The 144,179-nt window shown below is 32.3% G+C and overlaps 5 protein-coding genes across 11 annotated transcripts in view; 2 read left to right on the plus strand and 3 right to left on the minus strand.

The window, feature by feature from the left end:
- Nucleotides 1-2,446: 2,446 nt before the first annotated feature.
- LOC148623572 (putative ATP-dependent RNA helicase DDX28) lies at nucleotides 2,447-30,398 on the minus strand. The gene is made up of 15 exons (XM_088565476.1): nucleotides 30,305-30,398; nucleotides 28,956-29,023; nucleotides 27,661-27,924; nucleotides 26,962-27,081; nucleotides 26,627-26,684; nucleotides 25,195-25,346; nucleotides 24,997-25,068; nucleotides 24,285-24,366; nucleotides 23,019-23,125; nucleotides 15,827-15,937; nucleotides 14,045-14,141; nucleotides 13,331-13,482; nucleotides 8,897-8,989; nucleotides 3,251-3,403; nucleotides 2,447-3,011 (listed from the first exon to the last, which is right to left on the minus strand). Exons 2-15 carry the CDS (start codon nucleotides 29,010-29,012, stop codon nucleotides 2,919-2,921), a joined length of 1,611 nt encoding a protein of 536 aa, XP_088421602.1. The 5' UTR covers nucleotides 29,013-29,023; nucleotides 30,305-30,398; the 3' UTR covers nucleotides 2,447-2,918.
- Nucleotides 30,387-44,859, plus strand: LOC148623573 (BRISC and BRCA1-A complex member 2-like). Its single transcript, XM_088565477.1, has 11 exons — nucleotides 30,387-30,563; nucleotides 31,693-31,769; nucleotides 34,734-34,831; nucleotides 37,475-37,669; nucleotides 37,869-37,943; nucleotides 39,041-39,141; nucleotides 41,286-41,385; nucleotides 42,022-42,092; nucleotides 42,803-42,885; nucleotides 43,261-43,414; nucleotides 44,226-44,859. Exons 1-11 carry the CDS (start codon nucleotides 30,427-30,429, stop codon nucleotides 44,290-44,292), a joined length of 1,158 nt encoding a protein of 385 aa, XP_088421603.1. The 5' UTR covers nucleotides 30,387-30,426; the 3' UTR covers nucleotides 44,293-44,859.
- A 6,307-nt stretch (nucleotides 44,860-51,166) lies between these two features.
- On the minus strand, nucleotides 51,167-72,668 carry LOC148623574 (GDP-D-glucose phosphorylase 1-like). The gene is made up of 11 exons (XM_088565478.1): nucleotides 72,522-72,668; nucleotides 66,508-66,588; nucleotides 65,931-66,047; nucleotides 63,832-64,017; nucleotides 62,246-62,332; nucleotides 59,018-59,076; nucleotides 58,370-58,472; nucleotides 56,561-56,661; nucleotides 52,925-53,061; nucleotides 52,386-52,451; nucleotides 51,167-51,390 (listed from the first exon to the last, which is right to left on the minus strand). Exons 1-11 carry the CDS (start codon nucleotides 72,528-72,530, stop codon nucleotides 51,269-51,271), a joined length of 1,068 nt encoding a protein of 355 aa, XP_088421604.1. The 5' UTR covers nucleotides 72,531-72,668; the 3' UTR covers nucleotides 51,167-51,268.
- Nucleotides 72,669-85,083: 12,415 nt separating this feature from the next.
- Nucleotides 85,084-98,283, minus strand: LOC148623575 (uncharacterized). Its single transcript, XM_088565479.1, has 10 exons — nucleotides 98,162-98,283; nucleotides 96,423-96,470; nucleotides 95,742-95,857; nucleotides 92,484-92,665; nucleotides 92,072-92,099; nucleotides 90,893-91,010; nucleotides 90,173-90,190; nucleotides 87,912-87,971; nucleotides 87,425-87,505; nucleotides 85,084-86,018 (listed from the first exon to the last, which is right to left on the minus strand). Exons 1-10 carry the CDS (start codon nucleotides 98,196-98,198, stop codon nucleotides 85,585-85,587), a joined length of 1,122 nt encoding a protein of 373 aa, XP_088421605.1. The 5' UTR covers nucleotides 98,199-98,283; the 3' UTR covers nucleotides 85,084-85,584.
- A 17,442-nt stretch (nucleotides 98,284-115,725) lies between these two features.
- LOC148623576 (neutral alpha-glucosidase AB-like) overlaps nucleotides 115,726-144,179 on the plus strand; it is a 42,675-nt gene continuing 14,221 nt past the window's right edge. Inside the window, exons 1-12 of one of the 7 annotated variants that reach the window (XM_088565480.1) lie at nucleotides 115,726-115,771; nucleotides 123,176-123,277; nucleotides 129,781-130,023; nucleotides 130,631-130,798; nucleotides 132,902-133,013; nucleotides 133,683-133,797; nucleotides 134,058-134,154; nucleotides 134,571-134,672; nucleotides 135,115-135,193; nucleotides 139,019-139,192; nucleotides 140,902-140,963; nucleotides 141,743-141,820. In XM_088565480.1, the coding sequence (XP_088421606.1) occupies nucleotides 115,752-115,771; nucleotides 123,176-123,277; nucleotides 129,781-130,023; nucleotides 130,631-130,798; nucleotides 132,902-133,013; nucleotides 133,683-133,797; nucleotides 134,058-134,154; nucleotides 134,571-134,672; nucleotides 135,115-135,193; nucleotides 139,019-139,192; nucleotides 140,902-140,963; nucleotides 141,743-141,820 (1,352 nt within the window). In that variant the 5' untranslated portion in view covers nucleotides 115,726-115,751. Of the gene's footprint in view, nucleotides 115,772-115,951; nucleotides 116,123-116,148; nucleotides 116,400-123,175; nucleotides 123,278-126,078; nucleotides 126,521-129,780; nucleotides 130,024-130,630; nucleotides 130,799-132,901; nucleotides 133,014-133,682; nucleotides 133,798-134,057; nucleotides 134,155-134,570; nucleotides 134,673-135,114; nucleotides 135,194-139,018; nucleotides 139,193-140,901; nucleotides 140,964-141,742; nucleotides 141,821-144,179 lie in introns of those variants that run through there. The other 6 variants (XM_088565485.1, XM_088565481.1, XM_088565486.1 and 3 more) reach the window with 6 other exon arrangements.

The following is a 144,179-nucleotide window of genomic DNA, read 5'->3' on the forward strand; positions in this document are numbered from 1 at the left end:
TCTTGCAAAATTACCTCAATTTTTACACAATGTGTTTTTGCAAAATTGACCATGTTTAAAAGTTCGAACGTTCAAGTCTTGCGGTGCTAATCAAAGCTTTTTACAGCACATAATGAAGTTTGAACAGCATATAATGAAGGGTGCTGATGAAGAAAAATACACCGCATATATAAATAAAACCACCGCATATAAAGATAAAACCACTGCATATAAGATAAATCCACTGCATATAAGATAAGGCCACCGCATATGAAGATAAGGCCACCACATATGAAGATAAAAGCACCGCATTCAAAAGTAAATTTACCGAATATAAAGGAAAAACCACCGCATATCAAGATAGAACCACTACATATAAAGATAATACAACCGCATATAAATAAGAAAGTATCGAATATTAAGAAAACAGCACCGCGTATAAATAAAATTGAACAGATAAGACAGTTATTGCGTTCCATATGTCTTTGTGCCATTATATTACTTTGTACTTTGATTTAGAAGAATTCTCATCGTTCTGTTACTGTGGTTTTATTACTTTTGTTGTCGGGGCCGTTCAGAGCTTACTTAAAGGTGTGTTTACACTTGATGAAGACCTTTTTAATTTGATGATCTCTGAAAGTATTTACTACTTTGGACTTAAAGTTATACACGGGTGGACCATGCATATGTTGCGCTTCACCAAATCATTGAAATAAAAAAAAACCTTGATTTTTATAACTCAATGATTTGAACTTTAAATTTTTCACGTCATCCAGAAAAATAACAAGTGAAGTACCTGTAAATCAACATATTTAGATATCCTCACGTAGTCTAGCATATCTTATAAATGTTTGCTGTACAATCAAAATAACAAATATTTTCCCAATGTCGCTATAGTGAAAATGACAGCTGATACATGATCACTTGTGGCGATTTTATAAGCCGTTGTGGAATTTATCACATATTTATTTATATCAATAAATCATTTATTGATATCAATAAATATAACACATTTATTCACGCTTTAATAAAACATATTGATATCAATAAATGATTTATCAACATATTAATACATATTTATCAACATATTATTAAATCATTTATAGATTTCAATAAAAAGATGAATTCTTTACGTGTTGATAAAAAGGGTGCCACTATAGATGGTTTAATCATGGTCAGAAAAGTGTCTACAATGGCTTTTTATTGGATATTTCTTTGTATGCATAATCCGGAGTAAGTTTTAATAAAACTTTAACTAATATTTATCAATATGTTAATAATTCGTTCAATTTATTGATATTAATAAATAATTTATCAACATGTTACTAACTCATCTATTTATTGATATCAATAAATCATTTAGGCACATGTTGATAAATATTTATTTACATGTTATTTAATATTTATTGATATCAATCAACGGGAAATAAATTCCACAACCGCTTGACATACGATTTTAACTGTCCCGTTTTAAATGATATTTTAAGTATGGTTCTTTCTAAAAAACCAGACATGGTGTTATTCATCTCATCTCAAGATAATCAATGAAACTGTTCAAATACATTTGTTTCATCCTAAAACAACTTTCCATATGTTCATTTCCTTGGATCTGCTATGTATCTTGAAATTTTCAACTTGTTATAGTGTCAAAATTCCTGCGGGAAATTTTCCTGTACTTTTCTGCGGAAGAATGTAACCAAACTTTAAGTGTTAATATTTCCAGTGGCCAGCTTTCATTTGTAATTTTATTTTTGAATACAGATTCTATGAGGCTTACTGAAGGATTTCCAATAAAAAAAATATGTGGGATTAAGAAGTTCATGAATCACTAATCATAAGTTTCTGCATAGAGCTGTACTTAATAAACACCCAACAAATTGCTTGAAATTGGATATTTTATATTTTTCAAAAAAAGTTATAAAATAAAAATTCAACAGTACAGATCATCAGAATAACAGAAATTTGGCATCATATGTCGCAAAACTATGAGAAACAATTTTTCAAGGAAAAAGAAAATATCATCCTGATGACACAGTTCCAAGAAGTTAAACACAAAATATTTCGATTTTTGGAGTCAGTGAATTATAAATTGTGGCAAAAATTATAAAAGTACTTCAGTTTTTTTTGCAACAGATTATTTTAAAAGGAGGTATATGGCCACATCAATTTGATGGAACTGCCGAGTGGTGAGATTCACATGTTACTTGTATTTGATGGAACTGCTGAGTGGTGGGATTCACATGTTACTTATATTTGATCACCTCAGTGAATAATAAACCTATAACTCTGGCTACAGGTATGTAAATCTTGTAACAGTATTCTGGCAGAGTCCTTTTATAACAACTTTGAAGTACCACAAGTATTTGATCGAAACCCATTCAATTTCTGATGTATATCGATTATCTCAGCCCACACACAAAATATCTATATGTCCACTTTAAATATTACACAAAGAAAAAAGAAGAGATGACATTTATGTTTATTAGAGAAACAATAGTTAAAAAGGAGAAATACTACAAAGGACTAAATCACTTTTAATCTAAATCAAAGTAATTTGGGTGATGTTATTTTGTTTTAGTTCAACAAATACATAAATTGGATAGTGATAATTGTTTAGTTCTATGCATTCTTCAGTCACAAGAGGGCTTTTCCTAACTTGACCTTGTACTAGATTAAGGACTATTGTTGATGTAAAGACTACCTTGTCAAAGGTACAATGCAAAGAAATTATTAATATTTGATAATGGTCCTTGACCTTTGACCAATTTATAAAGTGGTTATGGGTTTAGATTTTTTATGACTATATATATATATTCATCAAGTTTGGTCGAAGTCAGTTGATGATGTTGATTTTGCTGTTTGACACCAACAAAAGATGGATTGAGATGTTGCAGTATTATAAACCTGTAAATGAACAAACTAAACTGTGACACTTTATTTTAAGAGAAACTGTTTTTGTATGATCTACTAACTAGTTTCCTTTTTATGTTGGCGTTTACATTGTGCAGCTCTTGAGATTTTCTTGCAGCAGTCTGAAATATAAACATACAACCAATAAAGCCTTATCAGTAACCAATAAGATTACAAAAAAGTATTCATTTCATGAGGAGAAAAATGTCATAGGAGCATGCATTTTTTCTAATCTTTTTACTGTTTAATTACCAAAAGTGCAAAATCTAAATATAATGTGTGTACTACCCAAATACACTTGCTAGAAAGGTTTCAACCAATTATATAAATTTCACATTAGCCTAAGCATAATCATAATCACCTCTATGTGCCACAACAGGTCTACCTCCCAGTTATATGTCACAAAACTTGTCACATGGCCATGATTCTTTGATGAAACTCGCCCTACACGACCAGATCGATGAATGTAGTCAGACATGAAATTTGGAAACTCGTAATTAATCACATGTTCTACCTGGAAGATAATTCTATCTTAGATATCTTGTATTATACAAATCAACTGATTTCTTAAATCAAATTAATAACTAGAAATTACTGTGTTAAGGATTTTAACCTGCACTTTCTCCTGAAATCTACATTTTCTATATTTTAAGTATGCACCAGGTTATTTCAAATAGACAGAAAAACACATTTTAGGTATTCCCTATGCTTTAATTTAATGGTCAAACCATCAAAAAAGATTGACAATGTCCCTTTCACATAGCAAAATTATTCCTATGAAATGATAGATAAATTTTTTTTATAAAGCCAAAAGAAAGATGTCTGTTTCCCACTACCCTAACATATTAGGGCCATTAATGCTAAAGCACTGTTAAAGTCTTGTTTTTTTTCTTATTAACTCAATGTAAAATGATTTTGAAAAATAAAATAATTTCCCTACCTACCTACCCTATTTTTTCATGCTAGTAGCAGGAAACAAGACTTTTTATAATTTTTTTTTGTCTAAAAACAGTTACTTCTGACATTAAATTATAAATTTTCAATTTGAGAACTAAATAAATTGGCTTTTATTTAAATTTGGAGTCTGATTATAAGATGCACATATTCACAAAGATACAAACTAGGTACCCAGGTGCAGATCAAGAGATTTAGAATAGATGGTTCCATAAAACAGAAGGTTCCAGGCTGTTGATGGTCAATATTTGTTACAAATGCATGAATTTTTAAACAAAAAGAGGGTTTCTAACTATTCCGCTAAAGATATTTCTATCCCTGATGCGATGGCAAAGTCCATTTTATTATTACACCAACTTGTACTCACCAAGTCATCTAATGGGAAGATATTATTCCCCAAGCCCTAAATCAAATCCAATGATAGCATATCTATAAAAAGCTTGCATTAAAATATCAGGTAACTGTGACAAGTACATGTAGTCGCAGAGAAAACTGTTAAGAAGATTTTCTATTATAAGAAATAACAGGAAGTTGTTGTCCACGCATGAAATCTAATCCAAACAAGTGTGACAGAAAGACAAGATGAACAGATGGATGGACAGACAGATAGACAAGGGTAAAACAGTATATCACCTCCTTTCAAATGGAGAAATGAATATTTGAAATAGCATACACTGCATTGATGAAGTAAAGTGGTTAGTTTTGATGGTCAAAAAATGTAGATGTTTTCCAGTTTGAATCCTTATTTACTTTTTTTGAACAATGTTACAAACTATAGCACAGCATCATAGACATATTTACATTACAGTAGAAATACCGTTGAATGTCTCTGTAATGTAAAGTGCTTGACAATAACACTAATTAAAATGCTGTTAGCACTGGAGGTTTTTGATTCATGTGAAAAAAGTTGCATACACAATCTATTGTAAGATTATATAATGTAAAACAAAACTCTAATCATTAATTTGAATTTCCATAAAAGGTCAAATAAAATTAATTAGTAGATTTTCATCCTCTCCCGCCCACTAACAAATTGAAAAACAAAAAAAATTGGGGCAGGAATTTAAAAAAAAATCAGGATTTTTTTCACGCCAGTTTCTAGTATTGAGGTACTATAACACACAAATCTTTCATTTTTTTGGTGATTTAAATGATGTTCTTCTCTGAAACTGATGTGGCTATGGATTTAGAACATATCTATACTTCAAATAGCTAAAATTACGATAACAAATATCTGGTCAGGGATAAAAAAAAATTAAATCCTTCCATCCGACACATATTTTTTTGTGAAGGTTGGATGAAAATCTACCATTTAAGTTTATCTGGCCTAATTTAAAAACTTTTTTTCTAGAAAGTTTTGATTGAATCTTTGCTACTGATTTCAGAGATATAATCTATAGATTAATAGTTAATTTGTATCCAACTTCACACACATTTACAAATTTTGTTTCATTCACCTTTTTTTGACAAACTTTTATAAAACATTCCCAAAATTAATTTGCAGTTCCATTCAAAAACTATTTTAACAGAACATCCATTCCTACACTATTATATACTCAAATAAAACAATTATCAGCTCAAGAAAATATCCTGGAGGTTCAAAAACCTCAAACCTAAGTAAAAAGTTTGAATTCTCTAATCAGAAATGAGTTTTTCAATGATTGGGTACCATACGACAACAATTACTTCAATGTTGATTCATTGATTTACAAATTATCTTCATTTGGCAATTTCACAGCATCATTATACCCTTGGGCAAAATCTAACTAGGGATATAGAAATAATCTTGTCTGTCACTCTGTTCATCCATCACTTGGAATAACTCTTACACTGTTCAATGGATTTTGATTAAATTTTAGAGGAAGTTTAGGTACAAAGTGTTGAGAAACACAAAGGGAAATAACATAGTGTTGATACCTGTAAGCGGATATGACCTATCTTGTTGGTCAAGACATTGGTTTTACAAGTTTGTAATAAACCTAGCATTTAGTTTGAGTATGACATGTTGATGAACATGAAACAAGACACAAAGGGAGATAATTCAATACATGGTCAAAGCTAATGAGTACAACCTTTCAAACTAAACAAAAATATAAATCACATTGTCTGTTAAGGGAGAGAGCAATGTAGAATAGCTATATATAGACCAAGTGGAAGAGAAAGCATTGTAGGATAGTTATATAAAGACCAGGTGGAAAAGACAGCATTGTAGGATATCTATATATATAGACCAAGTGGAAGTAAGAACATTGTAGGATAGCTATATATAGAGAAAGTGGAAGAGAGAACATTGTAGGATAGATATATAAAGACCAAATGGAAGAGAGAGCATTGTAGGATAACTAAATATAGACCAAGTGGAAGAGAAAGCATTGTAGGATAGTTATATAAAGACCAGGTGGAAAAGACAGCATTGTAGGATATCTATATATATATAGACCAAGTGGAAGAGAAAGCATTGTAGGATAGTTATATAAAGACCAGGTGGAAAAGACAGCATTGTAGGATATCTATATATATATAGACCAAGTGGAAGAGAAAGCATTGTAGGATAGTTATATAAAGACCAGGTGGAAAAGACAGCATTGTAGGATATCTATATATATAGACCAAGTGGAAGAGAAAGCATTGTAGGATAGTTATATAAAGACCAGGTGGAAAAGACAGCATTGTAGGATATCTATATATATATAGACCAAGTGGAAGAGAAAGCATTGTAGGATAGTTATATAAAGACCAGGTGGAAAAGACAGCATTGTAGGATAGTTATATAAAGACCAGGTGGAAAAGACAGCATTGTAGGATAGTTATATAAAGACCAGGTGGAAAAGACAGCATTGTAGGATAGTTATATAAAGACCAGGTGGAAAAGACAGCATTGTAGGATATCTATATATATAGACCAAGTGGAAGTAAGAACACTGTAGGATAGCTATATATAGAGAAAGTGGAAGAGAGAACATTGTAGGATAGATATATAAAGACCAAATGGAAGAGAGAGCATTGTAGGATAACTAAATATAGACCAAGTGGAAGAGAGAGCATTGTAGAATAGGTATTTTCAGACCAAGTGGAAGTGAGAGCATTGTTATATACCAGGTGGAAGTAAGAGCATTATAGGAAAGCTGTATGTAAACAAATTGGAAATGAGAACATTGTACAATAGTTATATATTAGGGTTGTCAAAATCATCTGAAATAACTAACCTGTTAAATGTTACAATTATCTATCGGTTAACCCCTTAACTGGTAGATTTTGTTAACAAGGCAATTACAAACAGCTATTTCGCTATTGTTTTTCTATTTTTTTTACATTTATATATATGAAATACACATATTAGTTGATCAAACTTTATACTTGTGTCTGACATACATATGAATGGCATGAACAAATGAAATGAAAATGTGAATGCAAGTGAATGTGGGAGTCTTACTCATCAGTTTTAGTATTGGAAATATAATTTTTATTCAAGAAAATTACTTCATCAAATACAGATGGTGACAACTGATTTCTTAATTTTGTAACTTCTAGCCCAGCACATGAAAATATACTTACTGGAATGCTCAAATACTGACATGCCAAGACTGAAAGAGTGGGGTATTTTGCAGAGTTTTCATTCCACAATGCAATAGTGGATTTGTCATGCTCTTTTTTATAAAGCGAGTTCACAAATTCATTTATTAACGACTGAGTTGCTTTTTCTGGGGTCTGCGAAAATTCTGATGAGTGTTTCAACTTATGATGATTTATCACATTGCTTGTCCTGCCTGTGTCTGCAAGTTCAAAAGTCACCTTGCATTTAACACAATCTGTTAAAATATGACCAAGCTTTATAGACAACATTTTCACTTATAATTGCTATGATCATTTAGGAGCAAGCTGTGTAATCAGTTTTTAATTAGATGTTTAGAGAACTATCAAAACAATGGTCAATGTTGTAATTAACCTCTGGTCAAATGAACTTGGCATGTCTTAATTAGAGTACGGTGTTTGGAATTACATGTATATGATTTGTTGAAAATAACAGTAAAATAATATCTTAAAATTCATAACATGTTTGGGCAACTGAGTAGTGAATTTGATATTCAATATTCAGTACTTCCCACAGTTAATCAGTTAACCGCTGCCATCCCTACTACCGTTATGTATAAACAATACTAAAAAACTTTGCCAAGCGGAGCATGATACAACCACAGACAGTTGTTCACTTGGGACAAGTTTTGACACAATATTAGTTTTTGACACACTTAAACATAAGGAATTACAGTTCATTATGGAAACAACAACTGGTCTGAATAAGATATTGCACAATATTTTGAAATTCAATTTAAGTAGAAGGTTCAAGTGCTTTGCATTACCTTGCGACCCATTATCTCAGAAATAGTGAATGATAGAGTAAATCTATTAGCATACTTCTTTAAGCCCTTGTAAAGAGGGACAATTTACGAAAAAAGTTAAAATCAGATAAAAAATAATAGAGTCTTTCAAAAAATGACTTTTTTTGGTTCCTTTACCCCTTGTTACTCAAAAAAAAACATTGAGAGATATTCCAATACTGATTAAAAAATATTGACAGGTATTTCCACGAGGAATCCATTGAAAAAAATTGAATATCAGAAAAGAAAAAAAGTTAATTTTTAGGGTGTGGTGCCATTTTGGTCACCTTAGGACTGAAAATGCTATATTGTTTAAAATCTGTTACACATTCTTAAAACAAAATTTTAGAAGAACTGTTATGAATAATAAAAAAACATGTCAAAACTGAATGAGAAATAAATTATGTCAATTTTACCCCATTTGCCCCCTTCTTGCAGGATGGCAGGGACCAGTGACCCATATTTTGAACAATAAGCTTTCTTTAGCAGCAAGTAACAACATATAAAAATTTCATTGGTTCACCACAACAATGACAACATCATAACATAATACAACCACTATTTTTTGTGGTTGTCTAAAAATATGGAAGTATTTTAAGATAATGCCTTCCTAATGCTTCTTTACTTTCAGCACACTTGTGCTATTTCACTAACATGGATAAATTGTGATAACTTACCCTTAAAGTATCTAGTCCTCTAGATGCTATATCTGTACATACTAAAATATCATTCTCTCCATTTTGAAATCTCTCAAACAATCCCTTCCTTTCCTGAAATGAGAAATAAAGGATCAACATCAACTTTAATTTTCATGTCATTTATAAGAGCTCTCAATGCTTCTATCATTTCAAAGGCATTCAATAGTAAAGGAAAGCATTCCTTGATTTTGAGCATTTCTGATGATAATACAACTACATAACAGATATACCTGACTCACCATGTGTATTTTTTAGTAAACTGAACTAATTATTAACTCTGACAATCCAAAACCCCACTGGGGAAACCGTAAAAACAATACCTTGCCTTGCCTTCCAGGAAATTCCTCATAGGTGAGAAAAAAATACAAAGAAAGAATACTGTGAATTCACATCTTGACATTTCTACTAGTCTGGCCCTGTTACAAAAGAAATTCTTAGTTAGAAATCTGCATTGTCCACCTATAAATTCCACTAATGTATTCTATAGCTTATAACTTGACATTATATAACTAGAAAACTGTGATCAATGCTCACTATATTGATACCCCTACTCTTCCATTTGTTAACATGCATCTTTTGAACTCCTGATTGATTTGGATCAAAATCTAATAAATTGATGAACAATGGTATTTTGTAATAAAGACTGTAAAAGTTTGCGAAGAATGAGTTAAGGATAAGAGAGACCACACATCAGGGAATGATAACATCCATATTTGCTGATGTGAGACCTGAAACAACAGCTCTCAAAGAGCCTGAATCACTCACCTGGCAAACCATGCCCTATGATCTAAGTAAGTAAAGGAATTATGCTTTGTTACCATGTTTGACCAAAAATTGCTGAAAAAGAGCATCTTTGATGAATGCTGTAAGTTCAACTGAGTACCTAAAGCACTGTAAAATGTTGGAAATGCCTTCAAAGTGTTTTAAGAACCACTGGAATCAAATTGGGCATGGGCATCCCCACATATTCCCCTATTCACAAATGACAATATTTTGCTATGTGAAGCATCATTATTGATTTGAATAAAAATCTTAATTAGGAGGTGCACAATGGTAATAAACACTATGTGCCATATTCATTATATTCCATGCAGCAATGTAGGAGAAGTAAAGGATAAGAAATGGGTCCCCCATATCATCATATTCATAAATGACAAAATCCATGTTTTTACCACATTTTTGCCCTTGTCCAGGAATTTATGGCCTCTTTATGTTTGTTTTGTTTTCACTTTCAGTTTACTTTTATGTTGCTGGAGTATAATGGGGCAAATATTTTGCTGTACCTTTGTTTAATGTTGTCATGGGGCCAGCAGCAGCCTGTTCAGTGGTGTGAGGGTTTCCTCATCATTCACTGAAGACCCATGGGTTGCCTTGAGCTGACATTTTTTATACTGGTGGTGGTGTTGTCTTCATGAAATAATCACCATATCCATTCTAGTTATATTTGCTATGGGAAACCCCCAAATTAAATTGCATCAAAATCTAAAATAAGAGGTGCATACTGGGGATATATATAATAAAGATTCAGTAAAAGTTTCATTAAATATATTCAGTGGTATAGGAGGACAAAAAGATAAGAGAGGGCCCCTTCCACCCCAGCATAATGGAAGGAAGGTAGTATGGACAAAATGATGTACACCCTTATCACTGTGTTACCCCCACCCACTTGACAAGTGGGAGGTATACGCTAGAGAGCCGAATTGCTCAACTGTTCAAAAATGGTCTTTAAAATTTTTAAAGCTGAACTCTTGACCTTACTGTATCCATTTAATCAATAGAGACCATCTTAGTTATCCACCCAGTTTTCATAACATAAAACAAACTCTCTCATAGTCATTTTTTGACACTTCAAGGGCAATAACTCCAACATCTATCAACAAATCTTTATGAAAATTTCATAAAATTTAGGTTTGTCTCACCAAGCTGATCAATTTTACCCTGTGAAAATTTGGCTAAACTTAAAACCCATTTGGTTTTCGAGTTATTTCCACAAATCCTCAATTTTAAGTAATGTTGGCCATATTTATCCACAGATCATCTGCAGACATTGATTGTTAAGGATATCGTAACTAACATTCATGCCATGTTTAGTTACAATCCCATCCTACCAGTAGTCTCAGAGGAGAAAATTTTCAAAGTTGGAAGTGTAAAATTTTGGGAAAAAAACTTTTCAAGACCCATAACTTATTCATTTGTTATTGGATATTTCTGAAAATTTCCACACAGGTCCATCCCTTCATGCTGAACTACCCCCCACCCCCCTGCTAAAAGTAACTGTTTTTGAGTTATTTGCAAAATTCTACAATCTGTAAAGCAATTTCAGATTAGATTTTTGAAAAATTTAACTGATGACAATGGACACCAGACACATAAAGATGACAATAGCTCATATGACCCTTTGGAAAGGTGAGATAAAAATGTAACTTACATGCATACATGTGATTGACTGTCAAATTTGTAAGTTTTGAAATTTTGGTCAGGAGTTTGGAACTTGGAAGGATTATATCAGCATGCATGTGATACATTACGAACTCCAGTTTAAAAAAATTATGAACAAAAAGTGAACCCAGGTGAATGTCAAACAAGTGATATTCCATGTTCATATATGACATTACACAACACAAAAACTTAAAGGGTAACTACGGAGTATATTGTTTTTATACAACCTAACAAGTTCTATAATATGATACTAGAGGACCACCGGGCAGGTTCCGTGGTGTTTTTTCCCATCCAACTTCAGCAAAACAGAAGTACTAAACCAAAGACAACACAGAAAAAATGATTTCAAATGAAAGAAAAAAGAACAGATTGGTGAAATGAAAACACACAAGCATATAACCTAAAAACAAAATAGCAAATACTTTCAGAGATCACTAGAAGGAAAAAAGTAAGGATAGAAAAATGGATATCCTATCACTATATACCCTGAAAGTGGGCGTATAATAAATATATTTAAAGTCACATGAATAAGGACAAATTGGAAAAAGATTTCATCAAAACATAATCCACTTCATAGAAACATATCAAAACAAAACTATCTTGACAGGAAGTACTTTGAAGACTTTGATGTGGTACAAAATGTCAAACTAAATTGATAATGTTTGTACCTAAACTGGAAACCTATCGAACTAACTTATCTCATGAAGACAAGTTCTACCTAAACCAATACCACAATAAAACTGAAAACTGGATCTAAATATAATTAAGAACCGTTATCAAGAACCAGTATATCAGAACTGTTATCAAGTACTGATACATCAGAACTGTTATCAAGTACCGGTATATCAGAACTGTTATCAAGTACTGATACATCAGAACTGTTATCAAGTACTGATACATCAGAACTGTTACCAAGTGCCGGTATATCAGAACTGTTATCAAGTACTGATACATCAGAACTGTTATCAAGTACCGTTACATAAGAACTGTTATTAATTACCAGTACATCAGAACTGTTATGAAGTACCGATACATAAGAACTGTTATCAAGTACCGATACATCAGAACTGTTATCAAGTACCTGTACATAAGAACTTTTATCTAGTACTGATACATCAGAACTGTTATCAAGTACCGTTACATAAGAACTGTTATTAATTACCAGTACATCAGAACTGTTATGAAGTACCGATACATAAGAACTGTTATCAAGTACCGATACATCAGAACTGTTATGAAATACCGGTACATAAGAACTTTTATCAAGTACCGATACATCAGAACTGTTATCAAGTACTGGTACATAAGAACTGTTATCAAGTACCGATACATCAGAACTGTTATCAAGTACCAGTACATAAGAACTGTTATCAAGTACCGATACATCAGAACTGTTATCAAGTACCGATACATCAGAACTGTTATCAAGTACCGATACATCAGAACTGTTCACAAGTACCGATACATCAGAACTGTTATCAAGTACAGAACTGACTGTGGACTTAGACAAAACAATTGAAATCTAATGGTATAACTGTAATTATATGCCCATATCTAATTATAAAATTCAATTTGTAATAAGGTAACAGTGACTTAGTGTGCCTTCCCCATATGCCACACACTCCAGAAATAAGTCTTTGCCCAAACATCTTATATCCAAGAGGCATTCTTGCTTCATCAACAATACACCCTAGAACCTAGAGGTTAGTCTTACAGCATTAGTCATAAACCCAAGAAGCAAGTCACATTTCAATGCAGTAAGTCTCTCCTCACCTGTAACATTCCCCATAAGTAATTCTTACTCAAAAAGTCAAATTAGAAAGAGATAAGTCTTGCACAAAAAGTCATACTCCCCATTAGTTTGTCTTTCTCCACACATACTATTCCCTAGTCTTGCCTGATATGGCATATCTTCACAAATAATTCTTCCCAACAAACACCACAAGCCTTAGAAATAATTCTTGTACCACATACCTCAGAAGTAAGTCTTGAATTGAGTAGTGTATTATCTATGGACTGTTCCTTTAAAAACCTCGACAGCCATAATGAGGTATCAAGTTCATTACAGAAAATCATTCCTGGAGTGCTTTTCTTCAACATCTTCCTTGACATCATTATAATTTCCTCTATAAAAAAAAACATGATTAACAAGAGCAATAAAGAGCTGTGCTCAAGTACATGATACAAAAATTTACCTTTTTTGTTTGTTTAAAATCCCATAACTCTGAAATGAGTCAGAAACAATGAAAAAGTAAAGTACCCAAAAATTATGAAAATCCCTCAAAGCTTTTTTTTAAAGTCATTTTACAATATGTGGACAGACAATGGTATACCATTACATATTCTACTGGCGTGAAATAGGCCAGTAATCCAGTGATTTAATTGGTCAGATTGATTCCGAATAACATATAAAATTTTCAAAAGAGGGATGTAAAATAATAAGTATACTTATACTGCTCTCTTTATGTTTTCAACAAAATACAAATTCCTTATTGAAGAAGTACTTATAAAACTGTTTAACTATTTAACTGAAAAATATTTTACTGATTTACAGCAATACTACATTTTTCATTGATACTGATTACTACATGTTTAAAATGAATTTGCCAGCTCATTTGTCCTTCTATGTCATACTCAATAAACAATAAGATGAAGTCTTTTATATTTTGTTGAAAGAACTCTTCTAACCTGCTTTTTGAGATGGTTTTATACGAATGAATTTCTGAGGAACATGTGGCATAAGACGATGTACATAGTCTGTTGAAATCCTCTCAAGTGTGTCTACCTGAAATAAGTATGGTTAGTGGATTAATACCTTACTCCATTGGACCAAGTATTGATGCACTCAATATCTTACTCCTTTAACCAAGAATAAATAGTGGATAACACCAAGTATAGACAGCAGTAAATATCTGATTCAATTAAACAAGTATGGATAATGGTTAATATCTGACTCCATTAACCAAGAATGAATACTGGTTAATATCTGACTCCATTTATCAAGAATGAATACTGGTTAATATCTGATTCCATTAACCAAGAATGAATACTGGTTAATATCTGACTCCATAAACCAAGAATCAGTGGCAGTAAATATCCCACTCCATTGACCAAGTATGGATCGTGGTTAATATCTTACTACATTAACCAATAATGGATAGTGGTTAACATCTAACTCCATTTATCAAGAATGGATAGTGGTTAAAATATTACTTCATCAAGCAAGAGTGGATGGCAGTTATTATCTTACTCAATTAATCAATAATGGATAGAGGTTAATATCTGACTCCATTAACCAAGAATGTACAGTGCTTAATATCATACTCCAATAACCAATTATAGATAGTGGTTAATATCTGACTCTTTTAACAAAGTATGGATAGTGGTTAATATCTGACTCCATTTATCAAGAATGGATAGTGGTTAAAATATTACTTCATCAAGCAAGAGTGCATGGCAGTTATTATCTTACTCGATTAATCAATAATGGATAGAGGTTAATATCTGACTCCATTAACCAAGAATGTACAGTGCTTAATATCATACTCCAATAACCAATTATAGATAGTGGTTAATATCTGACTCTTTTAACAAAGTATGGATAGTGGATAATATCTGACTCCATTAACAAGTAAGGATGGCAGTAATTATCTTACTTCATTAATCAATAATGGAAAGTGGTTAGTATCTTACTCCATTAATCAATAATGGACAGTGGTTTATATCTGACTCCATTTAAGAAAGAATTATTGGCAGTAAATATCTTACTCCATTAACCGAGTATGGATCTTGGTTAATATCTTACGATTCATCAAACTCAAACTGCATTCCAAACATGGAATAACTTTAATGAAGAATTGCTGAGAATTGTGCAACAAAATTTACAAGTGACAAGACCAATAGCTTGTCTGAACCATCATCACCATCATGTATTTTTCATCACATAGACACCTTCAATACATGTATTTACTAAACAAAGTAAAAAACTATAGTGGGGTTCCTTTGTGCAGATTATTGGAATATTCCATGACTTCCTTTGTACAGAAAATTGGGATATTCCAAGGCTTCTGTTGTGAAAATAGTTAAGATATTCCCAAGCTTGTTTTGTACAGATAATTAAGATATTCCAAGGCTGTCATTGTTTGGATAATCAAGAGATCCAAAGCTCTCATTGTGTAGATAATTAGGAGATTCCATGGCTTCCTTTGTGTAGGTAAATAGGATATATCAAACTCCAAGGCTTCCTTTAAAGGCTTACTGTTAAACCTTAGACTCATTGCTAACATTAAACTTACACCAGTACTTGTACCTTATTAGCCTTTAAATGAATACAGTGACCCTTTTTAAAGATTGGGGTAAACATTTTGACAATAATGATAATCAATTATACTTTTGTAACAGATAATTGTTCCTTTTCTAATCAAAAATATTACTAATAGAAAGATAAAAAGTTTACACAATGACATTTACCGGAAACCTATCACCAAGAACAGAGTTGAAGTCCCTAGGTAGTGTTGCACTGACTATAACATACTGCATACCACCAATCCTATCCTTATCAGATAACATATTCTCAGAAACCTGTAAACATCAAAAACAATAAGTTAATAACATTCATACAATTTTATGTGCTAAATGAAGAGTTTAATGTTTCTTGAATAAAACTATTTACAGCATAACTTTTGTAAGTTTACGAGTAACAACATTTTTATTAAATGAAATCCTTTAATTCTGTAATTATACTGATCAGTACAAAAACTTTCAAAAACAGTTCACGTTAAACTTATAATTTGTACCTTATCAGACTTAAAATGACCCTTTTCAGTGATCAAGGTATACATTAAAACAAGGGCCCAGCTTGATATGACAGCAGTAGTTAACTCAGAACAGTTGGGACATATATGGACACAACAATCAAGCTTTATTCAGTTCAGAGTCTGGATTGTGATTAAATGTTTGACACAGAATGAAACTGTTCAAAGAACTTAAAAAACCATTTAAACATCTCCTCAATTTGACCCAGTACCTATAACTAAAAATTAAACAAGAGATTGCACACTACTTAGTGCTAAGAATCCCCTCACTCAATCTGTGAAATGGAGACACTGAGGCCATCAGTAAACAAGAAGAGCGAGGGACCTAAAAAGGGGAGACATGTAACAAGTTATTATGTAAAACAATATACAGCAAATATCTAAGCATTCCCTCCAATAGAAGCTGAGAAACCTGTTACAAAAAGTGTAACGGACAGACAGACAGACAAGGTGATTGTAATATTGACCCACTCTAACGAGTGGGAATATAACAAGTCAAAGAATACCCATAATTTCATTTATGTTAGACAACATGAGACAAATCTCTGATATTATGATCATATCTGTGAACACCTTACAGTGTTCATAATACAATTAAATAGACAAGTTTATTGAACTATACATTTCCTTTCTGAGTATTTCTCATGTTTTGATATAAAATATATTACACTTTCAATTTCAATTACAATATTCAATTTCATAAAAGGCAGTTTAATGAATTTAATACATTAAACCTTTCTTATTTATATAAATTTAATATGATTTACACACAGCCTGCAACCGAGCATTGCACTTATATATTTTTCTTACGTTTGTAAAATCATTGAAAAAAAGGGACATAGCTCAAAGGGGCATGAAAGGATATGTAAACGGTTGTCCATTTGTAAAAAAATAATTCAGTGTTTCAGATTTAGATACTATAAATAATTCTTCTTTTTCTTTGTTTTTGAATTCATTTTCATTTTAATTTTAAACCAGTTTAAAGGCTACTTTCACTTTGAATTCACTTCTCTGACCCATTTCTGCAGGCTTGTCTAATACCTATTCCATATATTGTTAGCTTCATGTGCAATGCTCAGTATTAGTTACTCACCTGGTTGTAGAAATTGAAAAATCATTAAATTTCTCACCACATAGTATACAATAATTGTATTAGTAAAGTACACTTATATTAATTTTGATGAACCCTTTTTAACATGTTACAATATGCTTACCTCACAACACCTCAAAAGATAAACATGTTTAAAATGAATAAACGTTAATAAGCAACTATATTCAGACCTAAAAATGTAACAATTTGTGAGTTGTGCATTTCCAACCCAGTACTTTAACCTTATCTCAAGCTCTAAATTAGGATTGTGATTACGGTAAATGTTCAACACAGGATATGATCTTGCCCCACATGCCCCAAAATCAAACATTGTCTTCCTCTTACAGTATGGCACTTGGAGGTATAATTTCAAGGAGATCTAAAATTACTGTCCAGACATCAGGAAAATGCTTCTTGTTTCTTGCCCCTTTTTCTTCTCAATCTAAAACGGTTCAACACAACCCCAAAAACTAACCCCAGCACTCCTTTGGCATTGTAGTATCTTATGGTACTATTTCAAAGAAATCCAATCAATTTTACTAAATTCATTGTCCAATCTCAAAAAAGATGCTTGGTTTCTTGACCCTTTTAGGCCCATCATTCTGCAACAGTTCAAGTAAAAACTCCCAAATTAAATCTGAACTTTCTTTTTGTGGAATGACACATTATAGTAAAATTTAAAACAGATCCATTCACATTTACTCAAGTTAAATTGTCTGAACATAAAAAAACTGCATTTTCCTCGTACCTTTTTGGCCTCTTTTTCAAAAACAGTTCATGTCACAACGCCAAAAATCTAACTTTCTTTGGTGGTATGAGATCCATTCACTTGAGGTAAAATTATTGTCCAGATATTAGGAAAATGATTGTTCTTGGTCCCCTTTTTTTTGGCCCTAAATTCCTAAATGGTTCGTCACAACCCTCAAAATCTTTCCCAGCATTGCTTTTGTGCTATGACACCTTGTTGTGCAATTTCAAAGCATTCCATTCAAATTCACTCAAGTAATTTTCCAGGTATCAAAAAAATACCCGTTTCTGGTCCCTTTTTGTCCCTTAATTCCTAAACGATTCAAGTCAAAACCCCAAAAATCAATCCCAGGCTTGATTTGTGGTATGGCACCTTGTTGTACAATTTGATACTGATCTATTTAATCAGTTTTCTGAATCTTATTTTAAGACTAAGTGTTTTAAAGGTGCGCGAACGATTAATAGACATAAAAACACAAAACCTACAAAATAACTTACTTTTTTTCGAAATAGCCGAAAAGAGTGCTGAAATTATTACCGAGGGTAGAAGAGAAGGTGACGCAGAAGATGGCGCGACCGCGAATGAAAAGCGTCGTAAAACAATTATAGTGGAAAACTGTGAAGAAACTATTATCAATTTTTGTAAAACAGAGCTAAAAATACCCGATGCCGAAACGAAGTTTAAAATAGAAAAAGCATATAGATTGGGCAAAAGAATCGATGATGCACAAAAACCCAGGCCTATTGTCGTAAAATTTTGGGATGTGGACAACAAGAACTATATACGGAGTATATCAAACCGATTGAAAGAAACCCGATACGGAATCGGTATACAATACCCACCCGATGTTTTAGAGAAGCGAAAAAAGTTACTACTGGATCTGAAGAAAGCGCGTGATAACAAGAAAAGAGCCTATATGAGAGGTGACAAGCTGTATATTGACAGTTAGCTATGGCAGGAATAGAATTCGGGGGAGAATCATGTTAATCTCAGTCATGATGTGTTGAAAATATGTTCTTGGAATATATCAAAAGGGCTTATTCGAAAAATTCAAGATAAAAAGTTTCAAAGTATTGTGAGTTCATATGATATCGTATGCTTTCAAGAGTGTTGGGTTAAATGCCCAGAAGATTTTGACATGAAAGGATATGAAAAGGAATTTGTTCATAGGAAAAAGTGCAATGGAGGTGGTGTTATTGTATGGTATAAAAAGTGGTTGAAACCATATTTAAAATTAATCAAAATTAGTGCTGATAGTATAATTTGGTTCAGAATTGATAAGAGTATAATGCTTAATAATAAAGATATGTTTCTATTTATATGCCACCTGATAAAAACATTTTTCACAGGAAGTATGACATTGATGTATTTGAGACGCTTGAAACAGATACTGAGCATTTTTCCAATAAAGGTATTGTAGCAATTATTGGTGATATTAATGGACGTGTGGGCTTCGAACCAGATTACATGCAAGGGGAAGCAATTCAATCTCAGTTACGTGACAATTTAGATTTTATTGACTACCAAAATGACGAGGAATATTATAAGGTTAAAAGAAAATCTGAAGACGATAAGACACTCAATGCTTTTGGCAGAAAATTACTACAGTTATGTTATTCTACAGGTCTGCGTATCTGTAATGGACGATTTGGTATAGAAAGTGAAAAGATAACATTTAATAACGAAAATGGGTCGAGTGTAATTGACTATTTATTAGTTTCAAAAAATGATATGAATGTTGTTAAAAATTTTCATGTTGGTAATTTTAATACTTATTCTAGCCATGCTCCTATTTTTGCAGATATTTTCCTTAAACATAATACCTTATGTCAAGAAAAATGTAATTGTCAAAATATGAATTATAACGTTTTTAAATGGAATGATGAGAGCGAAGATGGGGTCAGAGAGCGTTTGATTGAAAACGCAGGTAAATTTGATGAGATTGCATCGTTAATAGACAAAAGTACAGATGTGAACAGAAGTGTAGAATCACTTAACATTCTATTGAAAGACATTTTTGAAGGTTTTACAAAGACCGAGATAAAACGCAAGCAAAACGTGTGACTATTGTGAGCAACATAACACTACATGTACAACTATAAGTAAGACTGAAAAACCCTGGTTCACAGCTGAGTTGAAGAGATTACATATTGACTATCAGAGTGCTTTAGAAACTTTTAATAAACTTCACTCTAACGAAAATAGGCTACAATTGAATTTAGCCAAACAAAAGTACAAGTCTTTAGAAAATAGACTGAAACGGCAATATGAAAATAAATCAGGAAACATGCTTGAAAGTCTAAGAAAAACCAACCCAAAGCGGTTTTATAAGAAATTTAAAGTGAAGAAGAAGCAGGTGAACAGTAATATTTCACTGAAGGATTTTGAGAACTATTTTAGTAAGCTTTCATATGATGAAACTCTACACGGAGAAGTGCAAGATAATCCACGAGTGAATGAATCCGTCTTTGAGGAATTAGACATAGATTTTACTGAAGACGAGTTAGTGTCATGTATGAATAAACTTAGACGTTATAAATAGAGTGGTTTTGACAATATATTAAATGAATATGTGATATTTAGTAAACCATTTATTAATCCAGTGTTGATTAAGCTTTTTAATAACATATTAAATAGTGGAAGTTTTCCAGAAATATGGACTCAGAGTATAATTATTCCGATTTATAAAAAAGGAAACAGTAATGATCCAGAAAATTACAGAGGTATTTCTCTTGTTTCTCATCTCGGAAAATTGTTTACAGCCATTATAAACAACAGACTCACAAGATGGAGTGATAAACATACTGTTCTGACCGATGCACAATTTGGCTTCAGACCGGGTCTTGGCACAGTTGATGCCATCTTCGCTCTCCATTCACTGATAAATAATTCGTTTAGTAAAAACAAAAGGCTATATTGTTGTTTCATTGACTATAAAAAAGCTTTCGATAGTGTTTTACATTCTAAATTATGGTTAAGATTAGCAAAATGTGGCGTGACTGGTAAATTGTTTAATATTATTAAATCTATGTATTCTAATGTAAAAAGCTGTGTTAGACTAGATGGTCTTTTCTCTAACTTTTTCAGTTGTAATGTTGGTCTGATGCAAGGGGAATCACTATCTCCACTGTTATATTCTTTATATATAAATGACATTGAAGTAGACCTTATTAGAGAAGGATGCCAACCAAATGAGCTTAAAATGTTAAATTTATTTCTGTTAATGTATGTTGATGATACTGTATTGTTCAGTGATGATATAAAAGATTTACAATATATGATTAACTGTGTTGATAAACATTCAAATGAATATGGGTTGAATATTACTCTTAATAAAACTAAAAAAGTGGTCTTATTAATAAAGATGAAAAATGGTTTTTGAATAATGTACAATTAGATGTCTGCAATGAATTTGTATACCTTGGTGTTTTATTCAGATTTAATGGTAACTGTAGTTTTACACAAAAGATGTTAGCAAAGCAAGGGAGAAAGGCAATGTTCAGCTTGTTTAGTAAAATTGTGGATGAATGTTTTAATCATGAAACTTTACTCTCATTATTTGATACTTATATTTCAAGCATTTTAAATTATGGTAGTGAAGTGTGGGGCTTTCACAAAGCTGAAGATATAGAACTTTTCCACATACAATTTTTAAAACGTATTTTGAAAGTAAAGACATCGATGAGCAATTTTATGGTGTATAGTGAATTGGGGCGAAGCCCTATGTTTATACAGAGATATTGTAGAATTATCAAGTATTGGTTTAAGTTGTTGAAAACTGAAAATTGTATTTTGAAAGGGCTATATGAAGATATGTTGGATAAACTATCAGGTAGTAATGACAAGTGTAAATATAATTGGTTACAAAATGTAAAAGATATACTGTTTAAATATGGTTTCCAAGAGGTTTGGATAAACCAGTCTGTATTTGATGAGTATGTTTTTATTTATAATTTAAAAGCAAGAATAACTGACACCTTTGTTACAGAAATGTACGCCTTTTTTGAGAATTCATCAAAGTGCTTCCTCTATAGATATATACACAGTCATTTTTCTTTACAATTTTATTTAGATCGCACTATAAATTATTTATATAAGCCATTTATATGCAGATATAGAATTTCATCACATATTTTAAACATTGAAGTTGGAAGATATTTTAATATTGATAGAAATCAGCGTTTATGTAGAATGTGTAATGACCTAAGTGTATAAGATGAGTATCATTTTATATTGGTATGTAAAAAATATGCTGATATTAGAATCAAGTATATTAAAACCTATTATTGGAGAAGACCGTCTAGTTATAAGCTTGTCCAACTGTTGTCAGTTCAAAATGTAAAAGAACTCAATAATTTAGGTAAATTCTTGTGTTTAGCAGAAAAAATTAGAAACCTATAAACATTTATTCTCTGCCGTTCTGTATGTATATACATATTACTCCTATGTATTTGCACCTACTATATATTATACTGATCAATGTTTTTTCTGTAAGCTGTATTGCTTCTGAATAAAGTGATTATTACTTGTTTTCAAAAAGGCACAATGTTAATGATGTCAAATCATAATCTCAAGAGAGAAAACATAACAGGTATCAATTATATTTGGAAAATTCATAAAAATCACTGATGTTTATAGATGTACAATGTATAATAATATCATAATACTAGTAAAATCTATAAAAAAAGTACTGGTAGCTTAAACATTTCACATATATTTGAAACTTAAAGAACATACATGTATATAGATTATGGTTATCATTATAAAATCTGAAAATAAATAGCCATTATGAATAGCTATTAAGTCCTAAATTAGAATTCAACAGTGAATACATATTTATAAGAATGACATTGTTGTCACTGAAAAAAAAAATAAACCACTTTAATACAGTTTTATACATTTTCAAAATTCCTTAGCTCATCAAATTTTATGTTAAACATCAACTAAACATTATTCCATTACGACCATAACATTAAGTTTAAAATGTTGACTCAACAGACCTATACATACCCCTAGTTTATTGATAATGGATCTGATGTCTGAATTAAAACTATCATCAAGTAATGTGTCTGCCTCATCCAATACAACATACTGGATGTAGGGAGGCTTGATAGTTCCTACAGAAAAAACAAAATGATGTAATCAAAGGCTCAATAGTACCTACAGTCACAACAAAACAATGTAATCAAAGGATCAATAGTACCTACAGTCACAACAAAACAATGTAATCAAAGGATCAATAGTACCTACAGTCACAACAGAATAATGTAATCAAAGGATCAATAGTACCTACAGTGACAAGAAAATAATGGAATCAAAAGATCAATAGTACCTACAGTGACAATAAAATAATGGAATCAAAGGCTTAATTAGTATCTACAGTAACAACAGAATAATGTAATCAAAGGCTCAATAGTACCAGTGGTTCAAAGTATATAGACTACTGGTGCATCAAAATATATTAAATGTTTTTATAGTGGGAATCAAAATTTGTCGACCCCATTGTCCGTGTGTCCCATCCCTTTTTCATTTCATCATTATTTCATGTTCATTTTATCATCAATTTCATGTTTATCGTCTGAATATAGCTGAAATATTGCTGCTCGGATGTTAAACCCCAACAAACAAACAAACTTGAAATATCTTAGGTTGAATCTCTAGCTATATAACAATGAAAAGTATTACTATGATATTTATACACTTGTATTTCAGATAACAGATATAAGTATATAAAAAAAAACAACATTTACTTTAACAGATCTAACTGAACTACTTCTAGTGAATGTAATCATTTACCGTATCTTGCATCTACAACATGTAAAAACTAGGTTCACCATGAGGTCAACAGGGAAGTTGACAAGACCCTTATAGATAGATATATATTAAACCTTAACATGATTTTCACCTGATGTCTATTGGGATTGGTTGAATTAAACCTGATGTCTATTGGGATTGGTTGAATTAAACCTGATGTCTATTGGGATTGGTTGAATTAAACCTGATGTCTATTGGGATTGGTTGAATTAAACCTGATGTCTATTGGGATTGGTTGTATTAAACCTGATGTCTATTGGGATTGGTTGTATTAAACCTGATGTCTATTGGGATTGGTTGAATTAAACCTGATGTTTAGTAGGATATGTAATTTTTTACCTGAGGTCTAGTAGGCATAGTAAAAATAAAATAAGGTTCTAGTTGGCATAATTAAATTAAACCTGAAATGTTGTAGACATAATAAATTCATCTAACCATAAAAAAAAGTAGCACTATACCAACCAGAAGCTAAACATCTGTTGACTGTTTGTGGTGTTGCTATTAATAGATCAATTCTGGACAGTTCTTGACATGCTAACTTCTCCTATAAGGGTTAGAAAAGCAAACAGCAAATGCATAAGCATTACTTATAATTTTTAAGAAGTTCAAAAAGTATCACTTAGCTAAATATGTACTGGTTAAATATCCAGAACTTATTTAAGAAAAATGCGTAGACAAATATGTATAGACTTAATAAATTTCCATCGGTAAAAATGTGATATCATGGAAATATCTACACAACTGTGATATTGTGCACGAGCAATTACATGAAAACAGGTTTAACTAGTTTAATTCATAGGGTTCAGCTGGATATGACCACATATGACCAATACTGAACTGTTGAGGCAACTATGGACACTACATTATAACTAAATACATCTCTAAATTTGGATTGTGGCTAATACTTGATACAACAAGGGATTTTGATGTAGAATGAATGTTGTCATAGAACATGAAAATTAAACCTAAATGGTAAAAATCTTAATATACTCTTTATTTTCAACATCATATAACCTAAAGTCTCCAAATTTCGTTGATATCTGAAGTTTAATTTTTAACTTTTAGGCCCTTGATTTGAAAAAGTTAGAAAACAAAGCCCAAATCCTAAATCTAAACAGACATTTTTATAGATTTAAAAATCTTTGAATTCGCAAATTTTAATTATACACTTTACCTTCAATCTACGACTTCCATGTAGTGCTTCTACTGTAAAGTTCATTTCTGCAGCAAATTTACCTGCAACATCCTGCAAGAAAGTATGCAACAATTACCAATATTTTGTGTGACATACACCTATATATCTTAAGTCAGTATCTCTTGTCTGAAAAAAATTATCTCAAGTGAGAACTAGCAACTTTAAAATAAGTCCTACCTTGACCTGATTAACCAATTCTTTTGTGGGTACAAGAATGATACACCGTGGGCAGTTGGCAGGTACTGATACACCATGTAGGGTTTCCATTCTCATCTGTCGCGATATTAATTCCATTATAGGTAACAAATAGGCTAAGGTCTTACCACTACCTGAAATAATTGACATTTCAACTAGCAGTACAATGTATTAGGAGTATAATTTTACATGTTTTTTCAAATGGCGTAAATTTTTCATATTTCACTTCCTATTTTGACTGTTATATTTAGTCTCCACTCAATAGTACTACCTTTTGTTAAGTGTATGTGTATTGCCATGATAATCATGATTTTGTCCTAAGTAATCTACTGACTTTTTGAAAACAACATAATCATCAATTATGAGTACATATACTTGTATTTGTGCCATTTTTAAATAATCTCATGACTGTTATTACAAAAATGTTTTTGGATCTCAGATTTTAAATCCAAATTCAACAGATTTTTATAGTTTGTTTTATTGTTGCATTTTCCCACCCCTATCCCAGGTTTGGAGATGGATGAGCGCTCACAAACATGTTTAACCCCACAACATACTTTATGTGCCAGTCCCTGGCCAAGAACCTGTAATCCAGTGTTTTCATGTACCTTGTTATTTGGTTTACTTTTTTTTCTATAGAGTAGGTCAATATCCGTCTTTTATGAATAGTTGCTCATCATTTATTTTGGGTCCTTTTACAGCTTCCTTTATGATATGGGTTTTCCCCATGATTGAAGACTGAGTGGTGACCTGTAGAAGTTTAATTGTTTGTTGTTTGATATTTAAAGGATGGCTGTCTCATCGGAAATCATACCACTTCTCCTATTTTTATATTTAGTAGAAAAATGTTGTAAAAGAAATGAAACCAACATATGAATTTTTAAATAGGTTCATCATTTAGCTACTAGTACATATAGAGCAACAGAAAGTGACCTTGACCCATTAACTTAAAAATCAATAGGCTTCTAAATATAACTTAAGGCTACATGTGTGCTAAGTCAAAGTGTTCACAAGGGTGCTACATATATGCCAAGTCAGTGTTCCCAGGGTGTTACATGTGTGCCAAGTCAAAGTGTTCACAGGATGTTACATGTGTGCCAAGTCAAAGTGCTCACAAGGGTGTTACATGTGTGGCAAGTTCAAATATTCCTAGGATGTTACATGTGTGCCAAGTAAAAGTGTTTACAGGATGTTACATGTGTACCAAGTCAAAGTGTTCACAGGGTGTAACAAGTGTGCCAAGTAACAAGGGCGTTACATGCATGCCAAGTCAAAGTGTTCATAAGGATGATACATATGGACAAATAGTAGCATTAGTATATTAGTTTACCAGTGTGTCAGTCAGGTGATATCAACAGTTTTATTCAACAAAGAAAATATTTACTGGTAGTGACTATTTACTATAAATATATACCTGTTTCCGCTGATACTTGTACTGAGTCCCCTCCCAATAAAACAGGAATTGTTTTGCTCTGTAGAGAAAAAATGTTCCTTATGTCAGATAGGTTAATTATTTTTCTTTTGAAAGATACAAACACTAAAAAAAGCAAAAAGGAACTACCATTGTCATTAAAATAATAAACTTATCCAATTGTAGTTCCTTATGAAAAATATAACAATCAAACAATTTAATAATTTACAGTAAGGTATGTAGTAATACTATACTTCTTAAATTAATTTTTCTATTAAAAATATTTCAAACTTAACTGTTATTTACACCAGGGCTAGTTTTAAATCATTGATTCTAACCTGTATTACAGTCGGGCATGTCACATTCATGCCTTCTAGTACAGGATAAAATTCTGTGCTAATATCAAAGTCTGTAAAAAGAAGTTTGTCACCTTCAGCATTATGCTGTAATGCTGGGTTCTACAAAACACAAGAAAGATTGTCACAATCAGTATCATGCTGTAATGTTGGTATCTTTAAAATACAATGGGACAAAAGGAAACAGTCACCAATAGCATTATAATGTGATGCTGGGTTCTACAAATTACAAGAGGAATTGATCATGATCATTCATCATCACACTGTAATGCTACAAAATACAAGTTGGTTGCAAGTCATCTTTAGTATCATGCTGTAATCTACAAAATACAACCATCAATAAATTTCACAACCTGTTGAAATTTAATTTTCAGGATGTTCTTGAAAAAAGGAATATTTGTTAAAACATATTTAAAACAATATTGTATAATATAATATACAACAAATAAAATACAGTATATATTTGTAAGTGCAATTCAACCTAGTTACCCAAGAAGCTGTTGCATAATTTTCAAGGTGGAATGGAGTTATGTGATCAATTAAATTTCACTTAAAGAAAGACAAATTTTTTATTGTAATTTTTCTTTCATCAATATACCATCAATATAACAAGCAACAAATTTACATCTTAATAGCGTTAACATATTTGTGTAGAAGTACACATCATATATTTTAATATACCTTTTGATAACAGTTAATAGTAAAGTAATCGCCAGCTGATTCTCGATGTTTCCAGCCATGGGAAGCCAAAACTTTTGGATTAAAGTCACTATATGTCTGTCCTTTATAATGGTTATATTGTTTTCTTTTACATGATATAATCAATGGTGATTTGAATGTTATATTTTTCTTCTTGTTTTCTAACTTTATTTTTTTCTTTTCCTGATTGAAAATCATCTTTTGAGGAGCTGTAACTCTTGGTAAATCATTTTCTAATACATATGCCTGTTTTAAAAGAAGAATTGTCATTATACTTGAATAAAATATTAACCCTTGTCGTGCATATTTGTTCTGAAAAAAATGTATAGATTTTGATATTTTGCAAACTTATGCAAATTAGTTACACAATGATACTGATGCTGACTGTTACATAAAAGTGAAAGAGAGGTGATCACGGGGTGGAGTGGATGGGGTGAGGATGTGGTGGGAGGGTGAGTGGGGTAAGGCAGTAAAATGGGTCTGTCACTTGAAAATGATCATTTTTGTCCATTTTTTGTCCGTTTTTTTGTTAGATGTGGGGTTGAACAGGAGCAAGACAGGAACCAAAGCACAATAATCCAATAGCTTGTACCCTGTAAAGGCTACTGAAGCCAAATAAGGTTTGTTACAGTCACAAGTGGGAGATTAGGAGTCCCATAAATTAGGCCTAAAACCAAAGTAGTTAATACCAGGTGTCAACATAGTAATGGTGGTGAGAGACATCATTCTTATTAAGATTCCAGGCAATATAAAGCAATATAGATTAGTTCTACCATGGCAAGGGGCCAAGAAATAAACCCTAATCCCAAATAAATCTCACTTTTTTGGGCAATGGAAACTCATGACCTCTTTTTTCAGCTCTCAAGTTATTATTTTTTAACAAACTCTAAAAGATTTTAAAGCACAGTCACGCAGCTTGCAGATGGAAACTAATTTAAGATTAACACTGCCAGAACCAATTAAGCGGAAACAAGGCCAACCCCAGATAAATCTGGATACAACACGACAAGGTTTAACACAGAAAACCATTTATTAGCAATTGGTATACTATTTTAGTAAAAGAACCATTAACTTTTTTCTTTTCTAATTTCTAAGAAAATTAAAGACAAATACAAATACTGTTTGACAGACATTAATTAACTAGACAAAACATCATGTATTATAATTCCTTACAAAAGTTTGACTACAACTTTAAGTCCATCTTCATTATAGATAAACAATTATAACAAATAGAAAGATGGATTTGTCAGATAAATAGTTTGTGAAGCAAAACTTACACTGTATTGTCTTAAAATTCTCATCATACTCTGAAGTCTTCTGAAACAAAGTGCCATAGCTTTATATCCTGAAAGATTAGATTGGTATTCAAATACTAATGAGCTGAGGTAGTTTGCTGCATGCACCATATACCAACAAGAGGATCTAAGGAACTTAAATTGCTCACCTGGAGATTTGCAATCATGTCATATTTTATCATTAAGGAAGATCATATCTAATATTTCTAGTATATAGCTTTTCCTAGTTAAAGAATATGACCTTGAATGAACATACTTAATCATTTGAATGTAAAAATCATACATGTACATGTGCAGGTCATTGAACTTGATTTCAAGAAAATTAAGCCTTAATAAAGGAAATTTTTTACAACATTTTATATGGATTAAACAATATAGTATGAAATTGTGGGATGTCATGTACAACAGAGATGAGGCAGGGTAAAAAAAATAAATGTTCCAACAACAGCTAGCAACTTATAAATGAGCAAAGCTCATTTTTAAATGTATAGAAAAAATCATCTGACATTTGAAAAACTTTTGTCCAAGCAAAACACTACATCGGGATACATGAAAGCTTCAGAAATATTTAAAATGCAGACTAGACAAAATGTTAAAAAAAAAGACATCTCGTCAATATTATTTTTCAAAAAGCTTCTTCAGGTTGAAAGGATCTTGACAAAACCCTGCAATCTACCTGTACCCTGAACCCAGAACAGTTCTTCCAATAATTCTACGAATATTTAGAATGCCCTTTGCTGTCCATCACTTATTACTGATGAAAAATTACTAAAAAAACTTGGCAAAATCATAAAAGGCATAAAGTCTAATTAGTCGAAAAGGAAACCCGATACTTTTGCTTCATTTCACTCACACTTAAGGCCACTGCCTTCCTCGTATAATTCAGTTATTAAAATAACCCAAATGAACATTGCTATTTTAGAGCAGCAAAGGGTTTCAATGAATTGTTATATCCTTATATATATGAATGAAAGACTAACTTATAAAATCATATATATATATACTATAGGACAAACAGGTATAGGGCAAACAAGATTCAGGGCAAACAGCCCAAATTTGGGTTACACAACTTGATTTGTACCAATTTATTATAGACTTCTTTTTAGATCATGTAAATGACTGAAAGAGAAGGCATCTAATGATCTACAATATTCTCTGATATAGTGACATGGTCATTCCCATGAATAGTTAATTTTCCATTGATGATTGAGCCAATGAACTTGCAATCATCATATTTTTGTTCATTCTGACATCGATAACCCTACATACAGTGGTATTAGCTATTTCTTGTTAGAAATGTTCAGTAAAAATTGAAAATTAAAGCTATTTACATGTAAATAGAAAGTTATCGACACTATTTTGCTTTCTGGTAATAAGATAAATCTTAAAAGATAATTGTAAATTTCGATGTGTACCGGAACCAATTTGATATCCGGGCTTTGAAAAGTAGAAAATGAATCACATTAATTTTGAATTAGAATTAGGTCTAGGGGTTGCTTCTGATTTTAGACATTTTGTAGACATATTACTAGACCAGTCATCTTTTGGAATATGTGGTGGGAAGGCAAGAATTACAGATGTAAAAGCAGGGTAAACAAAATATTATTAGGACCGAAAGATCAGTCCAGATAATTCTGCCGTCTTTGGAGCCTGATTTATATATTGCTCCTCAGATTGAAAAAAATGCTCTAGCAAACTTCATGATTATCTGGACTAAACATCAGTGTAATGGCGGGTATCTCATCGTCCGATCTAGATTGTGGTGTATGTATAAATGATAGATAATGTCAGTAGTGTGTTGTGCACGGGGTAGTTGTAAGGGGGAGGGGGTAGATATCTGCAGACAGTTGCACCAGTACATCTATCCAGCTCAGCTAATTGTGCAGAACTACCCACACTTTTTTCCAAGATCAGTTGGACTAAATCCTAGAAACGCTTTCCACCACGCTCTCCCCTCTTTTCAGCAATCACCCATTCATTCATCTCGATAAAACATTATTAATGGTATCAACATTTAAAATTCTGTTTAGTCCTCTAATTAAAAACAATACATGTGTACAATAAATTGTCATCCACCTTCCTGGTCGGCTCATTCCATATATGGGCTAACCTAACCATTTTCAATCAGTAATGATGAGCATCTTTCCTCCTTTTGTACTAATGTAGGGAACATCTGTTTTGAGTAAAATATCCTATATGTCCATATGTGATACAGTGTCTATTAGATGGGAATGCTTGTTGATTAGAGTGAAGGGGGATACACCAAATTTGCTTGGGAAAAACTTATGGTCACTTTTTATAGCACCTCAAGCTTTGGTGAGCAACATTAACAGAGCAGTGTTTATGGTGATTGGTTCTAGGATTGACTCCATTATTAACATGTGTCTACCTTGGTATTGTTCATTACCCTGACAATGAATGACCACAAATTTTTAGTCCTAGCGATTGCAATCTGTACTTCTTGATTGGACAACCTGCTTTGGGAAGAGCTTGTTCTTTATTGTATCTAAACGAGTTGGTGTGTCCATATTGAACTGTAAGTTCAACCTGCTGCATTCATACCATGCTTATTTCTTGTATGCCATCATGTTTTTGTGATTACAGAGGATTGCTCTTAATATTTATAAATCTATTATAGATTCAAATTAATGGGTACATTTCACCTTATTTGTATACATACAATGAATGACATTTGATATATTTGATATATTACTTGCAGCTCAGTGGCTTATAGCAGTAGTTCTGGTGGAGACCGATTTAAAGTTTTATTGCCCTATGCTGGACAGACATTGACATGTAAGGCTCTTTTAAAAAGCTGTATAGTTTCATGTTCTGTATTTTTATTTTTTCAATCAGTCTGTCATTTGGCATCATTATTCATTCAAGTCTTTCTTCAGAAGTAGTTTGAGAATTTAATGTGATATTAGGTATACATGTAGAAGAGTTACATTTGTACCAATTATTACTAACCAAATCACTGATAAAATATTTTGAGCCTCAGAAAGGCATTGTGTTGAAGTTTATATTCTACAACATTAATTTAAAGAAAGTATAAAGCAACAAAACGCACAACAGTACCATCTTGGATTTCACCGTTGATCACTGGCACTGTAAGTCAACACTGTTATCAACTGAGCTAAAGGCATATTCCACTAGCACATTATATCAGTATTTAAATCACCACTACACTTCCTTCAATATTTCAAAATTTGTATTAACCATTGACTTCTTCCTTTACATATGTATGTGGTAGTGCATTAAACCTGTTCATTCTGTTCATTTAATGTATTACGGCTAAAAACCACTAATTCCACTTTCCATAGGCTTCTATGCTAATTTCACAATATTCAATGGCTTCTCTGGACTTTACCTTAACTTTAACCTGCAGAGGACTATATATCAGCATGATTCTACATATGTCAGCTCACAATCCTCAGAATGGCATGTGGGGTTAGCAGACTTGCAGTGCAGTACTGGTCACCGGAAGTGAAGGGTCTATAAATAGCATGGGAAATCCCAGTGTTTTCACAAGATAGGGGTATATTTAAAAATCATTATGGAGATTAGGCTTCACATCACAAGAAGCAAAATGCACCTATAAAATGTACAGAAATGTTTTTCCTTTCAGAAACTGTTTCAATTTTTGAAATAAGATGAGAACTTTTTTCACAGCACTATGAGGAACAGGGGTAATTTCTGCGTAGGACTATTTTTGCGTACGTTCCAAATGCTCATTGGTTGAATTGGTGGTCTGTAACCTAAAGGGTCACTTTTTGTCTTAGAAAAAATAAATAACTATACAGGTATCTTCTTACACACATACTGAATGCATTTGCAAAGTTTCAGTGAAATGTGACAAGCACTTTTTTAAATATTTGATTTTTAAATATAGGGTAACCAAGTTGTGCGAGCAAAAAAGTGACAATATTCTACCATACTTAAATGCATTAAATATTTGCAAAGAACTTTTTCTGACTTTTCAAATAAAAAATATCAATCACAACTTGTTTTTTAACAATATTAATGAAGAAATAGTTTTAAAAGTAATCATTTTCTGAGAAATTGGTCTATTTTTAAAAATTTATTTCTGACATGCCTCCCCCTTTTTCTTGATCACATGTCAAAAATCCTAAATCTTTAAATTTTCACAAAAGGTGATATATTTGGCTTTAAATTTGTAAATACAGTGTTTTCACATTAAAACATGACCAGTAAAGGGCACCTAAAGCAAAAAAAGTACTCAATAATGGATTTTCCATGTTGCCATAGGGGAATGCTGATATGGCCTTAACCGCAGTAATGAAAGTGAGTTTTTCCTCATTTCTAACCTAATTTTTGCTCAAATCTACACAAAACTTGATTTCAAGTGCTTATTACCACCATATTTAGGTAAATATAGCCCTCAAAGTTTAATATTTGATATTTTTACTAAATTTTCTACACTTTTTACAAGATAGGACATAAAAATCAGCCAAAAAGACCAATTTTCCATAATTTGGACCTATAACTTAAAAAAATGCATATTTTGAAGGATTTTTGTAGTGTATTCCTCTCATGGCAAAGTTAACAAGATCTTCAAGTAGTTTAAAGCTATTTCAAGAAACTTTTCATTTTGCCATGGCTTCATCTTAAGGCTAAAAACCACTAATTCCACTTTCCATAGGCTTCTATGCTAATTTCACAATATTCAATGGCTTCTCTGGACTTTACCTTAACTTTAACCTGCAGAGGACTATATATCAGCATGATTCTACATATGTCAGCTCACAATCCTCAGAATGGCATGTGGGGTTAGCAGACTTGCAGTGCAGTACTGGTCACCGGAAGTGAAGGGTCTATAAATAGCATGGGAAATCCCAGTGTTTTCACAAGATAGGGGTATATTTAAAAATCATTATGGAGATTAGGCTTCACATCACAAGAAGCAAAATGCACCTATAAAATGTACAGAAATGTTTTTCCTTTCAGAAACTGTTTCAATTTTTGAAATAAGATGAGAACTTTTTTCACAGCACTATGAGGAACAGGGGTAATTTCTGCGTAGGACTATTTTTGCGTACGTTCCAAATGCTCATTGGTTGAATTGGTGGTCTGTAACCTATATAGTGCATGCAAAGGTTGAATAAGTAGGCTTTAAATATCAACTTTTGACTGCATCAGATCAAGAACCGCTAAATTCTCACCATTAGGAGGCCTATGAACAACCAATTATTATATTTTCATTCGCATAATCTTGACCATCTCGTACCATGCATTACAAACTTCCGTATTCTTCCAAACTAGTGATTTTATTAAACAACAAGCTTGTACGGGTATGATACTTTAAAAATACATGTCAGTAGTCACATTAGTTCTCATAAAAATTACATACCATTCTTCAAAATACTGTTTATGATTGGTTGTTAATTTCTTTTATAAAATTAAATGTTTTTATCTAAATGTAGGTGCAGAGGTTTGACATTATTTTCTACATGAAAATTCTTTTTGTCTCAACCTGTTTATAGGGGGATTCAAGGGGTTCCAGGGGGCCCAGGCTCCCTTAGGTTGGAAAAATTGGGTTGATTATATAGGAAATCACTTGGCTCCCTCTTTTGAGAATTTTTTGATCTGCCTCTGCTGTTACACAGAGGTAGATTAAGTTTGTATAACCTCCTTATGTATAATTTAATCCAGTAGATTTAGTTGTTATTCTGATAATTAACACATATGATGTATTATTTTTGATTTTGATGTTTTATATGAACTTGTTTATGTTTACAGGGGAAGTAGTGTTTGATAAATATGATCCAGAAGGTTCACCAGACTTCATATTTGGCCCAGAAGATACAGACTTTTCACCTGATATTGCTGAAATTAAGGTTATTGGATAGCTTTTAAAATGAATCATCCATAACTTCTCTGCTATGAGATTGGTAAAGATCCCCTACTGAATTCCAAGAGTTGTTGACAGAAATAGTTAATGTAATGAAGACCTTGGTACAATGTGATTCTAAATGATGTCCATCTGTCTTGATCTAATTTTTATCTGCAAATTTTGACTCGCTTCATTCATATTATTTGTCAGGGGAAATGATATTCATGCATTCATATACATTTTTGTATCCATATATATTTTTATATAATATTATTAATGTAAAAATGGATCATAGACAGAAATGAGGTTGCGAACCAAATATCTAGTGGCTGTGATTGATAGTTTCTGTGAAATAAGTTACAAAAATATTTTTCCAGCCCCTGATATTCACCATTCTATAAGCTGATTGGTACCAGGCCAATTCTAGTGCTGAGAAAAATGACATGAAAATATTTTCGCCACCCTAGTGCATTCACCATTCTATAGGCCAATTTGCATGAGTGCAACCCGGCCAATAATCATTACTTATCCTGGAAAATTTTACAAGAATTAATACTATTAAAGTATGACATACCAAGCAGTACTAACTAGGGACATGTTTTATTATACAACCCAAACAATTGGTGTGGTCCTGTCATTGTCTGTGTTATCACTGTACATAGGCACTTGGTTTTCATGTGAAACTTAAGTATTATTGAGTGGATCTTAATAAAATTTTACAACAAGATTCCAAACCACAAAAGTAAGGTTATTGGTATGATTTTGGAGGATAGAGCCCATTCTAATATGACATATGTCAAATGATGTATCACCCAATATATCTACCCCTATGTTATTCAGATGCAGAAATATTTGAATTGATTTTTTTGTCATATTAGAATAGAAATAATTCATGTTAGGTATGGTGTTGTACTTATTTACACACAGGTTGGTCTTTATATTTGTATTTTTACTCACTTCATTCGCTAATGCTCAGTATAAAATAATTGAATATAAAGACCCAGCCTATGTGTAAATGAGTACAACCCCATACCCCCATGAATTATTTCTGAATTTTTCATTGTGGGCTAAAAACAAGCAATTCCTTTAATTCAACTTTATATTGATCTCTATGATGTTTTATCATGATTTTGTACCACATATCTTAACCGAAAAGGTCAAGCTGGAAATGATTTTTGGAGTTATGATCTGAACCTTTTAGAAATTAGTGGTTGAAACGGTCCATAACAAATGTATTTTCATGTTTCCAAAGAATAACATGAGTAAAAGTGTATGGATCTCTTTGATATTATAGAGATTAGATTCAATGATATATAGTTAGTTCAAAATAATAATAAGGAATAGGGGTCAAAAATGGGCAATAAGCAAGTATAAAACTTAACTATGTAACTTAATTAAATATGAATGAAACTTTATAAAAGTATATCACATTGTTTCATACCAGCAAAGTTAGGCTGGGTTGATTTTTTGGGTGATTACCGTATTCATGAAGGAATTAGGGGACAAAACAAACATTTTTCTTTATGAAATTGTAGTATTAGATTTTATATCATGGAAGGAATATTTATTGGATTTTAAGGAAAATGGCCTTTACCCATTTGTATTAACAAAGAGGTAAAAAATAAGGAATTTATTCAACTTGCATATTTTTTATGTCAAACTGCAAATTTTCAAGTTTTTTTGTCAAACATTCTATCACAATCCAAGTGATGTCTTAATTACCAAAAAATCTGTTCTTTTTATTTCTTTTCTTATGAGAACTGTTCCAGAACTGGATGTGTGGGAAGGTAAGGGGGCAACTGTTTTTTCACATGGCTGGTTGGTTTATGGATCAATAAAATTTTGTGGGTAGAATAGTATATTATAGTGGGTAAGGAAAGAAATACAAGTAAATTGAAACATGCTCAGTAAATTTACAAGGCTTTGTCATAACAATTTGAAACAATTACTGTTGCTTCTTCATGTCATTCATTATTCTAAAAATTGTATAGTACAGAAAATTTGAAAGAGACTAAAAATTCCCATGGAATTGTTACTGTTGTCATCCTTTTCTAGGAATTCATCAAAATTAACCAATTCTTTGACTAAGTAAGTTCAAAATTTGAAAACATTTATGGAGGGCATTTTTTTATAACACCACCACCCCCTTTTTTATGACATTTACATAGTGATCATGGTGTCTGTCAATTCATTCTTCTGTTCATCTATCCACTACTAATATATGTGTAGGTATGCTATATTATGGGATTTGATTTTATACTTGAGTGACATCAACTTTCTGTATTATGACTATGTTTTATATAACTATGTTGTCCCTGTGGTTCTTCTAGTTTATCTCGATTTGATGGAGGGTGGCTCATCTAGAGTATAAAATTATTTTATTAGTGTTTTGGGTGATTAACAATTTCATTTTGTAGGTGGCTATGGTAAAAAAACAGGGCCTTCCAACTGATTTAATTCTGGAACAGCCCTTAGAGTATGAGACAAATAAATAAAAGTTGTTTATGATTTTGAATATTTAACATCTTAGATAAGCTCTCAATTAAAATTCGTGATTTGACAGAAAACTGAAGGAAAATTATTCTAGTTACTGCATAAAATGAAAGTTACTTTCATTTTCTACACATACTTTTTATATTATTTTCAGTCATTAGTGGAATGGGATTATCACAACCCATATGCATTACTGAATGTTATTGATGAGTTATTGAAAATGTACAAATGTCACCAAGAACAGATAATCCATGCATATGACAGACTTCTCTTTGAATATTCTTCTTTGACATCTGACCAATCAGGCCTTTCAACTGAAGATATAGAATTGCACACACTTAGATTTGAGGTTAGTCTTAAATGTCAGTGACATTATCTGATTTTTTTGAAGTATAAAATTTTAAATTTTAATTTTACAGTAATAATTCATTTTGATCATGCAAAATGTTTCAAAAGTAATCTGTAACAGAAGGTAGTTTGGAAGTTACCTATATGTAAAAAAAATATAGACCAGAATTGCTATTAAATCAAGCCATTATTTTTTGTAGTCAAAAGTTGGACCAATCTGCTTTCTGATAAAAGTACCTGTTGATTTCAGTAGAATACCGCCATATTTAACTAAGGTAAGATATTTAACCCTGAGGGCAAAGCTAGCCCAGTTATCACTCTCATGCTGACATTAGATAGCATTCAAGTTGTCAATTCTACAGATTTGCAGTTAGTAAAATGTTTGAATTATAAGGAAACTTAGATTTTCTCCTCTCAGATGTCTTAGATGTTTTAATAAGATCTTGGTTCACTAAGAATAATAAGTTAAAAATGAGACATTACACAACTTCAAATTGAGACACTACAGGATTCAGGATAAAAATTCATGTCTAAAATCAAAATATTAACTAAAATAAGAATTATGAGATGAGAACCAGATGTCTTGATTATGTTCATCAAAATAATCAGATAAGGACATATTTTTAAAGACTGTTGACTGTTAGTCCACCATAATGAAAACATGTTTAATAAAAGGCTGTCGAATAGCGACAGAAAGAATTCAAGATTTATGTAATTGTGTTTTATCAATACAAACTAAGATTTCTGTTGTTTACATTGAAATACTTATATATGTATGGTTCCCAAGTTTTGAACATTTCATGATAGTCACCTGTTAATGATTCTCAAAATCATGTCCTCCCTTTATAAAACAGTTTGTCCTGATGGATTTATGAAATTTGGTATGAAGGTTAGGCATTATATGTGGACAATGCTATTTTGGGTATCCTGAGCCCGAGCTCAACTTCCAAGAGCTGAAAGTGATTATTAATGATATCTTGTTTGAAATAAGATGATTATCAAATCAAGCTCCCCAAATGACCAATAACTCAATGTTCCCAGTGATCAATGCACCACTAGTGCATGATGGAAGATAGTTTGGTCTCTGTGAGTTGGATCCCTGCATCTAGAGGTATTCAAATTTAATGGTTTTATGTGATACAAGACCACATGAAGCTGGGAGTACTTTTGAACTTGTGTTGTTTCAATTTCTGTAGAATATTCTTTTCTGTTTAAGTATTTAACCTATGATATTTTGTTCATATATCAACTTGGCTCTACTAGAAAGTCACAGTCATGAAGCATGCAAACACATACTATATAAAGAAAGATTTCATTAACAAATAACAAACAACATAGTTGTGACATTTGTATTGTTCTATTTACTTTATAGGACAATCCTGGTGAAGATTCAGCCATACTTCTGATTAGTTTTCTTTCTCCATTAAGTACCAAAGTTACACCACAGTTGTATTTATCACCTAAAGTTGAACAGTAAGTGTTTTACACAAATGAAAAATATATACACGTATGTCAATGCAGAAACTAGGAGTATTCAAAAAAGAAAAGAAAACATACACAGTGTACAAATGTACATGCATTAATATGGCTTAAAACTATTCTCATGTTTATTCCATGCTAAAGACAAATTCAACCAATATTCCCATGTTTGTTCCATGTGAAAGATAAGTACGACCAATATTCCCATGTTAATTCCATGTGAAAGATAAGTACCACCAATATTCCCATGTCTATTTCATGTGAAAGATAAGTACGACCAATATTCCCATGTTTATTCCATGTAAAAGGTTAGTATGACCAATACCATGTCTATTCCATGTGAAAGTTAAGTACAACCGACATTCCCATGTTTATTCTATGTGAAAGATAAGTATGACCAATATTCCCATGTTTATTCCATGTGAAAGATAAGTACGACCAATATTCCCATGTTTATTCCATTTGAAAGATAAGTATGACCAATATTCTCATGTTTGTTCCATGTTAAAGACAAATTCAACCAATATTCCCATGTTTGTTCCATGTGAAAGGTACGTACCACCAATACTCCTATGTCTATTTCATGTGAAATATAAGTATGACCAATACCATGTTTATTCCATGTGAAAGTTAAGTACAACTGACATTCCCATGTTTACTCTATGTGAAAGATAAGTATGACGAATATTCCCATGTGTATTCCATGTGAAAGATAAGTACGACCAATATTCCCATGTTTATTCCATGTTAAAGACAAGTTCAACAAATATTCCCATATCTATTCCATGTGAAAGTTAGGTACAACCAACATTCCATGTTTCTTCCATGTGAAAAATAAGTACGACCAATATTCCCATGTCTACTCCATGTAAAAGGTAAGTATAACCAATACCCATGTCTATTCCATGTGGAAGTTAAGTACAACTGACATTTCCATGTTTATTCTATGTGAAAGATAAGTACCACCAATATTCCCATGTCTACTCCATGTAAAAGGTAAGTATAACCAATACCCATGTCTATTCCATGTGGAAGTTAAGTACAACTGACATTCCCATGTTTATTCTATGTGAAAGATAAGTACCACCAATATTCCCATGTTTATTCCATGTGAAAGATAAGTACGACCAATATCACCATGTTTATTCCATGTTAAAGACAAGTTTGACCAATATTCTCATGTTTGTTTCATATGAAAGATAAGTACGACCAATATTTCCATGTTTATTCCATGTTAAAGACAAGTTTGACCAATATTCCCATGTCTACTCCATGTAAAAGGTAAGTATGTCTATTCCATGTGAAAGTTAAGGACAACCGACATTTTCATGTTTATTCTATGTGAAAGATAAGTACGACCAATATTCCCATGTTTGTTCCATATGAAAGATAAGTACCACCAATATTCCCATGTTTATTCCATGTGAAAGATAAGTACCACCAATATTACCATGTTTATTCCATGTTAAAGATAAGTATGTCTAATACTCCCATGTTTACTCCATGTAAAAGATAAGTACAACCAACATTCTCATTTTTGTTCCATTAGAAGGATAAGTACGACCAATATTCCCATGTCTATTCCATGTGAAAGATAAGTAATACCAACATTTCCTTGTCTATTCCATGTAAAAGATAAGTATGATCAATATTTCCATGTTTGTTCCACATGAAAAATAAGTATGACCAACATTCCCATGTCTATTCCATGTGAAAGATAAGTACATCCAATACTCCCATGTCTATTCCATGTGTAAGATAAGTACAACTGATATTCTCATGTTTGTTCCATGTGGCAGATAAGTACAACCAATATTCTCACATTTATTCCATGTGAAAGATAAGTATGCCCAATACTCCCATGCTTATGTACGACCAATATTCTCATGTTTATTCCATGTGAAAGATATGTACAAAATGTACAACCAATATTACCCTGTTTATTTCGTGTCTGGAAAACTAAAAAGATAGTTATTTTTATTCCTGTTTCATTTTCCTTAAGACCTTCTTTGTATCATGGCTTTATAATTTTTTTTTACAAATAGTTCTGTTTAATTTCAATTTGATTAATATTTACTTTTCTGATTTGTTGAATGTGCTGAAATATATTCCTTTTGATTTCTATTTATACATTTCAGTGCTTTAGGAGGAGCATCAAATTTAAGAATACCAGCATTTCCTTCTGATGGTTGTTTGTTAGATTATGTACCTAATGTTTCTAATTTATTATCAAACAAGGTAGGTATATGGTTATGTTAAAAACTCTTTATGGATTGGAAAACTAAGTGTTCCAAGAGACTAACATATCCTGCCTGTCTGATTAGACCTTGGAAAACTAAGTGTTCCAAGAGACTAACATATCCTGCCTGTCTGATTAGACCTTGTGTACAACAATTTAGATCATTTTAACGAAAAGAATCTTTGAATATCTGAAAAAACTTGTACATCAAGGGTTTTGATATTATAAACTTATGAAAAGTTATACCAAATTTTATCATTGATACAAAGACATCATTGATCTATTTTCACACATCTTATATGTTCAGGAGTTCCTAATGCATTTTTAATGGTAATGTTCTTTACAAACCAATTCTTTCCTTATGAACTAATTAAACTTTTCAATAGACATATTTACAAGGGTTGTATTATCATATAAGACATATTTACAAGGGTTGTAGTTATCATATAGTTATGAAATCATTAAAGATGGCATTTTTGGAATTAGAATTGATTCCCACTTGAGAGCTTTGCATCAAAATTAATCATTGTATTTAGAACCTATTTGTTGACATATTCTTTGTTACATAGTTTATGATATTCTAAAGATACACTTGATATGAAATTCTAATCTTTATACATTTTTGATATTTACAGGTGGATCAGGTGGTCGCAAACTTTGAAAAAAGAAAGGAATATACAGCAGCATTTTTAAGTCATTTTGGCAGGTACTTATTTTATCTTATTTTATTTTATTTTTTTTGGCTTTTCAGCACATGAATTTTTTTTCAGTTGCCGCATTATTATCATATCACAACAAAACATATGAAAAATTGAACCAAGATTTGATCTGATCAAGCAGATCTGACATATAGTTGGGGTATGAAAATATGTTTCATGGGAGCTTTTCAGGTTTCACTCACTTTAAAGTGTAATGAAATTTAACAGGTTACAGTTTCAGACAATAGAAAACAAATCTGTCATTATTTGATGAGACGGTCATGGTGATTAAAATGGCAATACCCCACAATGCCTTAACAATTGTACAGTAACTGAAATGAGCAATCATCAGACATCAACAATTCAAATAATCTGACAGTTTTGGTTGTTTCAAAAAATGAACTGTTATTACATCATAGATGTATTTAATTTTATGATAAATGCAGGAATGTAAAAATAATATTTAAGTTTGTTCTTGATTTAACTGTATTGTATGTCATTAGTTCCTATCAAATATTTGAAATTTAGATAATTTGATCATCTGTCAGTGAACATATTAAAATATAACAGACATGACATCATTCATTGATCAGCAATCAGTCACCAATGATAATTGCTCCGTCAAAAAGTTTTGCAGGCACTGTATTTCATATATTCTTACTTTAGTAGGTTAGATGTGTGTTTTTTTGCACTGATCACTTGCTATTTCCTTTTTCAGATCTTTATTAGAATATGATGCAGAAGCTTTTACCAAAATAAGTTTTATGTTTGAATGGAACGATTTCTTCTTCATATTTCTAAGTAAGTACTTATATATAAAGCCATAATCAATCTGTTGATAAATTTATGTTAAGATAATTTTTACTCTTAAACAAGTAACAGTATTATCAAACAAAAATACTATGGCATAAACGTACACACATACTTTTATCTATTTCATACAAAAGTTTTAATACAAAACCAAATATTTCTATATTATTCCATTAAGCAGTTTAAGAGGATTCAAAATGGGTACCCATATCACACATCAGAGTTAATGACAACCCCCTCCCATGCATCTGAGTTAATGCAAAGTCAATGTTACACAATGAGAACAACTGATTCATTCAGATTAAAATCAGTATGGCATGATCATTCCTTGACAGGTTTTATTGTATTTTATTTGTTATATAACAGTTGACCTGCCACAGTTTTTTCCACAAGAACAGCCAGAGTTTAGTTTCCAGTCTATCTACCATCATGATGCTAAAGGGAAACCATTTATAGAATCTCATAATGATTATCCATATAGTCCTCGATGGAGTGGCAATGAAATGGCTCAACGAGCTAAGTAAGATGTTCTCTTAAACATATATTCAGTGAAATTAGATTCAATGTTAAAGTATGTTGTTGGTATGGTTAGAATTTTTTTGTTTCTATTCTTAAACAAGGTACATTTGTATTTGTATTTTTATTTTTGTGTAATATATTTTTTGTGATGACTGAATTCCTCTGAAGTCCATGAGTTATAATTTTGCCACTTTGTCCTTAAAGATAAAGTCATATAACAGAGATAAAACTACTGGTAGAGTATGCTAAAATTCTCTTGAAAAAAAAAAAAAACTTTTTAGCTAAACTGGCCTAAGGCCATGTGAGCTATTGCCATCACGGTGTTTTCTTAAAAAAAAATCTTCTCCTCTGAAACCACTTAGTGGATTATTTCTTGGTCACCAGCATCCTTAGGGTATCTAATTCTTAAATTGTGTTGATTGTTTACAGTTTAGATCAAGCATAAACCATGACCACCATGGCTACTTTATACTACCAGGGTTAAGTAAACAATTTCTACATATACCTAAAAAACTATAAAAGATATTAGAAGATAAATTTGACCAAGGTAGGACAACTACTTTTTAGAGTTGTTGTCCTTAAAAGGCAAAAAATGACATTTTTGCAGTTTTTAGTCAGTATCTTGAAAACTATTACAGATAAAAAAAAATTCCTTGATGAATTGATCTTATGATAAGGCCTACACAAGTCTTTTACTCCTTACTAGATTTATTGAAAACGGTGTGTGATTCAGGCTCCTGGGAGCCTCTAGTTTCTTAATCACATTAATGTACCTATGTTTACAGATTTATTTTTTTTTGTTTTAATTTTAGGTCATTCATTCTGAACAACATCAGTAACTTCCAGAAAGCCTCTGTACATAGTGGTTCACTTAACTGACATTCATGTACTGACATTTGTATACACATAATTAGAAATAATTATTTTGTAAAATGTATTCATGTCATTTCATTATCAACATATTTATAAACATATGAAGTGGTATTGTTGATATGAACTTGAGCATTTAATTTATTATTATCAAAAAGCACACTGTTTTTGTAAGTATTTTGCAAATGACTAGTGAATTAATACCAACTGTGGCTTATACTAACAGAATCTAACACAATGAAACTGCTATATGATGAGCCTATATCACTTACCTGAAAAATTTCAAATTTGATCAAGTGGAACAAAAAGTAAATTGGTCCCTCCTAACATTGTTTCTACCATAGATTTCTAAACCTTGGTCAAGTTGTGGAGGGTTTCCCCCACGTTATTTCAATGACAAAGGAGTATGTTCAGAAAATATCAAAATCAGCCCCAAAAACTAAAGTGTTTTCAATAAATTTGAAAATTGCATAATTAGTTGAATATGTGCCTTTGTTAAAAACAAAGTTTCATTGCTGTTAATGCATGTGTTGCATTAAAATTGTAGATGAAAATAAAGCATAATTAGAAAATTTAGCCGATTGTGTTAAAATAACTTATTTCATAAGACATTTTTATGTAGAAAATATAGAGTGCATTTTTCCAACCCTTTGATATTTATATAAAAATAGCCTTCTGTACCATCACAACTCCTGACAAAAGATTTTGTTGTTCATAGCTTGTGCTCTATATATTTTTTATTAAAAACTACCCCTAATCCCCTCATTTTTACGAAAATTCTTTGAGAACTGTGTAGTAGTGGAGTTTTGTGCCCTCCTTCTGACTAAATTATGACACAACAGCTTGTATTTTCTGTATATTAGTATTCAGATAGTATTTTAGCTTTTGAATAGGCAAATAGAAAATTTCAAATAGTAAGTTGAAACTTCAGTAAAACAGTAGGCCTGAAACTATAGTTAGTGAATTTACCACTTTGAGCAGCTGCAACCATTTGTTGAGCTACCTACTGAACCACAAAATTTGGATCCTTTGCAGGGTGTTAAGGTTAACAACCTTATCAATTTTCGAAATATTGACACTTGAGACTTCAGGGAAGGTGAAATGTTTGTAAACCTCTAATTGCCATCTTTTTTTGTACAACCACAAAAAATAGCAATTGTATTATGGTATGGCCGTTGTCTGTGTCATCGCCCATAGACACTTGGGTGTCGTGGGATAATGTGAATATTAGATGGTTGATCTTAAGCAAATTTTATAATAAAGTTTAAAGTTTAAAACCACAAAAGGAAGGTTGGTATTGATTACATGACCCCAAAGAATTTTTGGTCATATAATGTAATGGCACAGTTGTCCATACAATAACTTAAGTTGTGGTTGACCAATTGTTCCTAAATTTTTGTATGATTTTATTAACTACTAAAGAAAGGTTCCTATACAATTTGGAATTTGTAACCCTCACCGTTTTAGAAAAATCCATGTAGAACGTTTTTTTTCCAATTTTTATTGGTTGGCATCAGTTGGCGTCTGTCGTCGTCATCGTCAGTCATTGTCCTTAACAATTATACAAAACTCTTCTCCTCTGAAACTACTGAAAAAATGGTCATAACTGAGGTGGGGAATTTTGATCTGTTGAAAAACATGGCTGCCATTACTAAAAATATAACATAGGGGTCAGACAATAGTTATTTAACTTATATCTCCAAAACCATTAGGTTTTAGTGGAATTCTGACTCGGATCTAGAACTGATGTGAGATTTTTAAGCCGTCAAAAAACATGGCTGCCATTACTAAAAATAGAACATAGGGGTCAGACAGTAGTTTTTTTCTTATTATATCACCAAAAATATTAGGTTTAGCCAAATTCTTTCAATTGCTGAAATTATTCTTATTATAGGTCCTACAAAAGCCTCCGTGGATCAAAGTTGTCAGATGACTCCTTGTAAGAGTTATTGCCCTGGTAAGATAAAAAATGAATTATTATTTTTTTTTTTACAGTGTTCAGCCAATATATTGAAAACTTTAATAGATAGAAAGTTTTTCAATCAGATTTCAGATATCTCTTATGTTTTCAAGTTATAATGGGTCAAAATGGTCATATCATAAAAAAAAATCGACATAAATTTTGGTGCTATTTTAAAATATTTTTTATGCCCCCACGACAAACTGTTTGGGGGGCATATTAATTTACACTGTCCGTCCATCTGTTCCATCATCTGTCCATCCAGATTACACATAATCATGGCTTGTCAAGCTATCTCCTCATAGTTTTTGATCATCATCTAAAACATTTTACAGGATATTTCTACACATGATGAATGTGTGCAAGGCCAATTTTCGTGAATTGTTATGGAAATTTGTGATAGTTACACTTTGTCATTTTACTCAGAAATAGTGCTATATGGCTTGTATGGCTATCTCCTCATCTAAAATATTTTTGGCAGAATGTTTCTACACATAATGATGGTGTGCAAGGTCATAGGATCTTGATTTTCATGAAATATTACGGAACTGGGGGATAGTTAGACTTGTCATTTTTGTCAGAAATATATCCCCAAGCAACAGTTAGGGATTTGTTATGGGGTATTAACATTTTTTATGTGTCCGTCAGTCCTTCCATCGGTCCTCTTTTTCTCTTCGCAATTAGTCTGACACTACCAAACAGAATTTCATGACACTATGTGGCCAGGATTCAATATGAAGATATGCATATATTTGGGAATTTCTGATCCCCAAATTTTTTTAGTTACGTTACTGGAACAGTTTGTCATTGCAAATCTTGGAAGGATTGAGCTTAACCAACAGACCATGAGTATCACAAGTCTTGGAAGGATTTCTGAATCTTCAAACCATGTCTTCATACAAAAATAAACATGTTCCGAAGTTGGCAAATCTAGGGAGCAGGGGCATCATTAGTGTCTTGGACACATTTGATTTACTAAAAAAAAAATCACTACTAACAAATGAGGCAGGGGCGTCCGTTGTCATTGTGGACACATTTTCGAAAATCTTCTTCTCTGAAACTACTAGACTGACAGGATGTAAACTAGGCATGATTGTTCCTGAGAGTATTGTGCACAAAATGACCTTGAGATTTATGATCTGTGAAAAAATATGGCCACTGTTACTAAACCTTTGCCTTTAGCAAAATTCTGGCAGAGGTTAGTTTTCAAAACAAAACTTTTGTTCAACATCAAGAGACGGACCTATGCCAAAATTTTCAAAACGATTTGGCATTTTTTCCATGTACAAATTTGAAAATCTTATCTCAAAAACCATTTTACAGAATTCAATGAAAGTTGGCATATTTATTACTTATAGTATCCCACACAAAATAATTGGGATTTTTGATCCATGAAAAAACATTGGCCCTGTTACTAAAAATAAAACATAGGAGTCAGAAGGCAGTTCTGTACAATTTTGTCTTCTTCTCAAAAACCATTTTACAGAATTCAATGAAAGTTGGCATATTTGTACCTTAGGGTATACCACACAAATTGGCTTTTGGGATTTTTGATCTTTGGAAAAGCATGTCCGCCGTTATTAAAAACAGAACATAGAGGTTTTAAAGCATATTTTTGCAATTAATTCTAGAACAGTTACTTGTAGCAAAATTCTAGCAGCTTATATTATTTAATATAATGGGATGTACTTATGCTGAAATGTTCAAAACAATTTGTCAACCGATGTAGGAGTTATAGCCCCTGAAGCATTTTTTTCCCCGCATGTACAACTTTGAAAATCCTCTTCTCTAAGAACATTTAAGATTATTTAATGAAAATAAGCATTTTGATTCTTTAGTGTATTGTGCTCGAAATGACTTGTGATTTTAATCTGTGAATAGATATAGCTGCCTGTACTAAAACGGTACATATAGGTTGGAAGAGAGTTCTTTTTTTTAACAATTCAAAAACTGTTGCCTTTAGCAAAATTCTGGTTCAGGTCATAACAATGCTATTAAAAGCATTTACTGCCTTTGACAAACTTAGCCTGTCTCATTCCTCAAGTTAAATGGTTAACCAGATAAGTGATTCGGGCTCTCTTGCACCTCTAGTTTATTTTTGGTCTGCTTTTGAAAATTTTAATTGGATTTAAAATTTGTGCAATATAGTGTCCAAACCATTTGTTGGGTCCATAATGAATTGTAGCTCCCTATGCTCAAGTGTGTCAAAAACTAATATTGTGTCCTCACTGTACAGGGTTCTACCACTGCAGTCATATCATGCTGTTTATTTTGGGGGTTATGGCCCAAATTGTTTTAGAATGAAGGGCCAATAGGCCAACAACAAGCATTTCATACAATTTAACTACATAACTGCATAAAAGCATAGAAACGTCTATAATATTGTTCCACAAAATTCTATACCACAATGGTCAGACTGATTTTGATTTTTGGGGTTAAGATTTGGACATTTTAGAAAGTTTTGACAGGAACCATTTAGGAATAAGGGACAAAAACATGACCACTTGGATTCTGATCAAATTCTTATCTTGTGTCAAATATTTAATCGAAATAAAAACTAAAAGCTGCTAAACCAATCAGTGGATTGTTGGTTTAGACTCTTTCATGCATCATTCAAACCTTTTTTGTTAACCTTAGCTAAACATTAGAATAGATATAGAGGAAAATGTGCTTCCCCTTACAGATTTAATACCTCAAGCAGTGGCAGACACCATCTGAATCAACCAAAGTCATTCAAGAAGTGAATCATTTGTGGAAGGTGTTAATATGAACAACCCTATAAAGTTTTACAACTTTGGCACCCATTGATTTGTCAGAAGCTTTAATACCCTCTCATTCTAGAGCATTCTACCACTCTTGTGTTCACAGGAAATTTACATGTTTTGACTGACTTGTATATAAAAGAATCCCAACTGTAAAACAATGAACTAAAAACAGAGGTTTGTAAAAAAGCTGAAGGGATACTGTTAGGTGTAGACATAACTACCATTCTGTGTAAGAATCAGGCAATGGGGGCACATAATTATTCTCAATTTGATCTTTTTTTTTGCAATATGGTGGGATCCATTTTCAGAAAAATTCAACAAGACTTCCTGTTTACCGAGACTTTGTGGATTTTTTTACTTTGTATTTTTGAAAGTTGAAATTTTTGTCACACATTTCTCAGCAACTACTCATCACAGTGGCTTGAAATTTTAATACATGTTTTCTGTAGGTGTGCCACATAGTGGGATCCAATTTTGGAGGATTTTGTTTATATTCCATATATTATGCTTGAAAGCAAGGGTATCACTAGTGGGACATCCCTCACAGATTTCTTGTTTCTAATCAATAGCATGTTATAAGTGATTTTTTTTTGTACTAAAGAGAATGGGTCAAGAAAATTTTTAAAATTTATTTCCCAAATAAATTAAGTACTTAAAAAATTTAAATAAATAGAATAACAATACTTTCAATATAAAAACATATTTAGTAGTAAATACAAATATAAATCAGTATAAAAAAAAAAGAGGCTCTAATGAAACTTCTCTGTAAAATAGAAAAAAAAACTGACCATAAGCAATTAACTACCAGTTTAATATATAATTTTTTCTATTTGTCATCAACAGCTGACATTTGATAAAAAACAGAACAATAAAAAAATATCATGAACAAATATCTTCTGAAATCTTTGCTTGTTACATTAACGTATTTACAAGAAAGTCAACTGTGTTTAACATTCTTGTTTATTTCCAAGCATCTTCAGTTTCAAGCAAAATGTTGATTTCTGAACTGACATTTGGAGAGTTATTGTTCCAATACGACAAACAAATATCTTTTCTTACAAAATTTATTGGTCATAATTCTGAACTAGTTTGGTTATTTCAGTACTCAGCATTATTGACACACTATTCCAATATACTACATCAATTCAATTCAACATGTTTAGTAAGGTCAAGGAAATCTTAATAATAATGACAGATATAATAAAATTCTTGGAATATTGCACCAATGGAAATTGCTGTAGTTGTTTTTAAAAAAATTGACCTTATGGTATACAACAAAAATGGACCTAAGTTTTCCATGAATTGATCACAAAAAAAAAACATGCTGATTCGTAACCTATAAAAAAAATTACTATACAAAATATCAGCTCAACACATGCAGGCATACACAGTATGTATTATTTTTATGAAATTTATTCTAAGGCCTAGACTTTGGCCAATAATAATTTGAGAAAAAACAATACATAAAACTTGATCTATAACCTATCTATATCAACCCAAAAACAAAAGAATAATCTCATTAACAAAATCTGAATGTGTTCAGGAACAAAATCTGAAAAATATGTGTAAAACCTACAAAACCCCCAGAATGACTGTAGTCTTGTTGGCTGTTTATGATAAGAAACTTTTGTGTTATATTGTTCATATAATTCACTGTTCTTGACCAATTTATCTTTAATTTTGACACAGTATTAGATGTAGTTAAAATTACTATAAATGAATAAATACAGCATTTTGATGTAAGGAGAAATAACTGGAATATTCAGAGTAAAAAAAGACCATGTAAATTTGATTGCTAAATCTGCATCCCTTTCCTCCCCTTGAAAAATCAAAAGAAAAAAGTTTTTAAATCTTTTTCAACAGTAGGATTGTTCAGTTTGTGTGTGTGTCTGGTATATACTTACTGTAGTATTATATGAATTGTATTATTGTACTTAGCTTTTTCTGCATAACTTTCCTAAGTCTTACACAAAGATAAATTGATTCTGAGTTGGGATAAGATGAAAAAAAAATTCACATGCAGAAAATGAAATAAATCTCATCAGTCTCATTCAGTCATTCAAGAAGAGAAGAGAATCTAGTAACTATATTTAGTAGGCCTTGGATAACATGAGCCAACAAAGATGTTCATTGCACAAAAGCAAGCAGAATGCACATATTCATACCTTCATTACTTTATGTGTACCAATTAAAGATTAATTCAAAATATTCCACACAATACGATTAAACCCACAGTAAATCATGCTAAGATCAACCATCATTAACTGTTGTACAGGTGAAGAACATTGTTTTTGATAGATTGATATTCTTCTTCACTGAAGGCAGCCTGTTTAACTGTGTCTAATATTTTCTGTTCTGTAAGTCCTCCATACAACTCTTCAACTAAAAGATATCACGACATTACATAGCATATTTTCTAAAGATATATTAGAATTCTTATTTATTATGTTATAATATACTTTTGCCTGTTAATTTCAATAGAAAAGCCTGAAGAAAAAAATGAACATGCAATTTTCCATGTACCAGTATCTGCAAGGAGCCTATATAATTATTTCTGTAAAAGATATAACATGTTCTAAAATTAATCATGTTGCATTGTTGTCATGTGTAAACATGAAACAGTGAATGCTAATAATTCCAAAATACATTTTATTGTTGAAACTACCAGGTGGATATAAAATAGATTAATGTCAACTCACATTTATTTTAGAATTAATGATGGAGTGGGATAAAAATTGGAAGTGAGATGTATATTGAACTAGTTAATATATGAAATACTGGTTGACATTACAACTAGTTGAATACTAAATGAATTTGTAAAAGAGTGAAGTGCATCTAAACAAGCATATTAAGATGTCTGTAGTGTTCATTACTATATAATAAGAGGGTTTTTGCATTTATATTGGTTAATTTTATCATTGGCAAGACATAACAAAGATGAAGACAAAAAGACAAAGACAGAGACAAGACAGGACAAGACAAGGACGAAGACCAAGACAAGACAAGACAAAGACAAGTTTATAAGGGTCATACAAGAGCAATAAAAATCAATAAACAGACAATGTAGCATAACGAAATAAACATAAATATAATGCAAAATAAAATTCATGGAATAAATATAATACTCACAAGGTAATGCAATATTATATCTCCTTGGGACAATATTCACCAATATAAATGCAATAATCTTACAATATATACATCCACTGTTCATTACACATGTACCATGTATTTTCCAATCAAAACAATTTCAGTTTTACTAATGAGTCTAGAAACAAAAATTATTCTACCACAGTTGTTTCAATTTCCAAATTTAGAAAAAATATATTATCAAATTAGATAAAGGTTACTATAAATATTAGTACAGTTAAGTTTACTTTTGATAGGGAGGTGTCCTCCTAATTCTACAACTGCAACATTGAAAGCAGCTTCTTCTTTCACACCTACAATGGAGAAGCAAGTCCATATAAGTTTGACAATTTGTCTCATCTAGCCTTAAGAGGCAATGCACCTAAAATTTAATTATTTAATAAAACAGCCTTAATTATGGCAGTTGTAAAAATGGAGGTCTTCCTATTACAGAAGACTACATTTTGTACTTCACTTTTTATGAAATAGTTTACCAATTGAAAACAAAATGAGCTATTTGTATTAAATAGTGAACACTAATAGTTTGGCAAGTTTGTAACATTACAAAATAGATAAATTTCATGATACATGAGTATTATCTTTAGAATTAATACAAAACATTGCTTTCCTCCAATCAGTTTTTATATAAAAAAAAATGTTTCAAAATCACATAACAACTAATCAGAACAGCAAATTTTTCATATCACATCATCTCATGGTCACGCAGCATATCTACCCATCCAAGAAGTAGAAAAAAAACAATTTAAAGAGAACAAAATATACATACCAATGAATTTTACCCTAGGCCATATATAAACCCTCACTGTATCCTGTGCATTGTCATGGAAACAGGTTCCCCTCGTTATGAAAACATTATGAGCTATTTCATTACTTTGTAAATACTCTGTTGCTTTTACTACATTTCTGAAAAAAGTTAATATCAATGGTTTCCAATCATATATTTTAACTTTCAACTTCATAGTACTTAAAGGGTAGAATTGATGTTTTGATTAGATAAGTATTCATAAGTTAAATAGCAGATCATGTTTTCCCATCATGCTAGTTATTTATACTTGATATATCAGATACAAATTTGAGCTCTGTTCTTTGGGATGCCTTTTTATATATACTTGACATGATGAATATTTTGAAAATATTGTACACAGCAAGACCTCATCCTCAACTTGCGGTAAAATTCTTAAATGTCCATATACCCTAACTTTGCCAAAAATTGCTGTTTGTTTTTCAGCACATACTTTTTAGTTCCCTTGTGTTTTCTCAATTGTTTTTCATACGTTGTCGTTTTGGAGTTCCTGGCATTGTGTAGAACTTCCTCTTCTTTTTTGGAGATCATGGCATTGTGTAGGACTTCCTCTCCTTTTTGGAGTTCCTGGAATTGTGTAGGACTTCAGGAGATCCTGGTATTGTGTAGGACTTTCTCTCCTTTTCAGAGATCCTGGCATTGTGCAGGACTCCTCTTCTTTGTACATTCCGTGTTTTCCCAATAGTTTTTCATATGTTGTCTTTCTGGAGTTCCTAGCATTGTGTAGGACTTCCTCTCCTTTCTGGAGTTCCTGACATTGTTTACAACATTCTCTCCTTTTTGGAGTTTCTGGCATTGTGTAGGACTCCTCTTCTTTATACATTCTGTATTTTCCCAATAGTTTTTCGTATGTTGTCTTTCTGGAGTTCCTGGCATTGTGTAGGACTTTCTCTCTTTTTTGGAGTTCCTGGCATTGTGTAGGACTTCCTCTCCTTTTTGGAGATCCTGGCATTGTGTAGGACTTCCGTCCATTGTACATTCTGTATTGCAACTTCTTCAGACAGTTCAATGATGGAGAATAATGGACTGGCCAAATGATGGATGGAACCTTAAGCTCCTTGTGTCTGTAATATGATGGACTAACAAAACAGTGAGCCCTAAACCTTAAAGTTCCTTTTAAACACAAAAATGAGCAGAAAAAAGACCAGAAAGAGGTTGCCTTAAAAGAATACTACATTGAGAATGAGTGACTTCTTTTAAAATTGCCAAAGCGAACTATGGATAATGCCATAAATTACATGTCAGTAATATGCCTTTTGATGAATACTCTAGGAATTAGTAACAAAATAAACAAGTGGGATAAAATGATCAAGTAAGTATGAGGTAAATGTAACCAAATAAGGAAGATGTGTGACCAGTGGCTTCAAACAAGCTGGGTTCTCTGTTAAAAACAGAACATACAAAAGTTTAAATACAGCATATTTTATAGACTTAAGGAAGACCATATTTAATATTTCTAGTAGATAAATTTTCCTAGTTTTTTTTCTCAAAGTTGACCCTGTATTAATATATTTTAACAAATCTAACTGGATAGCAGAAATTCAAACTTTGAAAAAAGCCATACCTTTCGAATGGAAACAATCTTTATCATCAGAAAATTCTGTAAAGAGTGTGGTTCATTTTAAAAGATTTCAAATTTGTTGGAAAAATATAGATATAAATGTAAAAAATATTTCGAACAAGATATTGTATGAATCATTTATAGTTAAAAAATTTGAATCCTCTATTGGAGTAAGCAAATGGTTAAGAATTTTTTATATAAAAGACGTGTTTTTTATGCCAAACATTTATAATTTTATTTTTGGTTATTTACAAGAAAACAAATTGAAGATGTTTCGATGGAAACTTCTACAATTCATAATTCCTAACAGAAAACTATTATGTAAGTGGAAAATAACTCAAAATATTCAGTGCAATTTCTGTAATGAAGACGAAGATTATCTTCACTACTTTATATCCTGTTCGTGCTTAGATAATTTTTGGACAAAAATACAAGAAATTCTTCGTGTATATAACATGAATTTTGAGATTACTTTAAAACATCTTGTTTTGGGATATAAAATATTTGATGAAACATATTTTTGGTTAAATCTCTTATTAACTATAATAGGTTTTTCTATTTATAAAGCGTACTATGTATCTAAACATAGAACCAAACATGTTAATACTTTTGATATCTTTGTTAAAGAATTGAAGACTACAATTAACTCAGTTAATAGTAATTCAAAATTAATATTCATCAAAAATTATGTATCAAACAACTATTAGAAGTGATATTGTATGTTAAGTTGAATGTATTTATGTATTAGTAAATTTATGTTTGAAATATTTTATTTTGACACTTTTTACTACCCTGGGTAACTAGTGATCATGAACAGGGAGCGTCAGAAGGTGCTTGGACTTCTGACGTAAACTGTAACAAGCTTTATTGATAATAAAGAATATTATTTGTTGTTAAAAAAAAAAAAAAAAAAAAAATATATTTTAGCATCTTGATGTAAATAACATAGGTGGCCAAACACAATTTTGAGATAATTGAGCCTTATTAAAGTCATGATTTAACTACATTTTATATGGATTCTGTAGGGAAATTTCAATATTTCACAAACTTCTACAAAAGCAGACTAATATAATTTCTTTTAACTTTATATACAGAACAATTTAATGACATTCTTTCAAATTTCAAAACAAAAATTGGGAGTCACTGAACTCTTTTTCTTTCAATATTAAAAAAACTATAATTCCCTATTCATCTCTATAGAACATTTTCCTGCCAACATCTCCCCTTAGAAAGAATTTTCCTGCTTATTATCTCTCATTAAAAGAGGCCGTTTAAAGATAATGTTTATAATTTTACTATTCTTATTTCTGTGTAAAAAAAATATTTGAAATAATTTAAATATATAATTTATTTTTACATCATTTCAAACACTATTGGTTAATTAATAAATAATTCATGGAGGGGGTAGATTTGTACTCATTTTAACAGGGGTACGGGATTTATATTCGATTATTTAAACCGAGTGACAGCAAGGTGTTAAATGAGAATATAAATGCCAAATCCATGTTAAAATGAGTACAAATCTACCCCCGGAAGGAATTATTTCATTTCTAATATGACAAATACGGTAATTTTTTAGACAAAAATTTCCGTAGGCGTAGGCGCAGCCAAAATAACAGCTGTACTGTTTAACCTCCCATGTATAGAAGTTGGATTAATTTTGTATACTTATGTCATCGTATGTGTTAAATGTGTCTATTTATTTAATTGATTTCAATTAGATAACCTCTCAGCCGTTCAATCATCATGTACACGTTTTTAAATTAGTGTTTTGTTTCAAAGTAACAGCAAAAGAAAAGAGACAGTGTGCAGGTGCTAAATGTGGGGTTGTACCGACATATACTGTTTGACGATATGAAGATGTCATATTAGAATAGAAATATATATATGTCTGTATAAATTTGCAAGATGACAGAAAAGCATGTTTTGTGTGATACGTATGATCTACCTTAAGATTATCAGGTACTAGGGTGAAGGATGAAAAGAACATACCCCCACTTTAAAAAAAAAAGAGATCAGGGTAAAAGTATATAACTCACCTTGTCAGTTCATCAATGTTAGAGTCATGCAATTGGAACACAAAACCTTTACATGGAATAGCATCTAGTTCATACACAGGTCCTTTTAGATGTTTGACAGTCTGTAATATTGATTAATAGTTGTACTAAGAAGGTATTGATTGTCATTTACATAAGGACTTGATGTTGCAAAAAAGCAACCATACTAATGTATCTAAAGACATCATTAGCATACAGTCTAAGTAAGCATCAAGTACTGGTAGACACAACTTTCTGTAGAGATCAAATGTAATACCCTAAAGATGAGACCTTAACCTTCAAATTAATGGAGTGAACATAACTTACAGTGGTTCACAATAAAGAAGTCTCATGGACTGATGTTTCTTTATTCAGTTAAAAGGAGGAAAATACAGGTTTTAAAGAAAGAAGCAAAACAAAATAAGAAAAAGAAAATTTTGCCTTGTATGAAAAGTAACGAACAATTTTAACCCGATAAGACTTCACTTGATTTTTAAATAAGGATAAGTTCACCAGTAGATTGTTTCTTTCTGTCTGTCTGGGTTTTCAAGGTAGAAATCATGGACTGGATAACAGCAACAAAAAAAAAACCCCAAAAACAATACTTCCTGCAGACTTTAGTAGGTATTAATATAAAGGATTGATTGATTGATTGTTCATATAAAGAGAAGTTTTTCCTATCTTTTACAGTTTTCAAGATAGAAATTAAAAAAAAACCCACATAATCATTTGGCCTTGTAAGGGCATTTACTTCTATTAGGAGACTTTTGTAGAAATCATCAAACCTAAAAATGGACAGTAATCTTTATTTCATAGTATCTATAGATATAGAGATATAAGGTTAAGAATAGTAATCTATCATGCATGAATCAATGGACTCACAGATACCTCTATGTGGCATGGCCTTAATTTAATTTTAAACTAGAAAAACTGTTAATCCCCTACTCTCCCATTTAATAATTTGCACCTTTTAAAACCTCCATTTTGATTTGAATCAAACTCTAAAATAGGAGGTGCACAATGAGAACATGTAATAGAGATTCTGTGAAAGTTTCATTTAATTCAATTTAGTGGTATAGGAAGAGTACCAGATAAGAGATGGGTCCATCTTCTCTGCATATTAACAAATGACAAAGTCCATGTTTAATTGTGCAAAAAACACAAATTTATTTGATCAAAATCTAAAATAGGAGGTACACAGTGGAAACAAGTAATAAAGGATCTGTGAAAGTTTCATTTAATACCATTCAGTGGTAAAGGAGGAGTACAAGGTAGATGATATGAGTCCATTCTTGTCCCCATATTAACAAATGAAAATGTCTATTCTGCTATGTGAAACCCCCAAAGTCATTTAGATCAAAATCTAAAATAAAAGGTGCACAATGGAAACAAGTAATAAAGATTCAGTGAGGAGTACCAGTTAAGAGATGTGTCCCCCTTGTCCCCATATTAACAGATGACGAAGTCCATTTGTTGCTATGTGAAACCCCCAAATTGATTTGGATCAAATTCTAAAATAGAAGGTGCACAATGGACTCGTGTAATAATGATTCTGTAAAAGTTTCATTCAAATCCATTCAGTGGTGTTGGACGAGAAACAGATAAGAGATGGGTCCCCCCTAAGTACAGAAGAAGGGACAGATACTCCTATAATTATATGCCTCCCTCCCCACTTTGCAAGTGGGAGTATAATAAGTATTAAAAAAGTAATAAAGATAAAAATAAATATTTCCTTTTTTTATCAAAAACATATTTTAATTCTCTACCATATCATCATTACAATCAAAGGCTCAATACCACAATTTAACTTACACATTTTTCAGTGAATATTTCTTCCTCCAAATAATAGGCATGAACATGTTGATGGTTGACAGACGCAAAGGCACACAAACTGTTAAATCCAACCCTGAAGCCTCTGTCAAATTAAAAGAAAAATTCACATTACATAAGGAAACGATTTCTATAGATAAACCAGTATGCTTTTCATCACTATAGCTCATATTAAAACCAGTATAAAATACATATATTTGATCATTGAAATCTCATTTATAATCTGCACATCAAACCATCAAACAAAATTAAAACCTCTGTTCAAATTACAATGAAATAAATCTTATAAAACTGTTTCAACAAGAGCATTTCCCATGGCACCTTACAAAATCTATTGACAACTACAGTAACTTTGACCCTAGAATAGACATGCCACCCTACCATGTTACCATAATAAGGTTCTTACTTGCCAATTCAATTTCATCAGTCATTCAACCAAAAGGAAATTGTTTTGTGGAAACCAATTAAGTATAATAAAATTAATTTTTGTATTAACTACCTGAAAACTAATATAAATGGACTGGTATAAGAATGAATGATACCTCGCAACTTCTATAGTATGCCAATGCTTCAGCAAAATGTGGCAGATAATGGATCCAAATTTCCCTTCAGACTTAAACTAATACTCACTTGTGTTTACTCAACAGAAGACATTCTAAAGACAGCTTGAATGCATACTCTGTCATTAACTAAAAGTCAAAATACATTAAATTATTAGGTATCTAGCTTAAATTTTTGTAAGAGGTGCAATATTCATTTGATGTCAGAAAATAATTGTTTTATGGTCTCACAGACTTATGTACTTTTCTTGTACAAAAATAAAACATGGACTATACAGGGAGATAAAAACTTACACAAAAAAGAGAAAGTGTCTGAACGGTTACATTACTGATTATAATATTGTCCATATAGTAAACTTGAAAGATAACATGGTAATTCATCAAAAATAATATTCATAAAGTAAACAATATACAGATAATACATCATAAGGATTATTTTTATATTCAATTGCTAATAGTCCAAAAAAGTCTACTTGAATTGAGACAGAAAAGTTGTGTTGCTCTTATCCAATTTTTATGGGTTTACACCCTTTGAAATAATAAAATGATCAGGGTTTATACCCTACAAAATAATTAAATGATCAGGGTTTACACCCTTTAAAATAATAAAATGATCAAACACATTAGAGCAGATGCTGTTACAAGGTTTTACTGCATGCATTATGCATAAAAAGTTCCTACAACTTCATAAAATTTGTCAAATCAAAATAGCAGGATATGGTACATGTTATATATTTTACACATTTTTAGGGGCATTGGACAATGAATACGGCTTAAATGTATCAACTTTCATTTAACAACATAATAATTGTTAAAAAACATAGTAAAATTTATGAATATTTGGAAAATTATTTTTTGCGGCTTTAGTTCATTGTAATAACCTCACAATGGTGCCACAATTAAAAATAATTAAACATAAATTGCGGAAAATTGTAAAATTTATTGTTTTTTTTTTGTTTCAGAAAGGCATGTCCACACCCAAGAAACAACTTTATATTTTCACATATGATAAACTGTGAAATAATGAATGATTCAATAAATATGAAGTTGTTTCTAAGGTGTGTCAAAAATATGGCTGGCAAGTGACCAGAAAGTACAAAAATTTAAATCAATAGAATATATGAAATATGATAAAATTAAGGCATTTTTACTGTTCTTCTGATGAAAGAATTTCAGAAGTCCTTATGTTTTCTCAGTTGTTAAGGATTCAAGTCTCCAAATTCACAGTTAATACTTTTAACACTTGATGATAAATTAGGCCAATAAGACCCTTTAACAACCATTCTCTTTAATAATTTCCTTAATTTGAAAGCCTTGTGACCATAAAGGTTACTAAACACTATGAAGAATTATAGTCACAAAATTCTAAAAGCAGGTTTGTAATTCGAATAATTACCTCTTACAACCAAAGTGTAATCAGCATTAATGGAAAGATTTTTTTAGCCTGAAAATAGAGCACCTTCCTTTTCTTAAATATTAACATCAGCTTCTGATAAGAGCTCATTATTCTTTCCAGTAAGTGAACAATATATTGTTTTTCAAATTGGCGCCTGAGAGTTATTATCCTCTGCCCTAGCAACCCATTTTGAAATTACATGGCAAAACATTATTTACAGGCTTATTAAACATGATATTATATATATCAAAGTTTTTGAACACTTAAAACACAAGGAACTATACCTATCTTTCTTCATGAGCATCTCTTAAAATCCATATTACAGTCTAAGATAAGATACGCTTTCAAGATCACCATAAAAAACCCTTCAAATTGAATTACCCCCCATTGCAACACCCAGGGGAAACTGTCTTGCTTTATGCAGAAATACCATCATGTAGTTTTATTAATGCCACAGTCATAGTTTTTTAATTACTGCTATTGCTCACATGTAAACTTGATCATAATGGTACAGTGTAAAAGGCTTCAGTTTTATGTTATCACAATGTTTTCAATGCACATGATATATCTAAAAATGTTTTCATAAATGAATACTAAAATGTCATTGGTTAAGAATCAGTATTCAAAGATTGGGGGTATATAGAAATCTCCTTGTCTGTTAGGTCAGGAGTTATATGTAGATGTGGCTCGTAAATATCAAGAAAGGGAGCCGATCCAACATGTCAAAATTAAAGAAATTCAACTTCTCCTTGATGGACTTGGTGAAATTGAACTGATAGTATACTTGTAAATTGTAATTAAAATCTTCATTTTGACTTGAAAACTGTTTAAATTTTTCACTGTAATGTTTGTTTATTAACGAAATCATGTAGTGGTACATAAATGTTCAATGTGGAAGTTGGTTGTTTTTACAATGTATTAAAAGAGATAGTGGTTTGTGTTTATGTTATTTTATCAGAGCTATAGAAGATAAATACCACCTTGTACTTGTTTTAAGATTTCTGTGTATATAATCATGGCCGTAATTTTTACTGATTGATTCAGGTCTCTTACAGTTAAACTTTGTAACTACCAGCTGCTTGAAATACTAGAACTCATTTAATGTCATGTTAGTGTAAATAGGTCAATTTGGTAATATTGGTCTCTGAGTGTTTTTTTGCCATTTCATGTATGTCTATTTTGTTGCAATAGTATGTACATGCCTTACGCAAATAAAGATCATTTATTCGTTCAATAGCAAAATTAGAAATCATATATAGATTTGAGCATGAAGAAATATAAGACAACTTTAAGGTTTTACATGTTAAAACTTTGGAAGCACAACTCCTCCTAAATCAATCAAATGATTTCAATGAAACTTCTTTAGAAGAAAATTTTAAAGTTAGACATCTGACATTTGTAGATGTGCATGGAAAAAATATCTATTTCCAAAATTCTGCAAAAAGAACTATTCCAACATAAGGAATGTTTATGCTGTAAGAGCATTTCCTCAATAAAATTACCAAATAAACCTTTATTAAAGTCTATATGCAGGTAAGGTATCATATTTAGATGCTTATGAATAAAGAGACTAAACTTCAGGTCTCTGCAAGGGAGATCCAGCCAGTCCATTTGAACACCCATACTCTTTTTGTGAGTTTGCTAACAAAATTTATAGTTCAATCCTGGATGTTTGAAACAAAATAATTATCATATTTTACACAACTTTACTTAGATTCATAAATTAACCCTTATATTAATAAGTAATAGGTTGTCTGGCAAGCACATTTTGAAATTGACTTCATTGTGTAATGTTATAAAGCTTTAAAAAATTAACAAAGGTTTGTTTGTTGGAGTATTAAATTGAGATAAAATATTAGTATTTATTTACATTAATTTTTGAAACCCTTATATGTAGTATACCTGTGGTTTGTAAGCATTTATATCAGGAACTATCAGGATATGACCATACTCCAATGGGCTCACATTTACTATAACCACATTCTTTCTCTAAATTAAAAATAAAACAGGAAAATAAAGAAAAATACTTGCCATATTCAAATTCATTAATACAAATAGATGAACAATAGAGAACAACAAATACTTCGACTGTCCATTGTCTCTAGAATTTCACTGTCTATATTATTATTCAATAATTTTTAAAATAAAGGACAAGGAATAAAATCTGTTGCATATACTGTTATTGTACATGTTCACCATAACTAAGGTCTAAAATCTGATACATGTATTTGTTTACTACAACTAAATGAACATGTATTACTTCTTTGTCATTGTGTGTATATGTATATGATTTGACAGAATAACCTCTTACAACTACTAATTACTTTAGATTTTTTAAATAAAGGTAAATGTATACACTTTTGTAGATGTTCAAATGCAAATAACTACATAATACATCATATTAAAATGCACATTTGGTGAATGTTATTTGTGGTATAGCAGGAAATTATACAATATAATTTTGGAGGCCATTTATCACAGTTGTAAGATAAGTAAGCAGTAAGGCCATCTTTGTATGGTTAGGTATCTATCAAAAAGTATATAAATCACATGGAAATGCCTAATGTACATGTTACCACTGGCCAAAGACCAAATAAAATAATCCATGACGTAACATCAATGATAATATTTATAGAAATTTTTGTTGTAAAAAAAGTTGTTTTTTGCTTTACCCTTTTTTAAATAGATTTCATTAAATTTTAAGCAATAATATATTATAACTGTACATTTATATCTTTTAAAACTTCTTGATTTTTGGATATTAATGATAGAAGTTCTAGCCTATTAATATGACCGTGATATTAACCATGGCAGACTCACTACTATATATAGAAATGGCTAACATTTCAATTATGCCCTATTGTATAGAAAGTAAGTTTGCTAAAATGAATCAAAAACAAATTTGATTTGTTGGAAAAAGAAACATCAAAGCACAGCTGGCTCAAGTCTGAAACATCAAAGCACAACTGGCTCAAGTCTGAAACATCAAAGCACAACTGGCTCAAGTCTGAAACATCACTAATTTACATATCAAGGATAACATCTCCTGACTCAAATTCATATTAAAAATTGCAGAAATGTTTGTTTTTCCAGAAATTCTTTTTCTAGATTTCTGTTACAAATTATTCACGATAGTTAAAAGATAAAAACTGGAAAAAGGGAAAAAACGTTTCACATACAACTTTCAATGAGAATAAATTTAACCTGCCATGGGAAACCCTTTATTTACTTTCAGCCTATTTCAATCCTATCATTGGCATCAAATTTTTGACAAACTATCAATGAGTAACAATGATTAAAAATACTGATGACATACCAAAATATCTAATCCCCTCAAAGTGAGTTGAGAAGTATAAACATTTTACACTAAAATTTTATAATAAAACATTAACAATAACAAATTACATTCATGATTAATTCTGTCCCAATTTTTTTTTAAATTAGAGAAATTTACCAGATAATAGGTCAATTTACAAGATACTACTTACTGAAACATCATCTGTCTCTTCTCCATGCCCATTACATGTCCCTGGCTTATCTCCTACTTTTTTCAGATTAAAAATAATCTCTTCTTTCTTTATTTTGGTAAAGTTAAACAATTTCTCATCGAACAGTTGGTTGACTATGGTGATATTTTGTGGTGGCCTCCTCTCTGTAGCTCTTTTTACATTCAACTTTTATTGAAAATGTGAGATTTTGTAATAAAAATACTTACAGTTAAATAATAAGAGTAGTGTTTAAATAACTTATTATACAATATAGCTACATGCAGCTATAGATCCCCTCATGCCGGTTAAATATGCAAAGAACTGGGAAAAGGGGTGACCCCACATTCTGTATTGAAGCATGCAATTTACATATAGAAATATATGTTAAGACTGCCTCAGAAAACTTGTTAGTCTCTGAGGGACTGTAATGATGCTTAAAAATCATTTTTGTAATTTGATACAGAAGTGTATGAATATTGTTTACATGTGTGAGTAATTTGAATCCATGCTGTCAGTTGGTAGAAAAGGTCAAAATGGGGATTTTCAGTATTATACATTCAACTAAATTTAAAAAAAAAAATAATTCTACAATCTTCGTATCATTTATTTAATGATTTAGAAAGCCTTATTTCCAAGCTTCACAACAGCGTGCAACTTTTAAAATTTTAGACATTTTTCCTGGGCATACACAGTGAAACTTTGAAAATTACCCAACATGTAAAGTAATGGAAACATTAGAAGTGGTTAGTGAAACCTCACATTACGCCATGCGCCAACATTTACACTCATTAGAAAGATCTAGTCCCTTTACTAAACCAAGTGGTCTTCTTTGACCTATTTCTGTTAAAATCAATCACATTTAAGTTTTTATTGTTACCAACCATTCACCAAAGTTTGAATTCTGTCCATAAAAAATAGAGGTGATATCCAGATTACAAGCCTAAATCATCTATTTTTAACTAAATCTCCCAAAGAAGTAGCCCCCCCTTGATATATTTCAGTTAAAATCAATCTCATCTAAGCTTTAATCACTACTGACCATTTATCAAAGAATGAAGAAAATCAGTCAAAAATTGGAGGCAATAAGCATGCAACAGATACATGGACACAGAAGTACACATGAACAGATTGGTCAACCACATTATACCCATTATAACTAATTACATGGGGTAGGTAAAAAAATGGAGGTGCAATCCAGGCAATGGTTTGAACTCAATCTCCCTCCACAAAAAGTGGTTCTCCTTGACCAATTACTGTGAACCCCATCCAAGAATGAATGGACAGACAGATAATACAGGATGATTCCTATATATACCCAAACATTTACACTCATTCCAAAAACCATACATTGTTTTAAATTACACATGTACATTATTCATAAGCCCCTTGAAAAGAGAACAATTAACTCGTCTTATTTTTTATTTTTTGTTGGTACATATGTATATATTCCTGTGCTTTCTTCAGAATGAATTTCAAAAATCTTGTTTTTTGTTTTTAAGACTAATTTGTGCTGTAAGTACAAAATATTCATTAAGACCTTACCACTTTCATTCTATTTTTCATTACATTTTTTAACAAAGAAGATTCATATAATTTGTTAATTACAATGAAAGGGGTAAGCATGTCAGAAGTACAATGTAATTCAAAATTGACTGAGTTGTGACAATAGTGTATATATACAGTGTTCTCCCTAGGACATTATAAAGCAGTACTTTGCAGTGCTGATTTCTTAGCACTGTGATATCAGTAATTTATTTTAGGCACTATAATTTTGGAGGAAGGCAAAAAAAAGTCTTGTGAAAGTACTATTGTTCATGGGGTACCAATTTTCATGGTTTTCGTGGGTGAACCCAACCACAAAATTTGGTTCCCAATGGGAATGAGATTTCCACTGATGTGTACACTGAGAGCCTCAAAACCATGAATTCAAGACTCCACGATTTAAAATACATGTACTTTCACAGTAATTGGAAAGTAATGAAATACTTAAGCATGTGATTTATCTCTGATTTCAATGATTATCTTATCTGTTCTTATCTTAATGTTAGTTTTACCTTGTTTTAATTGTTTGGTGTTTAGATAAGAATGATAAACCATACCTGTGCTACATATCTATGTGAACCAGGAATTATCTTTGTTTCAACTTTATCAAGGTGATATCTAAAATGACCATTCTTCATTTTTTCATCCCAACTTTTTCTTAGTTGCACATCAAACTGAAATAATAAGCCTAAAGTATGAAATAGATTATCATAAAAAAGCAAACATATTCACAAAACTTGTAGATTAGACATTGCTAATGCAGGAAGTTCTGTATGAGCAGTATATATGTTGGTTAGTAAAAGAAGCTGGCCTTATTAAGTTACATATATCTGTTTCCCTTTTCAGTTTCCACCATAATGGCCCTTGTACGGTAGGATTTTTTCTCACCTGAATAAAATTTGATTCCTATTTATTTATTAGTATTTCATTCTACTAAAACCACATTTTTACACTAAAGAAATTATTGAAACAATTTTTAGACGTGAGAAAGGCAAGAACATATATCTGGTGATGAAACATTTTTCCGAGTAGTTACAGGGAGTTGAAATACACAACATTTCATTTTTCATCACTTTGAATGCTCACAGATTAATTTAAGCATGTAGTAAAAACTAATAATATGCCCAAGCTCACCTCGCTTAATTCGTATCTGTTGTTCAAAATGGTCTTTCCATTTAAATCTGATTCTGTATACTCAAAGCAGTTATCATCCCTCTGGAAAAAATGTTGTACTGATATTCACAGACTTATGAAACATTGTAGATAATAAATAATTCCATATGGTGATAAAACAATTTATGAACATGAACAAAATAACCCAGTGAACAGGTGCAGTACCACAGGGTATTCCAACTTTTTATATGGCTAAATTGTATTGACCTCAACCCAATATAGAGTATCCATACAAAAAAAGGATGACTGAGGGTCAGAGGATGTTCCAACTGAAAACTGCAAGAGTGGACAGCTCTATGACAACATGCAAGTTAGCAGGGAATAAAGAGAAAAATGATACATGTACTATAGGAACATTAACTGTTGGGATTAAAATTTTGTCATTAATGACCAAAAATTGAATTTGTGGAGCCTAATTTTTGTTGTTTGACAATTAGAAATATTATTCTTATTTCCATGTAGATTATATTTTCAGTGATTTTTTTTTATCATGTTAATAATTCTTATCCATGAAATTAACATTAATCCTTACAAAAATTTCTGCTTTTGATGTATATCATGGAGAGAAAGTAAAATCACCATAAGACTAAAAAAATTTTAAATTGAAGTGCTGATAGCACTGGTGGTTTTTGAGTCTTGTGAAAATTGTAGCATTAACCATAATTTCAAAGATTATATGATGTTAAATAAAATCAAACATTGCATTTAAAATACTATTAAGATCTGTCCTTTTTTAATATGTATAAACTGAAAGTCAATCTATACTACTGATCTAACTTCACATTCATTTACAATTGTTTTTCCATTTCACCTTTTTCCCCAATTTTAAATCTATCAAAAAGTTAATGTGCATTTACATACAAAAGCTATATTAACAGAGTATTTATCCTACATAACAATTATACTGTACTTAAATAGAACCAATATCAGCTTAGGAAAATAATTTCCATAACATAAGATTTTCAAAATCTAGACACATTAATCAATTTGAATTTTCCCACCAGTTTTACTTGGTTAAAATCACTGCTCTTCACTTCCTGTTTATAAATGGTAAAATATTAATGATAGGATGGATAATTTGACTTATAAGTGTGTTAAAATGAAAGTATTTAATACATTTTATCCTTCTAGACACATTACTGAAAGAAATAAATTTCCCAAAAGTAAATTTATTACTAAATATCTTTCAAGGCCATAAAGGGGTCCTTCAAATCTTGAGTTGATATGAAGACTAGATCTTATTTAATTTGCATAAATAATAGAATATCATTGAGCAGATAAATTGCGAGAAACATATTTACTTGTTATAAAAAAGGTATTGAATGATATAAAAGAAATTACATTTGGACTATATTTTTGTGTAGTGTTCAGAAATAGAAGGGAAGTTCCAGTGATGGATCGGTGACATAAGGTATTTTGATCCTTAAGGATCAAAAACTAAAAAAAAAAAAAAAAAAAAACAAACAAGAACTAAAAATACCTAAAAAGTTTTTAATTTAAGAGAATGGCAAATCTCAATTACAGTAATGTTGTCCTTTTTATGCAGTTCTGAAGACAAACAATATAAAAAAATGCCAGAATTTTAATAGATGCAAGTGTAAGTGATTCAGCATTTGCCAACAACTACAACATGTATAAATATATTATACAATATTATATATATATACAGTGGTTTAATCTATTTCCGGTGCAATCACAAATTCTGATTTTTTTGTAACAGAGAACAAGGACCTGTACATGTGGATCATTTGTCATCTATGTCGGGTCAAGGGGTGTTTACTAAAATATTCAAATCAGCTCAACATTCCATATATGGTATAATATTCCTTTTATAAGTTCGGCATTGCAATTTACTGTACACCCTTAAAATCCTAGTATGCATTCAAAATCAGATTCAAATTTAAACATTGATCTTCAACCGGCAATAAAATAAACAGAACCCATGATAATCAAATGTACACATGCCTGAGAATTTCACCTTTGCACCAAAATAAGGTTAAACAAAAACAAAAACGGCAGCCAATAACCCTTGTCAATTATCCATTCCTTAAGTTGAGTACCATTAACAATCATAGTATTTTTTTCGAAATTTAATCGAAGAACATAAAGGCTACGTGTATAGAAACATAACATGTCAATTATTTTGAATTTTTATCGGAGGCTTAATATTTTGGCCACCGGAGTTGGGTAACCCACTATATGCATATGGTGTTAAGAAAGAAATGCTGTGCTCACTTACAGTACTTATCAGAGCTTGATACATGTACATTATCATATGCTGTACAAAGCTCTAAAATATAGATTAACCATCAGAACATGATCCTCCTGTACTTGTACATGTACGTAATGCCTATTTCTTTCTGTGTGAGCAAACAAAAATATATTACATTTATGACATTACTTTACATGATTATAAAAAACTTATGCCAAGTAAATGCACAAGTAAAAAATGTATCTGAAGATCAGCACAAATACATCTGAAGCTTTATATACAAACCACATTATGGCACATATAGTATCAGTTATTTTCCTAAATTTGTGGGAATGGAAGTGAAGCCCATCCCTACTGAGATTAAGAGTAATGTCACATCCAAAAGTATCCTGTGTGATATAATTTCCACTGGTAAAATACATCAAATTTAATACGGGGATATTTAATAATAGTTAAATGTTTTCCATGACATATTAAATTGTTTCCATACTCAATCTTATGATGATTAAACACACAAGTATCTGAAAGGGTTTTCTTTAGAGGTACTATAAAAAAAGTGAGGCTTACTTTTTTGTTAAACAAGAAGAGTTCACAGTGTTACAGGTGTCAACATTTTGGATAGTTTTTGATATAACATGTTATCCAGGATGCTTTTAGATATAAAATTTTAATACATATCCTGGATGATATTTCATGGGATGTTTTACACAAAATTTTTCATCAGAATATTATTTAATTGATAAATATTCTTAATTTTTACATCTGGAGTATCCCCGTGCAGGTCCGGGTGTTAAAAGAATAGGCCTGCAGCAGCGCTAAGCTTGTCGTAAAAGGCGACTAAATAGTGCTCAGAACCCTAGCCAGGGGCTAGGGCGCTCTGCCCACAGAGCAACTGGGATGTGTGCCCCAGGTGGTGGAATGGGGCACCCCTGGCGTGTTACATGCTGGGGTTGTCAGGCTATAATATGGAAAACCTGACCGCAAACCATAGTGGTGCACCTTGTTGGGCAGATGCCACGTTCCTCGCACGTTAAAGAACCTTACTGTGGTATTCTCCCGGAGTAGGAACCATAGGGCTCCGCCACAGGAGGCTTAATTGCCCAACCCTACCCACCTCTCCCTATTTTCAGTGGCAATCAAAATTTGTCGACCCCATTGTCCTTGTGTCCCATCCCTTTTTCATTTCATCATCATTTCATGTTCATTTTATCATCACTTTCATGTTCATCGTCTGAATATAGCTGAAATATTGCTGCTCAGACGTTAAACCCCAATAAACAAACGAACAAAACATCTGGAGTATGAATTCTGTTCACTCTTCATATGTGAATTATATTCAGGATATCATTTAATAGTATGATAAAATATCCTATGTACAATTGTGAATTCTGTTCACTCTATGGGAAATATTTTCTGGATATCATTTAGGGATGACTTGAAATAAAAGGAAAGAACCGGAATCTACTTCAAACATACCTAAAACACAAGCCTGTTGTTATAAATTGTTGATATCAAACTCTTTGATTTAAATTCACCTTTGTGGTAGGGATCGAATGACAACATTAATTTATCTTTAAAATATCACATATAAATTATGTGGCATCTGAGATGATAAGTTATTACTCAATTGCAACAAACTGTCGCATCGACACCTTTTACAGATTATTACAAATAGGCAGATCTAAGGAGGGGGGGCTGTGGTATCCCCCCTATGAATTTGAAAATTTATTAAAATAATGCATTTTTATGTGCGAATATGCATGCATAAAAAGTGTTTAATAAATATTTTCTGTGACCATGTAAGGTGATTCTCTGGATCTGCCACTGTTACAAATAACAATTACATCTGACATTAGTCCGAATTTCCTCTGACCCTGCAACCCTCCTCTTTTTTATTTGGATATTGATATGCCAGGTTAGGGTCAGAATGATGTGCTATACAAAAAGTTGGCGATTCAGTGGTACAACTGAGTTCTGCCCTTCAACCGCTTGTAACGACTTTCAAGTTGAAATTGTGCATGTCACACCTACCTGGTTTAATGCCGGAATCATTTTCCTGTATGCTGATACCAAATTTGCTAATACAAAAATTACAATTTTTATTGAAGTTTCAATCATTTTCCATAAGAGACCCTGTTTTGTTGACATTTTGAACCGTAATAGAGAGTATGTGGAGCTTGTTACTTTTGGAATGGAAAGGTAGCAGACACATAATTTTTCAGCGAATTTTGTAAATATTCTATTAGATTCCGGTTTTAAAAACTGTTTCTGCTCCTTTCTGTTACAAAAGTAACAAGCTCCGCCTACTCTCTATTACGGTTCAAAATGTCAACAAAACAGGGTCTCTCGTGGAAAATATCTAAACTTCAATAAAAAATGTAATTATTTTAAGTTACTATGCCACTATCTCAGCAAAGTGATATTTTTCTAAAATCAGTCCACAATTTGTTTTCAACCTATAGGTCAGTTTTTAGTTTGTTTGAACCGTCATTTCTTCCCCTTTCAGTAGGAAATTAAATGGGGTAAGTATGCATTATGTGCCATACATGTAAATAATAGAATGTATCCATTTGGCATAACGGTCTAGTAATAGAAAGACAGACTACATTTATATAAATGCTGATGTTCTGAAATGCACGAAATAGTGACAAATACATCAGGATGGTTTTGAGGATTGGGTCACCCTTTTGTTTATTTGTTTGTGTAGAACTTGGCCAAAAATGAACAAATAATAGCCTGGAACCCCTTTCTCTATCAGAATCATAGCCCCATTTTGTAAATATTTCAATCTGCCCACATGAAATGTGAAGACGGCTCTTTTGATTTGAATTCAGGACCGGTACCACTCTTTTTATTTTTCTTTCTGGGATTAATGATGATTTAAAATCTTATAGGGGTTTCCCTCCCAACTTAACATCAAATGGTTTATTACGCGTCTAACCAGGGACTTTATATTACTATTAGTATTATATATAATCGTAGTCCCTGGTCTAATATTTGTAGACATTATGAATATCGAAAGTATTCAGGTACATCATGGCAGTCTTTCCAAAGGTTCATTTTTTTTGCAGGACATTTGGTTCGGTGATGACATACTATTTTCAGGACCGAACCAAATTTTACAGTCCATTTTTACCTGAATCGAGAATGACTAATATCAGAAATTTTCAAGACTTCAAGTCAGGCATTCCAGATTTTTTACCAGTAATATCTGAGGGTCCAACAAACCTTTGGAAAGACTGTCATGGCATAGAATTGATAGAATAGAGTTGTTTATTGGCAAAAATAGCATGGAATTAACCTTGATATTTCAGAAGTAATGGCAAAGAAGACCCAAGTGTTTGCATTTGAACCTTAACAGAATATGTCAGGGGAACTATATAACTGTGGTGGAGTCAGAGATACATGCAGATGCTAACGGGCTTTACAAATCTATAGGCTCTGGCGTCCGCTATATCAATTCTATATTGATAATTAACTATAGTAAATATCATTGTTCAAGTAGTGGAAACATTCAATGGGTGTGGAAAAATTTTCATAGTGAAATAATATCCGCCAGAAAATAATTAATGTGAAATAATTTCCACCGGCTAAGATTTCATCCGGAGAGTATCGTGTCTTACAGTATCACCTTACAATTGGCAGCGTTAAATTTTAATTCCCATGTATTAGATCAGTCGCCTGATTTATTATGCTGTACGGTGTACCCTCAACACATGAACGATCTTAGTTCTTACCCACCATGATAAGTATGATACTGTACCTTAAACATTTTCTTAAAGAATTTTGTTTATATATCTTTTTTTCTAAATCACGATGACAGTACGTTGATTTCCTGCTCAGGTTTCATGTAGGGTAAGGCCAACACGTTGCAAATTGATCAAGGGAGGTAATATAATTTGTTGTGGTTACAGGGTAGTTTTACTTCTCTAAATTACATGTGTAAGAATATTCAATTCAAACGGTCTTCTGGTTTTGATTAATTGTAAAGATAATTTTAGGATCTTTGCAGGAAATTGGAACCGGATTATATATGACAATTCGGACTACAGATTGGTCGTATCAGCGTGATAAGCAGCCATAACTTAGACCGATGTACTACAGCTACTGACCAGGGACTTTAATATACACTCCTTGCACTGACCGTTAACTTTCGATTTCAGATTTTAAAAAAATTGTTCGCCCCCACAAAGACGTTTGTTTGTACATGTATTTTCCTCGTAAAACAACCCACAGCAACATTAAATTCATTCTGAATTTTAAGTCGCAATTTGAAACACAAGGGCTTGCTCCCACCATCGAATATGCTGCCCGACCAGTATATAAATGCGAACATTCATAAACTAGTCTGGCTGCATGTTTGATAGTGGAAACAAACCCTGTGATTATTATTTTTATTATTATTATTTAAATAATGCAATTGAAAGTTTCGATGTGAACTCTTCGACAACGTAAGAACAAGTGCCCAAAATTATATTGCATAAGGAGAATAAACCGCCAAAAAAATAACAGCCAATCAGAAAGTCTAGACAGTGCGACCAACTCAACTCGTACGTCGTCGTCACCTATGTTGTCTATGTCCAAAAGTCTATGGTTAACTACCATGTGTTACTACCGATATAAGCCGCTAAAATTAGAATACATAATGAAAACACTACAATTATTACATAAATATATATAGCACACTAATCATACACAATAAAATAAAACACACTATCACATATTCAATGCTCGAAGCGATTTTCTGAGTGGGCGGACATGTGGCACATAACTCTTGGTCCGGTCGGATACAGAATGTTAACATTTTAGGTCCGGGGTCAGAATGTTAACATTCTGTATCCGCCTGTCTGTAATTCTGTATCACCCTATGTAAGTATGGATCCGGATTTTAAAAATCACGAACAATTTTCAACACTGTTTAAACTAATCAACACCTATAAGAAGTTGGTTTTTTTTGTAACACTTTCATTGTAATCGTTCCGGACCCAGGATTATGGCGAACCCATAATTATACGCCAACAGTCAAATCATAAAATCGCATCGGAAACGGAATCCCAAAAGGGATTATAACTCTGTTTATAACCATCAATTAATATTTGAAAAACAATGAAAGAGTGGAAGTTAAGACTGCCAAAATTTTACCAATCTAAGGAAGACAACCCAAGCGACCACATTGGTCGTGATACTGGATTACTCGTTTACTATATGACTTGCAGAAATGTTTGATATTTTTCGTCTCTCCTCAGAAGATCGTTACCATGTACGGCAACTAGAAGATCAATATCATTTATTCTTTATAAAGTCTAATAAACTCATGATTTGGGCATACAAACAGAAAATGTGAAGGTCTCTATCTGACCACATGTACACAGTTTACAATTTTTTTAAATATATTTTTTGGCATTTAAGTATACATTAAACGAACCACACTATATTCTTGATCGCTATAGTTTTATTTTAGTTCTGCGGCGGACAATTAGATGCATTCTAGTTTCATTTTCATGTAAATGGAACGGTTGTGGAAGAATTGTAGGGAGGATGGATGTTCAGGGCAATGATTAGGAAGCATTTCACTAAATTTTATTAGTTTGTCTTATTGTTTGTTATCTGTAAGTTTTTCCTTGCCGTTGAGGTGATTTTTGTACCAGCCCGTAACGATTCGACAGATCAGTATTGTGTTTTCTAAGCATTTTTTTGAAGTAGTCAGCCATGTTACCCTATATGACACTGGCATATTCCGTCACTGGTCTAGTGAAAGAAAAATAAATAATTTAAAGGTGTTTATTGTTAAGCTTAATTCCAATTTTCTAAAAAGTCATAATAGCTGATTTTTTTTCCAATAATTTTTCTACATATGACTTTCAACCTCTTTGATCATATAAAAATATTCATATGAATTGGTGGATAGTGCGGTCTTACAACCTTTTTTTCTGAGATGGTAATAACTGCCACTTATTTGACAACGAGAGTATTTTATCGATATTGCGGTTTAGTAATAGAAGTATCGTCTGAAAAAAGTTTGAATTGACACTCATTGTCTTGAACAATATTGGTAATATAAAAATAGGATATAACACCTTAAATAGACCATGAGAATCCCCAGCTAAGATTCCAATGGGATTTGACTTTACGCCATTTATTACAACTTGTAGTTTTCTGTCGGTAATTTATCTTCCGAACCAATTTAACAAATAACCCGGAATTCCAATACCTCTTAATTTATTCAAAAGACTTTTATGCCAAACTCGAACAAAAGCAGGACTGTTACCGCTGAACACACTTCTAAGCCGTCAGCAGTCGTTAACTTTTGCGATATAAGGGGACGACCATAAGATTCTTAGGGGGGCTTGTAATTTTTTTCAGGTCAGATATTTATTCCAAGCTGGTGAAAGTCAAATTATTTATTTTCATCATAATCTTAGGTCATCTATTTTCACTACTCATAAAAGAGTCTATTTCTTCTATGACAATTTAAATGTGCATATCCGGGTTACCAAAATATGTGGTTTGGGTTCTATATCAAAGCATGTGTTACTTTTTGTTTATTATTACAGACATTATTAAATGAACTTCGTTCTCTATAATACTAGGCATAGTCTATACTATATCCGACTGGTGGCATTCCTTGACCTGAAATATGCCACAGATTTAGAGGGAAATGTTACGAGTGACTTTTTAGGGGATATATTCGCATATCTATGTATATGAATGAAATCTACAATTACATTATTCAACTGTAGTACGTGAGCTGAGATAACCCCCTATGTACCCCCACTCATTAACCTAAATATGATTTTCAGGTACTATTAAAGCTCTCATTAATGAATCTTTTTGTAGCCAAAAAATAAACTGAAGCATTTTTGTATTTTTTTTTTTTTTTTCCTACTTTTGCCCAATGTCTCAGGTTTACAATGATACTAAGAAAGTTGCAGTAACACTTAGGGTTTTGGTTAAAATGAAAAAAAAAAATGAACCCCTACCCCACCGAAAAATCGCTTAAATTGACATATTTTCCTATGTCAAAACCTCTAAAGTATTAATGCTTCAGTAAAAAATGAATTATTTGGTATATTCTGTTTAGTATTATCACAATTAATACTTCTGGGGTTCGTTTGGTGAATTTTGGTGACTTTTGTAGTCAGAATTAATCAAAAAATGCCAAAAAGTGGGATTTTCGATTTTGCCGTAAAAAGTCACGTAAGTTCGACTCTACAAGTTATTGCTCAACTCAAACGTCTCAAATTTGGTGTCATTCGATGGATAGTTTATTTTTCTACATAAATAAACCACGAAAAACTAATTTTCAAGAAAGAATTTAAAAAAAAAGTTTAAAATACATGTGTACTACCCCTACCCCTAGAAAACTCATATCTTAGCATTCATAAATAAGATAATGATGTACCAAACATATCTGATTAATTTAGGCGCTTAGATTTTCTTTTTGGGATTACAATTACTGAAAAATCGTAAAACAGGGAATTTTCAGAATTTCATAATTTCTTCTATATTACCCGTTATTTCCTTTTTTTCAGAATACCGTAGTTTAAATTAGCTTTTGTGGGATATAGTACATTGATATAGTGTCTTAGCTTCCAAATGAGATTAAGTAATTAATATTTAAACTTTTCCAGTTAGGTGAAAAATTGCCACCCCTACCCTTGAAAAAAAAATACCTCAACATGAACTAAAATGTTTTTTTTATAATCGGTGTACAGTAGACATATTGGGTACTATTGTTTTAATTTTCGAAGTATCAACATATCTTGTCATTTCAGGCGCGTATATTTCAGTTTCAATGTGACAATAATGAGTTTTTCATAAAAAGGGGAATTTTCGGACATTCATTTTTCCTTCCATTTCACCTATAATTGACATTATTTAGTTTCAATGTGGCATAAAAAAGAGGAATTTTCGGAATTTCATATTTTCTTTCATTTCACCTATAATTGGCAATTTTATTTCAAATATCGTACTTTAAACAAGCTTTTGTGTATTCAAATACAATTATATAGTGTCTTATCTTTCTAATGAGCCCAAGTAATAAATATTTGAACTTTCCCAAGTCCAATCAAGCGAAAAATTGTCAACCCTACCCATGAACAGAATACCTCAACATTAGCAAATATGTTAATTATTAGCATATAATCGATATAAAAAAGACATGTTGGATACTTGTGTTTTATACATCGATGTATTCTACATATCTGCTCATTTCAGGCGCGCACTCTTCAGTTTCAAGGTGACAAATAATGAGTTTTTCATAAAATAAAGGATTTTCGGAATTCCATATTTTTTTCATTTCACCTGTAATGGGCATTTTTCTCTACAACCCTTTTTCAAACAAGCTTTTGTATATTCAACCACCTTTATGTAGCATCTTACCTTTCAAAGAGCCGAGGCAATGCACAATTAAACGTATTCCAGGCCATTTGGACGAAAAAATGGTAGCCTTAAATCTGCCCCAATGTGAAAGAAAATTAACGTTTATAGCATACACGAACTGTATACAATGTCTGTCTTGCATTTATTATGGAGATCTTCTTGTATCAATCATATTGTCAAGCAAATATGCTTTAATTGTCCCGAAGACAACAAAATATTAAAAAAGGGAAATTGAAGAAAATGGATTATCACGCATTTTAGCACGTAAATTGTATATTTTTTTTTGTTTAGAATATCATAGTTTTAACATGATTTGATTTTGTTAGATATCATTATTTTTATACATATAAGGTTTAAAAGAAGCAACTACGACGAATAATTGGCACACATGTATCCAACACCATTTAAAAAATGCTAATCAAATTGTGGGTTTTTACGGAAATTTTAGTGGGTATAATATTACGGTCATGGGCTGTTTTCCGATTTTTGGGTTCTGGCAATTTTATTTTTGACCTTTGGAAACCACAATTTGATTTTATATGCAAGCAGTGTAAATGTGCTTTAAAATGAGGCTACATTATATACAGTTCTAGCAAAAATAGGGACTTAGCAGCTGAACAAGAGGTCATGAGCTGAGAAGGCCACAAAAATTGTGAGTTTTGAAGGGTAGACCTCAATTCTCGGCCTCTAACAAAAGCAGAATTAATCCATAGTGCTTCATTTCACCTGTTTACTACAGAACAATGGTGTCTCTCAACACTCCCATGATGTCAACCCCATATACTAACCACTTCCGGTTTTAGGCCAATCTGAAGCCAAAAATTGAGTGACTACTCTGGGGATCCCTGACCTTCCACTTACGACTGTACTTTCCTACTACCTCCTCACCCAATCTACCCCACCCCGTGATCACCTGCCTTGAACTTATATAAAACAATCAGCATCAGCACCATGATGCTACTAATTTGCATATAATTTGCATAAGTTTGCAAAATATCGAAATCTAGACATTTTTTTCAATTAATTCAGCATGGTGAGTGTTGCGTAGTACAATACAGTAAGGTCATTTCTGCAAATTTGGTCTCATTTTGTTGAAATAAAGCTGTTTTGAGGCAGAAATTTCTAGTGTTTCGTCATAAAAAAGTGCGCATTTTTTTCAAATCCTTAGTGTGTGGAGGTTCAAGTCATTTATAAGTAATTCAGTGATTATTCTTATAAAATCCAGTAGCCATGGTAACATACTGAAAAAAATATTACTGAGTTTTAGTACAAATCAGGGGTGCCTTTCCAAAAATAACAGCCAAATACTTTGTTTTATAAAATATCAGGCACTTAGACACTACCACAGGATGAAAGCATGCATGGAGTAGGTGGAAAAAAGGTAGAAATAATAAGACCCTTTTCGATTCATTCTGTAAACATTTTAGTCCCAAAAGTTCGTACGAAATACGGTATTTTGAAAATCAACTATCTGTTGCTGAGGAGAGGACCTAATACGGCAGGGGACTGAAATGTTCCGGATACCATAAGCAGAGGACGCTCACCCTACCGGTGCACCTGGTCCATGCTTCCAGTTTTTAGTGGAGTCCGAGTTGCTCATTTACTTTTGTTACTTTGTATGTATGATTTTAGTTACTTTATGTTCTTTGTTGTGTATGTCTGTTTTCCATGTCTGGCCTTTGTCCCTGGATTACATTCTTTTGATTACCGCTATAACCTTGGTTCCCTTGATTACTCTTTCATTTAAATTACACCTGTTTACCATAAGATATATTACCTCTGTCTATGTATAAATGCTTATCTACATTTAAACAATATATCCACCAAATTTCAACTTTTAATTATAAGTTTTACAAAATTTGATGTGCGTGTTAAGTTTTTAAGTTGTGTATGTCTTGTGATTTTTCCAAAGCACTATTAGAATGGAATTAAAAAATACCAGATTTGTTAAAGTTGAACATAGGATATTGATTCTAGAGCAAATCTAATACTTGGTCTGCTCCCCCAGATTGGGGATAATTTTGCCTTGTGTTCTGCTAACATGCATTCGTATAATGAAAAAGGCTGTATACATGGCAAAAATGAGAAAACACATTAAGACAGATTTTTTTCACACTATGGGCACTGAAAAAGTATTTATTTGATGTTTTTATCTCATCACTGGTTTTCATACCCCCCCCCAAAAAAAAAAATAGCATACGAGGATGAAAATCATGGAGTTTTCCAAAAACATAAGACTGGGTACTAAAAGGCTTGTTTTGACTTTCTTTTCTGCATTGCAATACTTATTTGCACAGAAAAAGTTTGTTCGATTATCCATTTTATTTATCATAAGCTAAAAAAAAGTAACATTTTTTTACTGAAAAGTGGTTAGAATAGCACATATCACAAGAGGATACAATAATATCTTCTGACGTCGCATTTGAAGTGATGAAAATTCAGAAAATTTGGTTGCTAAGGACTTATTTGCACTAAACAATTAAATTTCTTAACACAAACTACATTTTCTTACTCAGTACACCTTAAACTACACAAGAAATTGTGGTTTCTATGGTGAAAATTCTATTTTTTCAGATGTAGGGTTTCTGAAAACTTGACATAAGGTAGTACATTTTTTCATTTTACCCCAAACCCCAAGTGTTATTGCAAATTTCTTGGTGCCATTGTAAAGCTGAGACATTGGACTATGTAATGATACCTAAACGTGTGTAGTTTGTTTACACATGCTGTCCCAAGAAGGCTTAGACTCTTAAACAATTGAGTCACAAAAATCTTGTCTTTTTGACCCAGTCGGGTACAAATGTAAGCTAATACTGAAAAAGAAGCCCAGAATATTCTTTGGCGACAAATTGATTCGGTAATGGGAGGTATAAAGGTACATAAAATAAGATGGACCCTCTCATCCTATGGACTACATTACATTCGTATAAGGATTCAGAAACAAGTTTCGAAAGAACTTATATAAATCCGTCTCCTCAATTTCAAGTGACCTGATTGGTCAGAATTTGAGATGAGGTAGATTTACGGAAATCTCATTTTAAGATTTTTTATGAAACCGGGCACTGATATATCTAAAAAGGCGAAATGAATATGAAATCGGCCTGCCATAGCATAGCGTTTACGTACGGATTTGTTTTCCATGCTCCCAACAACTGCGTCGTTTCACAAAGCACTCGTAAGACTTACGTACACGTAAATCTTAAAGAAACCAACTGGACTTATGTGCACATAAGTCTTACGTAAGCGTTATGGAACGATGCCCAAGAACCATTGGAAATGATTAGTAGAATATGACGTTACGTATAAGTTCCGACGTTAAACTAGTTTGTTTTGTCACATCAACCATTTTTCAAATTTCTGTAATTTTTCTCCAAATTTCATCATTTGCTAAAATGATGGTCCAAATAATCCAAAAATGTATATGCAGTATCACTAATAGAAAAACGAAATATCGCTTTTGTACCATTTTACTTGACATGGCTAAATTGTTATCCACTCCGTATTTCATTCAAATTCAGTTTAAGTGCCCTAATGGGAACAGAAAATCGGCCAGACATTTTGAACACTGAAAGCAACTCAAATGCTTTAATTTCAATAAAACAAAGTTTGAATTGCAAGAAAACGCATAAGATAGCTCTTGACGGGTTGATTTATGTCCTGTACAAAATTTTGAACATGCCTAGTGTATTTTGGTAGTGAATTACGTTACCTCTGAACACCCATGTTGAATAGTAATGGTTTCATCATACAATTCTTCAAAACTGCGCTTCAAATGATACCATTCGATAGATCAACAATAAATTCACAACACGCAACAAATATTTGTTAAAAAATTGTTATCTTTTTAAGATATTCTATATTTTATAACATAACTAAAACAAAATATAATAAAACAAAATGAAATTGAAAAAAAATTATCTGAATTATTCTTTGGAAACATTATTAGCAAAAGATGAAGGCCAATTTAGAATCAAATTTCCATTCATACATCTTTTAGGTGATACATAGAAAACAATGGTGCATTCATATCCAATTGGAATGTTTAAAAATTGGCTTAGCGGGAATGACCGACATTGTAACGTAATTCACTTATAACATTGTAATATATATTTCCTGGCTTTCTCATGCTTTAATTGGAAGGTTCAACACGAAAAACAATTAATTGCAATAGTTTGTCATTTGTATATAAGTCACATGAAGAAATATCGAAGTCTTCAGTGGCATGTAGGTTACAGACCACCAATTCAACCAATGAGCATTTGGAACGTAGGCAAAAATAGTCCTACGCAGAAATTACCCCTGTTCCTCATAGTGCTGTGAAAAAAGTTCTCATCTTATTTAAAAAATTTAAACAGTTTCTGAAAGGAAAAACATTTCTGTACATTTTATAGGTGCATTTTGCTTCTTGTGATGTGAAGCCTAATCTCCATAATGATTTTTAAATATACCCCTGTCTTGTGAAAACACTGGGATTTCCCATGCTATTTATAGACCCTTCACTTCCGGTGACCAGTACTGCACTGCAAGTCTGCTAACCCCACATGCCATTCTGAGGATTGTGAGCTGACATATGTAGAATCATGCTGATATATAGTCCTCTGCAGGTTAAAGTTAAGGTAAAGTCCATAGAAGCCATTGAATATTGTGAAATTAGCATAGAAGCCTATGGAAAGTGGAATTAGTGGTTTTTAGCCTGTAATGAAACGATAAAGGTACAGTTGGTTCGATCAATTGTTTAACATATTATAACAAATGTTTCTGGTATACTTTCAAAACATAAGATGTTTGATCAACGAGTAATCTTCTACAAGAAATTATTATAATGTCTAAATTAAATGTAACGTAATTCTCAGAAACAACCTTTCGCTGATATTGTAACGTCACATGAAAAAGTAATCAAGGGAACCAAGATTCTAACGGAAATTAAAAGAATGTAATCAGTGGCAAAGACAAGACACGGAAAACAGAACAAAGAACATAAAGTAAGTAAGTTAAAACATACAAAGTAACAATAGTAAATGAGTAACTCGGGCCCCACTAAAAACTGGGAGCATAGACTATGTGCACTGGTAGGGTAAGCGTCCTCTGCTTTTCCAGAAACGCACGCCGAGTTGCTCATAAAAAAGTCAAATCCGGGGTAGACGAACGAGGAAAGGAAAATTATGATACGTTGAATAAATCAGTTTTCATGGTGGAGATGGATACACCATAACGAACCACGAGTTCATGATAACGACCATAAAACTTCTGTCGTGATGTCTTCAATCTTGTAGCAACATAACCCTGTCCCTCAAGCCTAATTGCAAGAAGTCTAGCGCGATACAAAAAGTCTACGTAGTTACGGCAAGCTCTGGCATAACATATGAGTTGTGATATGAAAACTTCATACGCAGGCTGAAGGGATGTTGTCAGGGATGAAAGGAAAGTTGACAATTTGAATGAAAAGTCCAAGTTTGGTCAATAGTTTTCATTTACCATCGATCTCTACGTGTAGGTCAAGATATGAAGCTGACTTCACAGTGTGTGTGTAATCCTTCATCTAAGTTCTTTAGGGAAGATGCGCTATATCAAATCCGCGAAACTAAGATTGTTTAAAGACAATACGTCATCTATATAGCCGAAAAATTGAAATTGATCGTTGGTATATCCTTAAAGGTGCATTATCAAGTATTTTATTGTAGTTAATATGCTTGAGTTCAATATATATATATTCCTTGTTTTCAAGTGATCTGAATTAACAAAAACAAAAAAATAATTCATCAATATCAGTTCACAAAGAAGCACATATAGCTGTTTTGTAATTACTTAAATTGTTTCAATGATTAAGTAGTTTTTGAATGGCTTTTGTTTTTTCGAAAGTTATTCCTATCTTTGTTTAGCAGTAATTCAATGTTTCTCACGACAAATTGTCTTGTAAAACCATTTTCTGTAATAAAAATACAGAGTTTATGAACCGATGAATTACGCTACAATGGTGTGAATTACGTTACACGGTAATATATACCAATGCTTAATTTATATATCATACATAGCAATATACCATTGTCATAACATCTTACCAATACATGTATTCTCCGCTTCTAAATTAAGTTAAACTGAAAATCAATAATATCTAAATAATTGCACTTAACAGAAATTACGGATACTTACGACCAGAGGGCATGTTTACATCAGGAACGCCTAAAAATTGTTCCCGTGTCACAACTTCCCTTCGAAAGATGTCCGTATGATAGGCGATGTCACTGATAATGATTTATAGTTAATTTGTCCCGAGAACAGTGTTTTTTTTTTCATCCGTTTAAAAGAAATTAACGTGATGTAATTCATGGATTTGTACTTGACCAAGAATGTGAAAAAATATATAACACTACTCCAGCAATGCTAGAGGTTGTCCGACAAGCTATTTTCTGACTTGGTGTCATCCTAACCTCTAGCACCTGACACGTTGAAAGCCAACGTAAATGTGAGTTAGCTTAACATATGTTTTAAGACATTTTAAGTCTTTTATTTACAAAAAAGAAGTTTAATCTACCGGAAATCGAGTGATAAAAATCCTTAATATTTGTTAAATACCTAGGAAACATTTGTAATGAAGACAGTTGTCAGAATGACGAACAATTTTGAATTAGGTCATTAATTTTACGGAATACAATATATTTTTGACAAAACGAATTTAAAGCTGTTAAAGGCAATTCATTGGTTAATTTGATATGTTCGTTTCGCAAATTTTAAAATTAGTAATTTTATCAACCGGAATTACGCATTCAAACAGTTAAAAAACCAAACATGAAGTTCATTTAAACTGCATTTACAAAGGATTTCCAGAATTGCTGGATTTTCTTATCAGGTAGGTCATTTGTTTTTCTTCAGTTTAGCCACCTTCTATCGTACTGTGGTAAAGAAACTGTATAAAACGTTTTAAAAGGTTAATAGTCTACTTTATTTCTGCCGATTTCAAAGAACGGCGGAACGAGCGTTATGCAATATGGCGTTCGGAAGTAAGAGGTTGGGGTATGGAGGAACGGAATTCGAGCCTCTTACATTATAGGAGTAATATAGCACCTGAAGAATCTGTTTAGAGTCATTTATGACTGACATTGATGTGTGTACGAATAAGAATATGGAAAGTTTGCTACTACCATTAACAGATGCAAGAGACACCATAACGTAATGCACAATGAAATGCACATTTGGAAAAAAAAGATGAAAATCGTGCATTTTTTCAATAAAAACGTTATGCTTTACGTGTGAATCATTCATATTGATCTTGTTTATAATTTTATGATATTTTTCCTCACATAGTCTTACCGTATGTGTCAGTTACATTTGTATTACAGCTTCAGGAAAATTGTAACGTAATTTACTGTGTTTCATGGGACATCCGTATTTTGTGTGTGTTTTTTTTTAAATATTTTCGATGAAAAAACAACAGTTAAAATTATGTTTTCTAGCCATTTTTCTCCCTTGAAAACTTATTGGGCGTTCTTCATTTGGAGTATTTTATATTTTTCTATGTATCTCATTGGGGAACCCTAATTTGTGACATAGGGTTTCGATTGAGTCTTTGATATTTATCGTTTTTGTTCAGTGAACCGGATCAATGTCCCGTAAACTATGTTTTCACAATCTGGCATAAACATGATAGTAATTTGAACCCTATCAACTATACCAGGAAATAGCTCTTTGTCCTTGAAAATAGCTTGTGACTACGAAAATTGGCTTTGGCGCACTTTAACTGAATTTGAGTGATTATGTCATGTGAATAAGTTCGCTAAGGTACACACATTTCTTCAAAAGTCTCTTCTCGGTGACAACTTTATTAAATTAGACGACATAACCATTATATATATATATATAACTTAACTTATTTATAATTCAAGAATTGAAAAGTTGTCGCGTGTGTAATGCAATATATATAAATAAAAAAGAAATACAAACAAAAGGACGGATAAATGTATAAATCCAGATCAAATCATGAGCATTATATACATTGCTTTTGTCAACACATTTCAACATATGAAATACAGTCAGAAATCATTCACGAAATTAAATAAATAAGCAATACTGCATTAAAGTCTTTCGATTGTTATACATTCTATGGACTTTAGTAAGGCATAAACTTCACGTACTTAAAGATACTAAAATTTGAAGTAACAAAATGTAATTAGTTAAACATTTGAGGAAAATAAAAAATAAAAGAGGAACTATCTATTACATCTTCTACAATGAATATGGGAAAATAAAACAGTGACATTTTATCCATGAGCACGAAGATAAAACAATATTTAGAACCTATCTTACAGATGATAAAAACAACAGCAAAAACATGTAAAACATGTTAACAATCAAGAGTAATAAAATCATGAGCATTATTTATATTTCTTGATATGGTACCAGCAGAATAGAACCCTGACTATACAGGTAAGTTTCTACAGTAAGATGGCTTACCCACCACAACCCCCACCACATCCTCCCCCGCATCCGCCTCCACAACCTCCCCCTCCACCACATCCACCGCCATCACCACCCCCTCCACCACATCCACCGCCATCACCACCCCCACACCCTCCACCACCACCATCGCCAAAATCACCACCACCGTCATAGCCACCACCATCACCAAAGTCACCACCTTCAAGGTCTCCAACATCATTATCATCATATCCATATTCATTGTGGTCACAGTCATAATAATTGTTTTCAATATTTATGCTTCCTCCACCAAAACCACCATGACTCCCAAAGCTACCACCAAAACTACTCCAACTACCCCAGTATCCGCCATAAGGATGAGGACCCCATCCCCAACCCCAACCCCAACCCCAGCCTGGACCATATCCTCCAAGTCCATAGCCAAGGGCACCACCAACTAACATTCCTAAAAATAGAAACACAACGTTCAGACAGTAAAGACATTTTTATGTTTTAACTAGCATTCTGAGAGTATAGTAAAACAATACATAGTCCCCCATTGGCTGTTTATATCACTGACCCAAATACTACCTTGGATCATCAAGTATAAATGACAAACTGAGGAAATGGCCCTGATTTTGACAAGAAAGATGTTCAAATCCATTTAACAGATGAATATTTGCAAAGTTTTATGCACTGACATTTGGACAGATTCCATACAAAAATAAATGAATAAGAATTGTCCAGATAAGGTTTCAAATTCCATACCAGTCTAAAAGAATAATCATCCGATCTTTTATTATATTAACATATTGTCTCATCGAGGTAATGTTAACAGGTTTTTAGAAAAAAAGTGCGAAAAAATCAGCAAAGCGGAACGAAACCTAAACTTGAAATGTAACTCATCAAGGTAGACTCACATACCAACAATCAGTTAAATATCTGCAAGCGTTTAGAAAAAGTGCGGTAAATTTAAATTTCAGTAAATTCAAGGGCCATAACTAGGACAGAAATCAGCGAAGCGGAACGAAACCTAAACTTGATCTGTAACTCACCAGAGTAGACTCCCATACTAAATTCAGATCAATATCGGCAAGCGTTTAGAAAAAAAAACTTAAATTTCGGTAAATTTTTCAAAGTTCAAGGGCCATAACTACGACAAACATCAGCGGATCGGAACGAAACGTAAACTTGATCTTAACTCATAAGAGTAGACGCATCAAAAAATATCTGCTCAGTATCTGCAAGCGTTTAGTGCGGAAAACTTCAATTTTTTTTCGGACTGATAGAAAAACGGACGGACGGACAGATGGAAACACGCAAACAGACAATGTGAATTATATATACCGCAAAACTTTGTGGAGAGTATACTTAACACAATTAAACAAGCTTGGAGAATTTTAGCTGTTCCAGGTTTGGGTTTTGCGTTCTTATCACATTGTATTTTTGGGTTCAATCCTTCCCTATATATATAGTGCATGCAAAGGTTGAATAAGTAGGCTTTAAGTATCAACTTTTGACTGCATCAGATCAAGAACCGCTAAATTCTCATCATTAGGAGGCCTATGAACATCCAATTATTATATTTTCATTCGCATAATCTTGACCATCTCGTACCATGCATTACAAACTTCAGTATTCTTCCAAACTAGTGATTTTATTAAACAACAAGCTTGTACAATATCAACAGATGACTGTGGATTCTGACTGGATAAGTATTATAGTTTTTCTATTAGCTGTTTCATTGATTATTACTGAAAACTAAAATTTACGAAGATGAAGACTGAGGCTTGGTAATTACAGTTACTCCATAATTGTTTGTGCAACCAAACCAACAATATTTGAAAAAAATGTAAATCGAAAATCACATACCGGTAGCAAAATCGTTGTCTCCACGCCTTCCGCTGTCATGATTTTGGACTATCACTGTGGTGTTTCCGGGCTGTGGTTGACCTAGGAGTAAAAACAATTTGTACTTCTATAAACTGTCAACTGAAATTATTTAAAAATCATAATTATTGTGTTGCTGTTATCTTTGGTTCTGGATCATTTACTTGAATCAAGCATTATTTGGAGTCCGATTCAGGGTTCGACGTTTTCTTTTAATTATGAAAACTTTCCATATAAGGATGTATTCACCCCATCTACCACCATGCTGCAACGTTAACCACTGTGTATGAAATTCGCGAACAGACTGGGCAGACTCAGATAAACAGAGCCTCACATCTCCTTCCGTTCCTACATGTAAGCCTAAAACACATACAAGCTGTTTTTTTATAACACACAAATATTGCATCCAATATTTCTGGCAAAAATCTCCAAGCAATAACCAAACAGAAGCGATGTACATTATAGGTACCTGGATGTCTTCCATGGCCGTTGGCTTGGGGGACCGCATGTCCATTCATTGGAGGATAAGCTAAAAACACAGAGAAAATTTTGTGACTTTTTTACAAAAAAAAATTAATATTAGTTCAATATCTGTAATTGAACTAAAATAACTGTAATAAATAATTTTTCCCACCTAACCAATCATTCTCTTCAGAGAATAGGCTGTTCTTTTTCTAATTCCTCAATCAGGGTTAACTTGTATGACCATGTCAGTTTTGTAGTATCCGTATGCACTAAAATTATTTGAAAATAAGTCAGTTTGTGGTAGCACTTCTGTTCAAGTTTCAAAACCACATACTTACACAAATCAACCAACACAGTTTTTTTTATATTTGTATGTATATAACATCCTCCAAGATTTGTACTGTATATCATATGGTTGTGGAGGAGACCTTTGTAAGTACTGAAAGACCTGTACATGTGTATATTCTCAATGTTTATACATTTTTTGTATACACACCTAATATTTATGTGTTTCAACTAAAAACTGGAAATGGTTTATACCATATTACAATCACTTGAAACACTTGTTGAACAATTACTAGAATAAATTAGGCTGACTTCTTTATACAAGTGCAAATGAAAAACCAGCACCACAGTTCTGCGACCACAGCAGACTTTGTGTGACCATATGAAAACTTAGCCGATATTTTATGACTTAATCAGGGATGACTTCCATATAATGAAACGATTGGTTAATTCAGACAACATGGTCATTTTTATGTTTCAGAAGGTAAAGCTCCAGTGAATAATTGGAAAACTAGAGGCTCTAAAGAATATAAAAATGGAATTCATTAGTCATATCATTGCGACAATAAGGTCATCAATTAGAAAGGGTCATATACTTATGTTCTTCCCATCTAATTAAAATTAGATCTTTCAATTGTTCCACTCAGTCACTGCATGTAGAATCTAACAACACTCAATTCTACTTTCTGTTCTGATGACCTTCTGATCAGCCAATAAGAATTCATCTTTCATGATTTTGAAAGCATTATTCAAAGGGAAAAACCCCGAGGATTTTGAAAACGTCATCAGAACAGAAAGTACAATGGAGTGTTGTTAGACACTACATGCAGTAACAGAGTTGATCTTTATACAGGAAAACATAAAAAAAGCAATAAGATACGTCAAAACGGACAGTAACTCTATGAAGGGTCAACAGATTTTCGCGGAAATATCTCTATGGTTAGATAACAACATGCTGAATGAACCGTTTTTGAAAAAAAATGGAAAAAAAACTGCTGTTTGTCTCTGTACTGTCTTTTTTAGTAACAGAAGCCAAGTTTGTCGACGGACAGAAAATCATCATGTGCACAAAAAATATGTTAACAAATTTTGGTAAAAATCTGTTTTATAGTTTCAGTTATTTTAGAAATAATAAAACGAAAATAGCAAAAAAAATTCAAACGTAAAAAAGGGCAATAACTACAAGAAGTAAATATTTTATCCTGGCTAGATTTCACCTTGTTTAACACTTTCATAGATGTCAAAATTTGTCTAAACCTAATGAATTAAGAGATACTTGCAACCAAAAAACGCTGTTTCAACCCCTTCAGTTCATTTAGTAACATTGGTCATGTTTGTGTCGGATCATTAATCTCCACTTAGTTCTAGACAAAATACCCTAAGGAATAGCTGTACCAAGATTTGATACAATTGGTATGATAGTTTTGAGAAGAAGTTTTTTAGAAATAATATCAAGAAAATAGCAAAGGAAACGTCAAAAATTGCAATTTCAGGGATCATAACTCCTTAAATCTTTCTGAAATTCTGACAGATGAAAGGTAATGTCCTCTTTATGATGGAAAATCAACATCTTTAAGCTAACTGCAAAAGTTAATAACCGAAAAATGCACAAAAAATGTAATAATGGCATCAAAAGGAGAATAACCCTAAAACAGGTAGTAAGATTAATTTGACATTTGCAGGGTAGACAGATCTCATCAGAATGAAGAGCCTAAATGGTCTTAGTTTTCTTATATTGGTTGCAGTTTTGTTTTAAATAAAGGAAAAAAAGGCGGCCATGTTTGTCGTCTGATCAAAAATCCTCATATAAGTTTTGGGAAGAATATCATAAAGAACATTCATACCCAGTTTTGTTCTAATTGGTCCAGAAGTGTCAGCAGATATGATTTTTGAAGATGAAAGACGCCAAGTGAGCTTAAAAACGGCCATAGTAATATGAAGTACAATGCAAACGAGACTTACATATATAAAAACACTTACCCGCATTTCCATTTGCAGCTAAAATAAAAGGCATTCATGTAGGAAAATATAAATTGAAATTTAAACGCATTAAGATTCGAACATTTTACTAGTAGGTAAAAAAATTCAATTTTTTGGCAAATTTTCAAAATTACAGTTTACTTTACAAAACATTTTCGGTTTTTAAATTCACAACTCAAATCTGAGACATTCAATGGTGTCCGCTATATATAGTTAGACCAACTCGCTTTTTCTTTTGCAGCTCATTCCACCTTGTTCATTGTTGCGAATTTATGTACTAAATTAATCCCAATACAAATTGGCATTACAGAATTATACAGCAAAACTTTTGGTCCGAGGCTAGCCTCAAATTGGACGGACTGAAAAGTCCAATATTGCTAGCCGATGACCAATAACTTAGCCAATATGGAAAACCTCACGCTAGTACACCTTTATTGACTAACTAGTCCAATACGTTATACTAGTAATGGCCTAGGACAATATGGGTTTTAACCAGGCCATTACGACGTATTGGACGGCTAAATGCCGTATTTGACGGCTAAATCCCGTATTGACGTACTTGTGTATTTTGTAATTGTATTGGCAGTTTTGATCATATTTAGGCTTATATTCGAACGTTACTCAATAAACAAATATATGGTTATAAAAACCATCAATTCTATTATCCTTAGACAAATAAGTGCATGTCATATACTAAGTAGAATACATTTATAAACTTACGATGTACTATGTTCTGTCTGAATCCATATGGTGGCGGTTGTCCGTTTTGTTGTCCGTTTGTCTGTTCGTTGTGTTGTTTATGTGGTGGCCTTTCCGGTCTGGGTGGTGGCGGAGGGAGCTAGTAATAGAAAAATCAAGCATGTTACACTGGATTCCTGTTAAATGCATATCTCACTTGTCAGGAAGAATTATACAATTATCTTGAACAAAAAAAATTGTTTTATCCATTTAAGTTAATTTTGGGTAGTTTTGAAACAGTACACAGGTTGAGTTTTTAATTTCTGACTTTTTATCATAAAAACAAAATAAAAAAATAGAATTTTATAAACACAAGATTAGGCTTGCTCATTATTTTGAAACAGAAGTATCAAATTAACAGGTATGCCATAAAGTGGGATACGCTGTTTAAGTATTTTAGCTAATTTTCTTTTATTGGTGTAGATTCAAAATCAAAAGGCTCTTCTTGAATAATTTGATTGAACTAAAGTGTATAACAACCCTGGATAGTTTCTCTTTGGGCAGACCAGGTTTATTTTGTATTACCTGCATTGTTTGGTATCCATTTGAAATTACTTTATAAAGGTTGTTTTAATTTGTTTTCTCTTCATTGTGAATCGATTATGGCCACTGGAGGGGATGTGTTGACACTGGAAGGACAATGGGAGTGTTTGCGGTCGTAGGAATTTTGTCGTACTAAGGAGTTTTCTCGTGAACTAAACACATTTCTATAAAATACACATTGTAATTTATTTTTGCCCATTAAGATATGGATAAAATACCCAGTCTGACCTCGTGTAACATTGAGTTTTCTGGAAATTGTCTACAACGCAGCACATTTATTGTGGAAGTCAACTTGCCCCAAAAAGATAATAAATGCCTGAACGCACATGTTGTTTGCGTACTTGTTTACAAAATATCTTGTTGGGACGAACTTGGGAAGGCAATGAAAAGGGCAACAACTAGGAAGAATTCTGCAAAATTCTTCTCTATGTATTCGGATGATTTGATAGTTATGTCAATTATTTTCCCCTGCCGTAAATTTGTTTACAGAAAAATGTTTTATTTAGTACTTCAAAAAGGAAGTTTTTCATTTAAGAGATACTGGAAGAACGTTGATACATAAAATTGGTGGTTGTAATTAAGCCAATGAACTTTTAAAATTCGTAATTTCATACTCACCGTTGGTTTAATCGCATCCAGCCATGCTCTAAAAATAAATATTACATAATGAAAAGATTAAAGAGTATTTTACATACCGATTTATAAAAGAAAAAAATACTGTTGACCTTATAAACACAACTGTACAAGAGAATTGCGACTCTCTCGCATCAGCAAAATATTAAAATTATTTTTATAAATTATGAATTATATTTAAATAATAATCTACTTTGATTTGTAATAAGCTTTCTGATTGGTTAGTTTACCTTTATGCAACATGGGCTATTTTGTATAATTTGATTCATCAACGTCCGTTAATCCGGAGTCCGCCATTGAAATAATTCCAAACTAAATAATCTTTTTGATTCAGACGGAAGCATGGACCAATTCCAATGAAAGCCAAAATCGTGAGTCATTTAAAAAGAGTTCTTACTTCATTTCTTCATCACCACCATCAAACAAGATCCAGTTTATTTCAATGTCTTGTTTTTTTGTCCCTCGCTTGAACAGATTTGGTACGCCCATCACATGTGTTGCAATCCTACCCTTTGGAAGTTTAGGTACTCCAGTAATTTGAAGACACATAGGTCCAACAGCCATGTAATTTGCCACCATCTATTATAATTTCCAAAAAAAAATGTTAAGAAAAGGATTGAAAAATGATAAATGTTAACTTTGCAAGTAATTCTTCCAGTGTAAATCTGTGCAGAATTCTATGTTGTTTTACTCTGACAGAAACGAAGTCTATGAAATTGTAAATTATATACAATTATAGGAATTAAATATATAGACGTTGTGCACGCTATTGCGGCTGTGTTGAAAAAAAAACCACACCTATCTAAACTATAAAGGACTATTGTTAACAATCAAAACTGTGATTATGTGAAAGCTGTATACTGTTGGAATCAGGACAAATAATAAGTTCTGAACATTTGTCACAAATGGTACTTCTAGTTCTTTATAATCAAATAAACTCTCCAAAAACCCGTAAAAAAACGTTAAAATTCCGTATGTCAGGTGTAACACAGTGTAGGTTCAAAAAAGCTAAAATAGTGAATTGCGCTATTGCAGAGGGTATGAAATTCGCCAAATTTTGCATGGAAGAATAATTTCATACGTTCTTTTTGAGATAATTATCGAAATTGCGTTAATTTTAGGCCAAAAAAAAAATATTCAATGCAAAAATGAAAGTGTTGGTAAATTGTCAGATTTCTAAAAGTGTTCAGTAATCAAATTTTGTAATTAATGTAAGAACTTATTTATACAATATTCTTTTTCGATTAATGTTTCCTAAAAATGTACATACTTTCAACAATTCTACGTCGGCATTTGATAAAATTTTCAGAACAAACAAAAAAGTTACGTCTTTTTGAAAATGTCTAGCGAAATGCAGGCGCGTAGCTGAGGCCAAATTGAAGTGTAGGCAAAATTACGGCAGGGGGTCTGCGAAACCCCCCACACACACCCGAAGCTCCGCGGAGATAGCGTTTTAGAGCATCATTTATGTCTCTCCTGGATGTATTTTATCTCCAAAAAAAAAAGTTAGCAAAATTAAGTGCAGGCAAAAGCTTTTTTGCCTAACGTCAGCTACGCGCCTGAAATGTCAGATGTCCATATTTGCCGGGTTCGTTGAGAAAATGTCATGCTCCAACGCAATTCTACAATCAATTGGCAATTTCTTCTATGAAATAATGATACTTTGTAATTGTACATACACTTTGGAATATACATTTTTCATTTTTTATGGTTTAAACTGTTTAAAACGAATAAAATTCGAACAAAACATATGTCTAGCGATTTGTCGAACTTTCACATTTTGAACGTTTTCCGTCGATCGGGAAATGGAGAAATAAAACGGAAATAATATCCGCTTTAGATAACAAGAACTAGACACTTATACTCGTCTCTGCAATTACAAGTAAAGAACATGCAACTGAAAGAGAAAAAAAATCGAAATCAAAGGGATATAAAAAGACTAGTATCTGTATTTTGTGTTAACAAGTGTTATTAACAAACGAAAGAATAAGCAAAAAAAAAAAAGAATAGAATAATTTTTTACAGTTAAGGAATTCGATCGGAGTTAAATAACTGAAACGCAAAATAGGGTTGACAGAACTTTAAAAATGCAGAGAAAAGCAGAATGCTAATAGATAAAATGAATGCAGAAAAGGGAGTCATGAACATTTTTTATTTTGGAAAACGCAAATGAGTAAATGAAAAGAAAATACTAAGTTGTGAAAGGTCCAAATTCTGTACACCAAAATGCACATTTTAACTACCAATCAAAACTTATTGCATATTTTGCTATTGTACCCGTGTTTCAATAAGCAAGCAAGAAACGGAAAGTGTCAACAAACGTCGAATTCTAGTGTTACCGAATGTGCCGCAAAAGCGTGCGTAACGTCATATTGTTCAAAGTGGCCGAGATGTTCACGTCATATCCGGTAACTATGACAAATGGAACTTTGTTTTTATGACAGAGACGGGTGCATCATAAGGACCGTTAAGCCCTTATCGTCTGTAAAAAATTCTGTAAAAATTTAAGTGTAATATGTATTTAGACCGTCTCCTTTTACAGATATCTTTGGAGATTTTTATACAGTTCATTATTGATTTAAAACATATTTCTGTTTGCAAAAAATTCAGAGCTACTTTAGGAAACTTCGTTTTCAATAAAGAAAATACAGATACTAAAACATTGGATACGTTAAAAATCCCTTTAGTATGGCTTATAATTGTTTTTTAAAATATTGCCAAAAAATTATAAACATATTTTTAACACCATTTAAAAACTCAAATCCGGAGATGACCATGCGACCGTATAGACCACAAACCACTTAGAGGATCATTTTGCAGGCATTTACAGTTAGAAACAAATATGCATGTTTTACAAAATGTAACAGTAGGATTGAACTTTAAGCCGAGAGTGAATGAGTGTCAGACCCGATTTCTTCAATCAACATGAGTATACCTATTATTTTATTATTTGAAAGAATTTGACCATAACTTTTCTGTCGAAGTCCAAGCGAGCTTTATGTTCGTTGTCTGTAGTTTCAAGTTGATATTTGTAAATAAGTGTAAAAAAGCTTAGATGAAAGCAAAATAGTTTAAAAATTTATGCCAGTTTTTACCCTCGTTTTCATGACAGCGCTGCTTATTTTATTTTTTTTTTTGGCAAAGAGGTAGATTTATGTTTCTAATGAAAACATCTGGCAAGCTCAATGGGTCTGCAAAAATCCCTCAGATGAGAGGATTCCAATATACCATAAGGACACAACCCATGTCATGCCAAAAACTGATTTTGAATATTGTGTTTTAATTTCTATGTAAACACCCTATGAGCGAATCAATGTTAATACCAAAAAAAGTCATCCTAAACGATTTGACAACAATATCATAACTATATCCCTTACGAATGAGCCTATTCAAAGGTTTAGTTCACTTACTGGCTGAGTATCGAGCTTTCCGTGCTTTGTCTGAGGGAGGTTTTTTTATAAAGAAGAGATGGACAAATATGACAAGGATGCGGTACTTATAAACTATTTCTTAAGGTCCCAGCAAACCTTTATGTGAAGCAAATATGGATACTATCTAATACTACTTCGGACCATAATTGGCAATTGAAAAGCATGGTTAACGATGAACGCACTCATATACCAAATCAACTACCAGTAACCTAGAGTATAAATACCTTAAGTCTGACTCCACCTCTATGGTGAAAACTTTCATGAGACTCATACCACAATAAACTACTATCTTCATATAAAACAAAGTAGCGAGCCTTCCAGCCACTGCTTATAAAACCACCTGTAAACATTACAAAATCTTCTCTCATAAGTTTATATTTATTCCAATTAGTTGATATACTTATAGATATACTTATATATTTTACAAGATATCTTATGAACTGTAGATTGTATAAGATATCTCATAAAACATATAAGATATCTACAAATTGGAATAAATATAAATACGGCGTGTCATACATATTATAAAGTTTCCGCGGCAATGTACACTATTTTATCTTCAAAAGTTTTTAAGTAATATTTTCTTATACGTACTTTATTCCAGATACATTAGAAATCTTACCGTGTTTATCGTTTTTACCAGTAATGAAGACCCTATTTATCTAACTATTATTTATGTATTAATAGAGACAAGTAAATAGATTTTGCAGTAATTGTATTGGTGTTATTTCTTTGTCTATCTATTCAGGGCCATTCAAGCCAATTATTTAGACAATCGTAATTCTGGTATCACGATCCACAACATTTAAATCATAAGTTAAATTAATATGGTTAACATAATGTGGTATCCTATACATCTTAAAAGTACGTTATTGGTTCTCGACTATAATTGATATAAAACTTGCGTTCGTGGATCTTCAGATACCCAGTTTTTACCACATGTGCATTTGGTCCTGAAATTATTACATAAATAATAAATGATCATACAACCACATGCTAAAAATACGTTATATTTTACAATACTGATTACACTGTACAGCTATAATGAGAGTATATTTCATATATCAACAGTTGAAATCGCATATCCGTTGGTTATAGTTTAAAATACAGTTCAAATTAAGAAGCATGCAACAGCAAACAATGAACGATCCATACATATATTTGCACACAAATATTTTGACTAGGAACCCTTCTGAAGACATTAACTCTTTCTATCCCAAAGGGCCGAATTTGGGCTGATCTACACATACTACGTGTTCTAAGTAAGTAAATGCGTGGAAAAGCTACATCAGTATTTAAAGTTCCAAAAGTAGATGAAACATAGCTCGCCTTTCGTGGCAAATATGTTGTCTTTCTGCAAACAAAGTCCCAAATAACACTTTTTTTTCTCGGTAAGAAGTGTTATATTCATCATATCATATTAGAGCATAAGGTAGATGCAGAAAATACAGATAGAAAGTGAGAAGACTTTGCTACCGCGTTATCTAAGCAAGAGACTGTTTTCAATTTTTTTCTTTATGTCATTTCTCTACAAAGGATGACAAATGTGATCTCCTGTCAATTTATTGGATACCTAAACTATAAAAGAATTCGTACAAACGCTTAACGGTAGACCAGGAAAGTGCAATGCCAAGCCTCTTTCAATATATATCCATTATTACAATTTTCAAAAATGACCAACAGTCTTACCCCGACATTTGTTTTTCAAGCACAATTTAGCATTGATACCTTAGATTTTTCAACAATCTATACTAAAAGTCCACAGTCAAAGTTGAAATCTAGACTCAGACACAGCCTAAAACGCTGCTAATCAAAGAGAGATAGAACACCCCCGATACAAATATAGAGTAATCAACAAAAAATCAACTGATTTGGTTAAAAATTAATCTAAATCATCTTTTGAACACACAGAAGAAGACGTTTTCAAACATCTGAATCTTTTATGGACAACATAATTATGTGTCTAATTTAGTGGACATGTTCAACGGGCAAACGTGTACCAATGGGAACGAACTATGCCCTTCTGTTTGATGATTTGATTCTTTACTCGTTGGAAGTAGACTTTACAGCTAAGATCTGATTCAAAACAAAGAACGACACTTGGCAATGTCTCTGCAACACAAACGACGTTCTATATTAGTATGAATAATCAAAGGCTCTGTGCATGATTTTTACATCACATCTATTCCAAAGAACTTGAGATAAAGGACACTACAGACACAGAGGGCTGCCTCTTATCTTAACATACTATTTGAAATCGACGAAGGAGGAAGGCTCGTAACTAATATTTACGACAAACGCAATGACTTCTCATTTAAAATTGCCAATTTTCCATTTGTCTGTGGCAACATTTCCATCAGTCCCTTTGTATGGAGTTTTTATATTTTAGCTCGCAAGTTGTGCGGATTCTGAAATATCCCAAATCTTGTTCTAATCATGACCTCCTTCCGTTAACTTCAATTACGCAACAAATAATTCTTTAAACCGATGCATTTCGTAATTCGACAAATATCAAATAAGAAGTCAAAAATCGATATTCAATAATACGAGTTTTTCGATGTTATATATGTTGCGCGTACATACAAATTAATTTTTCGAAAATCATATCGCTCATAACACATTTTAAGTAGATCTAAGAACTTACTTTTTATTCGAACAGCGTCTGAACCACAACACGCCATGTTGTTGTTAAAGTCCTGTCAAAATAGTTTTGGTCCGTTGAATGTAAAGGTCCAGTTGGCAAGGTAAACAACCACACTCGGAAGCTCTCCGACTTTTTGGTTCTTAATCATTCAAAATCGTCGCATGACTACGGTTGTTCAAATTATTTCCCTAAGAAAGAACTACCATACAAATTCATATATTAATACTCTGATAGAATAGCAAACAAGTATAGATCACAGGCACTTGGGACCAGGATTTTTTGCTTTAATATTCCTAAAAAAATATTATTAAATCATTTTGTTTCCATATTTGAGTTATTATGCGTATTCTCTGACATGTCCGATTGCTATTTATTGCTGTTTATACTATGCCTAGTTTTCATATATAAAGAAGTATATAGCGGACATGTCAGAGAAAACGCATAATAACTCAAATATGGAAACAAAATGATTTAATGATATTTTGGGGGAAGATTTAAAAAAAAATCCTGGTCCCAAGTGCCTGTGGTATAGATAGCCGACGCATATTCTCGCTTTTTTTTATTCCAAAATTTTAATTACTTTATATCACATGGACTGATCACTCCTTACAAAGTCTACATAATGTATAAAAATAGCTGTGCCTCCCCGGTTATTATACTGGACAAGGAGTTAAATGTAGAGTTTACTATAAAGATCCTTAAGTCACGGAATAAAGTTCCACCATAATATTTATTGAAAAGACAATTCATAATGGAACAAAAATTCCAATTGGAATCTATTTTATATTATTTATTTTATTTTCTATATTTTCCAAATACATAATAAAAGTACAGATGCATCAAAATTGGTATCATATAAAATAAATTCCAAACGGAATTTTTGTTACATAATAAATTTTCTTTGGAATAAATATTATGGCTTCTCATTTTCATTCATGCCAACATAATAAAAGAAAAAAATGTTATAGGATATTTCATATATTTTCTTTTTTTTTCAAGGATATAAAGTATTTTAAAAAAGATTTAATTGAATAAAATACATGTTTGTAGTGTATTTAAATTACATTGGTCTTTAGAAATGTATATTTTGTAAAAGAACATATTGTTAATTTTATTCAAAATGGTAAAAATAATACACAAATATGAATATTTATTCTTAATGGTATATTTATTTAAAAAGTAGAAATATTATGTAAATATTTGTTCTGAATGGTAAAAGTATTATAGAATATTTGTTCTGAATGGTAAAAATGTTATATAAAATGTGTTCTGAATGGTAATATTATTATAGAATATTTGTTCTGAATGGTAAAAGTACTATATAATATTTGTTCTGAATGGTAAAAGAATTACAGAATATTTCTTAAGATGTTTCATGCGGTAATAATGTATGATAATAAATCCACAAAAGGTGCAGTGTGAAAGTGTAATGTCATGTTCATTCCGAATAGTAATAATATAATATAGTATTCATTTGGAATGGTAAAAAGTAACATCTTTAGAAGTAGTCACAATTATTCACTTGTTTGCATGTAAACAAAATTGAAAAAAAACAGTTTTTTCGTTGAAATTTAGGTTTCTATCACAACTTTATTTGTTAAGATATTAACTAAACTTCAACAGAAGATCCATCATTTCAGAGCATTAATATTTTTTTCATATTCACCAGCTTCCATCTTTGCTTTACATACATGTATTGTGCACAAGTAAATGTTTGATAAATATAAAACTGACTGGTGTAACAGAATGAGTCAATATGGCCAAGGTGATAGATTAAGAACATATAATTTTTTTAAATTTTCATATTTTGCTGAACAATATTTGTTACAAAATATACCTTTACGTTTTCGTAATGTATTTGCAAAATTTAGATGTGGTGTAGCACCTTTAAAGATTGAAACTGGTCGTTATAAAAGGTTAAGATTAAACGAAAGATTATGTCTCAGTTGTAATGATATAGAGGATGAACACCATGTATTATTAACATGCCCATAGTATGATGATCTAAGACAGTCACTATTTTTAGATATTATTAGTTATAATGTAAACATTTCGTCATTGTCTGATGATGATAAATTTATATTTTAATTTAACAATGAAAATGTATGTAGCTTAGTTGCCAAAACCATCCATAGTATTTTACTGAGAAGAAATAGTATTTTATATCATTAATTTATGATACTTTTTATAAATTGTACCCTTTTTTTAACTGTATTTAAGATGTATATATTACTATGTTCTCAATAGTCTCTCACAATTCTTTTTAGAATGGCTCATGCATTTTAATTTGTATGTTTTATCTCTTATTGTTATCATGTTTTATATGAATGTATGTGGTGAGACCTTAATAAACTATTGAATTTGAATTTGCATCTAACTCATAGTGAACACTATTAATTGCCAATACGAAACCCTTGATTAAAACACGTTTCTGATTTAAATAGTAATCAACCAGGTGTAAAAATTAAATACTTATCAGGAACAACTGTTATATCAATCAAAATATAACATAAGTTCCTTATTACTGGAACAAATATAATACTAAAGGAAAAATATTCCATGACAGAAATTATGCAGAACATATATTATTTATAACATTGTTTTCCTTTGGAATAAATATTATTGGGAACAAATATACTTTGAGAGTTAAACTTAAAGCCAATTTGATTTACTTTTGACTTACTGGGGGAAAGAGAAATTATTCAGGATTGTTATGTTTACTTTATTAATAAGACTAAAACTCACCACTTACATTTTACACTTGTTTTATGTTAATACAGTGAATAAGACTCAGTATCATACAAACGTATTATGAAAGCAAAATTTATGTCTGTGGCGCCACCGTAGAACATTTTCTGAACATTTACTATGCGCAACCGTTGAACAATTCTCAGGTAAATTTGGCGCAAGCGTGCAATCTTTTTTAACAAGTGTGCGCAAACGTAATTCACCCATTTGGTGTACTTCAAACTGTTTAATTATAAAGTATTTCAAACTTATTATTATATAATAAAAATTACATCCCTTGAAAGAAGTTTTTTAATCTTTTATTTGGTAGTAAATTCACATGTTTCAACAAAGAGAGAGACACAATGATTGACAGCTTACTGAAAATAAATATGTTCCCATTTCGCCTTAGCTGGGAATTACAGGTAAAAAGGTAAGAAAGTACTAAGGCAAAATGAGAATTTTATACTTATTTGTTGTAAAAACAAAAATGTAAACTAATGAGGTGTTCAAAGCACATTTAAAAAAAAAAAGATAATCATTGCCATTCAGAAGATTTTGCTCTTTCATTTGATGTTAATTTCATTTTAATGAATGCAATAGTTTATTTCTCATACATTCATATACAATTGTCCTTTATGAACCTTTAAAAAAGTTAATTTTTTGCTTATTTTTCTAACATGACCTAATTTTAAACTTAAAAGTATTTATTTTTATTTTAGATAAATAAAAAATACATATTGCCATTCTCCAATCTTTTATCTTTGATTTGGTACATCACTCATCAAAATCCATTGAGTGGTTTTTACAAACACTCTTAGCAAAGTTACTTTATTTTCAACAGCGAAATTTGAGAAAAGCAGCCAGATACCAACGGCAGTGTTCTGTATTTATTACAAGTGTCCTCTCCCTCTAAAACACACCCCCTGTATCACTGTGCTATGTAACGAATTTCAATTATTTTATTGGTTCAACAAGTAAACTATTTCCATTAAATATATAAAAGATTATTCAAAATATATCAAAGTACTGAATTACTGAGTCAACGAAGGTCTTCATAATTTGCTCTGTTCACTTTTCGTAAATGGACTGTATTATATTGAAATAGGGAAATAATCTTTTGCGGACGTCACAGTTTTCTTAGCAAATACTCATCACAACAGCTTGAAATCTTAGAACATTCCTCCTGTAGGTTGTAAGCTGGTGTATCAGTAGCGAGCCGTTGTTCTCAGATTTCTTGTTGCAGTTTTTATCTGTGAGACACAAAGCTTTTTTTAAAAGATAGGTTATAAACCAAGAAGTCATGAAACCTAGACATGATAAATGGGAGAAAAATTACTCATAACTTTTTCGACTTTTTAAACACATAATTTGATGATACACATTTCAAAATATACATGTTAAATTAATCTACCATGTATTTTTTTTTCTGTTTCACCAATTTCAAAACATAGCATTTACTTCTGCTTATCATACGATCGAACCAAATATTATTACATGTATGTCTAAAAAGCTTTAAAATTATAGCGTTCTCTCAAGTAATCTAAGTGCATTGTAGGGTTTTGTTGCTAAACCACTGTGGAATCCCGTCAAAGCATGTAAATTTGTTATTTTTTGCTGTTTAATTACCATTAATGTGAATTATATGACCATATAATCAGACCAGATCATCAAAACAGCAGCCCAACCAGTAGTAGTACATACTCTGAGTTCTAACCGAAAACCCAAAAGCTGGGTTCTGTCACCTCTCCTAAATACAGTTAATAACATAACCCCGATAAAGAGCAGTTCTGAGAGACTCAAAAGGGTATTCAAACTTGTGTTCTTCGGTACTTTTGGACACCATATATTTGTTTGATAGCTAATTCAGTGAATTAACAAGTTCCATTCTAATGAAATGCAAGGCTGTGAAATAAACGTAAACTGCAGACTTTCGGTGAATTAAATCTATACTATCTAAACTTAGGAAAGTATTAATATGTTCCACATTTTGAACAGGTGTTGTTAATTGTTATGTATTTATGTTATTAAGATATCATATAATAATAGAAATAACACCATGAAAACTGATGTATTCAACGGGTCATAGTTTTCCTTTCCTCGTTTGTCTACCCGGACTTGACTTTTTATGAGCAACTCGGCGGGTGTTTCTAGAATAGCAGAGGACGCTTACCCTACCGGTGCACCTGGTCCATGCTCCCAGTTTTTAGTGGAGTCCGAGTTGCTCATTTACTTTTGTTACTTTGTATGTATGATTTTAGTTACTTTATGTTCTTTGTTGTGAATGTCTGTTTTCCATGTCTGGTCTTTGTCCCTGGATTACATTCTTTTGATTACCGCTATAACCTTGGTTCCCTTGATTACTCTTTAATATCATCTAAGCTGTTTAACATCTTGAAATAATCAGGCAAATCTAAGAATGTATCAAATTTGACATGATGTTTATCTGGTAAAGGGGGACGCGAAGGTACTAATTAACGAAAGCCACACTGTGACAGACACAGAAAAAAATTTTTTCGGAACCCAGGATCTATGAATAAAGAATGATGTCTACATAAAGCACCAACCATCTTTATACCGAGGGGGGCGGCTGGGATTTTCAATTCTGCTAAATAATTTTCTACTCTTCTTAAATTTTTATGTAAATTTCAAGGAAGGACATATGAAAGTAAAACTCAGATAATCAGATATTGTATTCTTGTTAAGACCAAATAAAATTAATTAATAGGTTTACATCCCCTCCCCCTCCTAAAATGACATTTTTTTAAATGGGACGGGAATTTCAAAATCAGGATTTTTTTCACTTCAGTTTCTTGTATTTAGGCACTATAATATACAAATCTTTCAATTCTTGGTGACCAAAATAATGTTTCTTCTCTGAATCTGATGTGGCTATGGATTTAGAACATGTCTGTACACCAAAAAGATAAAATTAGGCCAGCAAATATCTGGTAAGGAGTAGAAATAAAAAATGAAATCCTCCCCCTGATGAGGGTTGAATGAAATTTACTTGGCCTAAACAAGACATGACTTTGTCTGTAGCCAGGAATTGATGAGGAGCTGCTTCTTTTTTCTAAACCATACAGAGCACGATAATTAAAGTCTGGGACTCGTGCAGGCCGGGAGTAGCTTTCCCTGTGATAGCACGAGAAAGTCTGAGACACGTGAAGGCCGGAAAGTTTCCCTTGCGATAACACGAGAAAGTCTGGGACTTTTGCAGGGAAGCAGCCCATGGCACAATCAATTAATACATGGCCAATCTAGAGTCTATAGCCCTTTAGCACCTAAAAATATATCAATTAGGCAAGAAGCAATCTATGAGTAAATTCATGATTGTATATTAAAATTCTTGCAAAAAAAATAAGGGGTGACAGGAGACAACCTTGGAGTATTTCTTGTATGTTCATTGAAGGATGATGAGAGTGTTGAATTGTGGATGACTTGGCATTTGGTGTTTTTGTAGAGTCCTTGGGTAATCTTTACAATTTGACAGGGATTCTACAGTGTCTTAGTACCTTCCAGAGAGCATTTCTGTTAACTATGCTAAGGCCTTCTTGAAGTCCACGACGTTTATGTTGAGGGCTGATGGCCATTCTATTTACTCCTTGGTGATGATCCGTGATGTGGCAATTTGGTCAATACATGATCGACCGCATTGGAATCTGGAGAGTAGCTGAATTCCTCTCCAGTTTTTGGCAGTTGCTCAAGTCGCCCTTCTTTGGAAGCATAATAATGTAGCTTAAACTCCACTCTTCTGGGATTTCGACTGTTTCCCAGATGTTTTCAAACAGGTCATGCAAGGTGATGTAGGGCCCCATGCAGGTCCGAGTGTCAACAGAACAGGTGAAATATTGCTGCCCACCAATCAATAAATCAATCAATCAATCGAGATGTTGTAGGTTTTTTAAGGTTTGATTTTCAAGACCTCAGGTGGAAATTTGGTTCAGTTCTGGGGCTTTTCCGGTCCTTATTCGTAGGGCTTTTATGATTTCATCCTTTGAGATTAGGCCAGTATCAACATCAATGTCTTCTCCATGAGGTAGATCAGGAGCATCTGATATATATCTTCTCCATTTAAAAGTGGTCGATCTAGGTTTGTTATCACATTGCCATATTTGTCTTTCACTGGTTTGGATGTGTTGGTCTTTCTACCTGTCTGTTGGCGTGTGATGTTGTACTCCGTTTTTGTGTCATTCCTGCCCATTGCATTCTCTGCTTTTGAAGCGAGCTCGTTGATGTAGGTTTTTTTATCCTGTCTCTTCCTTTCTCTTTTCTTCTTTCCTAATGCTTAACATGTTCGCTCGTCAACCATCTTGTCTTGACCTGGTCAAGTTATATCTTAACAGACCTACCCTTCTCAGTTGTCTCGATTGTATCGTCAGATGATCATGGCTTGTATTCCTTCTTTGAGAATCCCAATTCTTCTTGGCATGTGGTGTTATGTGCGGATTTTACTCACTCCAACTGTTCGTCTTCTGTGCCTCTTCCTTATGTTATACTTTCGCCTTCTAATCTGATCTTGTCTGGTTGCCATGGCTATCTTGATCTTCAATTTAGCCATCACAAGTTGATGATCGGATGCTATATCAGCACCTCGATAAGCTCTAACGACTGTCATGTTTTTTTTCTCCATCTCCAGGCGACTGTAATGTGGTCTATCTGGTTTCTAGTTTTCATCTCTGGAGACACCCGGGTTGTTTTGTGTATATCCTTATGAGGGAGTTGGAATGTCGTACCTCCTATGACCAGATCGTCCAGCGAGCAAAAATCTGCATTCTGAGTTTTCCATTTTCGTTGATGTTACCAATTCATTCCTTCCCCGTGATGAGTTCTCTTCCTGCGTTATCTTTTCAAACTTTGGCATTCATGTCACCCATTACAATAAAGATGCCCCAAGTGTTATTCGATCTTGGGTAGCTTGGAGCTGGCTGTAAAAGTCTTCTTTGTCTTCTCCCTCTGCTACTTTGGTAGGAGCGCTTCATTGAATGACTGTTACTCTTTGTAACTTTGACATAAATCTTTCCATGATAAATCTTTCACTAACAGGTATCCATTCGATGAATGATGATTTGGCCTTCATGTTGAGTGATATTTCTACTCCATGTTGATGGTTGCCATCCTCGTTTTGTGGTTAAGAGTACAGTAGAGTTTGCCCTGAAGATAGTATGACCGCTCCACATGATGTCCATCTTACTTCAACCCAAAATATCAAGGTTGAAGCGCTCCATTTCTATTGCAGCCTGGGCAGCTTTCCCGGTTTCTTATAATGTCGCCACGCTCCAGCTTGCAATCATTGTGGCAGTCTTAAGGGAGAAAAGTTTCATTGGCGGATGAAAAATTATAGTTAAGTGAATCGAATGTATACACATATCACAAGTATATATTTCAGGAATGTTGCATTGGCTTCAGATCATATAGTGAAAATATTAATTAGTTTCGTAATTAAATGTATTATGTAAAAAAAATACATATATAAAGAACGGTATATATATTTTATTTTCCACAGATAAAAAGAGCGATGGAGTAATATTCATAGTTTAATTGTTCATGAAAGACGTGCATTATAAAGGTTTGACCAGGGTCTGCTTTAGTGGTGGTTCTAATAGTTGAGAGCATTAGGGGTCATTAATTATGTAAGACCAGTGCTTTCGTAACAAATACGAGATTGTGTGTAATGTTCCGCTAGTGGGAAGAACAGGTTGTATATTTTGTAGTCGAGTAACTTTTTAATTAATTGAAACTTTTGAGATTGTGCATTAGGCACATTAGACTACTATTAAGTCGTAAGTGTCTTAAGGTTTCACCTTATTCCATTTGGATTTAATTGCATTTTCTATAAGAAATTTACTGAAGACATTAGATAACGTATATAGTAAATTTGAGTAGTTCAGGTTCTTATTAAAAGTGTTAAATAATATTTGACGTTGATCAAAAGACCCATTAAAGAAATTAAAGCCATCATCTCGGAGCTAATTATGTTGTGCTTGTTCGATAGTTCTATAACATAAAACCACGCATTTTATGTTTATCTTTCATGTTTTCATCGGATATTTTCATTTTTTGTTTATAGTCAAAATGCGAGGTTTTATCATTGGACTTTAATTTCAAGGTGTAAAAATCAACTTTAAATTCTGACATTTTAAGAATATTTTTTCAACAAAACTATATAATTACAAGAAAAGGAAATCAAATTTATCTCAACAAACCTTGTTTGGAAGATAATATTCACGAATGAAAACACGAAGTGAACTGGCTTAGAAGCTGACATCTTGTCATGTTACGGTTGGCTGCATTTTCGGGGTCATATGGTGGAACGAATTTTTATCATTTAAAGGCTAAATTTTTTTTTTCATTCTAAAAGCAATAGTCACAAAAAATAAAATAATACATACAAAGTAACAAAAGTAAATGGGCAACTTGGACTCCACTAAAAACTGGGAGCATGGACTTGGTGCACCGGTAGGATAAGCATCCTCTTCTTTTCTACTGAACACCCGCCTAGCTGCTCATAAAAAGTCAAGTCCGGGGTAGAAGAAAGAGGAAAGGAAAACTATGACACATTGAACAAATCAGTTTTCATGGTGCAGATGATACACTGTAACGATCAACGAGTTTATGATGACAACCATAATACTTCTGTACTGATGACTTCAATCTTGTAGCAATATAACCGCATATCCTGTTCCAGAATCCTAATTGTAATAAGTCTAACGCGATACAAAAAGTCTGCGTAGTTACGGCAGGGTCTGGCATAATGAAATTGTGATATGAAATAAGCAAACATTTGCTGGAGTACCCAAAAGGGTCTCTTCTTGGCCCTCTTCTTTTTTCTTGTTTATATTAATGATATGGCTGATAATCTCATCAGTTTTACCAGACTTTTTGCGGATGACACATCGCTATCATACTCGCACAATCGTACTCTACAATCGAAGACGTAATGAACTTAGACCTAGAGAATATAACAACGTGGTCTGAAAGATGGTATATAAATTTGAATTTGATTTATTGTTTCAAAACCCACCCATTGAATTCGCTTTGTCACATGAACACTTAGTTATTAATAGGATAATTAATGGAAAGGGTGAATTACCAAAAATATAACCACGAGTGCCGAAGAATGCATAGATTTAACGAGTGGGCGGAGCTTGTTCCGTGCTCGAGTTAAATCATAAAGCGTTATTGGCTCGAGTGATCATATTTTGGTTATTGACGATAACCAATTGATTATTCTATTTATCATAGAGATTTCCTCCCTTTTCAACATAAATTTTAAATTTTGTGAACGGCGGATTGATATTTGTGTTGTGACGTTTTGGCGGGAGGAAGTGCGAAAGCGAAATTACCGAATTTATTTCACAGTGTGAATTATCGAAATATTTTACACTGGTACGGGGCGCCGAATGGTACTTGATCTTTTTGTAATCAAAATCAATTTTGTGTACACAAAATTTAATTCTGTCATAACAAAATCATTTTTCTCGTACAAAACTGTTATACAGACTTGATTTATGATCACTTCAATTTTGTAATGATACAATTCATTTTGTCATGACAAAATTCAATTTTGTAGACAAAATTCATTTTTGTCATGACAGAATTCAGGTTTGTCAAATAGATATGCAAATATTAACTTATTTGCACAGAGAATTGACTTTTGTTACCTGATATGGAAATTGAATAACAAAAGTCAATTTGTACGCAAATTAGTTTACAGAATCCTTTGGATATGCAAATGAATTCTCTCATCACGATTTTGTAAGGAGGTCTGTCATTGGATGTAGTTTAATATTTTTTAAAATAATTTTGTAATTTGTATAATGAACATAGAAATTCTCAGGTGTCACAGTTAGGTGGTTTTAATGTAACAATAAAATTTCTGTTGGCTGGTAACGAAAGTCTTACATATGATGAAAACACAAACATTTTTGCTTGTGTTCATCACTATATGAAACGAACTAGTAAAACGTCTGAATAATACTACGATGTAATTTATCGAGAAACTGGGTGGAAGCCATAAAAAATTAGTAGAGAACAGAAAAAACTACATCCTTTTTATAAAACGTCTAAAGGACTAAGTCCAGAATATCTTTTAGATTTCTGAGACTGCTATCTATTAGTTGGTAATAGTAAAAACTTTACCATTCCTATGAATAGATTGCCTGTTTTTCAACAATCCTTCTTACCAGCAACGCTTAAGTTATGGAACGATTTGGATATACATGTATCACTAAAAGAGTCTCCTACTTTAGGAGTATTTAAATTTGATCTAAAAGTCAAATATCAAAAAGAAAACAGTCATTCCCAATTATCATTAGATCTCGCAGTTGCTCCCCCTTTATTGATAAGTCGCGTGTAACAGTCCCTCGATCCATTACAAAGTGGGAGACCGACTACACAAGTTAAGTGCCCTTAAATACGACCTTTTCTACAAAAATATTATTAATAATGGGTGTGTGACTGTTTTACTTTAGAAACTGCAGAATTTTTTTCTATATTGTAACAAATACATTATTGAACAGGTCGCTGTAACCTTGATGGTTCTAATTCATATCGATACCATTCTATTTGGCGATTCTTAGTAAAAATCATGAAATTAATTGTGCATCGTTTAAGTGTGTAACTAAATTCATCAAAGACTCTGGATGTTTCCTCAGGAAATAAGGGTAACAACAAAATTACCGACGTGAGTACATTGTAATAGATGGACACGGGACAGTGAACTAAAGTATTATTATTCAATCAATTTATTTATTAATAGTTATTATCATGTGTCAGTTTTTCAGTTGTTTTAATTCATTATTCATTTATTCATTATTATTCAATATCGTTTAGCTAGATCCTTTAATCTCAGTTTCCGCTGTATATATGACGTATTATCTTTAAGCAATCCTAGTTTCGGGGATTTGATACATTGCATCTACCCCAAAGAACTTGATCGGGATACTACAGACACTGTGAAGTGAGCATTAAATCTTGATCTACACTTAGAGATCGATGGTAAAGGAAAACTACTGACCAAACTTTACGACAAACGTGATGATTTTCATTCAGAATCGTCAACTTTCCTTTCGTCTGTGCGCGACATCCCTTCAGCGCCTGTGTATGGAGTTTTCATATCATACGTTATACCAGACATTGGCGTAACTACGTGGATTTTTTTTTTTTTTTTGCATCGCGCTAAAGTTCGCAATTAGGATTCTGAGACAGGGTTATGCTGGTACAAGATTGAAGTCATCACTACAGAAGCTTTACGATCGTCACTATGAACTCGTGGATCGTTACGGTGTTTCCATCTGCACCTTGAAAACTGATTTGTTCAACGTGTCATAGTTTTCCTTTCCTCTTTCTCCTATCCAGGACTTGACTTTTTATGAGCAGCTCGGCGGGTGCTTCTAGAAAAGCAGAGGACGCTTACCCTACCGGTGCACCTGGTCCATGCTCCCAGTTTTTAGTGGAGTCCGAGTTGCTCATTTACTTTTGTTACTTTGCATGTATTATTTTAGTTACTTTGTGTACTTTGTTGTGAATGTCTGTTTTCCATGTCTAGTCTTTGTCCCTGGATTACATTCTTTTGATTTCCACTGGAATCTTGGTTCCCTTGATTACTCTTTCTCACCCATTTTTCAGTTTACTATTTTATTATTTTTTCATTTCAGTGTGAAATTTTGTATATTATTGTTATGTAATGTATAACATAATCATGTTTAAGATAGAATGTGTTCTAAGTAAGATAACTTGTGCCTGGTTTTGACAATAAAATATGTTTAAACTATATATCTTTAAAGTAGCGGTCTCGGGTGCTGGAATTAGTGCGGTTCCGAGACGTTGTACCATACTGATTTGTTGTGACATGCATCGTTAATTTAATCCTCTATCCTACATAATAAGACCTAGATGAACTGTCCCTACTACCATAATTCGTGTACTAAATTACAGCCCTGGATTAATCCTAGGAGGAGGAATGACCCGGCCACCGAAAGCTAAATTTTATACAGCCTAGCTGGCCGAGTGGCCTGGGGCGCTGGATTTTTGCAGGCGATGTCACAGCGGTACGAGTTCAAGTCCCGCGGAGAGAACGACCAAAAATTTGCTTTGCAAATATGACAGTTCTAACATCGTTGGAATTTTTCAGACCCTTCTATACTTACATTATCTTCCCTATATCAATTTGATCCGATGGAGCAGTGTAGCGAATAGAGTCGTCATATTCTGAGACGTTATATATATGTGTGTGTGTGTGTGTGTGTGTGTGCATCATTGCATTAACATTCTATATTGAACCTAGCCGTGCATGCTATATATATGTCTATATAGTTATGCACTAGGAAGTAATTATAATATGTTTCCCACATCTCATTAGACTTCTTATATGTATGTTGTGTACAAGTTGTAATATCATACAAATTATAATTTGTATGAAAATATTGAACAAATTATAATTTGTATGTTGCCTTTGTACACATTATAATTTGTACAAAATCCACTTTGACAAATTATAATTTGTACAAAAATATGTGTAAAATTACTTTCAACTTGTATAATATTTTCAATATTAAAGATAAGACCTTATATATGTTATATTTAAATAAAGTAATTAAACCAACATAGCAGAAGTCTTTACTTATAGTCTCGCCATTAAATACCCTTTAGTCAAGTAATTAAAAATCCTAAGAGTGATTAACACAAATCCCATTCATAGGCTTCATTCACACCGCACGAGCGAGTGATTAAAAATCTGTAATTTCCCGCCACGTGCCAGGAATTTAAAATGTCACAGGAGGACTCCCACGCTTACCATGTTTACAGTTGTTATTCATATTGTTGATCGATTAAATACTTGTTACGAATGTTATTCATATTTTAAAAGATTAGTTGGTAGTATATCAACATAATGGTAGTGATATCGATGACGCAATGACTAATTGGTGATAGGGTATGTAAGTCTCGTCATGTGACCTCGTGATTTCACGAGATTGGGTCCTAGTCTACCACTCAAAAGTATGGAGACTTGTCATTTAGAGAACGTTGAGTTCAGTGTTGAGGGTAAAACATCTTTTTGTGTAAAAAAAAATACCGATAAAAAATAACAAATATCTATTTCTACATGATAAAGGTATTAAGAAAAAAAACATAAAATAGAAGATTTTGCATTGTTATACAGCGTTTCGAGTACCCGGAAGTAAACAATAAAATGCAGATCGGTCTTCGGTTTTCAATTCGTTCTACGTTGTAAATTCCGGTAAAGAAAATGAAAATATAACGAGACTTACATACCCTATTGCAGGGGAGGTCCTCGATGACGTAGTTGATGTTGACAGAATTTAGGATGTTGTTTAATTTATTTTTTATGGCTTTATTCATGGGAGAAACAGATTATCCCTCGTTTCTCTTAGGGATTAAAGGATTTCTCCACTCTCAATAGTTAAATTTTAGATTTTAACTATCTCGAGTGGAGAAATCCTGTAATCCCCTCGAGACTGAAGGAGAATCTATGTGTCTCATCTCCTGAACATTTGTTAATATTTTTCAATGTGAACATTTTTCATTCACAAATAAAAAGAAATTGAATCGGAAAGTTGATTTATAATTGCTTGCAAATAGTAGACCAACAAGACAGGTTTTTCCAAAAAGTTCTAGAATTGCCTAGAAATAATACATCACAAAATAATGTGCTCTACACCAAAGCTAAGATTGAAGTGCTGATAAGCAAGGTTTAAAATGCAAAAGCTGCTAGTACCAGAACAGACCTCTCCTTAAGAAGTATGACGTTGTTCAGGTGTCTGGCTTAGAAAAGCTGATACGAAGACAGCAACATGGTAAATTGATTATTATAAAAAAAAAAGTACTATCTTAAAAAAAAAAGATAGCTGACGCAGTAAAATTTTACTTCTAAGTTTCTACATATCTTTCAAGAAAATAACACATGGCACGCAATTTCAAATTTTCGACACAGTTTCTTTCCGAAAGCAATTACAGTTTATTTAACGCCGATAAGTTATCAGTATTTGGTCAAATGGGAAACAGAATTGCGATCAGGTGACTTGCATTTCCATAGAAGAGCGTCCTTAAGGTCAAAGGGTAAAAACGAACTTATATTGTGCAACATACGTCCGTCCGTCCGAATTTAGTTTCCGGGCAATATCTTTTGAACACCTTCATAAAAAATATATTTCAAAATATTTTATATTTTAGAAAGTCTTTAATTAATGTTGATCAGCTTTGCATGTACAAAATGTAGTTTATTATATCATCACCGAAAATTGGTTGCCTTCTTTCAATTTACCGAAGGAATGACTTCCTACTTTGGAAACTGAAGAAGATCTTGAAAAGGTACTAACAGAGGGAAACGAAATAGACAGCTATAATGTAAACTCTATTAGTATTGATGAGACAACAAATGGTGAATCAGCAGTATCCACCGATGACTGTTGATGATTCCACAAATGCGGGTAATAATTCTACTGAAACGGGTACTGATTCCACAGATGCGGGTAATAATTCTACTGATATTGGCACTGATTCCACAGATACGGGTAATAATTCTACTGATACGGGTACTGATTCCACAGATACGGGTAATAATTCTACTGATATTGGCACTGATTCCACAGATACGGGTAATAATTCTACTGATACGGGTACTGATTCCACAGATACGGGTAATAATTCTACTGATATTGGCACTGATTCCACAGATACGGGTAATAATTCTACTGATACGGGTACTGATTCCACAGATACGGGTAATAATTCTACTGATACGGGTACTGATTCCGCTGATACGGGTAATAATTCTACTGATGATTCTGCTGGTTTTTAGGACGAATCTGTAAAACGAGCTGGACTATATGCAGTCTGAAGGCCCCGTTTATTTATCTTCTTGCGATGAAAATACTAATTGGCTCTGCGGATGATGAAATACCAATTATACGCGCGAATGTTGTCGTTCCCGTTCCGCAATACGATAGGGGACCTACAGACTCACGAAACATTCGAGGCATTATCAAAGAAGTGAGCGAATTTGGATACCGCATAGAACTGAAGTTGATACAAGTATCATGCTATCTGAGTCGAAACCGGATTGAGGCAGTAAGTGTTAGTGGCTTTGTAGATATGATCCCATCTATTCAAATTTCTCTCCGTGAGGCAGTGCGGAAGCTATCAAAAACAGGAGGACAGGGATTTCTGTCTTGTAAATGCTGAGGTGGTTGTAAATCTTCTATATGTAAATGCAAAAAATCTAATCATTTTCTAACAAAGAGAGAAACATTCGAGGAAATCACTTTTTATAAAACTGAAGCAGTAATTTTATTGATGTTATCTTTCAATATTAAAAACAATTTTGTTAAAACCCATATCTTATTTTATTGTATTCATGAGGTTGAAAATTGTACCAGTTGAAAGTTATTTTACAGCTGTTTTTGTACAAATTATAATGTATACAAAGGCAACATACAAATTATAATTTGTACAATTTTTTTCATACAAGTTAATATTTGTATAAAATTACAACTTATAAACAACATGCATATTAGAAATGATATATATTTAGAAATTTCCTCAACATACAAAAACTTAAAATATTTGAATAATGAATCAAAATTTCAGTGGCTTTTTGTTCAAGAAAATATCGAACTTCTTATTTGTTTCGGAATGGAAATTATAAATTTTTCAGCATTTTTTCTATTACATGTACATGTATATAATTTTATACTGTATTGAAGTTTACTGAGACCTATGCTTTTTTTTTATTCCCCCGCAAAGAAAGTTTGTGGGTATATAGGAATCACTATAACTGTCCCTCTGCCGAGATCTGTCCGTCCGTCCGTCTGTCTACATTTCTTGTAAGCGCAACTCCTCCTAACCCACTCAATGGGTTTGGATGAAATTTCATAGGAAGATTTGGTATCATATGTAGACGTGCGTGATTTTTTAAGGAATATAATTACTGTTAGGGGACTCAAAAGGGAGATAATTCAAATTAAGAGTTTACATGTTAAAACCTCGTAAGCCCAACTCCTCCTAAACAGCTCAAGGGGTTTTGATAAAATTTTATAGAAAGGTTGAGTATGATATGTAGATGTGTATGAAGGACCAAAACTAATATTGGCGGACTGAAAGGGAAATAATCCAAATTAAAGGTTTCACATAATATTACCTTGTAATCGCTACTCCTCCTAAACCAATATGGGAATTTTGATTCAATTTTATGAGCAGGTTGGGTATCGTGTAGATTACTGTTTCATGACATCAAAAGGAGATAATCTAACAAGCGTTTTACATTTAAGCCCATTTTACAGAAGGGGGTTACTCTCTTTGTGACTGCTTGCCCAGAATATTTCTAGTCTCTGTTATGTTTAATTTGTAACTCTCTTATAATTATAATCATAAGTAAATGTCATATATGCTCTGTAAATAGCTATTTGATGGGAATGAAACATACTCTATTCTATATTATTTAGAAGCAACCCCTTAACACCGGGGGCATCTGTCACCAGAGTAGGAATAAAGGTGGGTGTAATACTTTATTATATTTAATTATTTACATTAAGATACAATACATACATATGCAAATCATGTTGAGCAAATGCATCTGGATTTTTTTTATTGCGGAGGAACAATATTGAGCTAAAGGACACGTAGTCTTCTTATCTTGGTAGTAGTCCCAACGAGCAAAACTTTTATCCACCTAAATACGAAAACACGAACCATTCATGTCTTGATAAATTGACTTAAGGGTGTTAATATAAAATAGTTGAAAATATAAAATAAAAACTAGAAGGTATGAATTTGAATATGTGCATATCTTATGATAAAAACGTATTCGAAACCATGGCTAACAAACACGAGATAGCTTAAAATGGAACCCTCCACAATCAGGTCGGGTTTGGTGAAAAAAACTCTTTGTTCGTAATTAATTGATTTATTTTTGTGAAAAAAAGTCGAATTGAATTGTACTAACAGAAGTATAATGCAATGTTTTTTTCTGGGAGATGTCAGAACAAAATATGTTTCCAGAAATAATTTTTCACACCGGCCACCCGAAGTTATATTCTGGGTCGTTTGCGTGGTTGAATTCGGTTGGTTAGCCACATCATCAATAAAGTCTGTATCTCAGATATGTTTGATAATGAACTGAATATATTCTATTTGGAAATCACCTGTGAATAGAATGATGTAGAATCATTTAAAGTAATTTATTTATGTACAACAAAGCCAAGGCAATGTAAGGTAGAATACATGAATTATGGGCAAGGAAAAAGTTATACAGACTACAGTTACAATTAGCCAAAGACCCAGTAATTTTTTTTTTAAGTTGAGTGGTCAATTGACTATTCTCTTTTCCGAGCACTTCAAGAGCTACCATATTTTCCGAACTATAAGTTGATGTGGAGTACAAGTTGAATTGCCTAATTTTGACCAAAATCAACAAAAAAAAAAACAGATAAGTTGAGGGTCAGACGTGTGCAGTTATATCGTAGCTGTCATCGGCAATCTGTGTTGCATGGTTTGTTTTTTTTAAACAGTATATTATTCCTGCGATGTTACTTTGTATAGTATTTCTGAATTGAATTAATATTTGTGTTTTTGTGAAAGTGTACTTTGTTTGTGAGTTCAATTATTTATATTGAATTGCTTGTCAATTGCTCTGAAGCCTAAGATCATCAAGTGTACAAAATCGTAAACATGGGCACCCAGGTGTGAAACTAATGAGAAATTAGTTTGATGAATAGGTCATAATTACGAGTTGTAATTAATAAATAATATTATCTAGTATTTTGAAATACAATAAAAAAAATTGTACCTGCAAATTTGGTTGCAATTAGCCGTGTAGGTAACACCTTAACAGATTATAGTTTGAGCCATGTGTGAATGTGTTACGGCATACCATAAATGGGTATAAATTTGCATATTGAAGGACCGATAACTTCAGAACACTTGATAATGTCTTTCCAGTTAAAAAAGAGTTTTGTTAACATGTCTTTTGGAGTTAGTTCATATATTTTAACTGTTTCAAAGTTTGTTTATATATTTTAACAGTTTCAAAGTTTTTATTTATATTAATTCATGAAGGATAGCGGCTCTGATCAATAATTTCCGAGTTTGATCACCGGTTTGACTGTTTGAGTGACCGCTTTCTTTGATTGCAGTTTACCCACAATTTTGAATGAAAGCAATCAAAAGTGAACTGTACAGCACATGCAAGAGGTGTAGCAAGGTGACGGTTCATAGTTACCTTTGGTCAACTTATGTAAAATCTTTACAGCTTATTCAAAATCCTTTGCAGCTATCTTCTTTATCAGTAAAAACTCTTGTATTAAATGATTTTTTGAACTGATTATCCAAAGTATTTTAAATATTGATTTCTACATTCGGTTATTTTAACAATTGATAAATTAGGATTTTTCCATCTCTGTAGATGGAGTCAGTAGTTCTAAATGGCTTCCAGTCAATTTAAATTCCATGAATTGACCAATCAAATTAAACTGTGGAGTCACACTGAAAAAGAGAATTTCACAAAAAATCAACATTGTAAAATTAGTTATCACAATACTTTGATCTATTATGATGTCAGAACTTAAGCCAAGAAAAAAAAATATGTCTGTTTTAGGTAACATTCTTAAAAAGTAGGTCAGCATTTTCATATTATGCAGTGATTTTTCTAGTGCTCGTCATTTTCGTCATTGACAAAAGACTTTTCAGAATGATGTTAATAATCTGGTCTCATTTCGTCACTTGAAATCTTTGAAAGTACAAAATACATTAAAAACTGTATCAAGTGGTGAAAGTGACAATCTTATTACCCCAAGCTAATTACAACTCGCAACAGTTGTCAAAATTTTGTGTAAACAAACACCTAAGTCGTCAATTACACTAATCATGCACATGGAATAAATGTTGATCTCTTGATCACTCAAGCGTGACTTTAATGCACACGGTAAAAGTCAATAAAATTCAAATGATGATACAAAATTTCGGCTGGGGAAATTACTTTACTTCTTGTTAACTTTGTATCAAAATGACATAAAAGGTTTTTTTATCAATGTGGGTAATTTGGTCAATACACAGGTGTCACACTATTATGTTGTTGCAAGTTGGCAATATTAACGATCTTGAAAATATCATTTATGCTATCAATGAACTCCCCAGAGATCAATACTATATAAATATAACTGTGAAATGATGACTTAAATTTGTGATTAACTGGGTTTGGGTCCTAAAATCACAGTTGAAATTGTGCTTAAAATAGAATTTCATGGGGCAACACAGGGGAAATACCTATTTGAGAATATTTATATTTGTCCAATGTACGTATAACTGGTGCATGTTAAGGCAGTTCATATCTATAACTACACTGTGCCAAATGTATTTTTGTCTTTCTACAAAGGATGGCCATGCAGAAAACAGCCTTTTTTCAATATTAAAGAATTGAAAGAGTAATCAAGGGAACCAAGGTTATAGCGGTAATCAAAAGAATGTAATCCAGGGACAAAGACAAGACATGGAAAACAGACATACACAACAAAGAACATAAAGTAACTAAAGTCATACATACAAAGTAACATAAGCAAATGAGCAACTCGGACTCCACTAAAAACTGGGAGCATGGACCAGGTGCCAGTAGGGTAAGTGTCCTCTGCTTTTCTAGAAACACGTGCCGAGTTGCTCATAAAATGTCAAGTCCGGGTAGACAAACGAGGAAAGGAAAACTATGACCTGTTGAATAAATCACTTTTCATGGTGCAGATGGATACACCATAATGATCCACGACTTCGTGATGACGACCATAAAACTTCTGTAGTGATAACTTCAATCTTGTAGCAACATAACCCTGTTCCAGAAGCCTATTTGTTAGAGTTTTTGCGTGATACAAAAAGTTTGTGTAGTCTTGGCAAGCTCTGGCATAACGAATGAATAATGATATGAACACTCCATACGAAGGTGCTGAATGGATGTAAATTATGCCAGGGATGTATAGAATATGTAGTCCCTGATTAAGTTTAAGAGTGTTAAAGGATTTCTATTTTTGATGATTCTTAAAGGCTGGAGAACTTTTATTTTAATTAAATCTCAGGTATATTTGCTATTTGGATTGTCTGGAAAGCATGCTTGCATAACATTGAAAAATGTGCTTTATTCATATGCAGTTTACACTTAAGTTTTATTTAATGTCTTTACACAGTGCTGTGAATAACAAATGATACTGAAATATCTTATGCCAGATGCAAATACTGTTTTAAAAAATATACGATTAAAATGGTCCTCATTTTCTCACGCGAAAGTGACTAAAGCTTTCAAAATCCTGGAAAAAAACCTGTATTATGTTGTCTTTTATTTTATTTCGTTTTTGGCACTGATCAGGTTTTCCTTTACAAAATCATTAGTCTCAAAGTGTTGTATCATGCACATGTTAACAACATCTTTGTGTGTATTTTAAATAACTATTTTTGTGGTAGTCATGTTGCTGACTGGCTTCTGTTTATGACTCTGTTGACTATACGCATTGAGGAATACAAAAATGCTGTGTTGTTGCAAACACTAGATAGGCTGATAAAATATCCTTTTGTTTTTAACTGGAAATTACAAATTTATATTTTATTATTTTCAGTTAGTGATTCAGATAGCATAGGGTTGGGGCAAAAAAATTTGGCCGGTCTGGTAACCATAAATGGACATATTTTTTTCTTGGTTATAGACTAATTTTACATTTACAATTTTTTGTGAAAAGATGCTAGGCTTTGAAATTGTGGCTGTTGGCACAATGTGTAAGAAAAAAAAAAGAAATCCAAGCACCAGTTCTAGTGTTAAAGAGGTTTGTTGGAGACATCATATTCTTCCACTTTAATCTTCATGATTGGATTCTGCTTTTCTGTTCTGGAGTTGTGTTAATACTGTTAGAAGTGGGAGACGGCTGTTGCCACTTAAAAAAAAACATTTTTGTACATAAATCAAATATTCTTCATATGAATTTAACTACTTGATAAGCACTACTCAACATTCACTGATGAAAGATATAAATTTATACAAATGTACAAATTTGAGAATATCGTAAATGTACCTGCCAACTTTGAAAATCACCATGGATTTTTTAGGTGGGACAAAGTGTTAATTTGTAAACTGTAAGAGTTTTACTGTTTTAATGTATAAATGGCTCTCTCTATTATTAAAGGACATTTTTCAGTTGACCAAGTGTTTTATTATAATATCTGCATATAATGTAATAAGAAAATGTTTGTAAGCCCCATTTTAGTTGTGATTTTGTAGATCCTTCATACCTTTTGAAATTCTGACATTCTGATTTAATTTTTTTTTTTTTTTTTTTTTTTGAGAAAACAATAACATATTCACTTAATACTACTGTTTAAAAACGCTTGTACATTGTACACATCTTCCTCTTAATTTTAAAACAGTTCAAAAGATTTAAGGCAATAAATATCTTGTAAAGTTTCACTAACAACAATTCAGGCTTTTTTATTGTACTTGGACAAGTGCTTTTTAACATGTGGTAAAATTTTTGGGGAAATATATCAAATATTAGAGATTGGTGCACTAGTGTAAAGTATTTACTATAACAACTGTAAATTAGGATAAATTGGCAGTTTTTTGTCAAAATGTATATGTTGAAATTTGGCGTGTTTAAATTTGGTACATTCAGAATGATAAGGATTTTATTTTTGCCTGATCTTCTAATCAAAGAAATTAGATTGCAATGTGAATTTCAAGATTTGAATTCAGGGTTTTCTAGATCATTTTTACCAAATCTGTTTTTTGGCTCAATTTGTCCTTAAAAATTGTGTTAGCAGGACAAGTGGTCAATCCTGTAAGACAGGCTTAAATCATGTAAGTTGGCAGGTATGGAAAATGATCTTCTATGAGGCCATGATAAAAAAAATCCTAGATTCTCATCCCTGCTCAAACTGATTTTTCATGCCACCCCGAGTTTTTTTTCAAAATGTGTATTGAAAAATAATTATTGGCTCAAATTTCTGGAAATATTCTTTGTCATTTCTAAACCTGATTTATAATAGTTTTTCACTGCTATTTCATTGTGTGGGTATAGCAGTGGAGACACATATGCTTTAAATATTGAGCTGTTTCCATATGTTTGTGCTGGTAAAATGGATCACCAAGCACACATACATGATGATAACAATAATGCTAGTTTTCATGCATGAGTGTCAGTTACTGAAGGAAAAATAAAAAATGAAATTCATCCCCAGCCCATATTTTTCAGAAAAGTTAGATGAGAATCTAAAATTTTTTTTATTATGGCCTTGACAGAAAATCAACATACATGTAGAATACTGGTACTAACTCAAATCTGACCTAAGCAATCTCTTCTGACAAACCTTAAGTTTGGTGAAAAAAAGATATGATATTGAATGAATTTATCTTTAAATCATAAGATAAGATCAATGTAGTATAAAGTACAACCTTGATTCTACCATTTTGTCCAGGCTACTTTTTCCTAAAATGGGAATTTATATGCAAAATTACTTAGTGAATACTGTTTTAATAGGTCACTAGCATTTGGGAAGAGAAATTGTGTATCGTATGATTGATGAGCCTTAAATGAAGGTGCTGAAAAGGGATACCCTGACTGTAGGGGATTTTTTGTTATTCATTTTATGTGACTTTCCCTAACTCACATCTGCTGTATAATTTTCCATTTAAAATCAAAAATTAAAATTAAATTTAAAAATGGATCCAATCCCCTGCCAAGCCTTACAAAGTTCCAAATGCATTTTCAGTTCACCTGGCCATAGTTATAAAAAAAAACTTGAGTTGTAAAATTAAAAAAAAACCAAAAAACTACTTAATTCCTGATTTATGAAACCAGTCTTTGGTTCCACTTTAGAAACTGGTAGGTCACTGCAGATAACTTAATGACAGATAGTGGAAATAAAGCTTTATTAAGACACTCAAACAAGCTAATCCAACAATTTTTTCTGTAAAAAGTATATATTTTTCAAAACCTTACATTTTGAAGATTCATAAAAAATATTCTTTTATATCAGTTTTCTTAAAAAAATTTTGGTGCTTCACCAAAATTAACTGTCAAAAAACCGGTTTTCTAATATATCAGGCACTTGATAACTACCAGAAAAAGTAATGGGGCATGGTATTATTGTAAAAAAAAGTACCTTTTTCTGCACATTCATGATTATTATTCTTAAGTAGCTGTCTTTGTAAGAATCATGCAAAATCCAAAAAATCTGATACACCCTGAAAAAGGCTACATATTTTTATTTTTGTAAGTAAGTTGTTTTGTGGGTCTATACTATGAAATATGTAATTATTCATTCAAATCTGCCTGCTCTTAGGAGATAGTCAACATTGAAAATCCAATAGATTCTATTGTATTTGAGTGTCATTTACAGTTATCTCCCTTAATTTTGAAATCTACAGTGCATACTATATAATTTTTATCTCCAATGAATATGGGTTATATGAAAAACCACATGTTACTTTCTGTTAACTATGTTATTTTAAACAAAATATCAAAAATAAAAATATGTAGGCTTTACGACCATGAATCACATTGTGCATGATTCTTATGTGGAGTGCTACTTAAAGTTTATGCGAAATATTGCATTTTTGAATAAACAGCCAGTTGGTGCTGAGGAGAGAACCCAATCTGGCAAGAACCTGAATCTTTCCAAGTAGTTTAAAGCATGCATTTTACACCTCTTTACCTTTCACATGTTTTGCCTCTATTTATGTACAAATGCTCATGTACAAATGCTCTACTACCCACAATCAATATTTCCACCAAGTTTCACCTTTTACTTTTAAGGTTTACAATATTAGACTGGATGAATTTTGTGTAAGAAACAGTGCACTTCAATTGCATCTGTATAGTGCATTCTTAGGTTTTAAATTATTTTAGGACATTTTCAAAACATCCTGGATTCCAAAGGGCTTTGTTTCATATACATTTTAACTCATTAAGCCTGTGCTACATGTATGAAGACAATGCAAAGAATTGCATTGTGCTAAAAGTGAGTTCAATTTTTCCTATAAAAGTAAAAAAAAATCTTTGACATTGTCCTTTTCTATCAAGTTTTAACTTACTGAATTAAATCTTTATAACCCAAATACACATAAACATTTGTTTATTTCTGGTGTTTTTGACTTTCATCAAGAATGTTGATAGAACAGATAAAAAATGTAATTTTTATAGGTTCTTCTAGAAAATGTCAAAATTGGACTTACATTTGGCATGGGAATGTAGATATAGTTTTACATATTATTATTTTAACAGTCATTGACTATTACAGGATGGTGTTACTTCAATTAATGTTGGTATTTTTGCTGATTGATCTTTCTGCAGCAGTTAATAGAGACAATTTCAAAACTTGCCAGCAAAGTGGATTTTGCAGGTAGGTCATAACTTTATCAACCAGTAATGGCAATATTTGTACTAATATATATGTAGTCCTGATGGTTGGGAAGAAATTTTCTTGAGACACAACTAGCATAACACCTTTTAGAAATAAACTTACAGTAACCCAACAGGTCATAGCACTACCCAGAATGTAGACCAAGTTTTTGCTGTTACCCCTCCAAGCAGTAGATTTGTTAGGATATATTGATCAAGATGTCTGTCTATTGGTAAGTTCTTTTGTCGCACTCTTTTATCATTGACTCCTTAATTATACCCCACGCAACAAAGTGGCGAAGGTTATAATGTTTTTGAATCGTCAGTCCATCTGTCAGTCCATCTTCAATTTTCCAGACTTTTTTTTAAAACACTTGCAGATATTAACATGATTCCATGGTTTTTGGTACATAAGTTCACCATGATAAGTTACAGCTCAAGTTTAACTTTTGTTCCGCTCCGATGATTTTTACTGAAATTACCGGCCTTGTACTTAGCAAAATTTACAGAAATAAGTTTACCAGACTTTTTTTTCTACACGCTTGTAGATATTGGCATGATTTTTATGCCCCCGCAACGATAAGTTGGGGGGCATATTGTTTTACCCCTGTCCGCATGTCTGTAATTCCGTCCGTAATTCTGTCCGTCCCATAAGTTTTCTGCACTTTTTTTGAAAATCCTTGAAGATACTGAACTGATTTTTTGTATGTGAGTCTGTCATGATTAGTTACAGAATGAGTTAAAGTTTTGTTCTGCTACGCTGAGTTTTTCCAAAAATATGGGCCCTGGACTTTAAAAATTTCACGGAAATAACAGTTTTCCACTTTTTTTGTAAACCCTTGAAGATATTGAACTGCTTTTTGGTACGTGAATCTGTCATGATTAGTTACAAATCGAGTATAAGTTTCATTCTTCTATGCTGAGTTTTACCAAAATAATGGGCCCTGCACTTAAAAAATTGTATTGAAATAATAGTTTTTCGTTTTTTTTTTGGAAATGCTTGAAGATATTTGACTGGTTTTTGGTATGTGAGTCTGTCATGATTAGTTACAGATTGAGTTTAAGTTTTGTTCAGCTATGAGTTTTACTCAAAACCACATGCGGGGGCATCATTTGTGTCTCACAGACACAATAACACATCTGACAAAGTGCTTTTTACAATTATGAGTTATGATATAGCTGTATGAAGGTTAAATGCGGGGGGCATCACTTTATCTAGTTTATATATATTCACCATGATAAGTTACAGGTCAAGTGTATGTTTCATTCGACTCCGATGATTTTTATTGAAATTACAGGCCTTGAACTTAGCAAAATTCACAGAAAAAAAAAAACGTTTTTCTGATTTTTTTTCTTGCAGATATTGACATGATTTTTAGTTTATAAGTCCACTATGATAAGTTACAGGTCAAGTGTATGTTTCGTTCTGCTCCAATGATTTTTTCAGAAATTATGGGTCTTGAACTTAGCAAATTTCACAGAAATAAGTTTTCTGGACTTTTTTTCTTAACACTTGCAGATATTGACATGATTTTTAGTATACAAATTAACCATGATAAGTTACAGGTGAAGTGTACATTTTTTTCTGCTACAATGATATTTACTCTGGATTAACTAAAACTCAAAGAAATCAGTCTAGAGTTTGAAACTACCATTCTGAGTAACAGAATTTAGTTAATAGATATAGGTCTAAAGCCTGAATAAACACTCTTATTCGTTTTTATTGGGATCTTTCTACATGTATTTCTATTACAAACAAATTTACTTGAGTATCCAACATTGGGACGGGTGGGGTATGTGAGCGCGCCCACTAAGGCTCTTTAGTTTTTTTATGAAACTTTCATGGTGTGACCAATAAGTAATGCCATTGTCCCCTTACTAGTTTGATATCTGATCAGAATGAATTTTGGGTTTCCATTACTGTAACATGGATAGATGGTAGAGGGTTCCCATTCTGTATCCATAACTTCTTCAAAACCATTAAATGATTTTTATGAATGTTTCAGTGAAGGGTTTAGGTACCATTATACCTTTGTTCACCGGAAATTTTGGTTTTTTTTTAATAAGTAGCTTCACATGGACTACATAATTTCATGAGATTTAAGTGTACAATTTATGTATACTAGTAAGTGTATGGATCAATGTGAAATCATACCAAAAAGATTAGACTGGTTTATTTTTGGGAATCTGACCCAAACAGTGAAGAAATTTGGGCCCCAAGTCATTGACAAAATGACCCCAATGACATGTACTACAGTGGTTGACATATTAAAGGACTCGGTGTTTATCATGTACTACAGTAGTTGAGTAAAGGATTGTAGTACAAATAATAAACACTGAGTCCTTTAATCAAGTTGATATTAGGATCCACTTGTTTGTACTGTAGTCTTGACATTAGGACCCAGTGGTTTGTTTTACAGTCCTTGACATGTGGACCCTATGGTTTGTAATACAGTCCTTGACATGTGGACCAAGTGATTTGTAATATAGGCATTACACCCAAAGTTTGGGAGGTTTATAAGTTTCACCCTCTCTGTCTGTCTGTCTGTCCATCCGTCTGTCTGAACTATTTTCTAATCAGCATGGAACATTGTTATGAAACTTTGTGGGATGTAATATAACCACATGAATATGCTTGTACTGTCAGGACTTTATGTTTGGGTAAAAATTGTAGGAATGATGGCTGTTCGAATTTAGGCACTTTTCAGCAAAATATGGTCTCATGCATCGTCCGCAACTTCTCCTCAACAACTTCCAGGATTAATTGAAACATTTTTTTATTTCAAAGAATACATCAATACATGACAGTGTAGTTAATAAACACAAAGATTTGGAAACAAGCCATATGGCTTATGTTAATCCGTCTCCAAATAAAGGACAAAAATATCGCAATACATTAAGAAGCATGCTCTGGAATTTTTACAAATACATGTACTATATGTGTAATGAATTTGAAAAGGGTTAACTTATTGGGAAAATATTAATGACAGAAAAAAAATTATAAGGAGAAAGAAAATTTATTCAAGAGAAGAAGAAAAAAAATAAAATAAAAAAGATGAAATGCATTCAAAAGTTACATGTAGCATGTATACAATTTATATTTTTAAGCGTTTACAAATTGTTTACTCTTCATAATATAGGAATGCACCTTCAGAAAAAGTTCAGTATTTGATCTGTTGATAGAGCATCAGACCCATTTAGGAGAATATCAATGTCAAACTGAAAATTCAAAGTGTGAATAGTGGTATGTTGTAAATCAGAATAAATATTACATTCAAGTAAGAAATGGCTGTTTGACTCAATTTGTCCACAAACACAGTTTGGGCTACTCACGAGGTTACGCCTGAACAAATGTTCGTTGAGTGAACTACTGTTCATTTGCAACCTGGTGTGCAATACCTGACCTAGCTTGCTTCCAATATTATAATATACTGGGCGTCAACGCTCGTTCGAAACCTTTAAACGCGCTTTGAAGATATGTAATGATCTGGAATTGCAGGTTTCGTTCGGAAGGTTATTCCACAATCGAATATTGGACGGCAGGAAATAGTTTGAATACAAGGATGTTCTTGTTCGTATCTCTGATATGTCATTAGATTGACAGGTAAAATGGTTTTGGATGTTAACCCGTGCATCTGGTACAATGGTACTCAAATATTCAGGTGTATCACCATTTATCATCTTAAAAAAACATCACAAGCTTGTGCTTTCGCCTTCTATCCACGAGGTTTTCCCGTCTGGTTTCTCGATATAGCTGTCTAACGATGTTAATTTTGTACCCCCAGTTACGATATGCATGGCTTCTGTCTGAACACCTTCAATCTTGTTAATCAAAATCTGTAACCCGTTATCCCAAACTACACCTCTGTATTCTAGAATAGGTCTGATAAATGACATGTACATCTTTTTCAAAGTGAATCGGTCGAGAACCAAACGTACACGCCGAAGTACATTGATCCTCAAATACACCTTTTTAACAATATAATCTATGTGATTATGCCATGAACCATTGTCTGAAAAGTAAACCCCTAAATGCTTGTGATTGAAGACCTCTTGAAGATTGAAATTATTCATCTGTAGAGCAGGATGTACTGGTCTAACATGTTTACGTGATACTAACATCGCTTCCGTCTTTTGGGGATTAAACCGTACAAGCCACCGTGAAGCCCACTGGTGAACTTTTTGAAACTGGTGAAAAACTGCCGTTTAAAACAATGCGTTGCAGTCGATCCAATAAGTAACTAAGAAACCATCGTAATAGACGTCCATTTAGTCCATACTGTTGTAGCTTAAATAATAATCCATTATGCCAAACATGGTCAAATGCCTTAGATATGTCACAAAAGATGACACAAACATCCTTAGTGTGATCCAAGGCTTGCCCAAACTAATTAGAAATGTCAATTTACTGATTCACAGCCGAATTGCCATACATAAACCCAGATTGGTGCTGAGTGATGATCCAATTTTCTCTCAGGTAAAAATTTACATGCTTGTATACACAACATTCCATTCATTTTGATATGATACTGAGTAAAGAAATGGGCAGATAATTTTTAACCTCTTGCATGTTCCCTTTTTTGAAAACTGGCGTTATGTTAGCTCTTTTCCACATAGTGGGAAAGAATGACTTTGAGAGCGATAAGTTGAAAAGTCTACATAACGGACATTTCAATTTGGAAAATGCGGTCTTTAAAAGTCTCAGACTGACAAGATCAGGGCCAGATGCCTTACCAGTAATAAGGTTTTTGAGTACCTCTTCTACCTCAGATTCAATAATAATGATTTCAGTAAGCTCGTTATCACTAATGATAGGACTCGGGAGATGAGCGTTAGAGTCATTCAGTTTTTTGAAGAACAGAAAATTCGTTAAATTCGTCCGTTTTAGCCATCTCATCGGTAATGAAACTACCATTTTTCAATAACAGTGGAATGCCAACTTTTCTTCATACCAGATATTTGGTTGCATATATGCCATCAGGACTTCGTAGATGGATAGTTTTGTTTCAACTTGTCTACAAGTTGATCTTGATAGCTCTGTTGGGCCTTCCGTACTTGAAGGTTACGACTTGCAGGATTGTTATGGGGTATTAAATTACCCTATGGAGATGTGCATATTGTCAGGAATGGGTCATATTCTGTTATTATGTTGTCAATGAAAAATAGTCCAAATGCTGTTTGGAGTAGGATGTTTTAGAAATGGCATCAAATTGTGTGTCAAAAGCGTTTAGTCTATCTGCCATAAAAATTTTGTCCAGTATGACTTCTATGTCCACATTGGTCCCCAAATGTGCAGGGTTCAACAAGCTGCAGGGTTATTAGCCCCTTTATGGGCAATGTCTAGTTGACATAACCACCCCGTGATTTTTACAACACTCATTGACATAATGACCCAGTGATTTGTACTTCAGTTCTTGACATGTGGACTCTGTGCTTTGTACTACAGGCTTTGACATGTGGACCCTGTGATTGGTACTATAGTCCTCGACATAAGGTCCCAGTGTTTATTTGTACTGCAGTCCTTGACATGAGGACCCAGTGGGTTGTACTTCAGTCCTTGACATGTGGACCCTGTGCTTTGTACTACAGTCCTTGACATGTGGACCCTGTGATTGGTACTATAGTCCTTGACATAAGGTCCCAGTGTTTATTTATACTGCAGTCCTTGACATGAGGACCCAGTGGTTTGTACTTCAGTCCTTGACATGTGGACCCTGTGCTTTGTACTATAGTCCTTGACATTTAGACCCCATTCAACAAAGTTGGGAATTTTTTTTGAAAAGTTTGGCATCTTTTGTAGGAGTGGGTGAAGGAGTAAACATTGTACTTATTCTAAGGGAGATAATCCAACTTATGGGCTATAGGTCTCACTAACCACAGTTTAAATCTTAGAATGAAAATTTAATTTATTTAATGTAAACAGTTCAATCGAACATGACAGAACATAATGAAGTATTTCTATGTAATCTTCAAAAAGAAGTGGTGTCGTCTCTATGTGGATACTAATCGTCTGTACATGTAATAGTTAAATATTTCTGTCATTGTTTATCATTTTTTTCTTGAAGTGGTTTAAATTGATCAAACTGTAAGTATATATTCGCTGGCAACCCAAAACTTTTAATATTTTCACTCTCAGTTGTAGAAATCATATAAGAAGTGCAGAAGCTCCACACATTTCAACCATTCGATCCATGAATTGAAAACCAATGACATAGCATGGTCACATGACCATGTGGCTAATTAAAATTCATATGGCTTGGGTCATCATCAAATTTGAATCAATTTATCTTCAATTAAACAATGTAAATGTACAAGGGGTGTTTTTATGATATATATTAGGTGTGATAAATCAAATAAACCAAGAACTGAAAAAAAAAACTTTTTGTGTCATGTCTCGATTATAATAAAATTTTATAGAAAAGTTGGACATCACATGCTTTATGTCCATTTAAACTCCGTGGTATTTGCCTCCAGAGTTTGCTCACAGTCTTCTTTTTATTCTAGACGACACAGAGCTATAACTCCAAGTCAAAGTCCATATGAGGTTCTTCCAGATACTATCAAGATACAACCTTCATCTGTCAACTTACAAATACTGAACAAGGTGACCAATGTAAAGTTAATGTTAGAGCTGTCAGGATTGGAGAGAAATACAGCACGCATCAGAGTTGATGAAGCTGAGCCTACTAGAAAGAGATATGAGATTCCTGTAGGAGATGTCTTAATAGAAGAACCTAAAAAACAAGGGTCTGTCTGTAATAAAACTTCTTTATAGTTGATAATTAAAAAAAACAACAAAAAACAGAGGCCAAACTGAAAATAGTATTTGTATTTGAAGACAAAGACTGTAACAAAAACTGTATATGAGAGGCAAGTTCAATTTTAATACCAACTCCAAATCATGCAATACTAGAGAGAAAAACTTCCCATGAACAAAACAATTCTTATTTTTGATGTGACATCACACTTTAAACGGATTGGTTAATTGAGGATATTTAAATTGGGAACTACCAAGTCTATATGCCAAAACGGAAAAATCTTCAAATATAGAAATTAATAATTACAATGGCATGTACTATCTGTGTAAAAGATTGTTTAAAAGAAGATTTTTTATAAAGAAAATATCGGTTAGCTGCAGCAGGCTTTCAATTAACTTTTAGGTTCTGCTTGAGTTAACCAAAAGCACACACATGTAGGAAACATTTGCTACAACTCCTTTATCACAAAGTACCTGAATGTTCTGAAAAGAGATTTGCATAAACATGAAAGGAATTGATGTCATTGGTAACTTAGCATTATGTTAATATCTGATACATTATGTAAGATTCCTACTTACTCAATGGTTTATTTGTAGTTTAAAACAGTTGGAACAGACAAGTCAGACTTTGTCACTTGGTCTGGAAAAGAACAAAATTGTCATCAGTTTTTCACCATTCAGAATAGATTTTTACACTGAAGATGAACCTGTTATTAGTATAAATGCTCAAGGACTTCTCAAGTTTGAGCATTACAGAAACAAACAGTAAGTACATAAGTTTTCAGGGTTACTGTATTTTTTTACTCTAAGTTGATACTTTTTTCAGCCTTGACTTATTTTATTCCAGCATATTATTCCAGTAATGTTACCTTGTATAGTATTTCTGAATTAAATTAATATTTGTATTTTTGTTATAGTATACTTTGTCCGCAAGTTCAGTTATTTTTATCGAATGGTGTGTCAATGGCCCTAAAGCCTTAGATCATCAGGTGTATGAAATCGTAACCATGTCAAACGTGGGCACCCAGATGTGAAATAAGCGGGAAATTCATTTGATGAATTGGTTATAATTACGAGCTGTAATTAATAAACAACATTACCTGGTATTACGAAATGCAATAAAAAATAATTTTTACCTGGAAATTTGGTTGCAATTAGCCATTGAGATAACACCTTAACTAATTATAATTTGAGCCACGTGCAAATGTGTTACGACATACCATAAATTTGCATATTAAAGGACCGATAACTCCTGAACATATGATAATGTTTTTCCATTTAAAAAAGAGTTTTGTTAACATATCTTCTAGACTTTGTTTATATATTTTAATGGTTTCAAAGTTTTTATTAACATTGTGGTATTCATTCATAAAGGATAGCGGCAATGATCAATAATATTTGAATTCAATGGCCGATTTGAGGGAGGGTGTTTGTTGATTGAAGTTTACCAAAAATTTGGAATAAAAGCAATCAAAAGTGAACTAAACAAATCGAATGAAATGCATTGTAGATGAACATTTTTTATTGAAAAATCTTTATATAAGTCGAGTGGACAATATGTCGAGGCTGACACTTTGCTGAAAAAAAATATCGACTTATAGTCTGGAAAGTACGGTAATAAAAAAGTGAATTCAGCATTATTGTCACAAAAAGGATGAAAATCAAAGACATGTTAACAATTTAAGCTAAACACAAGTAAATGTTCATATTAGCTAGAATATCTTTGTTATAATGAAGAGTTCTTTTACTGACTCCTTGTATATTTAATAATCAACCATGTTTCATTATTTACAAATGTGCAATTGTTACTTTCAACATGTACATTTTGAAATAATAATACAGAACATTGTCCTTAATGTCGCAGTAACTTTTAATTCTACTATTAACATGGAAATATACAATTCAGTTTCAAAATATTTTTATGGATATACCCAGTTTTTCTATGGATTTACCCTGTATTTTTATGTAGAATGTATTATGATATACCGTTGTCTGTCCATTGATCATGGTTCACATTCCACCAATGTTCATGTATTGTTTTTTTTTATTGATTTGAGCTTCTTTGGATTTTATGTTTATAAGAAATGGGACTTTATTCTTACAAAAATGATGAGATTATTTGTTTTTGGACTAAACTTCCAAAACTTTTTCCGCAATTTCTATAAAACTTGGGTGACTTACTAATTTGTTTGATGTAAGCTGCCTTTGTATTTTATAATTTTTTTTGTTATTGAATAGTTGTAGCAGTAGCCAGTTTGTTTTATATTAGGAAGAAATATTAAAATGTTACACCTATTTTTTAGTGTATGTGCTTCACATAGATAATACTTGTTTCATAATTAGTGAAAGTTTTATAAAACCTTTTTCTCTATGGTTCTTTTGGCTGTTTGACATTCAGCATATGTCATGGTGAAAATTCTAGAGAACACTCATCTAACTAATGTCAGGAGAACAAATCAGGTTTTATAGAAAATGATACACAATCACCCAACAACCAATCACTACATCAAAGTTTGCATATTGCTAGATCATATCTATCATCTATGGTGTGATATTGCAAATATCTAGCTGTCCAAGAACTAAATGAAATGACCAATATGTTTGTACATAATGTACACATAAGTGTATTGGTGTTTTTTTTAACATGTGTACAGGAGTATTTTTATGAGATTTATGGAATTGTATTGAATATTGTCTTCTTTTTTATTGTTGTTTAAATATCTTTAAGATGTATCAAGATGCCTTAGTCTTACATACATATATATAGTTATCTTAGTGTCTGCTATCATGTATTTATTGAGATGACTTTCTGAGCCCTGAATTGTAGGAGCACAAGGGATTTAGGTTTGTATTATCTGCTGTTTGTAGGGGCTGGCTAAATTCTGCAGGTTCTAGAATTTTCTCATGGTTTTCCACACCTTTCAGAGAAGCCAAACCTGTAGAAAATGCAGAAGATGGAAAAGAAGGTGATGAAAATAAAGTGAGTTAATCTCTGGAATTATATGTGTCTATCTGTATATTTCATTATCTGAAGCTATTAAGTTTTAATTACATTTATATCAACAGATTCTTGACATTTTGTTGAATACTTTCTGTTCCATATCATATATGATGCATCCTGATATAAATTCTTGATACTTCTGTTTGATTTACCTTCTGATGGAATGGGATGTCCTCAACTCTAACTTTACTTCCTGTAACAACACAGTAGTATTATGGATAGTTTCTGATGTTGTAGTTTACTAATACTTTGAAGTAACTTTTGTTTGTGGGATACCAATTTTTGTGGTTTTCGTGGGTAGGCCAAACCATGAAATTTGGTTCCAACAAAAAAGAGATTTCCATAATGGCATTGATGTGTTTACTGAAAACCTCAAAACCACAAACTCAAGAATCCACAAACTTGGGTTTCTTCCCTTATCCACCAAAATTGGTATTCATGAATTAAAGTACTTTCACAATTTGTCTTTTATATTGAGGTCAGTTTGTTTCTTGTATTGTGAAATGTCTTGAGTAAGTAGTTATTTTTTTTGTATTTCCTCTTATATGAGACTAATATTTATGAATAAGTTCAGCATCTATGTAGTGATCAGTGACATTTAGTTCCAGTGCATCATCATCATCATCTTATTCTATGATTTTATTATAGGAAGGAGAAGAAAAACCAGAAGATAAGCCTGCTGAAGAGCAACAGAAAACAGAAGAAGAGGAACCAGACCTTTGGGAAGAAACATTTAAAACTTTTACTGACTCCAAACCTTATGGTAAGATAATGCTTAATAATATTTCAAACTGAGGATTATTAATTAACGTTTATTATTTATTTACCCTTACTTAGCAAGGATATGTTTTTTGAGGCAAAATTGAGGTCACATTGCAATATTCCAAGTTCCTATGAATCCTTAGTTGTGTCCTTCTTTTTTCTAGACAGTAAAAAACAATTGCTTTAGACATGTATTTCTGTTTAAATTTCATGTCATCAAATTTATCATATAATTTACAACTTTTTGTTTCCTTATTTTAGGTCCTAGTTCTATAGGTATTGATATATCATTCCCTGGGTTTGAGAATGTTTATGGAATACCAGAACATGCTGATGACTTTGCCTTAAAAACTACTAAGTGAGTTCAGTTCACAAAAAAAAATTGAAGTACTCCCCCAATTATCTGAACATGGACTAGATACATTGATCAAAAACAGAAGAATATGTTATATACTGACAATTCAGAAATGCATCTATTTATAATATTTTAAGTGGAAATAAAATTAGTAAGTAATCAAACTGGAGTTATTTTTGAGGTATAAAAATACTGTATTTTTTATATGGTAAAAATTTTAATGAAAATTATTAGTTTTTATATAACTATTACAAACTGTTGCGATTTCTCTACAATACAAATGTCACACTAACTTCCAGTAATAATTATTTGTTCCTTGGGTAGATTACGACAATTTTGATGTAAGCAAAGATATCTGGGTACTTGCTGTACATCTTAGCAGCTCTGATTTTAAAACATTTTTCTTTGATGTATTACAGAGATACAGACCCTTATAGATTGTTTAATCTGGATGTATTTGAGTATGAACTCTACAATCCAATGGCTTTGTATGGAGCTGTTCCTGTCATGATGGCTCATAAGTAAGTCAAAACCAGTCAAATTTCAAAACTATTAACATTGATTGCAAGTAAAGCTTTTTTATGCCCCTACAACTGAAAGTTAGAGGGATGGAAATTGTTTCAACCCTGTCAGTCCCTTCATTTGTCTTGTTTTTGCCCAATAACCTAAATGCTTGAACCAAGTAAATTGAACTTTGGGAAAGTGTATAAAACTGTAGTGAAATTTCGGGTTATGGAAATTTATTCATCAAAAAATTGTGGTGTTTTTCAGTTTTTGCACAGTAGCTCAAAAACTTCTAAACCAACGTTGAATCAGGTGGTCCTAAGTGGGTGCTTACTTACCTTATTAGAAAACACCCTAAAAACTTTCTGTTTACAAAACTTTGTTTCATTCTACTTGTAAGAATTTACCAGACTTCTACATTCTACATATATTCACATATCATTTGCTGCTATTTTTAAGTGAGAAGAATACGGTTGGATTATTCTGGCATAATGCAGCAGAAACGTGGATTGATATCAAATCTAATGTGGCAGACAAGGTACAGATTTTATCCTTTCAACAACTTCCTTGCCTTACAATAGTAGCCCATATTTTTTTTCAATTGAGTTTAAAAAAATAGCAAAATTTTAACCGTTTCTATTCCTTAATATTTCCCACTATTGTGTGCAGATCAATAGAACATTGGGTTCACCACAAGGGTTCAGAAACAGTAAAAAATGCTGGTCATTGTCAACAAATTTTGCAAATGACGGACGACCATTTTTCAATATCAGACATAAGAAATTGTCAACTCTTATAGATTACAGTCTGCATGGTTTTATTAGTGTATAAACACCCTGTCTTCCTGTTTTTCTCCTAATTGTTTATTGGGAATTAATTGACAGGTGTGTGTCAGTTTTAGCCGATGTGCGGCCACCTGTTACTGTGATTTACCAGTAACTGATTAATTGATTGCATAATTGAATTAACGGTACATGTGCTGCCCGATTGCGTATACAAATTAATTGAAGTGACTCGGAGAATTTTCATACATTTATTACTTGATTTATGAAGATAAAGATTGACAAGTCCATCATTTTCCCGCCATTCTTTCAGAGGTAACGAAGTCACATGGTACTGAAACTAAGAATCAGTTGTAGTTTGTAATTATTAATTTATCAATTGAAAATTTTTAACACAGAAGTCAACAGACCATTTAAATCAATATACAAAATATATTTGCTATTTTCTTTTATAAATGATCAACATTTTTTTTTCATCACTTGGAGTTTTCGGCTGTTTGCCGATGTGATGAAAAAGTCAGAGAAATATGATGTTTTGTTTCCATGTTGGAATGTCCATGTTTGGTTGGTCAAACCCGAACTTGTTCACTCGTTCTGATGATTTGTAAAAGACAGAGTATGTGATTAATTAACACAAATTCCAATATTTATCTTAAAATAATTACATGAAGTTTTTTTTTAAAGTTTATTTTCGTTCTGAGTATGTAAAATACTGACAAAAATATCTGCTAAAGTTTGGTAAAATGACTGTCATAGGCTGTCAAAATTTCCGGACCCTTGGTTCACCATAACAAAGAATTTTAATGATTCATCCCAATGGTATAGGTGAGAGAAAAGGAAACAAGTTGCTTTTTCCCAGGTAATAAGAGGCACTTGAGACAATCCTTGGAGAGCATTTTTAGAATACTCCATGTATAACACCTACTTCAGGTGCACTCATTTAAGGATGTTCTTGGCCTATCTTGACATGGTTTTCTTCCTGTTAAAATCGAAATTTCTATTTTTACAGCATTTTTCAGTTAACTGAATTTTGTCCAAACAGGTAGAAAGCAGTATTTTTATAGACCTTACCCCCATAACTTCTATTTTTCCCCCTCTTTTTCCCACTTTTTTGACAATGAGCAGACTATGTCTAATTTGAGTGAGTTAACAATTGTTTATTGGATGCTTGCCCAAGGCTATTGTTATGATAATAATTATGAAATATTTTTTTTGTACTGCTCTGTCTAAGAATCAGGCACAATGTGTATAAGGTGTGGCACACGAGGGAAAAAAACGCATTGATTGTATTGCATTATCCAAGTATTTATACCTCATAACCTCTCAATAGATAGGTCAACTTTAGTTGTGATGGAAAAATGGTGGAAACATTTTACTTCACCTTTTCCTTATATTCCCGACTTGGGGACCAACATTTTGTCAACATTTATCTCCCTATGGAGCAGGTGTCTATTCGGAACACGTAAGGTTTTCCATCCAATATCGACAATACTTTCGGAAATCTCGTAAGTCAAAAGGGAATTTCTTGTTCTACTGACCCTGCCATAAATTTTCGTTACCTGGGATACAAATGAAAAACATCCTTATGTAACCTACCAACAAAATGAAACACCCAGTAAATTTTAGAAACACTGTTGTGTTTGTCTGCTGGAGATTCCATTTTCATTTGAGTTACCTCTTTTTTCTGCACCCGAATCCAAACATCTATTAGAGAGACTTCGAAATTATACCTGCTCTTACGGGAGGTAACTCTGCAAAAACAGGATAAAATATGGCTGCATCCCGAGCTCCGCAAGTAGGGAATAAGCATTCAAAAACTATATATGTCACAATAGCTTATAGCTTTCCTGTTGTTTTCTAGATGTTTTGGCAAAATGGGCCAAATTGAGAAAAATGATATGCCACTTGTTGCCTGATTCTTACATAGAATGGTATTTAATGACAAGGGATAAGACATTTTAGTAGAATTTCTTAAGCTGTTAATGGAAATTTTTAGATGTGACAGCAGCAAGTTTAAATTATAGTGGTTTCTTCTAAATGAATAAAATCCTGATTGGCCTTCTCAATACCCTATTCTAACTTTCTTATAAAGCAACATACTTAGTTTGTCTATTGAAAGAGTTATTCTTAACCTAGCTTTCCTCCTGTAATGTCCACTTTTTATTTGAATATGTCTTTAATTCCTATAAATCTTGACCTTAAATGTCCATATTTTCTGCTAAAAAATCCTCTCAGTTCACTAAAAAGTCCAGCACTAACACACAATTCTCTGACAGTTTCAATAGTTTTAATATCACAAATTTTATTGGGAACAAAAGATAGTAAATAAATCAGATCACTACTCATTTCTTGGACTTTGCTAAAATCATGAGTGAGTAAGTAAGTAATTTTATTTAAAGTCAGATTAATGGTACATTTAACAATACCAACTACATATAAGCATACAAACATTATACATGTTTAAAAGACATACAGGCATAAAGACATATGGTAATACATATAAAGCACTATTGTAAAACACACATAAACAGGTTAAACTAAAGCAGCATGAAAAGTAAAACAAAGACATTCAGCAGAAAAAGCAGAAAATCTGAACAAAACAAAGGAAAACAAGGATAATGTATATAAACATTCAGCCACTATGATTTGCAGATAACACCTGACCATGTATTAAAGAGGGTCTTTATTTATATTCATTTGCTTTCTTAGTTCATCCTGGAGACTATTCCAATCTTCAGGGCTGAATTCTGAAGGATTTCAGACCATACCTGGTGGTTTTTACTCTGGATATTTCTGTTGTGTTGGTATACCTGTAGATATAAGAGTTATTCTTAAAAGATCTTGTGTATATATATATTGGATTTGTAGGGAGAATTTTTGTCCTGGTAAATAAATCTAAGAGCTCTTTCTTGAACTTTCTCAATCTGTTTAGAGTTTTCCTGTGAGCAAAAGTGCCAGGTGAAGGGAAAAAATTATAATTTGACATAATGAAAGAATAGTAAATAGAAATCTTGCTCAGACGGTTTAAGTGATGGCCGATATGTTTGAGAACATTAAGGTGTCTTGTACATATTTGTAATTTGACTATTAAAGTTTTAACTTAAAATCAATTGTTACAGCAAGTAATTTGACTTATTTTTGAGATTGGATTGTTACCAAAGTAAAACTTAAAATTATTCTTTTTATACCCAGAGCAATGTTCTGAAATTTAAATTAAGATGAATAGTTTTTTGATGAAATCATATTTGTAGTTTCATATGAAGAGGGGTTTAATGTATTTTATTGTACTTTCTGTTGGTCTGTCTGTATATTCTTCCATGTACCTCCTCCCTAACTGTTCATTAGAATTTTATGAAACTTTATCACTTTTCTAATTAGTGGTTAGTTAAGGGTGTTTACATGTCTCAAGCACAGGAAAACTGAAATCATTCATTACCAAGATTATATAAGATGTAGGTTTCAACAAAGATCCTATGCATATTGTAAACATTTTGAACGTTACAGTAATCCGAAACAGAAAACGTAATCTTATGTAATTTTATGTGTTGTTTGATAACATTTGCTTTTTTATATTTCTTTAGAACTTTTTCTCCAAAATGGCTGATTTCTTCAAGAAAGATTCTGACATTCCACAGACAGACACTCATTGGTTCTCTGAGAGTGGAGTTATAGACATGTTTGTCATGTTAGGACCTAAGCCAAAAGATGTTTTTAAGCAATATGCAGTTTTGACAGGAACAACTCCTGTACCTCCAGTAAGTAATTGACAGGAACAACTCCTGTACATCCAGTAATTGACAGGAACAACTACTGTACCTCCAGTAAGTAACTGACAGGAACAATTCCTGTACCTCCAGTAAGTAATTGACAGGAATAACACCTGTATCTCCAGTAAGTAATTGACAGGAACTACACCTGTACCTCCAGTAATTGACAGGAACAACTCCTGTACCTCCAGTAAGTAATTGACAGGAACAATTCCTGTACCTCCAGTAAGTAATTGACAGGAACAACTCCTGTACCTCCAGTAAGTAATTGACAGGAACAACACCTGTACATCCAGTAATTGTCAGGAACAACTCCTGTACCTCCAGTAAGTAATTGACAGGAACAACTCCTGTACCTCCAGTAAGTAATTGACAGGAATAACACCTGTATCTCCAGTAAGTAATTGACAGGAACAACACCTGTACCTCCATTAATTGACAGGAATAACACCTGTATCTCCAGTAAGGAGTTGTGTAAAATGCACCCAGCCCTGACTGTATAGTGTTAAACATCTATTGTTATATCAAGTTGCATTTAACTGACTTCTACAAAAAAAATGGCACTTCAGCACCCTGTCTGTCTGTCTGTCTGTCTGTCTGTCCACAACTATTTTCTGAGCAGCTTGCAGCATTATTATGAAATTTTGTGGGATGTAATATTACCACATGGAGATTTGAATACTGTCAGGAATTTAAGTATGGGCAAAAATTGTAGAATTGACGGCTGTTGGACTTGGGCATTTTTTCATGAAATCTTTGGTCTGTTGTGTTGTCCGCAACTCCTCCTTAACGACGTGCAGAATTGTAATGAAACTCAATGGAGTGTTAGATTACCACAGAGATGTGTGCATATTGTTAGGAATTAATGCATTAAGTCAATTTGCAGTCTTTTCTGTTTATGTGTTGTCTACAAAAAAAAGAGTTGGGTGTTTTAGAATGGCAGCAAAATTGTGTTTTAAAAGTTCTTAGTCTATACCATGTAAAAAATTATGTCCAATATGAATCATGTATCCACACTGGTCCCCAAATGTGCAGGTTTCAACAGGCTGTGGGGGCAATGTCTAAGTTTATTATACATCCTGCAAATGGCAGGTATATAGTACTCATGCTGCCTGTTTGTCCCCCACCCCCCGTTCTAATCCGCAACTCTTCTTAAACCCCTAATTGGAATTTGATCTAACTTTTGCAAATATTATTCACATTATCCCATTGTGCACCTACTATTTTTTATTTCGTCCGAATGAAATTTGTGGTTTCCTGATGCAAACGGATTTATTTTGGTCAACCAAAAGTGGAGGGGCATTTTCTAATCTCCAACTCTTCTTAAACTGCAGAATGGAATACAATGAAACTATAACGAATTTTTAATCATGTGAAACCACTGTACACCTTTTTTTTATTTTCTTGATGACTTATGGAGTTTCCTGTATGGTTTTGCAAGTAGGGTTACATGAAGTGTGCATTGTTCACAGTTCTTTTCTAGTTCACCATGCTGTTTGGGCAGTAATATTTGTATTTAAATCATGTTTAATTTATTTCAGTAATAAAAAAATGTCTACATTATCTGAAGTTTTTGGCTGGATCACCAACATCCTGCTTGATTATACATGAATAACACTGAACTTAAATATTTTATGCACAAATACTAGGTAAATAGTAAAGATAAACATATTTTAGGGGATTTATTTATATTTCAGTTATTCTCCATTGCTTATCATCAGTGTAGATGGAATTACAATGACCAAGATGATGTGAAAAGGTAAATTTTTTTATCACTTCGATTATTATAGAACACAGTAAAATAATAGTTTGTTGTGTTTATATATTGGTAAAGTCAATCATGTCCTCCTTCTCAACTATCATTATGACCTTATGTTTTATTCTTAAAGTAAACATGAAATAAAAAAAACATTTTGTGAAGACACCATTATTTTATATAAGGAATCTTTGTAATGAATAGCATAATTAATCCAAGAGTGAGACCATGAATATCTCAAATATGATCTTTACCATATTCCAACTTGTGTTAGAACAAGTAAAAAGGCTAGTTGATAAAAATATTGTAAAAAAATAAAAAATAAGAAACACCAACAAAGATGTAGAAAAAGAACTGGAAAGGAAACTAAAGAATGCCTATGGCCTAAATGTCTTTCTTTTTTCAAAAGGTTGTAAAGAGACAAATATCAAAGAAACATTTCCTGAGGAACTTGAAAGCAATAAAAATATTGATTTTTCAGTAATTTTTCCACTAGCTAAACTTACCAAGTACTGAAAGTTCACACTCACCAAATTAAGTTTTTTGGTTATTTCTGGACTTTGCCTATATTACATATAGAATTCCACTAGCAAATTTTAGCAAGTGGAAATAATTTCTACTAGCAAAATTGAATTTCAACTTGCATTTAGCAAGTATTTCCCCTTTAATTTGATCACTTGTTTTTAAGATCACACTGTAATAGGAGTCCAGTAGATTTGTTTTGATACATTACCTCACACATTTTATCACAATATCATCGTCAATGTACATTTGATTTTTAGTGTTGATGCTAATATGGATAAATATGATATACCATTTGATGTCATATGGCTTGATATAGAACACACTGATGGTAAAAGGTAAGCTGTGACATTTGTTAACCAACCTGAAACTGTTATAACTGTTTGTCCATTGTCTCTTGTTATCTGTAAACTTTGAACATTTTGTTCAACTACATGAAAACCATTTGACTGATTATAGCCAAACATGATGAAAATGATGTATGGGAAAACAATGAAGGATATACTTTTAATTCTTTGGTCATCTAATGCTATCTAAGCTTTTGATTTGCCAACTTTCATAGATTAACTTCTATGAAACTAAGGGGACCAATATTTTGAAACTATACAGATTTGATTACCTCAATGCCTTTATTTTGTGCTGACCTAATGGCTCAGCTGGGCCACTCATAGTTGTCAGTGAAACCCAACAGGGAAACCTGTTCTGATGTACCAAAATTGATATCTCTACTAATATGCAAACTGGACAGGAATGATTTAAGAAAGGATTACTTTGTCTTAACCTTTATCTTCTCGCTTTTTAATTATTATTCCTTTTTTGAATAACTGTTATCCAAAAAGTTTTGACGACAATTTCCAGTGACACATGATCATATATTGTACCAATACAACACACATAGAACATAATGCTATAGAAAAAATCTTGCAGTTAAGTAACCCTTAAAAAATTTGGAATGACCTAATCATTTAATAGTTTTTGACCATAGCTTTGAAGATGTTATATGTTTTTCTCTCCTTTTTTTGCCCGTCTTTTAAACATGACACATTATGGTATACAAGTGTCAATCACTCAGTCTTTCACACTTTTCACAAACTCAAAAACTCTTCCACCAATTTTCATAAAGCTTTTGTCAGTTGTTTCTGTGTATATATGTGAGCTCCCCATCAATTTAAAAAAAAAATCCAATTTTAAATTTTGAAGTTGTTGGATTTAATTCATACAAAAAAATTGGGATTTTCCCATTTACAGACTATAACTGAAAAATGCTTCCAACAATTTAAGGAAAAAGGATATTTTCTAACTAAAGTTTCTACTAATTGCTGTGACATTATGATTTGTTTTTGTTTTCCTTTATTAAGGCTTTAGATTTTTATTAGCTCACCTTGCCGAAGGCCATGTGAGCTATTGCCATCACTTGGCGTCTGTCGTCATCCATCGTCGTCGTTAACAACTTTTCAAAACTCTTCTCCTCTGAAACTACTTGACCAATTGGAACCAAACTTGGTATGAATGTTCCTTGGGGTATCCAGCATATATCTCCAAATGGTTATCCAATCCTGACTGGGTAAAAGTGTTCAGCATAATGAGATCTATCTGCGGTTAAAATTTCATTTTAATATGTTCAGCCACATTAGAGTTATTGCCCTTTTTTGACGTTTTTTTTGCCATTTTTAGCTCAACTGACCGAAAGCCATGTGAGCTATTACCATCACTTGGTGTCCGTCGTCGTCCATCATCGTCATTAACAATTTTTTAAAACTCTTCTCTCTGAAACTACTTGCCTAATTGGAACCAAACTTGGTTTGAATGTTCCTTGGGGTATCCTGCATAGAACTGTGGTGGGGATTTTTGATCCATCAAAAAACATGGCAGCCGTTACTAAAAATAGAACATAGGGGTCAGACAATAGTTTTTCGCATATATCTCTAAAACGGTTAGGTTTAGCCAAATTCTGACAGGAGTAAAAGTGTTCAGCATGATGAAGTCAATCTGCGGTCAAATTTTCATTTTAATCTATTAAGCCATGTTGGAGTTATTGCCCTTTTTCAACGTTTTTTGCTAATTTTAATGTTATTTCTTTCAAAAATCTTCTCCTCTGACACAATTTTACCAATTGAAACAAAATTTTGATATAAGTGTTTTTTGGGGGTATCCTGCATAGAATTGAAGTGGGGTTTTTGGATCTGTCGAAAAAACATGGCCACTGTTACAAAAATAGAACATAGGGGTCAGACAGTAGTTTTTCGCATATATCTGGTTTAGCCAAATTCTTTCAATAGCTGAAATGATCCTTATTTTTAGGACTACAAAAATCTTTTGGCATAAAATTTGTCAGACACTTTCTTATAAGAGTTATTGCCCTTGACAGGGGAAAATGACAGTTTTTTTTTACAGTTTTCAGCCAATGTCTTGAAAACTATGATAGATTTATACTTTAATTTACTGAAATGATCCTTATGACAAGTCCTATCAAAGTTTTCTTGAGTCAAAATTGTTGGACAACTTCTTGTTTAATTTATTGCCCTTGAAAGGCAAAATTCAACCAGGTGAGTGATTCAGGCTTCTGGGAGCCTCTTGTTTATCATACCATCCAGAAGCAAAATTTTTCAGTATATAAAAACCCCATCCATCTGTTTTTTCTTTTATAAGTCTAATTGCAAGTATGGTTACTTGACCACTTCCACTCTGGCCATTATG

Source organism: Perna viridis, chromosome 2 (assembly GCF_037379345.1).
Source record: "Perna viridis isolate PV_CMFRI_1.1 ecotype Kerala chromosome 2, ASM3737934v1, whole genome shotgun sequence".
NCBI classification, from domain to species: domain Eukaryota; kingdom Metazoa; phylum Mollusca; class Bivalvia; order Mytilida; family Mytilidae; genus Perna; species Perna viridis.

What these genes read in the sequence shown, in the direction of transcription:
- LOC148623574 (XM_088565478.1), bottom strand. An exon ending in AACATTGATGAACTGACAAG is followed by an intron (nt 53,062 to 56,560) that starts GTGAGTTATATA and finishes AACTTTTTTCAG; the next exon opens with AAATGTAGTAAAAGCAACAG. An exon ending in AGGACACCTCCCTATCAAAA is followed by an intron (nt 51,391 to 52,385) that starts GTAAACTTAACT and finishes GATATCTTTTAG; the next exon opens with TTGAAGAGTTGTATGGAGGA.
- LOC148623573 (XM_088565477.1), top strand. Translation starts at nt 30,427, where the DNA reads ATGAATCACATTAATTTTGAATTAGAATTAGGTCTAGGGGTTGCTTCT. An exon ending in TGCACACACTTAGATTTGAG is followed by an intron (nt 37,670 to 37,868) that starts GTTAGTCTTAAA and finishes TATTTTTTGTAG; the next exon opens with TCAAAAGTTGGACCAATCTG. An exon ending in TTTTTAAGTCATTTTGGCAG is followed by an intron (nt 42,093 to 42,802) that starts GTACTTATTTTA and finishes TTCCTTTTTCAG; the next exon opens with ATCTTTATTAGAATATGATG.
- LOC148623575 (XM_088565479.1), bottom strand. Translation starts at nt 98,198, where the DNA reads ATGGCGTGTTGTGGTTCAGACGCTGTTCGAATAAAAA. An exon ending in GTATCTGAAGATCCACGAAC is followed by an intron (nt 95,858 to 96,422) that starts GCAAGTTTTATA and finishes TAATGTTTACAG; the next exon opens with GTGGTTTTATAAGCAGTGGC. An exon ending in CGGCCATGGAAGACATCCAG is followed by an intron (nt 87,506 to 87,911) that starts GTACCTATAATG and finishes TTTTACTCCTAG; the next exon opens with GTCAACCACAGCCCGGAAAC.
- LOC148623572 (XM_088565476.1), bottom strand. Translation starts at nt 29,012, where the DNA reads ATGGCACTTTGTTTCAGAAGACTTCAGAGTATGATGAGAATTTTAAGA. An exon ending in ATGGAAGTCGTAGATTGAAG is followed by an intron (nt 24,367 to 24,996) that starts GTAAAGTGTATA and finishes TAACCCTTATAG; the next exon opens with GAGAAGTTAGCATGTCAAGA. An exon ending in GAGGACTAGATACTTTAAGG is followed by an intron (nt 3,404 to 8,896) that starts GTAAGTTATCAC and finishes ATTATCTTCCAG; the next exon opens with GTAGAACATGTGATTAATTA.